This window comes from Microcaecilia unicolor, chromosome 1 (genome assembly GCF_901765095.1).
Source record: "Microcaecilia unicolor chromosome 1, aMicUni1.1, whole genome shotgun sequence".
Taxonomy (NCBI): Eukaryota; Metazoa; Chordata; class Amphibia; order Gymnophiona; family Siphonopidae; genus Microcaecilia; species Microcaecilia unicolor.
Window position 1 is genome coordinate 326,741,699 of NC_044031.1, and position 144,179 is coordinate 326,885,877.

The 144,179-nt window shown below is 45.1% G+C and overlaps 1 protein-coding gene across 2 annotated transcripts; it reads left to right on the top strand.

Moving 5' to 3' along the window:
* The first annotated feature begins 27,318 nt into the window (after positions 1-27,318).
* On the top strand, positions 27,319-112,534 carry PAK1IP1 (PAK1 interacting protein 1). Of its 2 annotated transcripts, none has more exons than XM_030209064.1 (10): positions 27,319-27,399; positions 33,050-33,212; positions 54,704-54,824; positions 82,773-82,847; positions 98,933-98,985; positions 102,515-102,660; positions 104,250-104,347; positions 104,757-104,856; positions 108,727-108,853; positions 111,502-112,534. In XM_030209064.1, exons 1-10 carry the CDS (start codon positions 27,334-27,336, stop codon positions 111,660-111,662), a joined length of 1,110 nt encoding a protein of 369 aa, XP_030064924.1. In that variant the 5' UTR covers positions 27,319-27,333; the 3' UTR covers positions 111,663-112,534. The 2 variants fall into 2 exon arrangements, with proteins under 2 accessions (XP_030064924.1, XP_030064932.1); XM_030209072.1 differs by having other exon boundaries at positions 108,727-108,835.
* The last annotated feature ends 31,645 nt before the right edge of the window (positions 112,535-144,179 follow it).

Below are 144,179 nucleotides of genomic sequence, written 5' to 3' on the forward strand. Positions count from 1 at the left end.
TTTTTTGACTCTAGGTGGGACTTTCATAAGTTTTCCTTGGACGTGTTTAATTTCATACCAATAGCCAACTATGTGTTTCTAGATCCTTATCAGAAGCTTTTTCTTAATAGTGGCTCAACCTGTTTCTTGTTTTTTCTCAAATTGTTTTTGTTCCCCCCTCCCCCCCCCCCCCCCCCCCCCCCCCCCCCCATTTTCTTTTAGGCAGAGATAAAATTCTTATTTGAGCCGAGACACAATAGCAAGTCCTCTATGATGTGTTCATACAGGTTGTACTATACTGGGTCTTTGGTTAATGTGTTTTCCTGTGACTGTTCTAAAGATATATTTTAGAAACGATATTTTATTAAATGTTTTTAATCAGACCACTCTACAGTTGGTGTTCTGAACTAACAAGTTGACCTAAAATCTTTTAGGCCAGTGCTGCTTAACCCAGTCAGGTTTTCTTCATAGCAACAATCACAAGATTAGACTGGCATATTAAGTGCACACAAATCTAATTTAATACTTATTCGTTGTGGCTGAATGTGCCCCAAGGACTGTGTTGAGATGCACTGTTATAGGCAAATAACTGGGACAATAAACAGAGCAGTACACAAACAGTATTTACAAAGTCTCCATTAAGGCATTAACTCCCTATCAGCCATCTTCAGATTAGAATGAATTCTCTCTTTAGCTTTCCTTAGTAACAGTGTAGCAAGTAGCACAAAAGTTTCAAAGATTCACAGTCTGTTGTTCAAGGTGCTAAGACGCTCATGAGCCAATGATCAAAAGCAAACACAGGTGCTAGAGGCTGTTAGTGCTGGACTAAGGCCCATGTTTTCTCCCACCCTATGATCAGAGCAGGCGAGTATGTAAAAACAACAAGCTCCCTGGCTCTGACCGCAAATAGCATGCAAATGCATTCTACACAGGGCCTATCCTCCCCATCCACTTTTGGACGTCCTTAACTACCCATTGCAGAAATGTACAAAATTTGTGGAGGCAGCGCCATTTTCTTCCTCTGATTCTTCCTGGCTTTCTGCACGGTGCGCGGTGGCTGCAACGGCGGCTTCGAGTGCTGTATCTGATGTTTCTGCCAGAGTTCCTCCCTATTGGTTGAGTTCAAGTGCTCCTGCTACTGGCCTCCCTCCCTCCCTAGAAACTCCCTTTTGACTGCAACGCCGTTGTTCATGACAGCTGATTCCCACGCCCCCTCCTTCAATCGTTCCTCCCTCCCCCTCTGATTTCCACGCCCCCTCCTGCCCTCCTCCCTCCCTCCCCCTCCGCCCCGTCCTTCCCTCCACCCTCCCTCCCCTTCCGAGTTCCATGTGTGTGAGAGACAGAATGTTTGCATTACGTTTGGGCTGTTTTCTGTACTCTCCACCCTTCGTCCTGCCTCTGACTCATCCTTTCTGGAGCTGGTGGAGGCAGGGCTTGGACTTTTGCTCTCTCAACGTTTGGGCTCTACTGCGCTACTGCGCATTTGCGGGTGAGTCAGTCCAAGCTCATTTATATACATTGATATATACATACACACATACATACAAATAAAAATAAAATTTCCTCCTATTAATTGAAAATAGGACCATGTAACTTCATTCAGTGTCCTAGTCTTTGTACTTTTTTAAATATTTAAAAATTTAATTTACCCATTCTAAACCACTAAGTATTTTGTAAACCTTTATCATATCCCCCCTTTAGCTGTCTCTCTCTTCTAAGTTAAAGAGTCCTAACCTGTTATGCCTTTCCTCTGGAATGCGCTGCCACGCAACCTAAAAACGATCTACGAACTAACCAACTTCCGCAAACTACTGAAGACTCATTTCTTCAACAAAACATAATCACCAAGGTCATCACATGTGAATTCCCCTACATGTACCCAGAATTATCTTAAAATGTTTTCTTGTTATTTTAATACTATGCTTTATCATTATCATGTAACCCAAAATCCTCTGTAATACCAATTGCCTATTCTCTTCTCATTTCCACTATTCATGATGTATTGTAAGCCACATTGAGCCTGCAAAGAGGTGGGATAATGTGGGATACAGATGCAACAAAATAAATAAATATGAGGAGTTCCATCCCCGTGATCATTTTGGTTGTCCTTCTTTGAACATTTTCTAATTATGCTAATATGGTTTTGATTATACTGATTTGGACGTTTCTGTGAGATGGACATCCAAATGCTGATTTATGTCACTTTTTGGACGTCCATCTCTTTCGAAAATGAGTCCGTTAGTCTTGTAAGGAAATATATTGATCCCCCTAAGTTTTGATTAGTAGTTCAATCTTTAATAGTGTCAAGGATTGACTACTGTAATGTACTCTTTGTAGGCTGTACTAAGGCTTCATTAAGAAGCCTTCAAATAGTGCTGAATACAGCAATCAGGTCTGCTCTTTGGGTAAATTTGATTCAAATAACTCATATGTTATAGTTTCACTGGCTTCCTGTTTCAAAGTTGGGGTTATGGTATGGCTCCATCTTATTTGGGAGAGACATTTAATGTCTTTCTATGTGGTAAATCTGAACGATTACATAATCAGTACATAATCAGGTTCAAGTCATCCTTCGTGTATAACGTTCAAGTATGTTAGATTTTTGTCCACGTCTATTTCATATCAAGCAGTTATCTTAAGGAATTATTTTCCTCTTGAACTCCAAGTAATTAGAGATTATTTAAATTTTTCAGAAGTTAATGAAGATATTTTTTACTATGAACATTTATCAGCTCTGATTCTTCCTAAGATATCTTTTTTTTACAAAGGTTTGTCAAATGTATTGTTAATTAGTAGAAGTGGAGGAGTGGCCTAGTGGTTAGAACACTGGTCTTGCAATCAAGAGGTGGCCAGTTCAAATCCCACTGCTGCTCCTTGTGATCTTGGGCAACTCACTTAACCCTCCATTGCCTCAGGTACAAACTTAGATTGGGAGCGCTCCTAGGACAGAGAAATAGCCAATGTACCTGAATGTAACTCACCTTGAGCTACTACTGAAAAAGGTGTGAGCAAATCTAAATAAATAATCAAATATATAGCCACCAGAACTGCACACCAGCCTCAAGATGTGTGCACATCATTGAGCAACAGAGAGACATTATAATATTCTATCCCTTTCCTAATAATTCCTAGCATCCCATTTGCTTTTCAGGCACCACCACGCATTGGCACAAGATTTCAGTGTGTTTATGATGACACCTAGATCTTTTTCTTGGTTGCTGGTTCCTAGTCTCAAGTAACTATGATTTGGATTATTCTTCCCAGTGTACATCACTTTGCATTTGTCTACATTAAATTTAATCTGCCATTCAGATGCCCATTCTTTCAACTTCCTTCAACTTTTCACAATTCACTTGTGTTCTAACACTTCTGAATAGTTTTGGGTCACCTGCAAATTTAGTTACCTCACTCATTGTTCCCATTTTTAGATCATTAATAAATGTAGCACTAGTCCCACCAAAGATCCTTTGGGCACTCTACTATTCACCCTCCTCCACCGAGATAATTGGCCATTTATCTCTACATAGAAAGGCAGCAGAATAAAGAAGGACATTTCTCTTATTTGCTGGGGCAGAGAACAAACCATTATCCAGAAGCCCAGTGGTTCCCAAACCTGGTCCTGGAGACAGGTTTTCAGGATATCTACAATGAATATTCACGAGAGAGATTTGTATGCAAGTTTCTCTCTCATGAATAGCTGAAAACCTGACTGACAGGGGTGCCTCCATGATCAGGTTTGGGAACCATTGCAGTAGCCTGTAAAGGGATGATTATAGGTAGAGCTTTCAGTTACCCAGTTCAGGAGGGAGATTTTAGGCCAATTTCAGAGATTGGACAACCTCATCCTGATGCATTATGAAACCTTCAGTGCTAATGTCAATGGGTAAAAATCAGGGACTATGGATACCATGCTGCTTTGGGATGTAAGTTTAAAACCAGGATTGGCCAAAGAGTCTCTTCTAAAGCTAAATAGCTTGGCAGATCTGGTAATCACTAGGCGCTTGTCTAATCGAGATTTGCAGGAGAAAAAAAAAAAGAGGCAACAAATGTAAACAAACACTCAGAAAAAAAAAAAAAAAAAGAACAGCAGCTAGCAAGTGTCATACAAGGCTCTGCTCTCCTAGGTGTTTGTTGACTCTTGTCTAAAGAGGATGTAGCAGAAAAGCTGGAAGGTTCTTCCTGTTCCAGGAGGACTGTAGGCCAAACCTGGATTTCTAACAACCCTACAGTGGTGTATTATGGGACCTACTGAACCGATTTCTATGAGCAGAATCGGGGACTACAACTACCATGCTACATTAAGAGGCGAGTTCAGAGCAACCTACTTACCAAGTTCCAGCAGGGTGACTTTGATCTCCTGCTTTGCCCTCTACACCCTCATACTCACCCACTCCCTGCCTTTGACAAAAGGCTCTTGCATACTCCTCTATGTCCCACCACAGCAGAAGCTGAAGAAAGCATGTCTCCTGTTGCTGGCTGCCAATTCATCCTAGCCATTAGGATGAGGCAGGAGATAGGAAACAGCAGCAGTCAGCCTGAACTTTATTTAGGTGCCCTGGCTTGATCACTGTCCTAATGCCCCTCAGTTTTCAGGCAAAGAAAGAGTCATCTTGCCTGCCAGTCTGGGTTTTGGGACTTCCTTCCTCAAGCCTCTTATACCAGATATATATGAATGTTCTTAAGAATTTGCCCTGGCTCAGATTTGAGCTAACTACTTAGCCCCTGCGGTAGGTCTCTATGAGAGAAGAAAATAGATGATGTCTTCTGTTTCTATAGTGTGATGAGATCAACATTCCACTACTTTAGTAGAATTTGAGCTGACCCAGTGGCAGAACTGTGCATGACCAGGCAAAAGTCCTTGGTTCAATCCACGGTCTTATTTCCCCCAGCTCAGTTGGACATCTCCCTATATAAAAAGCAACACCAACGTTCTATGAAGCCTCCAGCCGGAAGTGTGAAGGGGGCGAGATACCCGGTTTCCCAATGAGTGTCTGCCCCGCCCTCTCTGTAACACAGTCAGTGAAGGAAAACAGCAGAGCACGAAATCAAATCGCTGGCTCTGTAACAGTGAAGGACTCAGAGGGGGGAGGGGAGAGAGGCCAGAGGGCAGGGACACACACACTCCCACATGCACACAGAAGAAAACATTGCTAGCCCTCGTTTCATTTGCATCAGAAACGGGGCTTTTTTACTAGTACTATAGAAAAGATAGCATTCACAGCCCCCAAGGAGGAAGTGTGATCAATTAGTGCCCTGTGTGGAAAATGTGATTGGCAGTTCTACCACACCGCTTTCTTTTAACAGTGGTCAAGACTCCAGCACCACACCCTTTACCTAGAATTTTTATTTCCCCCCCCCCCCCCCCCCATGCCCCTTTGTTTCCCCCTACTGGCATGATGTGAAAGGGCATGGGGTGGGACAAGAAAGTGAGAAACATATGGCAACACCTTTCATGTATATGGCATCCTGTGTAATCTCACAAGCTAGTACTGGGTGCAATGGTACTCATACAGATTCAAGATCTACAAGGTTTTGTCTCAAGGCCATCACTGTTATGGCCAAGCTGGGTATGTTAGGAGGGGGGGGGGGGAGAAGGAGGAGAGATAATACCTGCAAAAATGCCTAAAGTTAAAAAACTTATGTTAGCTGGATAAAGCTACAGTAGCCAGAAAAGGATTGAACATTTCTCATGCAATGCTTAAACACCTCCCCCCCCCTGAAAAAAAAAAGTCATAAGTACAAAGCTAAATTAAAAAAAAACATTGTATGATTCAGAGGATGGGAGGAGTAGCATGCCACTTCCTCAGACACTGATTTTGTTTTTTAAGCTGCTAGCCACAGAGTTCAAAAGAAAAACAAACTGGGGAGAGAGGAGCAAGAAGGGAGATATTCTAGCAGAAAAAGATCTGGGAGTTTTACTTATCCTATTTTACTATAATTCATCTTACCTCAGAAAAAGCTGGAATCCAAGCCGACTTTTCTTCAGCAGCAGGTGAAGGATTTAGGGTAATGCCACAGTGCATAAGACCACAGCTGTTGTAAGTAGTATGGCAACCATAACCCCAGTTTGAATAATAGCTGGAAGGTTCATAGCACTGGTTTTGGTTGGGGACCTGGATCTGGAATTCTTCTAGTCTGTCATTAAAGAAAAATAAATCAGGATTTATTGGCAAATCATAGCTTAAAATAAAATGGGTGGGATAGAAAAAGAATGTAAAGGGAACAAAAGATTCATAATATGATTTATCTTACACACTGCTGCTCTCAATGTCTAGAAGTACACCAAAGGTTATTGATGCTACACAAAAAGCATCAAGGCTGTACAGACACTTACTTGGCACGTCTGGTTTACATGCTATTTTGGAAAAGGTTACTTTAACTTCTGGAATGCACCAGGGAAGACAATAAACTAAGCTAAACTCAAACTTTTGTACCTGCAATCTCCTACCCACAAAACAAAAGCACTCCACCTTTGCCAAAACCAATAGTAAAGATTTTGCAGGTTTAAAATAAAACCTGTAGAATTAGTATTGCCAGCCATATTATTATTTTTGCCCACCAGCTGGACAGATCAGCTCTGCTTAATAATTAGCCACTGGTGTGTATTTAAAGAGTACCAATTATCCACTTCAGCTACTCCTGAGAGAACTAATTGCTGCTTCTTAATTACTTCCTCCCTAAGCAAAGGAAAAATCAAATCTTAAAAATGAAAGGAGATGTAGAAACAAAATGTTTTATCATAAAACTCTTATTGCTAAGAGTCCGGCAAGGTCATTTATACAACAATGTACTTCTTAACCATCCCATGAGATCCTTGGCGCTTTCTGACATTTAAGAGAGCAATAGCCTATGGCCATTGAGTTCAATGGCATCTGACAAGGGTTTGCACCCTCTATAGTTAGGGTGACTTGAGAATTACATGTACTCAAGAATTAGCTCTAACAAAAGTGCAAATCCCCATCATAAAACATTTCAAGGTCTTTTAGAAAAACATAATGTCAATAAGTTATGTTTAAATCTCTTTGTGCTGTTGATTTTCCTAAATGAATAGAGCCTTTTCTTGTTCCCATCCCCCCTGAAGTTCATTCCTGTTTTGTGAATGGTCATTATATCCACAATGGATTTGCCTTGAGTTACTCTTTCTCTCTCTCTCCAACTTCAAACAAGAAGGCCCTTCCTTCAAAGATGTGGCACTCACATTATGCTTCTTGTCGTCAACATTTACCTTTTCATTTTCGAGCTGAGTTATGGCTGACATATCCCAACCACAGAGAAATCATAATTTAAACTTATACTTAAGACATCAGAGGATGAAGTTACTTGTTTTTTATTTATTTATTTATTTATTAACTTTTCATAACTTTACAAGCATTATACTTGCAACATGAAACACAGATATGATTAATACACAACATCCAAATAGGAATAAAATTATTCTAAAGAAAAACATTAATGTTTCATCATATCTTCCTTTGACCACAATTAGAGAGGAAGGAGTCAAAATTGTTCAGGGGAACATAAAAAAAAAAAAAGAAAAGTTATAGGAAAAGGCCTAGCCTTAAATACCACCATAGAATACTTTATGTTGGTTTTATCATTTGACAAGCTTTTTCATATTTATAAATTCTCTCAATTGTGTTGGTACAAAAAACACATACTTTATGTTTAGATATTTTATAACACACTTGCAAGGATAAGCAAGTAAAAAAGTTGCCCCTAAAGACCTGGTTTCCTCTCTCATTTCCAGAAACTGTTTTCTTCTTTCTTGAGTGATTTTAGTCACATCGGGAAATATCCACAATTTCTGTCCACAAAATTGTTGCTGTGTATTTTTAAAATAAAGTTTTAATACAGCATCAAAGTCTTGTTCAAATACAAAAGATACTAGGAGGGTAGCTCTGGTTACAACCTCGGTCAAGGAGTCCTCCAATATCTGTGAAATGTCCTTCAATTCTTCAGCTTCCTCCAAAACACCTTCTCGATCTTTTTTTGTAGGTAAAAAATAAATCTTATTTATCGGCGGAATATTTTGAGCTGAAAATTTTAAATTCTCCAGAAGAAACTTTTTGAACAAATCATATGGTAACATTCCTACTGGTTTGGGGAAATTAAGAATTCGCATATTCAATCGCCTATTATAGTTTTCTATTTGTTCAATCCTTTGACGCATAGACATATTATCTTTCATCACTGCAATAAATTTTTCATTTGTTTTTACAGCTTCTTCCTGAGAGTGTTTTTCCTGATCTTTTAAATCCTGCTTCAGCTTATCCAAAGATTGGGATAGCTGGCCTACAGTGTTGGCAAGTTTTTTAGTCTCTTGAGTAGAATTTATAATTAAATCTTGCATTTTTTGCATTGACTGCCAAAGCATGTCAAGCATTACCACTCTGGGCGGGTTCTCCCGCGTTGTTTTACCTTCAACAGCTGACTCCAACTCTGGGATGGGGCCCTCTCCGCCGACCACATCGCCTCCGACTTCCGGGGCTTGTAGTTCGGCAATCCCTTCCCGAATCGCGGCTGGACAGAGTGGAGTACCAACAATCGGGGGAGATAAAGAGGTCTCAACTTCCAACGACGTCCGAGCCCCTGCACTGGCGTCTAGCGGATTTCCTCCTCCCGAATCACCTGGTGGACGCCGAATTGCAAATCCGTCCAGAGTTCGCTGCATCGGGGAAGACGTAAGAGCCTGAGAAGGTAAGGCTCTCACCGACCCTTTTCGCTTATGGGGCATTATTTTTTGAGGAAAATCAGGTTCAGCAGCGAATTGTTCTGAGCAGGTTTACAGCGTTCAGCGTGTCGGCGCCATCTTGACTCCCCCTCTGTAAGCACATCTGAAGTTACTTGTTTAAGAAGCAACAACAGATTGAACCTTGCCTTCCATGGGTCACAGCCAGTGGTTCTCAAACCTGTCCTGGGGCCTTACCAGCCAGTCAGGTTTTCAGGATATCAACAATGAATGGGGGCCCCAGGACAGGTTTGGGAACCACTGCACTAGGCCATACCTCCATTTGATCTAATACAGGGGTGGGCAACTACAGTCCTCGAGGGCAACAATCCAGTCGGGTTTTCAAGATTCCACAATAGATACACATGAGATCAATTTGCACTGAAAGCAGTACATGAAAATAAATCTCATGCATATTCATTGTGGAAATCTTGAAAACCTGACTAGGTTGTGGCCCTTGAGGACCAAGGTTTCCCACTCTTAATCTAATAGAATGACCCTCCTCTAAGACTTTTTAAATGTTCAAATTGCTTCAGACTTAGAGACTGATGTTAATGACAATAATTATCTTTTATTGTAAATGAAACCCAGCCTGGATGAGTCTGTCCCAAGGACTGGACTGAGAACCACTGGATTAGAATCTCAACTCAGCATGCAGGCATTCACCTCAACATGCACACACTTTAACTCCAAAAATCCCAGACTTTTAAAAGAACATTCTCCCTTTTATTCACTGGCTGTAACTGTAGATTGAAAATTAATCACGCCAAACTTACTTTAAAAATTTTAGCCCAGGTATGGAAATGTTTTTAGTACCCAGGCATTTCTTCATTGGCAGATTGAAAAAATTGTTTAATAATTGCATTTTCCAGTAGTTTTTCTACATAAGCTGGTCAGCCAAGCCAATATGTTTTAAGATTCTCCAGAACCATTTCAGATCTGCCAAGCTATAAGACAGTGATTCCCAAGCCTGTCCTGGGGAAACCCCAGCCAGTAAAGTTTTCAGGATATCCACAATAAATATTAATGAGATCATTTTCCATACACTACCTCCTTGGTATGCAAATATATCTCATGCATATTCATTGTAGATATCCTGAAACCCTGACTGGGTTGGCGTTCCACCAAGACAGGTTTGGGAACCCTTGCTATAAGAAACACGCCACTTCAGATTTTCTCACACTGTTCACTTGGGTATACAACAAGGTTTTCAGGATTTCTTCAATAAATATGCATGAGATCTAGTTGCATACAATGGAGGCCGTGCATGCACATTCATTGTGGAAATCCTGAAAACACGACTGAATTGCAGCCCAGGCTTTAATTTAGATTTGCTCTGGCTGTGTGCGATTATATTATAGATCTGCACCCAAATCCTCTCCTGCGCAACCCAAAAGGGGCATGGCTATGGGAGGGGCATGGGCGGGTCGGGGGCATTCCAAAAAATTATGCATAGTACTATAGAATTTGAAGGTTGTGCACCCAAGTTGCAAGCCAGGATTTACACCCGGTTTGAGTTGGTGTAAACCCTCATGCCCAAAGTTGAGCACCACTATTCTAACAACTATTCTGTAAAGAGCATTCAGCTCAGAGTGCCCTGTATACAATAGAGCTGAGTGTGATTTTTCCTGGAGACTACTTTATGTGTATACTTGACTTAATGATTGTGTAAATATTTACACCAGTTCTAGGGCTGGTGTAAATGTCAATGCCCGAAACTTACACTAGTATTTTATAAAGCGAAGTAGGTCTTTATAAAATAGGTTTCATACAGACACTTTAAATGGCACTTTAACTAGGTGCCGCCGATCATTTACAATTATCCTCATAATGCCAAAACACACACACTCTCTCTCTCTCTCTTTGAAGCAATCACAACCCCATAAGATATGTTACTGATATTGTTCTGAATATGACTGCCATCTGCAGGTAATCAGGGGAATTGCAGTTGAACAGTGTGAATGACACGGGAATAAAATTTGTCATAAGTAGATAAGTATTGCCATACTGGGAAAGACCAAAGGTCCATCAAGCCCAGCATCCTGTTTCCAACAGTGGCCAAGATCCCAAAAAGTACAAAACATTCCATACTGCTTATCCCAGAAATAGTGGATTTTCCCCAAGTCCATTTAATAATGGTCTATGGACTTTTCTTGGTCTGTGACTCCTAACGTGGAACCTTGCATGATGTAGCTATAATTCGGGTTCCTCTTTCTCACATGCATCACTTTGCACTTGCTCACATTAAACATCATCTGCCATTTAGACGCCCAGTCTCCCAGTCTCGTAAGGTCCTCTTCTAATTTTTCACAATCCTCCTACGATTTAACGACTTTGAATAACTTTGTGTCATCAGCAAATTTAATTACCTCACTAGTTACTCCCATCTCTAGGTCATTTATAAATATGTTAAAAAGCAGCGGCCCCAGCACAGATCCCTGGGGAACCCCACTAACTACCCTTCTCCATCGAGAATACTGACCATTTAACCTTACTCTCTGTTTTCTATCTTTTAACCAGTTTTTAATCCACAATAGAACACTACCATCTATCCCACGACTCTCCAATTTCCTCTGGAGTCTTTCACGAGATACTTTGTCAAATGCCTTTTCAAAATCTAGATACACAATATCAACCAGCTCACTTTTATCCACATGTTTGTTCATGCCTTCAAAGAAATGTAGTAGATTGGTGAGGCAAGATTTCCCTTCACTAAATCCATGTTGACTTTGAGGCATATTTTCAAAGCACTTTGGGAGGCTAAGTTCCATAGGTTTCTATGGAACTTTGGGAGGCTAAGTGCTTTGAAAATATGCCTCTTTGTCTCATTAATCCATGCTTTTGAATATGCTCTGTAATTTTGTTCTTAATAATAGTCTCTACCATTTTGCCCGGCACTGACGTCAGACTCACCGGTCTATAATTTCCCGGATCTCCTCTGAAACCTTTTTTAAAAATTGGCGTTACATTGGCCACCCTCCAATCTTCCGGTACCACGCTCGATTTTAAGGATAAATTACATATTACTAAAAATAGCTCCGCAAGCTCATTTTTCAGTTCTATCAATACTCTGGGATGAATATCATCCGGTCCAGATTTTTTACTCTTCAGTTTGTAGAACTGCCCCATTACATCCTCCAGGTTTATAGAGAATTCATTATGTTTCTCCGACCATTTCTGGCATCGGTATCCCACCCAAATCTTCCTCAGTGAAGAAACGAAGCGAAGAATTCATTTAATCTCTCCGCTACGGCTTTGTCTTCCCTGATCGCCCTTTTTACTCCTCAGTCATCTAGCGGTCCAACTGATTCTTTTGCCAGCTTCCTGCTTTTAATATACCTAAAAAAAAATGTTTACTATCCAACTTATTTTCGAAAGAGAAAGACGCCCATATTTCGACCCAAATCGGGAGATGGGCGTCTGTTTCCCATGGGCGCCCAAATCGGTATAATCGAAACCCGATTTTTGGCGTCCTCAACTGCAGTCCATTCAGAGACGAACAAAGATCACTGGGGAGTGTCGGAGGCGTGGCGAAGGCGGGACTGGGGCGTGGTTATCGGCAAAGGAGAGATGGGCGTCTTTAGCTGATAATCGAAACAAGAAGGGCATTTTTGACGAGAATTTGGTCTGCTTTATTTGGACCCTTTTTTTTCAGGTCCAAGTCCCAGAAAAGTGCCACAACTGACCAGATGACCACTGGAGGGAATCGGGGATCACCTCCCCTGACTCCCCCAGTGGTCACTAACCCCCTCCCACCAACAAAAACCCACTTTACAACTTTTTTACCAGCTTGTATGCCAGCCTCAAATGCCGTACCCACCTCCATGACAGCAGAATGTGTTTTATCCTCTGACAGCCTTTCCCTGGTTCTGATGTGGGTCTCGGGTGAGTGTGACACCTTTTCTGTTAAGGGCACTGCAGAGTCACATCAGCAATGCATTCTGGTGGGTGTAGGGTATTGGGCTCCGTGATTCCACTAGCTTGTGTTAAATGCTCACGATGTTGGTAGTTGGTAGGCTCTACTCCCATGGTGCTTTTCCCTCTGCTTACTGGGTCAGAGTGTGCCCTGTTTTGTTTCCGGTAGTCCATGAGGTAGTGGCCATTTGTGTAAGACACTTTTAGATCCCTGTCATGTGTTAGCCACGTTACAGCACTTAGTTCTTACCCTGAATGTTGCTGAAAGAGGGCATTGTACACCATTCTGCCAGCTCGGACCTACTGCTAATCTCAGTACCAGAGAGACTCGTTGCCAGTGGGGCACAACCTCTGATCTGCAGTTAACTGTGCTTATTCAAATAAGTAAAGGTGCTTATTCAAATAAAGGATGTTTTCAGCGAGATTAGTCTTCAGGTGTGAACTGCTGTGCCAAGGTTATACAGCAGCAACAAGTCCTGTCCCTGGAGCACTTTTAGTGGATACTGCAGTGCACTTCAGGCAGGCAGACCCAGGCACCCGCAACACTTGTGGTGGTAAATGGGAGGCCTCTGAAACCCACTGTACCCACATGTAATTGCCCCCTTCACCCCTAAGAGCTATGGTAGTGTTGTACATTTGTCCCTCCCACGACCAAATGGCTTGGATTGGGATGTTTCTGAGCTGGGCGTTTTTAGTTTCCATTATCGCAAAAAAACAAAACAAAACACGCCCATCTCAGAAGGGACTAAATCCATGGCATTTGGTCCGTCCAAACCGTATTTTCGAAACGAAAGATGGACGCCCATCTTTTTCGATAATATGGTCTGCCCCGCCTCTTCACATACACCCGTTTTCGGACATAGATGCCCATGGAGATGGGCGTTCGCGTTCGATTATGCCCCTCTATGTGTTTTTGCCTCCAACGCAATCTTTTTTTCGAAGTCCCTCTTAGCCTTCCTTATCAGTGTTTTGCATTTGACTTGGCATTCCTTATGCTCCTTCTTATTATTTTCAGTTGGTTCCTTCTTCCATTTTCTGAAGGATTTTCTTTTAACTTGTGAAGAGCAAAGAAGCTACAAGCCCCAGAAGGCAGTGCAGCACCAGAGAGATTCAGAACCAAGGAACTACAAAGCCCAGAAGGCAGGGCAACGTCAGAGAAGCCAGGAGCTAAGAAACCCCAAGGTCCAGAAGGAAGTGCAGCAACAGCAGAGGGATCAGGTGAAGGGAGAAGATTCTATGCAAGAAAGGGAGGAGCCGGGGTGTAATTGGGAGATGGAATCAGATGGGGGAAGGGAGGAGCCCCTAGACGGAGAGGAAGGGGAGGAGAGAATGGAACCTGGAGGAGGTGGAAGGAGGGGAGAATGAGGAGGAAATGGAAGTGCTGGTGGAGGTACTCTTAAAGTGAGTTATGAACTGAACTGGAGAGAGTGAATGAAGCCTTGGTGAATTGACCCAGTGGGTGGATGTCAGGTGGTTTTGTGCTGACAAACGAGGGAGGTGGGTCATTAGGTCTAAGAGTGAGAAAGTGACTTAGACCATATTGCCATTGAATTGAACTGTTTAATTTCATTTCTAAGATGAACGGTGTTGGAGAGCAGTGCTAAACTGAACTGTGTTTGAAGGCAGTGCTAAACTAAACTGTGTTTGAAGGCAGTGCTAAACTGAGTTGATGAGGAAAACATTGCTAACTGAACTGAGTTGTGAGCAGTGCTCATTAGCTGTGTGAAAGAGCAGTACCACTAAGTACTGGATTAGAAGCAGTGCTGGAGAAAACCATATTGAAAGCAGGGCCGAAGTGAACTGTGTGGAAAGCAGGCCCAAGCTGAACTGTATTGCAAGCAGGGCTCCAATGAACTATGTTTACAAGTGGAACTACACTGAGGAGAGGGGAAGGCCTGTGAAGCCTTAAAGCAGATTAAATGTACTCAGGAGATAATAAAGCACTTCTGGTGATTTGCCTGTTGTCCGGAGACCCTGATTGCAGACTGTCGACTCGGGAGTGAAGGGCGTGCTTGGTGAAGAAAGGAAGACACTGAGAAAGAGTGGTGCAGATCTGGCGACTGAGCCTGACATATTATGGTGGCAGTGGTGGGATCACTGTGAACATCCACGGGAAGGAGGGAGTTCTGGACCAGACCAGTCCAGTCGAGCAGTCGGAGTGAGGTGAGGGAGTCCTGGAGGTTCCTGAAGCCCGTCGAGGGGGCCAACGCTGACAAAGGCGTATTACTCGCCTACCCAGGTAAAGGGTACCTAGGGAGGAGGCGAGGGAGGATACAGTAATTGGGGAAGCACAGTTTCTGTGCAGTGGAAAAGAGTTTGTGAGATACCGCACTTGGGTGGTTGTTTTCTGTCTTTTTGCAGGTGCGGGGAATCCGGTAAAGGATATGGATCCCAAAGAGCTGTTTGCGTTTATGACGCATCAATTTCAGAAACAGCAAGAGATGGCTCATCAGCTGTTGGAGGAGTCGTTGGCGGCTTCCCGGGCGCAGCAGCAACCTCTCTTGGACTTATTTCAGGAGTTGCTTCGAAGTGGAGGACGGTTGTCTGACAGGGGGCCGGATGGAAGAGTGGACCGAGCAGAAGGAGCGGTGGGAGTAGGAGGACTTCCAGGAGTGAACTGGCTGCCGTGGGGTAAGCTGACTGAGTCGGACAATATTGAAGAATACTTAGGGGCTTTTGAAAGGGTGGCGGTGGCTGCAGGGTGGCCCCAGGAACAATGGACAATTCGATTAGCCCCTGCACTGTCTGGTGAGGCCTTGGCCGCCTTTAGGGCTTTGCCTACACTGGAGGTGGCGGACTATACCAAATTGAAAGCAGCTATTCTGGACAGGTATGGAGTGAGCCGACAGACATATAGAAGGCGATTCAGAGAATTACGCTGGGTGGAGAGTGAAACACCCCGGGCGTTGGCTCAAAAGCTTTTGGATTTAGCAGGAAAGTGGTTAGAGCCTGAAAAGAGAACTATGAATCAGGTAATGCAAGAGCTTGTGCTGGAACAATTTTTGGAGGCACTACCTGAAAAGTTTCGGGTGGATTTGATAAAGAAGGGGTGTACGTCACTTGAGGAGGCCATTAAAAGCATGGAATGCTTCCTGGAGGCCCAGCAGTGTGAAGGGGGAGGGGGACGAATGGGGGAGAAAGTGGTAAGAGTAACAGGGGCCAGACCTTCAGTGAATGAGGAGAGAATGTGTTACCGGTGTGGAAGGAAAGGACATCTGAGGAAGGACTGTTTTGCGAAATTAGGGTTCACCTCGTACTCTCAAGGGCCAGTGGTAAAGCAATTGAGGCAAGCAGTGGAAATATGTGGGATCTGGGTCAATGCTCTGCTAGATTCAGGGGCGGATCAGACCATGCTGTCTCGGGCCCTGTGGGAAAGAATAAAGGGAAAGAGGGGAGTATGTAATGATAATAGGGGCCGGGAGGTCAGCATTCAGTGTGTTCATGGGGCTACCACTACATATCCCCTTAAGCGGGTTGGTATAAAAGGTCCTTCAGGGTCACACTGGGTATGGGTGGCAATATTACCCCGGCTACCTCAGGAACTAATTTTGAGGAGGGATTGGCTCCCATTTGTGCACTGTCTAAGAGAAAAGGAAGGGTTGGTCGTTACTCGGGGGGCAGAGAAAGAGCGAGAAGGAGTAGAGCAGAACTTATCACATATCTTTCCCTTTCATTTGGAGGTACTAGGGGCACCTGGGAAGACTCGGGAGTCAGGGCAGGTAAAAAAATTAACGCAGAGGCACAGGGCTCAGACAATGAAAGGGATTGAGCAGGTAGGGGAGTTTCCGGAGGATCCTGAGGAGTTGTTGAGCAGGTTCCCTTATTTCAGCAGGGAACAGGAGTCAGATCTCACATTGAAATATGCCTGGGAACGGGCGAGGGAGCCGGTGGGGGGCACACAGGGGCCCAAGTTTGTGATAGAGAAGGGTTTACTGTTTCGGGTGATGCCAGCTGAGGGCAATGAGGATGAGATTAAACAACTTATTGTACCTAGGGAATTCCGGAAGTTGGTGTTACAGTTAGCGCATGACCATCCTCTGGGAGGACATAAAGGGATCCATAATACAGTGAAACAGTTACTAGGGCGGTTTTACTGGCCTGGGGTATATAAAGAGGTAGAGGAATACTGTAAATCCTGTGTGGTATTTCAGAACCTGACAGAGAAAGGGCCAAGGCCTGCTCCATTGCACCCTCTTCCTCGAATTGAGAATCCGTGTGGGAGATTGGCAATGGGTATTATCGGTCCCCTACTTAAGTCCAGGAGAGGGTTTTCTTATATTCTGGTGATTGTTGATATGGCTACCCGTTTCCCCTGGGCCATACCCTTGCGAAATATCTCGGCCAAGGTTATTGCTGTAGAGCTGATTCGGCTTTTTTGTGAGGTTGGCTTTCCTAGGGAAGTGTTAACTGATAGAGGCACCAATTTTCTTTCTCGCACCCTTGCACAGGTTTGGGAGGCTTTTGGTATTAGACACATTTGTACTTCAGCCTATCACCCTCAAACCAACGGCCTAGTGGAGGGGTTCAACAGAACTTTGAAGATGTTGTTAAGGAAGGGGTTAGGATCACACTATGAAAACTGGGATCAACTTTTGCCTTTTGCATTGTATGTATCTAGGGAATGTGTGCAGGCTTCCCTAGGAGTATCCCCTTTTGAATTATTATATGGGTGGGCACCAAGGGGAGTGTTGGATATTCTCCGGGAACAGTGGGTACCTCCGGAAAGGGAGGATAAGACGGTAGTAGAATATCTTCATGATTTGAAAGGGCGGTTATGGAGGTTAGGCACTTATTCCCGGGGTAATCTAGAGAAAGCCCAAAGTTATCAGAAGACGCATTATGATCGGGGAGTGCAGGTCAGAGTATTTCAGGAAGGGGATAAGGTGGTGGTTAGGGTCCCGGATAATCCACATAAATTTTGAAGTAAATGGAAGGGACCCTGTACGGTGAGGAAACGGTTGGGCCCTGTCACTTATGAGGTATTGAATGAGCAAGGGAAGCCTCAGACCTATCATGCGAACTTACTCCAGCCTTGGCAGGAAAGGAAAGCCTATTGGGCAAAAGGGGAGGAGGAATTTGAGGAGGACTTAGGACCTCAGATAGCGGAGATCTTTATTCCTAGGGAAGTGACAGTGGGAGACAGCTTAGAGGGTCCACAGAAGGAACAGATGCAAGCTCTGTTGCTGGAGTTTCAGGATGTTCTCACAGCGTGTCCAGGGGAGACACACTTAATCGTACATGAAATTGAGACGGAGAAAGGGAGGGTGGTTCGTCAGTGGCCTTATAGGTTATCCCCAGGTAAAAAGCAGGAGGTAGTTAAACAAGTGAAGGAAATGCTGGACTTTGGGGTGATTGAGGAATCCATTAGTCCGTGGGCGAGTCCTGTGGTGTTAGTGCCTAAGAGAGATGGATCCTGCTGTTTTTGTATTGATTTTCGGCAAGTTAATGCCCTGTCTGTGCCAGATGCTTATCCTATGCCTTGTATTGAGGATTTGATAGATAGGCTGGGTTCGGCACAGTTCTTATCTACTCTTGACTTAACAAAGGGGTACTGGCAAATTCCCTTATCGAGGAAGGCTCGGCCTAAGACAGCTTTTTGCACCCCGCTTGGGTTGTTTCAATTCAAGCGAATGCCATTTGGCTTAAATTCAGCTGCGGCTTTTTGCCAACGCCTGCTGGACAGAGTATTGAGATCACACCAGGAATATGCTGCTGCATATTTGGATGATGTAATCATACATAGTCCAGATTGGGAGACTCATGTAGTCCAGGTTAGGGGGGTATTGCAATCTTTTCGGGAAGCAGGTCTCACCCTTAACCCTCAAAAATGCCATTTTGCACAGCGAGAGGTAAAATACTTGGGCTATCGGGTGGGAAATGGACAGGTTAAGCCTTTGTGTGATAAAGTGAAAAGTATTCAGGAGTTTCCCCTTCCTACAAATAAGAAAACGCTAAGAAGTTTTTTGGGATTGATAGGTTATTACAGAAGATTTATACCTCACTTCGCATCTCGAGCCGCCCCCTTGACAGATATGTTGAAGGGTAATAGACCGAATCAGCTCCGGTGGCAGGAGGACTCGGAAAGGGTATTTGCTGGGATGCGGTCAGCATTATGCCAGGAGCCTCTACTTAAAGCAATGGACTTTGAGAAACCTTTTGTATTGCATACTGATGCATCTGGGGTAGGATTAGGTGCGGTGTTATCACAAGTGCATGAGGGAGAGGAGCACCCGATTATGTACTTGAGCAGGAAGCTTCTCCCTCATGAAACTAGGTATGCCACGATTGAAAGGGAGTGCCTGGCAGTTAAGTGGGCGATACAAGCCTGTGAGTTCTATCTTGAGGGGCGTCCCTTTAAGCTGGTCACGGATCATGCCCCCTTAAAGTGGCTGGGTCAGATGAAGAACCATAATGCTAGATTGATGAGGTGGTATTTGGCGTTGCAACCATTTCAGTTTCAGATGGAACATCAAGCAGGAAAATGAATGCAGCATGTTGATGTTCTGTCTAGGATTGCTAGTCCGATAGTGAGGGAAGGAAAAAAACAAACGGACTAGCAATCGTTTGACTGGGGGGGTATGTGAAGAGCAAAGAAACTACAAGCCCCAGAAGGCAGTGCAGCACCAGAGAGGTTCAGAACCAAGGAACTACAAAGCCCAGAAGGCAGGGCAATGTCAGAGAAACCAGGAACTAAGAAACTACAAGGTCCAGAAGGAAGTGCAGCAACAGCAGAGGGATCAGGTGAAGGGAGAAGATTCTATGCAAGAGAGGGAGGAGCCGGGGTGTAATTGGGAGATGGAATCAGATGGGGGAAGGGAGGAGCCCCTAGACGGAGAGGAGGGGGAGGAGAGAATGGAACTGGAGGAGGTGGAAGGAGGGGAGAATGAGGAGGAAATGGAAGTGCTGGTGGAGGGCTCTTAAAGTGAGTTATGAACTGAACTGGAGAGAGTGAATGAAGCATTGGTAAATTGACCCGGCGGGTGGATGTCAGGTGATTTTGTTGTGCTGACGAACGAGGGAGGTGGGTCATTAGGTCTAAGAATGAGAAAGTGATTTAGACCATATTGCCATTGAATTGAACTGTTTAATTTCATTTCTAAGACGAACGGTATCGGAGAGCAGTGCTAAACTGAACTGTGTTTGAAGGCAGTGCTAAACTAAACTGTGTTTGAAAGCAGTGCTAAACTGAGTTGATGAGGAAAACATTGCTAACTGAACTGAGTTGTGAGCAGTGCACATTTGCTGTGTGAAAGAGCAGTACCACTAAGTACTGGATTAGAAGCAGTGCTGGAGAAAACCATATTGAAAGCAGGGCCAAAGTGAACTGTGTGGCAAGCAGGCCCAAGCTGAACTGTATTGCAAGCAGGGCTCCAATGAACTGTGTTTACAAGTGGAGCTACACTGAGGAGAGGGGAAGGCCTGTGAAGCCTTAAAGCAGATTAAATGTACTCAGGAGATAATAAAGCACTTCTGGTGATTTGCCTGTTGTCCGGAGACCCTGATTGCAGACTGTCGACTCGGGAGTGAAGGGCGTGCTTGGTGAAGAAAGGAAGACACTGAGAAAGAGTGGTGCGGATCTGGCAACTGAGCCTGACATACTCTAATAGCTTCCTTCACCTCACTTTTTAACCATGCTGGCTGTCATTTGGTCTTCTGTCCTCCTTTTTTAATACGCGGACTATATTTGGCCTGTCCAGTTCAGCACAGTATTAGCCGCCAAGTTTATACAAAGTTAATTATGTTCCATGGAAAATAAAACTGTTGCCTCAGGCTGCTTGCTATGTGAATATTCTATCGCTGTTTCATTATTGCTACCACGTATTACATATTAAGGGCATTTGCTTTAAAACTTGCTTTAATTCCTTTATCCAGTTACATGCACTTGGTTTTGCTTTTTAATCCCAAGGGTAATTCCTAAGGGCAGTTGAACAATTAGGTATAAACTGTGTTGTTTCTGACTTTACTTGTTTTGGACCCCTTTGGGTCTTGCTAATCTGTACATCTGCTGTCTTAGCTGAGTTCAGAAGAAAATATGATTTATGTTACTTTTACTAGAATTTGTACTGCTTGTAGAATCTGGCTTTCTTTGTGGGGGGGGGGGGGGGGGGGGGGGGTTCAAAGTAACTGTAGCATGGCAAAGGCTGGGCAGGCCAGGAGCTGGGATGGGGGAGATTACTTGTGGCGGGGACAGGTTAGAATCCCGCAGGGACGGGCGGGGATGAGATTCCCCACGGGGATGGGTGGTACGGGCTACATTCCCACAGGGACGGGTTAGATTTCTGTCACAGTGCAACTCTCTAGCTTGAACTATCTCTCGCCGTACATGGTGACTGAACCACATGTATGGAATTTGTGCAATTAGAGGGCAGAGCTACACAGTTATGTACCTGTCACTGTTGGACAGATAAGCCTCAGTTATGTGTATAATAGTAGGACAGCCAGGCTGAATAGTGAGGTTACTTTGGTTGCTCACAGGCCCTTTCATACAGTTGCATTTCTACTTTGTTGTGACAGCTGAGTGATACTGATTGCATGGAGATACCTCCGTCAAGTTGCGGTATTAGGAGGAGCCTAGGATGGACAAGGAGTATTTTGATGGTGCAATGGAGGGCTACCTGGACACTCATCATCAGGAGCAAGACTTGGAGCAGCAGGCAATGGCGTATGAATATGCAGAGGGCTGGCAGCTGGAGCCCATGCCACACAATAGCCAGAACCCTGCTACTTACAGGGTTCTGGCTACTGTATGGCATTCTTGACCTGCCTTCCTTCCCATACCTGTATAACCTCTCCAGCTCTGCTATCCCTTTCTCAGTTGTACCTATGTCAATCCTACCTGCTACAGAACTGTCAGAGAAGCACACATGCTAGCAACAGATGGAAGTCCTTGGCTTCACCCCATATTATGCACAACCTCATCCACTTCTTCCTGGTACCAGCTCGTATCTGGCCCACCTCCTGCAGCAATGTCACCTCGGGAGGTGTTGGAATAGGCAGCTGACATAGAGGAGGATGCTCACAAATTAGAGGCTGTGGGCTGGTAGCAGATGGCCAGGAAGGGTGGGACGATGGATCATGGAGGCCAATCTTGGGATAAAGCTGTACACTTGTGGTTGTAAGTTGTTGCTATGTGGAACTTAAGATATGGTCAACATTCTGTAGTAAATATTCATGCTTAATAGTTGAAGGCTGTATGTCCTAGGTGCACTTACACTGTGACTCCATGTTGTTGCTCTGGGGTCTTATGAAATTCTCCAACCTCCACTGATTTTTCTCTCATCCTTCCACCCTGTGGCCTTCATGAATGCTTGGGTGGTTCTAGATGAAAACATGTTTGCATGGTTACTAGGTATGTATTGTTCTCCACGCTAACTCTTGTAGGTTTCACACTATATTGTTGGAAGAATAAAGTGATGTCTGATACAAACAGAAATTGTGTCTCTTAAGGTATTGTGTTTCATTTTTCTAATATAAATGTTTCTTTGTTATGTTACTGTGCTCCTAAGCTGGTAATCATAGTTTGCCTACAAGCCAACTATAGGGACATACTACTAGGATGCCACCCATTCAGCTACACCTATACACATGGTATATGGTTGGAACAGATTTGTTAATAGCTTGCACTTCTCCCTTTCATTATCTGTAAAATGGTCACAAGGAGACTCAGTATAAGATGCAGCTGTGGTGTCTACAGCCACATACCAGAGGCTGTAGTTTTGGTATGACATGACATCTCTGGTGAGTGTTGTACCTGCCTTGCCTAATCTCCACTATCATACACATCATGTTCACATCTGCCCAGTCCGTAATCTACCCTCACCAACTGGAACACATGTCATAGGTACAGTGGGGGAAATAAGTATTTGATCCCTTGCTGATTTTGTAAGTTTGCCCACTGACAAAGACATGAGCAGCCCATAATTGAAGGGTAGGTTATTGGTAACAGTGAGAGATAGCACATCACAAATTAAATCCGGAAAATCACATTGTGGAAAGTATATGAATTTATTTGCATTCTGCAGAGGGAAATAAGTATTTGATCCCCTACCAACCAGTAAGAGATCTGGCCCCTACAGACCAGGTAGATGCTCCAAATCAACTCGTTACCTGCATGACAGACAGCTGTCGGCAATGGTCACCTGTATGAAAGACACCTGTCCACAGACTCAGTGAATCAGTCAGACTCTAACCTCTACAAAATGGCCAAGAGCAAGGAGCTGTCTAAGGATGTCAGGGACAAGATCATACACCTGCACAAGGCTGGAATGGGCTACAAACCATCAGTAAGACGCTGGGCGAGAAGGAGACAACTGTTGGTGCCATAGTAAGAAAATGGAAGAAGTACAAAATGACTGTCAATCGACAAAGATCTGGGGCTCCACGCAAAATCTCACCTCGTGGGGTATCCTTGATCATGAGGAAGGTTAGAAATCAGCCTACAACTACAAGGGGGGAACTTGTCAATGATCTCAAGGCAGCTGGGACCACTGTCACCACGAAAACCATTGGTAACACATTACGACATAACGGATTGCAATCCTGCAGTGCCCGCAAGGTCCCCCTGCTCCGGAAGGCACATGTGACGGCCCGTCTGAAGTTTGCCAGTGAACACCTGGATGATGCCGAGAGTGATTGGGAGAAGGTGCTGTGGTCAGATGAGACAAAAATTGAGCTCTTTGGCATGAACTCAACTCGCCGTGTTTGGAGGAAGAGAAATGCTGCCTATGACCCAAAGAACACCATCCCCACTGTCAAGCATGGAGGTGGAAATGTTATGTTTTGGGGGTGTTTCTCTGCTAAGGGCACAGGACTACTTCACCGCATCAATGGGAGAATGGATGGGGCCATGTACCGTACAATTCTGAGTGACAACCTCCTTCCCTCCGCCAGGGCCTTAAAAATGGGTCGTGGCTGGGTCTTCCAGCACGACAATGACCCAAAACATACAGCCAAGGCAACAAAGGAGTGGCTCAGGAAGAAGCACATTAGGGTCATGGAGTGGCCTAGCCAGTCACCAGACCTTAATCCCATTGAAAACTTATGGAGGGAGCTGAAGATGCGAGTTGCCAAGCGACAGCCCAGAACTCTTAATGATTTAGAGATGATCTGCAAAGAGGAGTGGACCAAAATTCCTCCTGACATGTGTGCAAACCTCATCATCAACTACAGAAGACGTCTGACCGCTGTGCTTGCCAACAAGGGTTTTGCCACCAAGTATTAGGTCTTGTTTGCCAGAGGGATTAAATACTTATTTCCCTCTGCAGAATGCAAATAAATTCATATACTTTCCACAATGTGATTTTCCGGATTTAATTTGTGATGTGCTATCTCTCACTGTTACCAATAACCTACCCTTCAATTATGGGCTGCTCATGTCTTTGTCAGTGGGCAAACTTACAAAATCAGCAAGGGATCAAATACTTATTTCCCCCACTGTATATGATGGAGCTAATCCCAGGCTTACAGACATCTCCCATTTTGTTATGTGGCTGTGAACTTTGGCTTTTTAGGCCCATCTCAAGCCTACCTTGCATCTAATGACCTCAAGATGTGTACAGCTACTGGGATATGTGTTTATAATGGGCCTGGTAGAAGGGCAAAAACATCTATGTGTCCTGCTGAAGTTCTTTCCAGAGCCTTGGTCACTGTTTCACATTCTGTTACAATATACTCGGGGCCCACCTGACCTAACTGTTGAGCCTTTCTATAAGGACTTTCTGAGGTATCATACAAAAGGCTAATGGTGACAAGGTGTGCTGTAGTAATTAACAACACAGCATAGCACACTAATGATGTTATGGGGCAGGGTTTTCAGTCCAAATTATCATCATTATCGTCAGATAATTGGCACATTGGTTATATACATGTATATGTATGGTTCTTGGTTATGGTTGTTTTGCTTCCTATTCTCTTAGTCCACTCAACTTGTCAGCATATGAGGGTTACAGACACATTGATTTTCCACTAAAGACCATTAGAAAATGATCATAGCTATTAGTCTCATTAGAAAACATTGTTCTACAAACCTCCTCAAGCTATGTTTGGAAGTAAGAGCAAACTCTAGGCAATGGATTACTTGAGGTTGCTTCTCAGCTTCAGACTGCCGTTGGGACTAGCTGTACCATGTTGTCCTGCTCTACACATCTTCAATTCAGGACTTCAAAAAGGTGCAGATGGCACATCATACAGAATTGGCATTATGCCTAGGGAAGGTATCTCTACATTTATTTACATTTAATTAATCACCTTTCATCTCTACATATCACAGTGCCAGTTCTCTAAAACCAACACAGGGTCAAGTTGTACATTGAGGACAATAAATCTCAAGTAACAGTTACATGAGATTTATTGTCCTCAATGTACAACTTGATTTGTGTTTTTCCTGGATATCAGAGCTCTGATCCTAGCCCATGGCCATATATACACTACATGCAATGACACCATGCACATTACATTATAGAGCCTACTCCATGTGGTGGAATGCCAGCCAGAATGCTAATGTCTTTCACACACTGTATATGATCTACATGTTATTCTGCAGGCTGGTAGTACTGAGGAAGAGCTAAGATATAGGCATGAAGGAAAACAATCTACCGTAAAGGTCACATCACGCTAAGCTGACATCCAGTGGATGGATCAAGCCTTGGTCAAGTGGATATATTTGGAGCATTAATAAAGAAGGCTAAAAGAGAATATGAAGAAAAACTTGCCACAGAGGCAAAAACTCGTAGTAACAACTTTTTCAAGTACATCAGAAGCAGAAAGCTTGTGAGGGAATCTGTGGGACCATTAGATCACGCAGGAGCAAAAGGGGCATTCAGGGAGGACAAGGTCATAGAGGAGAAACTGAACAAATTCTTTTCTTCTGTCTTTGCAATAAGAAGATTAAGAGATCTCCCTGTACCGGAAATGGTTTTCAAGGGTGATGATGCGGAGGAACTGGAAGAAATCTGGGTGAACCTGTAAAATGTACTGAGTTAAATTGACAAATTAAAAAGTAGTAAATCACCTGGACTGGATGACATACTTCCAAGGCTACTCAAAGAACTCAAACATCAAATTGCTGATCTACTGTTAATAATATGTTACCTGTCTTTAAAATCGGCAGTAGAACCTGAAGGTTGGAAGGAGGCCAATGTGATGCTGATTTTTAAAAGGGTTCCAGGGGTGTAGAACAAGTAGTAAGTAAATCAATCAATCATTTATTCGTTCCAAAAATACAAAGATTAGGGAACACTTGAGGAAGTTACATGGAAATACTTTTAAAACAAATGAGGAAATATTTTTTCACTCAACAGACAGTTAAGCTCTGGAACTCTTTGCTGAAGGATGTGGTAACAGCAATTAGCGTATCTGGGTTTAAAAAAGGTTTGGACAAGTTTCTGGAGGAAAAGTCCATAGTCTACTATTGAGATAGACATGGGGAAGCAACTGCTTGTCCTGGGATTTGTAGCATAGAAAGTTGCCACAATTTGGGTTTCTGTCAGGTACTTGTGAACGGGCTTGGCCACTGTTTGGAAACAGGATACTGGGCTAGATGGACCATTGGTCTGACCCAGTATGGCTACTATGTTGGGCAGGGCTAGGAGTGGAGGGAGAGACACCGGACCATGTGGGAGGGAGAAGGTGTGCAGCACTTGTATTGCAGATTATCAGGGGGTCTGGATTTTTGGATTTGTACTGCATATCATGATGAAGGAACAAACACACACACACAATAAAATGTTATATTATTTAATCTCTTCAGGAAAAAATATAATTATGTGATCATAAGCTATTTTTCAAGGAGAAGATGGATATACTTGATGGCACAATGAAACAAAATATTTTAGTGACAATTCTTAAATGTATGTAGTACTTTTAATTAAATAACCAGAATTATGTTTAAATTTTTAAGTTTAATTTTGCTATAGTAAGGTTAGGGTGAATGCCAGTTAATATGGCTGAGGCAGATGACAAAGAAGGTGATGTGTATGGAAGGATGTTATTATTATTGTATATATTTACATGGAGGCAGGGAAACATCTTTTTGCTTGGGAGTGTCAAATAAACTACTCTGTGTCCCTGCCGCCCTCTCTCCCTGCTTGCTGATGCTGTGTGGGGCAAAAAGCTGGTAGCCCACTTGACCCACCGTGTTCCGCTGCCTATACAGTTAACAAGATTCAGGTCGTGCTTTCCAGAAACACATACAAGACCTGAAGGCTTCTGGAGGATGAGAAGGATGGTAGATGACGAAAAAGACAGTAATGAAAGAAGGTGGGAAAGCTATAAATGAAACTGGTGTGGCACACGCTCTCATAGTGAGCAGTTACAGAGAACGTATCAGTTCTTCCTAAGTGGCAAGAAGAGCAAGCAAGCTGTGTAATCAACATAGGGACAGGTACACGCTTTCCTCTTCCCTGATAGCCACGAGCTAGCAGACATAACATTCCACGCTCATCAGCACCTTGGAGAGCGCATGCTCCAAAGGAATGGGGTGGGGGGAGGGGAAGGAGGAACGATCGCTGTGCTGATTCGCGTGGTCACATTCCTTCTAGGAAAGCAGCGTTCAGTTTACTCCGGGCAAAAGACGTTTAACAGACGGGAACCGTAGAAAGAGGAGGCGGGGCGACGGTTCTGCGTCACCCCGCGTTGGGGCGGTTCTACGTAGGGCGAGGGGCGGAGCCACGCAAGCGCTATGATGAGACTTACACGTGGGTTCTACGCGCAACATGGAGGTAGTCACCGGCTGCTACGAGCAGGTCTTGTTTGGTTACAGATTGCGGCGAGACCACGAGGTGCGTACGAGGTGGCGGGTTCAGAACAGCTGTTATCCCGTTCGGTTGGATGTGTGGGGAGGGAAAAGGTTCAGTTTACTAGTTTTCCATCTTTATTATCTGGAGACCATAGAGTTGGTAACTTACCGCGTTCCAGGAGGGCGACTTTTTGAACAGTTTTGGTTTTAAGCTTACGTCCCAAAGCATTGTGGGATTTGTAGTTCCCGATTCTACTAGTTGAAATCGGTGCTGTAGGTCATCTATTGTATTCGTGTTTTATATACTGCCAAATTTTTCTAAGGATTCGAAGCAGTTTACAAACAGAATGCTTACAACATATAAAGAAAGTGTATATTCAATGGTGTACTTAGGGTATTTGACACTCGGGGCCAGTTATTTTTTAACACCCCTCTCCAAAATCCAGTACTAGGCATACTGAGAACATAAAACACTCAGGACCTATAGAGCAATTCTACCATTCCATAAGCAGTAATTTCTACCTGTGACATAAGGGTATACCTAGGAAGAGGAAGCATCTTAAACACTGCAGTGAGCACTAGAACATCAGTTCACCTATTGTAAAATTAAACCAGCCAGAATAGTACAGATAGTGGATCCTGCACAGCAGGAGCGTACCCAGATTTCACGGTGGGAGGGGGGCACATTTTAGTCTGCCGCCTCGCTGCTCCCCCCCTGCAGCAAATACCTTTGCTGGCGAGGGTCCTGTGCACGCTCCTTTAAGTGAAACTGAGCATGCAGGACGTCAGGAGGAAGAAAGAGCACAGGGCAGGGAACGTGGCGTGCCAGAGACCGGCACTGAAGAAGTCTTTGGCTGGTGGGGGTTGTGGACCCCCACCAGCAAAACCAGGGGCCCAGATGAAATTTGGGGGGGGGGGGAGGCCCCCGTGGCCCCACCTAGCTACGCCACTGCAGCACAGGCAATTCCAACAGAAAGCCATGTCTTTTTACAGACGCCGATACACCCTAATCCTCTATAGAATAAGTAACCACAAACTTTCTATTTAGACAGAAATTTAAACTGAATCGCCAAGAAGCCAGATTCTACATATAATGCAAAAGCATAGAAACAGACAATGTCCCCTAGTACTGTGCAAAATATAAAGATAGCAGATGTAAATTTGAAAAAAACTAACAAATACCAATCACCACTTTACAAATTAAGAAATAGAAATAAATATAGAAAATAAAATAATACCATTTTATTGGACTAATCCATTTAGCTTTCAGAGGCCAAAATCTCCTTCCTCGGATCAATGCAGTATACTGCTGTTACATTATCCTATCCTGACCTGAAAAAGGGGGTATTTTTCTCCGAAAGTTAGTCAACATGTATTAAAATTAGTCCAATAAAAAGATTACCTTATTTCCATTTTCTGTTTATAAACATTTATTAACACAGCTACAATACTACTTTGACCGAAAGCAAAAAAATGTTATTTACAGTTTATTGTATCTGGTTTCTGCTTTCCTCATCTTCTCATCACTCTTTCCCTGCCATCCAGTGTCTGCCTTCTCTCTCTCCCTGCCTGCCATCCAGTGTCTGTCCTCTCTCCCTCTGCTCCCTCCATTCACCGTCTGCCCTTTCTCCCTCCATCCACCGTCTGCCCTCTCCCCCTCCATCCACCGTCTGCCCTCTGCCCCCTCCATCCACCGTCTGCCCTCTCCCCCTCTGCCCCCTCCATCCACCGTCTGCCCTCTCCCCCTCTGCCTCCTCCATCCACCGCCTGCCCTCTCCCACTCTGCCTCCTCCATCCACCGCTTGCCCTCTCTCCCTCTGCCCCCTCCATCCACCCCCTGCCCTCTCTCCCTCTGCCCCCTCCATCCACCCCCTGCCCTCTCTCCCTCTGCCCCTCCATCCACCGCCTGCCCTCTCTCCCTCTGCCCCCTCCATCCACCGCCTGCCCTCTCTCCCTCTGCCCCCTCCATCCAGCGCCTGCTCTCTCTCTCTCTCTGTCCCTTCCATCCACCGTCTGCTCTCTCTCCCTTCCATCCAGTGTCTGCCCTTTCTCTCCCTTCCATCCAGGGTTTACCCTCTCTCTCTCTGCCCCTTTCATCCACAATTTGCCCTCCCTCTCCCATCCATCCAGGGTCTACCCTCCCCCCCTCTTTCCCGTCCATCCAGAATCTGTCCCCTCTCTGTCTGCCCCCTCTTTTCAGCCCCCAGTTCCAGCCCTGTTATCCCACCTGCCCCTAGTTCCAGCCCCATTATCCCACGTCCCCAGTTTCAGCCCTAGCCCCTTTCTCCCACCAGTCCAAAGCTTCAGCCCCAGCCCCTTTCTCCCTTCTATCCAGGATCTGTCCTTTTTCTCTCTCTCTTTCTGCCCCCTCTTTTCAGCCCCCAGTTTCAGCTCCATTATCCCACCTGCCCCTAGTTCTAGTTCCAGCCCCATTATCCCACCAGCCCCAGTTTCAGCTCCAGCCCCTTTCTCCCACCAGTCCTGAGCTTCAGTCCTTGCCCCTTTTCAGCCCCCAGTTCCAGTACTATCCCCCATATCCCACCTACCCTCCTTTTCAGCCCTCAGTTCCTTTCATACACCTGCCTTGCATTACATCCCCCCTCCTGCCCCAGGCATAGCCCCATTCTGCCTCCTGCCCCCTTCTCAGACCCCAGTTCCAGCTCCTTTCTCCTTTTCAGCTCCCCAAGTTCCAGTGTCACAAGCATTGGAGGAGTTTAATCCTAATACTCGATGTATCAGCACTAAAATTTTAAATTTAATTTGAATTTCAGCCAGTAACCAATGATGATGAAGTAAGAGTGGGGGTAACATGATCTACCTTACTAATCTACCCAATATCTGAATAACTGTATTTTGCAGTGTTTGAAGTTTCTTTAAACCCTTTTTGGGAAGACCTACTAATTCTGCATTGGCGTAATCTGAGTCATAAATAATGTATGCATCAGTGTCAGAAAAACCTTTTCATCTACATACCTATGGACAGTGTTTAAAGTAGTAACCATATCTTAACAACCATATTCACCTGTTGAGTAAACTGTAGCTGATAATCCAGCCAGACTCCCAGACATTTAAATGTTTCAACAAGTGGGACTGTTTCCCCTAATAATTGTACTGATGTTCCTGGTCACTTCTATTTACCAGTGACCTAACAAGCAAGTGTCTTACATTCAAGACCATACGATGGGTCCCCAACCATGGAAGTATACCTCTCAAGACAATGTTGAACAGTCGTCACATCGCAGGTTAACTGAGACACTGTGCTACTAACAAAAGTCCTCTGCATACACATAGGGACTAATTCCAAATGTCTCTATCAAATCCACCAATGGTCTTATAAAACAATATTGGAGAAAATGCTGATCATTGAGGTTAAGTTGAGGGAAAGATCTTTCCATATCTTGCAGTACTGAAAATTCAGATATTCTGATGCCATGCCCCATATGATTTTTCATACTAGTGTCAGAATTTTGAACTTGAACTGAACGTCAGTGTAGTTGTAAAGACGTAGTTCTAGCTCATCTGGGAACCTCTGTAATTTAGCTGGGTCTTTTTTTTTTTTTTTTGGTAATTGCAGCTTGGTTATTGCCTTTTAGGTAAACCTAAATAATGAAGTAGCAGTAGTCCATCATGGAAATTAGTACTGCTTGCGTTTCCTTCATCAAATCGGAAACGGATAAGCAAGATTTAAATGATCTGACCAGCTGTAAACTGCAAAATAGCTTTCCTGATTATTTTCTCACCTTGTTTCTCCATTGGAGTCCTGGAATTCAAAATTATGCTCCAAGATTTGTTGATGATTTTTGACTGTTCTGAACTTCTACCCATAACAAGCTTGTTTTATCCAAATTTAACCTCGGCAAATCTTCACCTTCATCCAATGTTTTATAACAAACCCCCCCCCCCGCCACTAGAACAGTTTGTTGGGAGTCTGTGATTGAATCTCAGACCACCTTGAAGTTTAGTGCTGCAGGGTGGTTTGTTTATTTATTAGGATTTATTTACCATCTTTTTGAAGGAATTCACTCAATACAGTGTACAGCAAGAATAAATTGAGTAGACCAGCGGTTCCCAAACTGTGTGCTGCGTCAACCCTGGTGTGCCGCAGCAAACTCTCAGGGGTACTGTGCAAATCCTGACCTCCCTCCCTGCTGCCATCTGAACCGAGATGGTGACCCCCAACCACCCAATCCAGCATTGTTCCGTACTTCCCCTCCTGCAGGTCCAGATCCTGCCGCTTTCTTCTCCTTCTCCTGCTGCTGCTGCAGTGCTTGCAGCTTATGTTTTCGGGCCGTCCACAATTCACACAGGTACTGTGGGAACTTCCCTGTTACACGTCCAGCCCTTGCAACAGGAAGTTGCATCAGAGAGGGCTGGACGTGGCAGAGAAGGCCCTGGAGTGCCTGTATGAATTGCGGACAGCCCGAAAACGTAAGCTACAATCAGTGCAACGGTGGCGAGGGAAGGAAGTGGCAGCAATCTTGGACCTGCAGGAAGGAAGGTAGTGAGCGATGCTGGATTTGACAAAGGCAGAGGTGTGCTGGACGTATGGGAGAAGGGGGGCTACAAGAAAGGGATAGATGTGCTGGACTATCTGGGAGGAAGGGGTGTGCAGGGAATGGAGAGGTGTACTGGACTTATGGGAGAGATGTGCTGGATTATCTTGGAGGAGGGGGTCTGCAAGGAGGGTGCTGGACTATCTGGGAGATGGACTGCAGGGAAGGGACAGGTGTGCTGGAAAGATAGGGGGCTGCAGGGAAAAGGAGACCTATGTGCTGGGGGGGGGGGGGGGGGGAGAACTGTGAAAAATTGCCCAGACACTAAGGGTGCCGAAAATGTTTGGGAACCACTGGCTTACGGAACAGCGCATAGTTGGGAATTTGGTATATTTGCATGTATGTACTCACATATGTACATGTTAGCATTCTAAACATTTACTCTCATGCATGTGTAAATGCATATTATAGATTTGCCCACCTAGTGACACATAAGCTAGTGATCATAAGCTCTAAATATGGTCTCTAGGTGTTGCCACTGAATGATGATCAGGATTCCCTTTCCCTCTGTTCTCAGGAGCAGTCCTGGCTGACCCTGAGTACTGAAAATCTGAGCTTGGAATTGAACCCAGGTCCCTCTGTATGACAGTATGCAATGTTGCCAGTGGGATAGTGAAAACAGCGAAGCTGACTCAAAAATAGGAAGGATGATGTATCAAGTTGATATCCAGTTAAAAACAAATTTATTAGTAGCTAGATAAACATCACTAAAATCAGAAAAAGTAAAAAATGATAATACAATAAGAAAGTCGGTGAGTGAGATTCGACACAGTTGTGTTTCGGCCTATCAGGCCTGCATCAGGAGTTTGTCTTTCAAAGATGGTTAATATAATTGTACTGGAGCGTCTTTGTAGGCAACTTCTCAAAGTTCTCTTGGATAATGTCTAATCGCGAGTTTGAACCCGGATCGGAGGAAATAAGCCGAGCTAGTGGGATAGCACATTTTCTTTCTTCTGCCACAGTGCTTATTCCTCAGCAATTGGAGAATTCGGGTATAAGCTGGGAAAGTAGCACAGCAGGCATTTAGAAAATCCTGTAGGCAACTGGAGAACACAATGAGTGAGTCCTTGCTGTTGATTTGCATTTGTTCTGCGTGTATGTAGCTGGATACTGACAGACATCTGGATGCTTCCTTTTCAGGTATGGACACTGTCTGCAGACTTCACGCACCATGCCCACACTGGTTCTCTGTCTGCAGTTGCTGTGAGTAATCGCTATATAGCCACAGGCAGCAAAGATGAAACTATTCAGCTCTATGACATGAAAAAGAAGACCGAGCACGGGGCACTGTTACATCATGATGGTAGGCTATTTTTTTTTCTTTTCCTTACTAAATGATGTGCAATAGGTGATTAAAATGCTAAGTTTTTATTTTTTAGACTCCTACGTAATGAGTCTTTTTATGGTGGAAAACTGTCTACCTTGTAATATCTTTTTTTTCCCTTTTTTTCAAAAAGACAGTATGGGGGTCTTATCAGCATGCTATCTGCCACAGAGCCCATTTTATTCTTGTGGGCCCTGCTGTAGATAACATGTGGTAATCTTTAGTGAAAGGCCCCTTTTGGAAAATATGAAGATTGTGTATTGCTGTGTTATTAGCTCCCTGCCATTTTGAAATTTGTCAAAGCAAATCACTGTAACCTTGGGAGTAGCCTCTTTGACAAATGATGCCACACGTGCTGGCATATGATTGGTTCTCAAAATACGTAGGGGTCACTTGCAATATGGCTGCTTGCTGAAGTTCGGTGGGGGAAGAATACTTGCATAATTTCCAAAATTGTTTTGCAAGAAAAATGGCCATGTTTTATTATCTGGGTGAGAAGTGCCACTTGTAGTTTGAAATATTGAACATGTACAATTGCTAGTTTTTTGTTTTTAAATGCTTATGTGCATATTTTTCGATTTTCAGTGGAAGATGTTAGCAAGCTTGTAAATGGTTCTCTCAAAGGATAAAACAGGTGTGGTTTTTAAGCCACTTCCCCCCCCCCCCCTTCTTTATTGTGATGTATGTCACTCCTAGGGTAGTGATTACAGAATTATCAAACATATAAATGACAAGTGACCGACTCACCCGCAAATGCGCAGTAGAGACTTCCGTCTCTGTCCCGCCCTCGCGTCAAGACGTGATGACGTCAGAGGGCGGAACAGAGAGGGAAACGGACGCTGCCACTGGAGCCTGGAGACGAAGCAACATCGCTGGCGCACCAACCTCCACTTCCCCCATCCCCAACGTCGTCGCTGCCGCCACTCCCGCCCCCCTCGGTATTGGGCCCCCTGCACTGACATGACAGTGCCTCTCACCTCCGTGTGGAAGCGCTGCAGGCAGCAGCAGAGCTTTCACACCGAGTTGAGAGACGCTCTAATGCCAGTGCAGGGGGCCCGGCACGGAGGGGGGGAGGGAGTGGCGGCGGCGAGGAGGGTAGCTGGACATGGGGGGAGGGCAGGGGAGAGCAGTGGGGAGGCCAAGGGAAAGAGGAGGGTTGCTGGACATGGGGAGAGAGCAGGGCAGAGAGGAGGGTTGCTGGACATGGGGGGAGGGCAGGGGAGAGCAGGGGGGGAGGCCAAGGGAAAGAGGAGGGTTGCTGGATATGGGGGGAGGAGAGAGGAGGGTCGGTGGACGGGGTGAGGCCAGGGGAGACAGGAGGGCTGTTGGACATGGGGGGGAGGGCAGGGGAGAGAGCAGGGTTGCTGGACATGGATCAATAGAGGGCAGGGGAGAGAGGAGGGTTGCTGGACATAGGGGGGCAGGGGAGAGAGGAGGGTTGCTGAACATGGGGGGGAGGGCATGGGAGAGAGCAGGGTTGGTGGACGGAAGGGGAGGCCAAGGGAAAGAGGAGGGTTGCTGGATATGAGGGGAGGGCAGGGGAGAGAGCAGGGTTGCTGGACATGGATCGGGGGAGGGGAGGGCAGGGGAGAGAGGAGGTTTGCTGGACATGGATGGATGGAGGTGAGAATTATTACATTTTGCAAAACACAAATCTCGCCCGTTTTAACGGGCTTAACGGCTAGTTTTTATAGATGGAAATGGCCTAATGAATAAACGCAGAGATGCAGTTTTCTCCGAGGACAAATAGGACACTACTTACCAGATATAGATGATGTTATCTGACAAAGCCCCGGCACAGACAGCATTCTAGAAGCCTTTGGCAGGACTGAGCCACACGTGCGTGGGTGTCTTCTCTCCTGACTCGATTGCACAGGACTAGCAGTCACATTTTTGCTAGCTCTTCCTTAGCGCAAGCTTTTTTTTGTTTGTTTCTTTATTTTATAATCCCCTTTTTAGTTCTCTGTAATTTTTTTTGACATGTATAAGTTTCCTTTATTTTTTCATGGTTCCTTCGGCCCTCTTAGGCCTGAGCACCCTGTTGGGGGCTAATTCTTTTGTGTTAAAGCAAAATTACTTTTTTTTTTTTTTTTTAATCTGTTTTTGCCTCAATGTCGCTTAAAACTTCCAGTGGTTTTAAGAAGTTTGGCAAGGTCATCTCCGAGACTGATCCTTACAGTTGGTGCTTGTTGTGCCTAGCACCTAACCACTAGGCCTCTAACTGTATACTCTGTTGTAAAATGCAGAAAAGAACCCAAAAAAGTCATGAGGCCCAGTACATGAAACTTTTTGATGCTTCTAAGTCCAGGCATCAGAGGTATCAGTCCCCAGGGCTGGCAGAGCTGCATCAGACACTGACATCGAGGAAGTCTCCATCTACCCTGACATTGGGTACTGGTGGGGCCCCGCTGGGCCAGGTATCCGACCCGACACGGAGGACAAGCCAAGATTCGATGACGCCTTCTTAGGCACTGAGGGATTCCGACGTCGTGCATCAACATCAGACCCTCAAAGCACAGTACCAGGAGCTCCAGTACTTTGGCACTGCTGGTACCCGAGACGCATCAGCACCGAGAGGGGTCAGCTCCCCCTCCATAGAGTTAGTGTCGATGTGCCAGCCTTCTCGATGCTGGGATCAGCCTTTTCATGTTGTATCATCTTCACAGGCTATCCCTGCACCAACATCGGCCCTGCTTTTACAGATGGTTGCCCGTGAGGAGTGGCTCCAGGTCTTCTTGCAGGAGGAGTTGGAGTGGATATTGACTCGGTGCAATGTCAAAACACTGAGGGTGCCAACCATGGCTCCACCCCAGGTGATTGTGGAGGTCTGTGCTCTGTCTGTTTCCCATTCTTCGCTGGTACCTCACTGGTATCTGAAAAGGTGGTGCTCCTCTCCAGCACATTGGGGAGGAAGATTCCCTTGGTGTCCAGGAAAGAACCTGTCTCTTAGTACTCACGTTCAGTCTAGACAGTAATCCAGTAGACTGAGACAAACACATGCTCAGCCTTTTCATGAGGACTGCCCTTGGTCTGCTTATCTCAGGACAGGAGAAAGTCTCCCTGGGAAGAGTCCTCCTTTGTCAGTTTTGTGAGAGAGATGGCTCAAGTCATCCTGTTCTGATTTGGTGGTTGAGGGCAAGCCCAGGGCCGAGATGTTGGACATCTTTGACTTAAAGACAAACCCCCCCCCCCCCCCCCCCAAGGAAGCTGACAGTGCCTGTGTACAACACTCTTCTTGTACCATAGATGAGGAATTGGGAAACTCTTCTCAATGCGCAGGAGACTCGCCTAGTTGTGTGTTTCAGAACTAGAACAGTGGTTCATGAGAAACTGCTGATCTTATCAATGTTTGTTTATTAAAACTTGATATACTGCCTAATAGCAAAAGAGGAGCTAAGCGGTTTACAATAAAATTGCAATAAAACAAAAAATTTAAATGAAAAGAACTCCATTTGCAGATAGGAAGGTAGACTGGCAGTCATACAAGGAAGCAGACAAATTAATAAAAACTTTAACTGGACTGTGGTTAACAGGCATAGATCACATTGCAGTAATCCAGGCGGGACATGAGCAGTGCATGTAAGGCAGTAAGATTGGAAATTGAGGAAAAAAATGAATGGTGTGCAGTGAGTGTAGTGTAGAAATCCTAACCAAATTAACTTGTGAAATATGCTTAGCAAAGGATAATTAAGAGTTGAACCAAACATTGAGGTAAAGAAAATGAGTGACAGGTGTAAGTGGTAAACCCAAAAGAGTTGGGACCGTGTCAGGTATAGGTAAAGAACCTGTTATCCAGCATATCATCTTTTTTTTCAGGATTTAACTTTAGAGTGTCCTGGGATAGTCAGCCAAAGCTGAGAGGCAGGCCTTTAGAGGCTTCACATCAATGTTTGACAGAGATATGGGATAGACTAATAAAATATCATCTGCATAAATGTAAAATTTAATGTTGAAAGACTGTATGAGAATGGCTAAGGGGAAAATATTGAATAATAAGGAGAAAGTACAGAGTCCTGAAGTACACCACAATGTGAGGGAATACAGTACAGATGTCTGGGAACCTAATCCTACAACAAAGGACCGTTGAGAGACAAAGGAAGAAAACCGTTGATATACATTTGCCAGAAATTCTAATCTTGGCAAGCCGAGTTAAGAGTAAAGTATGATCCACCAGATGCTGCGGATAGATCTAAAGAAACCACAAGAAAAATAGAACTCTTATCAATAATAGTATGGAAGTTGTTCATAAGAGCAGTGATAATTGTTTCTGTGCTGTGACCCGACCTAAAACATGACTATCTAGGATGAAGAATGTTGTTTTTTGAGCAGAAGTCATCTAATTGAAGAAAAACTACTTGGAAGTTCTCAAGCGGTGGCCAGAGGAGATCCTGCTTCTCTCAGAGTTGTAGATCTATTCCTGTGGCCCAGCCTTCCCAGCAATACCAGGGCTCCCACTCCTTGCTCAGCAACAGTGAACCCAGAAGACCCAGGATATGAGCTTTTGACTGACTCTTAAAAAAGCTTGGCTACAGTAAAATTGACCATCCTGGATGGCCTGCCAGTAAGAAGGAGGCTGTAATCTTCAACTGGCGGGCTCTTCAAATAGTCTTGAGGGGAGGAAGTTATATCTGTAATTGGCAAGATCTCCTTCCAAATTGTCCATAGGAGAGTGTCAAGGTTCAGCTCTCAGCACCAGGATGAGTTTACAGAGGAATTCTCTTCTATTCTACAGGCCTATGCGGTTGAGCCTGTGCCACCAGGGCAACAAGGGGAGAGATTTTATTCCAAATATTTCCTCACGCCCAAAAAGACAGGGGAGGGGGTGGATTTTGTTCCTTCCTAGACCTAAGAGCCCTAAACAAATATCTGGTCAAAGAAACAGGATGATTTCCATGGACATCCTGATTTCTGTGAATCAGGAAAACGATTAACTATGCTCACTGGACTTAAAGTATGCTTACATCCACATATAAATATGGATCTATTTGCCAGTTGCAGGAGTATTTTCAGTTTTGAGTAGGGAAACACCACTACCAGTATCTGAGTCTTTACCAAGTGCCTGCAGTAGTTGCAGTGTTGCTACACAGTCTGGGGTACACATGTTCCCTACTGGATGATTGGCTGATCAAGAGCACAACCAAGGAGGTTTCTCAAGAATCAGTGCAAAGAACCATTTGGATTTTGGAGCTGCTAGGGTTTGTTATCAACTACCCAAAGTCCCATCTCCTTCTAGCTCTACAATTGGAATTCATTGGCGCCCTGCAAGACACAGTTCAAGCCCGGGCCTTCCTACCAGCTACCGAGGCCGTGATCGGCATTGCCCTATAGGTCTGCCAGAGCCAGCAGGTCACAGTTTGCAGATGTGGAGCTTGAGCTTGTTGGGCTACATGACCTCTATGGTGCATGTCTCCATTTGACAGAGGCCCAGTGGATCCTACCTTCCCAGTGGTGTCAAGCCTCTGGGAACCTAATGGATGTCATCTCTGTCTTGTGGTGGATGATTCAGTCCAATCTGGTCCTGGGACTTCCATTTCAAATTCCTCATCCACACAAGATGTTGATGACAGATGCGTCCAACATCAGATGGTAAGCTCTTGTGGATGGGTTCCACACTCAAGGTGACTGGTCCACTCAGGAGACTCTGCTTCACATCAGTCTACTAGAGTTGAGGGCTCTTTGGAATCCTCAAAAGCTTTCAGAGATCGGTTAGTGCACCAAATTATCCTCTTTCAAATGGACAGTCAGGTTGCAATGTTCTGTGTCAACAAGCAAGGAAACATGGGGTCGTACCTCTTGTGTCCAGAGGCGGTCAGGCGATGGCAGTAGACCTTCAGCCATGGCATGATGCTCAGAGCCACATACCTAGCAGGGAAAGACAACAGCCTTGTGGACAGATTGAGCAGGGTAATGCAACTGCACAAGTGGTCTTTAATCAATGGGCATTTCCCGGAGATCATCTGAGAGTGGGGCACCCCCTTGGTGGATCTCTTTGCCACTCATCTCAGCAACAAAATCCCTCAGTTTTGCTCCATACTGAGATCACACGGCAGACAGCATCAGATGTGTTTCTCCTCCATTGGGGGGGGAGGCTGTTCTGTATGTGTATCCTCCAATATCTCTTGTGGGAAAGACTTTGCTGGAACCCAAGCAGGACCAGGAAACCATGATTCTCATTGAACCTTTGCCCAAGACGGATATGGTTTCCCTCTGCTTGTGGAGTTAGCCTCTGAAGATCCGTGGAGACTGGAGTGCTTTCCGATACTCATTATTTAGAGTGAGGGGTCTCTCTTGTGTCCCGGGCTCCAATCCCTAGCCTTCATTGCTTGGATGTTGAGAGATTAGGACTAGCATCCCTTCGGCTGCATAAAAATATCTTGTGGGTCCTAGTTGCTTTCAGGAAAGATTCCACTAAGAGGACATATAGTTTCAAGTGGAAGAGGTTTGCCATCTGATGTGAGGGCAAGGCCTTAGAACATTTTTCGTGCCCTACACAAAAACTGCTTGAATATCTTCTGTGCCTTTCTGGATCTGGCCTTAAGACAAACTCTGTTAGAGTTCACCTCAGTGCAATTGGCACTTAGCATCACCATGTGAAAGGTAAGTCCATCTCTGTACAGCTTCCAGCTTGTTTTGTGAGAGATTTGTTTTTGAGAAAACCCTCCCCATCGAGCTTTCGACTACCTCAACATTGTCCTCACCCAGCTGATGAAAGCTCCTTTTGAACCATTGAAACTGGAAGGTTTAGTTGTTTGTGGCAGTTATTTTGGTTCACAGAGTCTGAGCTTCAGGCCTTAGTAGCTGATCCACCTTATACAAAGTTTCATCACAACAGAGTGGTTCTTCGCACACATCCTCAGTTCCTTCCGTAGGTGGTGTCGGTTTTCCAACTTGACAAGTTAGTTGTCCTGCCAACATTTTCCCCAATACCTCATGCCCATATTGACGAAAGCATACTACATACCTTGGACTGCAAACGAGCCTTAGCCTTGTATCCGGAGCCGACTAAAGTCCATAGACAGTTCACCTAGCTATCTGCTTCTTTTGACCCATACGGGATGGGGGCAGCCATCAGCAAATGCACTCTATCTTATTGGCTGGCAGATTGCATCTCTTTACTGACTCTAAAGGGTCATGTCACAGCTCACAATGTCAGAACCATGGCTGTGTCAGTAGCCCACTTGAGGTCAATCTCCATTGAGGAGACTTGCAAAGCTGCAACGTGGTCTTCTCACAACTGCCTTCAGCAGGACTCCTGATGTGACAGTTGGTTCAGTTAGGTAGTTCTGCAGAATTTGTTTCTAGTCTAGAATCCAACTCCACCATCTGAGGCCCATTTTTATTCTGTTCCGGGCTACACCTACACAGAAGAATGTATACAAGTTCTAGGTTAATTGGTTCCTGGTAGGCCTTGCCTGTTACACGTCCCTATTATCTGTTGTTTATTGTCTTCAGTGAGCCTGGTGGTTGGGCTTTCCCATATATGGTAAGTAATGTGCTGCTTGTCCTTGGAGAAAGCGAAGTTACTCACCTTAGTAGGTGTTCTCCACGGACAACAGGACACACAATACCACTTACCCTCCTTTTGTATTCCTTTAAACTTTTTTACTAAACTGCTGGACATTCGTGATCGAGTCTACTACTACTACTTAACATTTCTAAAGCGCTACTAGGGTTATGCAGCGATGTACAATTTATCATAGAAGGACAGTCCCTGCTCAAAGAGCTTACAATCTAAAGGACACATGAACAGTCAGTCTGATAGGGGCAGTCAAATTGGGGCAGTCTGGATTTCCTGAAAGAGGTAGGTGCCAAACGCATCATTGAAGAGGTGGGCTTTAAGCAAAGACTTGAAGATGGGCAGGGAGGGGGCTTGGCGTAAGGGCTCGGGAAGGTTGTTCCAAGCATAGGGTGAGGTGAGGCAGAATAAGCGGAGCCTGGAGTTGGCGGTGGTGGAGAGGGGTAATGAGAGGAAGGATTTGTCCTGTGAACGGAGGTTTCGGGCGGGAACCTAAGGGGAGATGAGGGTAGAGAGGTAGTGAGGGGCAGCAGACTGAGTGCATTTGTAGGTAAGAAGAAGCTTGAACTGAATGCAGTATCTGATTGGAAGCCAGTGAAGTGACCTGAGGAGAGGGGTGATATGAGTATATCGGTTCTGGCGGAATATAAGACGTGCAGCAGAGTTCTGAACAGATTGAAGGGGGGATAGGTGGCTAAGTGGGAGGCCAGTGAGGAGTAAGTTGCAGTAGTCAAGGCGAGAGGTAATGAGAGCGTGGACGAGAGTTCGGGTGGTGTGTTCAGAGAGGAAAGGGCGAATTTTGCTGATGTTAAAGAGGAAGAAGCAATAGGTCTTGGCTATCTGCTGGATATGCGCAGAGAAGGAGAGGGAGGAGTCGAAGATGACTCCGAGGTTGCGGGCAGATGAGATGGGGAGGATGAGGGTGTTATCAACTGAGATAGAAAGTGGAGGAAGAGGAGAAGTGGGTTTTGGTGGAAAGACAATGAACTCGGTCTTGGACATGTTCAGTTTCAGGTGGCGGTTAGACATCCAGGCAGCAATGTCGGATAAGCAGGCTGATACCTTTGCCTGGGTCTCCGCAGTGATGTCTGGTGTGGAGAGATACAGCTGGGTGTCATCAGCATAGAGATGATACTGCAAACCATGAGATGAGATCAGGGAGCCCAGGGAAGAGGTGTAGATTGAAAGGAGAAGGGGTCCAAGGACAGATCCCTGGGGAACACCAACAGATAGCGGGATGGGGGTGGAGGAGGATCCATTAGAGTGGACTCTGAATGTGCGGTGGGAGAGATAGGAGAGGACAGAGCCCTGGAACCCAAATGAGGACAGTGTGGCAAGAAGTAAATCATGATTGACAGTGTCAAAAGTGGCGGATAGATCAAGGAGGATGAGGATGGAGTAGTGGCCTCTGGATTTGGCAAGGAACAGGTCATTACAGACTTTTTAGAGAGTGCTGTTTCTGTCGAGTGTAGAGGGCGAAAACTGGATTGAAGTGGATCTAGGATAGCATGAGAGAAGAGAATATCAAGGCAGCGGCTGTGAACGGCACTCTCAAGTATTTTGGAGAGGAAGGGTAGGAGGGAGATGGGGCGGTAGTTGGAGGGACAGGTAGGGTCAAGTGATGGTTTTTTGAGGAGAGGTGTGACTACGGCGTGCTTGAAGGTGTCAGGGACAGTTGCAGTGGAGAGAGAGAGGTTGAGGATATGACATGGCGGGGGTGACAGTATGGGAGATGATGTTAAGTAGGTTGGTGGGGATGGGATCAGAAGAGCAGGTGGTGCATTTCGAGGAGGAAAGAAGGCGAGCGATTTCCTCCTCGGTGATGTTGGGAAAGGAGGAGAAGGAGGCCTGGGTTGATTGGTTGAGGGAGAGGGTTGAAGGGTGAAGAGGAGGAGATGGCTTGGTAGTGAACTCAAGGTTGATCTTTTGCACCTTGTCGTGGAAGTAATCGGCCAGTGATTGAGGAGAGAGCGAGGGGGGTGGGTGGGAGCGGAGGACACTTTAAGGAGGGAGTTAAGGGTGGCAAAGAGACGGCGGGGGTTGGAGCTGAGAGAATTGGTCAATTGGGTGTAATAATCCTGTTTGGCAAGGAATAGGGAGGAGCAGAAGGAGGATAGCATGAATTTGTAGTGAAGGAAATCTGAATGGGTGCAGGATTTCCTCCAGAAGCGTTCAGCAGATCGTGCGCAGGAGTGAAGGTAACGGATGCAAGGGGTCAGCCATGGCTGGGGAATAGTACGCTTAGTGGGACGGGAGGTAGATGGTGCGAGGGTGTCCAGAGCAGAGGAGAGAGTGGCATTGTAAGCGGAGACAGCCTTGTCGACCGACTCGGAGGACATGATGGAGGGGAGGAGATTAGAAATACTAGAGGATAGGGTGGGAGGGTCAATAGCCTGGAGATTCCTGGAGGTAGTGGTTAAAGTTGGACGGGGCTGGGGGGGGGTGAAGAAGTGTGAAGGTGATCAGGTGATGATCGGAGAGAGGAAGAGCTGAAGCGTGGAAATTAGAGGGAGAGCCAGAAGAGGAGAGGACGAGGTCAAGACAATGGCCTTCTCGGTGAGTAGGGGTGGTGGAGCATAGCTGGAGGTTGGAGGAGGATGTTAGAGTGAGGAACTGAGAAGCGTGAGGGTCGGATTGGTCATCAACGTGTATGTTAAAGTCTCCAAGAATGAGGGACGGAGATGAGGGTTCGAGAAAAACAGAAAGCAAGGCATCAAAGTCGGTGAGGAAGGAAGAGAGGGATTTATTAGGTGGGCGGTAAATGACTGCCACTCTGAGTGGCAATGGGTAGAATAGCCGGATGGAGTGTGCTTCAAAGGATGAGAAGCAGTGAGACTGCGGTAGGAGGAGGGGTTGGAAACTATAGGAGGGCGAGAGTAGGAGCCCGACGCCTCCACCGCGGCCAGCTGGACGGGGAGTGTGGGAGAAGAGATAACCTCCATGGCAGAGGGCCGCTACTGAGGCAGAGTCATCAGGGGCGAGCCAGGTTTCAGTTAGGGCGAGCAGTTGAAGGGAACAAAAGATGAAGAGATCGTGGGTGAAGGGCAGTTTGTTGCAGACCGAGTGGGCATTCCATAGGGCACATGAGAAGGGGAGGAAGGAGGGGAATAGAGACGAGATTGGAGACATCACGGAATCGTTTGCATGGATAGGAGGAGGACAGGTGAGGGGGGCCTGGATTAGGATTGATGTCTCCCGCGGATAGCAAGAGGAGGAGCAGGAGAGTGCGGAGGAGGGTGGGGGAGGTCGGGCGATGAAGACGGGATGCACTTAGGAGGAATGGTGATGGGTTAATGGCAGGAAGGATGTGTTGAAGGTTAAAAGCTAGGAAGGAGGAGGGGGACAAGAGAGATGGTGAGGGGGTGAGGGATGGGGGTGAATAGGGTATTGCCGTAGCGAGCAGGACAGGAGGGGACATGGGTGGGCAGTGATATCCAGTGGTGGACAGCGGTAGGGGGAGGGAAAAAGATTAGGAAGGGACAGGGCAAGGAAGAGAATGTGGACAGGGGCCATAAGTAGTGATTAAGGTGTAACAGTTGTATGTGTAGTGACTGGGGTGTGAGGCAGATAGAGCAGAAAAGCTGGATTAGAGGCTTGGAATTGATGGACTGGAGAGCAGTTAAGTCAATGGCTGACAAGCTAGCAGGCAGGCTGGTGCAGATGGACAGGAACGAGCAGGGAGAATTGATGGATTGGAGAGCAGGTAAGTCAATGGCTGACAAGCTAGCAGGCGGCCTGGAACAAGCTGGTGCAGATGGACAGGAACAAACAGGGAGAAGCTGGATCAGGCAGGAAGGCACCTGTGCTTACATGGTTTGGCACTGACAAAGGCTTTGGTAATTTCTAGAATGTTGGGTAACTGTTCTAGGGCTCCACTGGATGATTTCACCTTGGAGAACACCTTCTGGAATTGTTTTCTTTTGGGGGCATTGTTTGCCTTATATGAGGAGCAGCCTCTGTCTCCCTTCTTAGCCCTCATCCCAATTTGCTTCCTGGTCCTGCCTGCATAATTCTCTTCTCCTCTGCCTGTCCTTTGCCAGCTGGCTTTGGTCACATGGTTGGGAGAGAAGGGAAGAGATGAACAGAAAGTGCAAGCATACAGGTCTGAGAATAACTGTGTAGTGGTGCGTGGGTGGGTGGGGAAGTCTGATGAGCAGGCCCTAAGATAGAGGAAGGGAAAAGAAAGCACCTTTTTGCATTTTTGTCTTGGGTTTTGATGATTGTGTCCCTGAATTGTTTTACATTGAATAGCTCAAGGAAACTGTCACAATATTACAGAGCCTATTAAAACTTGGCTCAGGTCAGGAAGGGCCTGGGATAGCCAGTGTGAAATAGCCGGTGGTCTGCCCAGTTCAAGGGTCCCAAAAGAAGCATTCCACCAGACCTATGATTTTCTGCTTCACATTTTGTTGCTGGTTTTATGACAAGGACATGAGGAGGACCATTTGTTTCCAAAAAGTATATATACGAGAGAAAATACATTAGAGCAACCCAGTCCTCAGGTGCCCCCTCAGCAAGTGGGGTTTTCAGGATACCAACTGTTTTCACTGTGGCTATCCTGAAAATGTGAAATCTGATTAGTTAGGGATGAGGTGAGCAAATCTGGAACTAATTCAAAGGGTCTGTGGCTTCACTAGTTCTGCCCTCCTCCCTCACAAAATAAATCTTCACATCACTGTTTGGAGCTAGCTAGCTTTTTGGCATCCATGCACCTTGTATGTTCTTAGCCTTGCTCAGTACTCCTGCTCATAGCAATGCAAGAGCTAGGAGAGCCATTTAAGTGATGTTTGTTTATTTGTATAAATGTGTTTAAATTATTATTATTAAATTGGAATCGTGGATCGAAATTCCAAGTGTTAAGGGGAAAAGGACGGTGATAGGGGTATACTACCGTTCGCCCGACCAGGATGAGCAAACAGACGCAGTCATGTTAAAGGAAATTAGTGATGCTAATAAAATAGGCAACGCAATAATAATGGGTGATTTTAATTACCCTGCAAATATCCGGAATAGGTAGAAAAATATCAGCAACACACAAACTATTCTACCACATACGCAATTAGTTTGAGGGCAACTCTGGCAGGCACACCATAAAAAAGTGGAGAAAAAAGACTTCAGAAAAATCAGTTCCACCTCGTTCTTAAAGGATACACCTTAGATATAATGAGGGAACCGTTTACAATCATATGTCTTCACAAAAAAAACTCCACACAAACTTTCATATGAGCACTGCCATGTGCCACTACAAACATTGTAGGAGACTCAATTCACTTACCCAAGCTTGGAAAATGTACTTAGCTTATTATATTGATGTCTTCGCCATTCATAAATCAATCCAGGTCCAATTGCTGTACTTTCTCAAAATTCCTCAAATCTCGACAGGGAAGCCCTGTTTCGCTATTCCATAGCTGCCTCAGGGGAATATTTCCTATCTTTCTCATCCAAGCATTTTAAATTATCTTTCGTCTCCAAGACTCCCTGGAACAGAAAATGGCTGACCTGGTGTGCCTGCCAGAGTTGCCCTCAAACTAATTGTGTATGTGGTAGAATTGTTTGTGTGTTGCTGATTTTAATTACCCCCTTATAGACTGGGTTAATGTAACATCAGGGCACGCTAGGGAGGTAAACTTCCTTGATGAAATCAAGGACAGCTTTATGGAGCAGCTGGTACAGGAGCCAACGAGAGAAGGAAAAATTCTAGACTTAGTCATTTGTGGAGCGCATGATCTAGTACGAGAGGTTGCGGTCCGGGGGCCGATTGACAACAGTGATCATAACATGATCGGCTTTGAAATTTGCTTTCAAAGAGGTAAACATAGGAAGTCAAATATGTTAGCGTTTAACTTTAAAAAAGGAAGCTATGATAAAATGAGAAGAACGGTTAAAAAAAAAACTTAAGAGGAGCGACTGCGAGGGTAAGAAACTTACAACAGGCGTGGATGCTGTTCAAAACCACCGTCCTGGAGGCCCAGGCCAAACATATTCCATCAGAAAAGGAGGACGGAAGACAAAACGACAGCCGGCATGGTTAAAAAGTGAGGTAAAGGAAGCTATTGGAGCTAAAAAGGAATCCTTCAGAAAATGGAAGAAGAAACCGACTGAAGAAAATAAGAAGCGACATAAGGAATGTCAAGTCAGATGCAAAGTGCTGATGAGAAAGGCAAAGTGGGATTTTGAAGGAAAGATAGCATTAGAGGCGAAAACTGATAGTAAAATTTTTTTTAGATACATTAAAAGCAAGAAGCTGGCAAAAGAATTGGTTGACCCGCTGGATGACCAGGGTGTAAAGCGGGCAATCAGGGAAGACAAAGAAATAGCAGAAAAATTAAATGAGTTCTTTGCTTCAGTCTTCACTGAGGAAGATTTGGGTGGGATACCGGTGCCGGACAAGGTATTCGAGGCAGACGAGTCGGAGAAACTTAATGAAATATCTGTAAACCTGCAAGACGTAATGGAGCAGTTCGGCAAACTGAAGAGTAGCAAATCTGGTCCAGATGGTATTCATCCAAGGATACTGATAGAACTAAAAAATGAGCTGGTGGCGCTACTATTAGAGATATGTAATTTATCTTTAAAATCAAGCATGGTACCGGACGATTGGAGGGTGGCCAATGTAATGCCGATATTTAAAAAAAGGTTCCAGAGGCGATCCGGGAAATTATAGACCGGTGAGTCTGACGTCGGTGCCGGGCAAAATGGTAGAGACTATTATAAAGAACAAAATTACAGAGCACATTCAAAAGCATGGACTAATGGGACAAAGTCGACATGGATTTAGTGAAGGGAAGTCTTGCCTCACCAATCTACTACATTTCTTTGAAGGGGTGAACAAACATATGGATGAGCCGGTTGATATTATGTATCTAGATTTTCAGAAGGCGTTTGACAAAGTACCTCATGAAAGACTCCAGAGGAAATTGGAGAGTAATGGGATAGGAGGTAGGGTTCTATTGTGGATTAAAAATTGGTTAACAGAAAACGGAGAGTAGGGTTAAATGGTCAGTATTCTCAATGGAGAAGGGTAGTTAGTGGGGTTCCCCAGGGGTCTGTGCTGGGACTGCTGCTTTTTAACATATTTATAAATGACCTAGAGATGGGAGTAAGTAGTGAGGTAATTAAATTTGCTGATGTCAAAGTAATTCAAAGTCGTTAAATCGCGGAGGATTGTGAAAAATTACCTTATGAGACTGGGAGACTGGGCATCTAGATGGCAGATGACGTTTAATGTGAGCAAGTGCAAAGTGATGCATGTGGGAAAGAGAAACCCAAACTATAACTACGTCATGCAAGGTTCCGCGTTAGGAGTCACGGACTGAGAAAGGGATCTAGGTGTCATCATTGATGTTACGTTGAAATCTTCTGCTCCGTGTACTGTTGTGGCTAGGAAAGCAAATAGAATGTTGGGTATTATTAGGAAAGGGATGGAAAACAAAAATGAGGATATAAAAGATATAGTGGAATTGGAAAAAGGTGCAGAGAAGGGCGACAAAGATGATTCAGGGGATGGGACGACTTCCCTATCAGGAAAGGCTAAAGTAGCTGGGGCTCTTCAGCTTGGAGAAAAAGCGGCTGAGGGGAGATATGATAGGTCTATAAGATAATGAGTGGAATGGAACAGGTTGATGTGTAGCATCTGTTTACGCTTTCCAAAAATACTAGGACAAGGGGGCATGCGATGAAGCTGTAGTGTAGTAAATTTAAAACGAATCGGAGGAAGAATTTCTTCACAACGCGTGGTTAGACTGGAATTCGTTGCCAGATAAGGTGGTTGGGGCGGTTGGCTTAGCGGAGTTTGAAAAAAAGTTAGATGGCTTTCTGGAGGAAAAGGACATATAGAATGTTATTGAATGGACGTAGGAATAATCCACTATTTCTGGGATGGGCAGGACGAAATGCTTGTTCTTTTGGCCGCTGTCGGAGACAGGGTGCTGGGCTCGATGGACCCTTGGTCTGTCCCAGCATGGCGATGCTTATGTCTTATAAAGGAGAGATTAGGAGATCACGTGATGTGCTGAAGAGAGCGGAGGTGGAATTGCTCTCCTCTCGGGCGGAACCCTCCCTGTCGCCATAAAAACGTCCGTTTCAACCTCAAAATTATAAACTTAAAGCGTACAGATAGTAGGAGTGCATGGACAGCTTTGTTACGCGCCTAGACACGAGGATGCCGCCGAAAAATGTAAAGAAAGAGGCTGAGAGGCCCCGCGCCGCGGAAAGCAAGATGGCGGCGAGCCCGCCGAAAGAGACGCCAGAGCCGATGTTCACAAATCAGCAACTGATACAAATAACAGAGGCGGTAAAATTGGCGCTGGATCCCCAGTTAAAACAGTTGGCCACTCAGTTAACGTCAGTAGAAAATCTACTCGCCGATACGACCAGGCGCACAGGCGAACTAGAACAAAGAGTGTCCGCCATAGAAGACGAAGGAGCCGGAACAACAACACAGCTTCAGGCATTGAGATCCCTGGTGCAAAAGCAATCTCAACAAATAGACGACCTTGAAAATCGCTCGCGACGAGCCAACTTGCGAATAGTAGGCATACCTGAGAATGTATCAGAGCGCCTACTACCTTCAGTGCTAGAAAAGTGGCTGCAAAATGAGTTTGCGTTGTCAGACGGAATGGGTGCCATTTGCCTCGAGCGAGCACACCGAGTGGGGCGGAAAATGGACAATAATCAGAAACCCAGGATGGTGATGGTAAAAGTACACAACTTCGTGCATAAGGTGGAAATTTTAAGAGGTGCCCGACTGAAACGAGAAACCTTGGCCTTCGAGGGCTCTCCGGTGAGGATCTACCAAGATTACTCCTACGCACTGCAAGAACGGAGGAGGGCCTACAGCCAGATTTGTACAACATTGGTGGAAGCGAACAAAAAATTCATGCTAATATACCCCGCTACGCTACGAGTCAATCACCAGGGCAAATGGCAAGTGTTCATGACCCCCAAAGAAGCTCAAGAATGGGCGGCAGAGACACTTCAGTCACAGCAAAGCAGAGATAAATAAATAAAGGACTAAAGAGAACAGACTCTGGATTTAAGCAGCAGGCAAAGCAGAGGCCCAGAGCCATCCAAGGAGGTATTGAAAAGGGGCCCACAGATAAAGTAAATGGCGGGGGAGGGGGAAGCCCCACATCATTGATCTCACTATTTCTCTCATATGTTAGGTGGGGGAAACAGAAGGGTTTGTACGGGGATGGGTAAGGAGTTAAGGGAGGGCGGGAGGGAAAGGGTGGGGCAGAAGGGTAGGAAGGGGGGAAGCAAGCAAGCATTGACCATGACACAACACATCTCTAAGAAGTCCCATAACACAACAAGAGAGACCTGGGTAAATAGAACAACTCACAGAGTCTCGGGTGAGGCTGGGCACCTGAGGCAGACATATAAATACTATTTGCCATATAGAGTCCCACAGACAAAAGCACATTAAAACCATCAGATTTGCCTCCTGGAATGTGGGAGGCATAACGACCCCAATAAAAAGGGCAAAAATCTTATCAAATCTAAAGAGACAGAAAGTAGATATCGGATGTCTCCAAGAGACAAGACTTACGCCAGAGGAGCATAACAAACTAAAAAGGCAGTGGGTGGGGGAGGTACACTCAACATCCTCTGGGGATCGGAAAGGCGGAGTGGCAGTGCTGATAAGAAAAGGGATAGGTACAAAATCTGAATTAGTGAAAGCAGATCCAAAAGGGCGATATATTTTGGTACGGATATGGGTACAACAGAGAAACTTCCTAATTCTGGGAATATATGGACCAAATATTTATGAAGCACAATTTTATCCTAATCTTGTTCAGATGTGCCTCCCATACAAACCTGGGCAGCTCCTGGTAATGGGAGATCTCAACCTAGTGGCAGATCCAAATGCAGACTGTTCAAACCCGAGAGTTGCTTCGAGAGGAGGACCAAGAGCGCATGTACTTAATTCCTTTAAGCGTTCACTCAATTTGGTAGACACTTGGCGTAGTTTACACCCTGGGGAGAGAGACTTTACTCACCTTTCCAGAGCACATGGCACACTTTCCAGAATAGATTACATATTAATAGCCCAGACCGCGTTTCCGTGGGTGCGTGCCGCTGAGATAGGCCCAGAGGAGATATCGGATCACTCCATAATATGGATAGACGTGGAGGTACCAGGGTTCTATCAGCAGGGTAGGAGTTGGAGATTCCCAAACTATTTGTCCCAGAATAGTGAATTCCAAGAGCATATCAAAAAGAAATGGGAGGACTATGTTCAGAATAATAGGGAACACATGGATCAGCCTGGTCTGTTCTGGAGTGCAGCTAAAGCCGTACTCAGAGGAGAGATAATAGCCTTTGTACACGCTCACAATAAAAAACAAACAATAGCAATAATGAGACTGGAACAATCCTTAAAAAAAGCAAAAGCCAGATATATCAAACAGCAGACTCAAGAACATAAAGACCAGCTTCGAGCAATGCAAGTGACGCTAAATGCCTTACTTCATGACCGAAGCAAGAGATACCTAGCATACCAGAAATTTAAATTTCGCAGGTTTGGAAACAGACCAGGGACGATGTTAGCAAACTTAGTGTCGGCGTGGGGACCACGCAAACCGATAATAGCCCTCCAAGATGAGACGGGTCTCCTGCAGAATAAGAGCGAAAGGATAGCCGAGATATTGACAAAATTTTTTTCTAGACTGTATAGTTCGCCTGAAGACCCAGAGGAAGGAGAAATACAAAAAATTTTGGAACAGGCAGAGCTCCCGAAATTAACAGACAGTGAGCGAGCAGTCCTAGAAGAACCACTAGAGGCTAGGGAGATACAGGAGGTGGTGAAGTCACTACCACTTGGATCTGCGCCGGGCCCGGATGGGTATACTGGGGAATTTTATAAAATTTTACCACTCTCATTTTACCCTGTCATTAGTGACTACTATGAACAAGTAGTTGGGGAGGGGCAGTTCCCACATCATGCAAACACAGCCTTGATCTCCCTGATCTTAAAACCTGGGAGGCCAGAGGGCCAGGCTGACTCATATAGGCCCATCTCATTACTCAATGTTGACCTAAAAATACTGGCCAGGATACTAGCAAATCGCCTGGCCGGGATTTTGCCCAGGTTGGTGGGGGAGGAGCAGGTGGGATTTGTTAAAACCAGACAGGCAGCCAAAAACGTGCGCAGACTACTATTAGCCATGGCGACTGGTCAGCTGACAAAAACCCCAACATCCATAATTTCACTTGACGCTGAAAAAGCATTTGATCAGGTGGGGTGGACATATTTGTTCCAAGTACTGAGGCATATGGGATTTGGGGGCTGGTATTACAGAGCTATAGAATCCTTGTATGCAAATCCGACTGCTTCGGTGATAGTAAATGGAGTTAAAGCAGAATCATTTGGAATATCCAGAGGCACTAGACAGGGATGTCCCCTATCCCCTACATTGTTTATCCTATCATTAGAACCCCTACTGAGACTTATAAAGAGAGCAGAGGGAATCCCCGGGGTGAAAGTTGGGGGGGATACTATAAAGGCCCTAGCGTTTGCAGACGACCTGATGATAATATCAACCTGCCCGATGAGCTCATTGGACCAACTGCTGAGCCTAACAAAGGAATTTGGGCAAGTCTCTGGTTTCAAGCTAAATAAAAAAAAGTCTCAAATAATGGATGTATATCCGAGAGGAACTCAGCAGGAGAAGGAAAGCTGCCCCATAGCCAGAGTGGAAGAGAAAATTAAATACCTTGGAACCAACATACCACAAGACCTATCTAAATTATACCAAGAAAATGTCGAGCCCTTGCTTGAGACCACTCGCATAAAACTCCAGTTGTGGGAGAAATATCCGCTGTCCCTTATGGGACGAATTGCTATTTATAACATGATGATAGTGCCAAAGTGGCTCTATAAATTTCAAACCCTTCCACTTTTTCTTAAGAAAGAAGATGAAAAACGCTTGCACCGGTATATACAGCGCTTTCTGTGGAAGGGAAGGAAAGCACGCCTCCCAGTACGGACGTTGCAAATACCAAGAGAATATGGAGGATTGGGATTGCTCAGCATCAGGTATCTTACAATAGCAAGTGGCATGCGACATATTTCTGATTGGTACAGATCAACCTCAGACTTTTCAGCAACAAATCTGGAAACAACATTAACTCAGGGAATACATTTCAGTAGCCTGTTGCATGTGGGAGGCGGTCAAGCTCCTAAAGTCCTACAACAATCGCATATAATGCCCACGGCAAGGGCGGTCTGGAAGTGGGTTTGCCGTCACCATCAATTCTCTGGACGAATTACGCCTTTTCAAGCAATTTGCAATAACCCACAATTCCTACCAGGAACTCTACACCGTAGATTTAACCAATGGCAGCAGAGAGGACTGGTATACTTACATCAGGTCTTGACATCAGAGGGGAGAATCAGGCCTTTCGTGGAGCTTCAGGCCCAGTTTAAATTTGATGAAAGAGATAGATTCTACTATTGGCAATTGAGACATTATATAAACAGCTTGCCCTGGGAATGCCTCACGGAAGATGTGCAGGAGGAGATATCCTCAGCCTTTTCATTTAAGGCACAGGGCAGAGTGTCATTGACAATGCATCACAGACATTTAAGAGACATGACAGAGGAAATAGATTATGTAGCTCTGGCCCAGGCGTGGACGGAGGAACTACAAATGACCTTAACGCCTCAAATACTACAGGAATACATTTATTCGACGCAAAAATCATCAAAGATGGTCCAATATTGTGAAATGGAATACAAATTTGCATTAAGAACTTACATTCCACCAAGGAGAGCCTTCCATATGGGCATATCTCCAGATGGAGCATGCCCAAAGTGCGGGACGCAGGGCGCGACACTAGGGCACATGTTCTGGACTTGCTCGAAAATACAAAGATTTTGGACCAGAGTAATACAAATGACATCCAGTATGTGGGGCGCCACATGGAAGAAAGGGCCGCTGTTGCTGTTCGGAAGGCCAAGGATAGTTCAACCAACTACAGCAGGCTTCAAGGGATTTACTTGTAGAGCTGTACTGGCAGCGAAAAAACTTATTCTCACAGAGTGGATTACAAACAAAGAACCGACTCTGCAGAAGTGGCGTGAGTTGTTAATGGATTACATGAAATTCGAAAAGAGATTAGCAGATTATAGAGGAGAACGGAGATTCACAGACAAAGACTTTTATAGACTATGGACCCCATTTTGGCAATCAATACCCCTAGGGGGTAGAGGACATATTTTAAATATGTGAAGAAATGGTCAATGTTACAATCAAGCAGAATAGTCTTTATTTAAAAGGGACGAGGGTGGGAGATGGGAGGAGGGGAGGGGGGATGGAGATGGGGATAGAGAGGGTGGAAGGGGGGGGTAAGATTTAAAGAGTTAAATTTAAAGTTTGTGACAACACAGAATATTGTACTAAGGCTGGGAAGGGGTAAATTTCCCTAACCAGACCTGTGTATAACTTAGAGAATAGATTTGCATTGGAGAGAGAGAAGATTTTTGTTAAATGTTTTATTGTAACCATATGCAAAATAATAAACAAATTTTGAAAAAAAAATAAATAAATAAATAAAGGAGAGATTAGAAAGTACTGATAGGAATTTATATAAAAACTAGCCATCACCCATTAAATTCAATGGAAGCCATTTTGGTCACTGTCAGCACCCTCAGATCCTCCTCTCTTGTTCCTCCTTCTCACTTTTCAACCTGCAGCCATTTTCATGCTTTACTCCCATTTCCTCCCTTTAGTCCCATAATGTATCAGAGTGCATGCATTTTTTGTACTGTTGTCAAGTATCACGATTCCTGACAAGACACTAGCTCAAGCATCTAATCTTGTTTTATATCTATAAATATCTATATTTTTAAATGCAACATTTTAAGCAGACACATCCAAATGTGTTCCATTTACATCATGATTTAACGGTACATAGACAACATCCTGATCTTTCTTCCTGGACTCCTTAGGGACCATCACCTGCCTGGAGTTCCACAGTAACACACACTTACTGAGTGGGGCAGAAGATGGACTGATCTGTGTCTGGAATGTGAAGAAATGGGAATGCCAGAAATCCATCAAAGCACACAGGTGGGTTACATGATGTTGCTTGTACGTACCACCTTTATGTGCCCACAGTTCTGCCCTGATTAGACCAATGCTTTAAGTTAAAAGCCAAAGGATCTAGAATGGAGTTCACATTGCTCACTGAGGTTAAAGTTGCATGTGAGCATATTTCATGTATGTGCTTGAAACCCCTCGTTTTGTCTCAACTTGCCATGTAGGCAGATTGCTTCTTACTAGAGGTCTGCACAGGAACGGGGTTTGCGGGAATCCCCTCTGGGTCAGCGGGAGTGCTGTGGGGACGGAAGTAGACATGTGGGAATCCCGTGGGGATGGAGGATGTTCTGGCGAGATTCCCATGAGGACACGCCGTTCACATATCTTTGTTTGTGAGAGCCCACTGCTTTTCTGCTGATCTGTGCCCCTATCGCATCAGTCATGCTGCAGTGCTGGTTCGCCAATCGCCCTTTCTTCTTTTATTGGGCAGACACATCAAGCTCTCCTCCAGTGGGAAAAGAAGGACGCCCTCAACTGCCCCGTCGCAGGGACGGCTAAATTTCAAAGGGGGGGGGGGGGTGTCGGGCATAGCAAAGGCGCATGGATGTCCTTCTTAGAGAAACATCCATTTTGGGCGTCCTTAACTGCTCCATCGCAGGGACGGCCAAATTTCAGTGGGGTGTTGGAGGCATAGTGAATGTGGGACTTGAGCGCCTAACACTTAGATGTCCTTCATAATCTACAAAAAAAAGGACGTCCCTGACGAGCACATTTTCACCCGGGTCACTCTGTCTCAATTCAAGTTCAACACGTGCAGGAGATTTGCTCAAGTTGTATGTAGTGAGTCTTCCAGGCACTGCCAGACCTCTGTATCCACAGAAGAGAACTGCACAGAGGTGAGCTCAGCTGACTACTTTTATTTTTCATATGTGTATAGGCAGTTTATTTCTCTCATGGTGGGAACTGGCTGTTTGTGAGCTGTTTTACTGCAGCTAAAGCATTAGCATACCCACTTGTTTCTTTTGTTGAGGGCATTGTGCTGTTTGGGTGACCAATAATTCTCTCTGTTTTAGTGATGAAAAAAACTTCAGTTTGTTTTATGTATTTATTGCCCTTTTTCTATGTTTCAGTATATTAATGAGTGAAGAAATATTTTCTCTCATTCGTTTTAAATGTATTACTCTGCATTGTGTGCCCCTGTCCACTCCACTCAGTACTTTATACTTCCTTTTTTTTATGGGGACGGGCAGGGACAGAGGAGATTACTCACAGGGACGAGCGGGGACGGGTTAGATTCTGGCTGGGATGAGCGGGGACGGGTTGCATTTCTGGCCCCGTGTAACTCTCTACTTCTTACACTCCTATTAATTATTATTTTATAAATTAGCACTCAACAATAGTGGCAAGTATTCAGGTAAAATAATCCCTTGCTTCAAAGAATCTACAGTGCATGCAGGTTGTCACACTCAGGAAGCACAGAAGAGCTACAGGCTGAAAGATGCACTCAACTCTAATAAAACACAGCAAGGCAGTCAGCAGATCTCTCTATATAAAAGGCACCACCAACGTTCTATGAAGCCTCCAGCCAGAAGTGTGAAGGGGGAGAGATATCCGGTTTCCCCATGTGTCTGCCCCGCCCTCACTCTCTCTGTAACACAAACAGTGAAGGAAAACACAGCAAAGCAAATCAAATCGCTCTCTCTGTAACAGTGAAGGACTCAGAGGGGAGAGAGGGCAGAGGGCAGGGACAGAGATATCCGGTTTCCCCATGAGTGTCTGCCCCGCCCTCGCTCTCTCTGTAACACAAACAGTGAAGGAAACCACAGCAAAGCAGCAAATCAAATCGCTCTCTCTGTAACAGTGAAGGTCTCAGAGGGGGGAGAGGGCAGAGGGCAGGGACACACACACTCCCACATGCACACAGAAGAAAACCTTGCTAGCCCCCGTTTCATTTGCATCAGAAACGGGGCTTTTTTACTAGTACTTTAATACTGCAGAAACTCCAGAGAGAAAGCAAGGAGGCAGTCAGGAAATGAATCAATAGGTCTTCCTCTCATGCGGGGCACTATTTGTTCAGGCATTCAGAGCCCTGCACAAGGTGAATTAACAGTCCTTTTAGTCCAAAGCCTTTGCCAGCGTTCACAAAATAATTAAAGCAGCATAAAGAAAATTCCCCCACATGCTGGGGAAAAATAGTCTTGGATAGGCAATTAAAGAGTCTTGGTTAAGCCAAAAGAAAAACAGTTTGTTTTCAAACACAGTTCTGTAAAACTAGCTATGCTAGGCAAGAAGCATACTCCTCTTCCACCTGAGAGTCAGTAAGGGTTCCAATCGTAAATGTCCAAATGTGAGCAGGCAGGCTTTTCCTCCTTTCCCCGCTTGCAAAGTAACACAAAAACCCAGTCAGTGCAGTTCTGCAGTTAAGCACATCCCAGTGTCAAAACAAATCGTCTCTCAGTAGTTCTACAGCCAGGCTTGGGATAATTTCAGTCACAATTCAAGTCGTGGAAAGTCCACATGGACTCCTACAGAGTCTAGCAAATGGCCATGTGGCAGCAAAAAGCACCCTGACCCCTTCTCAACCTATGGGTATCTCTTTTTCTCAGACACACACAACAGTTGAGAAATCCACCCCAGCAAGGTGCCCAGAGCTCCACAAGTCCAACAGTACAAAGGAGGTGTCCATTTCTGGTTGTTTTCCCATTCCGCAGGAACCTGACCGACTGGGACCCAGTCCATCTGCTCCTCTGCCTCCCTGACTCACCTCACCTCACGCAGGCTTCTAAAGAAGGTCTAGCTGGAAACAGAAGCTTTGGGACGGAGTGTATAGTGCTCATGCTACCAGGGGAACTGTCTGGGTCTTCCCTTCCCCTCCCCCAGATCCCTGGAGATCCATCCCACCTTTTTGGGACAGCCTGCTTAGGGACTGGGCTTCTCTCCTTCCTGTCATCAGTGTAAGCATGAAAAATGAGGGAACAGACTAGTAAGACTTATTCCTACTATGAATTGAGTGTCTAAAATGACCAGTTAACCTTTTTGTAGTAGCCCTAACTGCTTCCTTGTCACAAGGTACATGAGGCATCCGCTACCTACGTTCCTGTGCCCGCTCTGCTGAACGCCTTTGGCTGAAATCCCGTGCCCATGCTGACTTCATACACTTCAAATTCTTGCTGACCTCCTTCCAGTCTGCTCTTTTACTTGCCAAACAGGACTATTACATCCAGTTGACAAATTCTCTTGGCTCAAACCCTCAATATCTCTTTGCCACATTGAACTCTCTCCTCAAAGTGCCTTTACCTCCAACTCCCCCTTCACTTTCCCCCCAGACTCTGGCTGAGTACTTTCATGATAAGGTTCACAAGATTAAACTTGACTTCTCAACCAGGTCACCTCCACCTTTCCTTCCCTTAGTCCATTCTCCCAACCCTCCAACCCCTGCCTCCTTTTCTTCCTTTTCTGAAATCACTGAAGAGGAAACTACACATCTTATTTCCTCCTCGAAACTAACTACCTGTTCCTCTGATCCTATTCCCACCCATCTACTTAACACTATCTCTCCTACTGTCATTCCTTTTATCTGTCATATCCTCAATCTTTCACTGCGACTGTTCCTGGTGCCTTCAAACATGCCATAGTCACACCACTCCTTAAAAAACCTTCATTGGACCCTACCTGTACTTCCAACTATCGCCCCATCTCCCTCCTCCCTTTCCTATCCAAAATACTTGAATGTGCTGTTCTCCGCCGTTGCCTTGACATTTTCATCTCAGGCTATTCTTGATCCACTTCAATCTGGCTCCCTTCATTCAACTGAAACAGCGCTTGCTAAAGTCTCCAATGATCTGTTCCCGGCCAGATCCAAAGGCCTCTATTCTATCCTCATCCTTCTCGTTCTATCTGCTGCTTTTGACGCTGTTGATCACAGCCTACTCCTTGATACGCTGTCCTTACTTGGATTTCAGGACTCTGTTCTTTCCGGTTTTCTTCTTATCTCTCCCAGCGTACCTTTAGTGTATACTCTAGTGGATCCTCCTCTACTTCTATCCCACTGTCAGTTGGTGTACCTCAGGGATCTGTCCTGGGACCTCTTGTTTTCTCCATCTATACTTCTTCCCTTGGTACTCTGATCTCATCCCATGGTTTTCAGTATCATCTTTACCCTGATGACTCCCAGATCTACCTCTCCACACCAGAAATCTCAGCCGAAATCCAGGCCAAAGTATCAGTCTGCCTGTCTGACATTGCTGCTTGGATGTCTCAGCGCCATCTGAAACTAAACATGACCAAGACTGAGCTTCTTATCTTTCCCCCTAAACCAACCTCTCCTCCCCATTCTCTATTTCTGTGGCTAACACTCTCATACTTCCTGTCTCATCAGTTCGTAATCTTGGGGTCATCTTCTCCCTCTCCTTCTCTGTACATATTCAGCAGACTGCTAAAACCTGTAGTTTCTTTCTCTATAATATCACCAAAATTCGCCCTTTTCTTTCTGAGCACACTACCAGAACTCTCATCCACACTTTTATCACCTCTCGCTTAGACTATTGCAACTTCTCACAGGTCTGCTGCTTAGCTATCTCTCTCCTCTTCAATCTGTTCAAAATTCTGCTACACGACTAGTTTTCCGCCAGTGTCGTTATGCTCATGTTAGTCCTCTCCTCAAGTCACTTCACTGGCTTCCTATCCGTTTCTGCATACAGTTCAAACTCCTCTTATTGACTTATAAGTGCATTCACTCTGCAGCTCCTCAGTACCTCTCCACTCTCATCTCTCCCTACATTCCTCCCCGGGAACTCAGATCACTGGGTAAATCTCTCTTATCTGCACCCACTGCTAACTCCAGACTCCGTTCCTTTTATCTTGCTGCACCATATGCCTGGAATAGACTTCCTGAGCCGGTATGTCAAGCTCCATCTCTGGCCGTCTTCAAATCTAAGCTAAAAGCCCACCTTTTTGATGCTGCTTTTAACTCCTAATCCTTATTCACTTGTTCAGAACCCTTATTTCATCATCCTCACTTTAATATTCCCTTATCTCTTGTTTGTCCTGTTTGTCCTGTTTGTCCTAATTAGATTGTAAGCTCTGTCGAGGAGGGACTGTCTCTTCATGTTCAGATGTACAGCGCTATAGAAATGATGAGTAGTAGTAGGCAATAGGAAATAGTGACTTTCCCAAGGTTACGAGGCATCACGTTGAGAGGAATGGGATGCCTTGGGACTAATTTCTGTGCACTTTTCTTGACTTGTATGTATGATTTTTATTTGTACTGATGGAAACACAATATAGTTTCTGATAAGGCCCATTTAGTCAGCCCACTTTGACTGTGACCTACAGCATTGCAAAAAGAATTACTCTGTGATATCTCTTTCGTCCTTGTTTCTCTATACTGTATCAGGTATACTACTGTTTCTACCTCTGCCTGGGGGCATAGGAGCCAACTTTTCAAAATGATTGGGGGTGCTGAAAATTTTATTATTTTTACAGGTGGTGCATTCCCCCCTCCCCCTCCCTCTGAGTTCCAGGGTCCCTCTGAGTTCCAAGGCCCCCCTCCTCCCTCCCTCCGAATTTTAAAAGTCATCATCTTACCTCGTCAGGGTTACGGCGGCAGCAGTGGTGAAAAGCGTGCAGGCTTGGCGCTCAGTTCAGTGTTCCCTTCTCTCTCTCGGGGGACCAGAGCTGAGAGAGAGAGAAGGGAAGACTGAACTGAGCGCCGAGCCTGCACGCTTTTCACCGCTGCTGTTGCCGTAACCCTGACGAGGTAAGATGATGACTTTTAAAATTCGGAGAGAGGGGGCCTGGAACTCAAAGGGAGGGAGGGAGGAGGGACGAAGGGAAATTCCGGTGGGTGAAATATTGGGGGTGCTTGAGCACCCACGGAATCGGCGCCAATGCCTGGGGGATTTTGTATTTTTGGTCCAACTTTTTCCTTCTGTTGCTTTTGGGCTTCTAATTTTGTAGGAGGCAATAGCTCTTTGTTTTAACACTCATTTCACTAGAGTCAATTGCGCCTGTCTGTCCATCCATGTGCGCACTGAGGTTGTTTCAGAAGTGTGTACTTCTGAATCTGCAACTCCAGTTGCTGTCCTTCACATTCCAGGGAGGAGGTCTCTAGAGCAGGGGAGAAGAGAATGCTGTGGGGGCCAGGTCCTCTTTAAATAAGTAGGCCCAATGCACTAAAAGGACAAACTCTGGGGAGAAAAAAAATCCCCAGAATCAGAAGACCCTGCAGCCACCGCAGGAGAAGTCTTGACAATGGAGGAAGATCCCCCTTCAGGAGAAAAATGTGTTCCTGACGCCTCAGGATTCAAGAGCTGCGAAGTGGGAACCATGTTGGGCACTTGTAAAATGGCATGTGCGCATGATGCATCATTGTGGAAATCAGACCACTCGGGGGAAGGGAATCGCCGGTCCCCGCCAAAACAACTGAGCACCCGGCTACACAAAAGCTGCCGCCAACTTCCTTTTGCAGCAGCAAGAACATCTCTTGAATGTTTCCGGTGCCATGGCAGACCTCACTAACCTGAAGAAAAACAACGAGCACTCACCCAAGGAAGCAGCGTGTTCTAAACAGTAGCAGGACCTCTTAAGGAAGTGGCACTGAAGATGGGATACCAACTATTTTCTCTTGCTCCTGGTTCAGCCTGCCTGTCGTCTGTTCTAGTCTCCTGTTTTTGTTTTTTTGGGTTTTTTTTTGTTTGTTTGTTTGCTGAACCTAAGCTGGAAGCACGGGAGCTGCTGAAAAAGCTGTCTGCCACCTGCTGGAGATATACTGAGTGAAGGAGGAGCTGGCCCGTCTGGTATCACTGCCTTCAGCTTTGTAATCTCTATCTCCACCTGCTAGTAGATGGACACAACCCACCAGTTTCTGGATTCATCTGCTGCAGAGTCTAAGGAATGTTTAATTTGCTGCTTCCAATCTACTCATGCACACTTATAACCCAACTACACATTTGTAGACACTTATCTACCTGCAGCCCCCACCTCAAACATACTCAGTGGCCATATATTCTACCAACACCCACTCACACACAACACACAGACAGGGCTTAATTTGTAGACAAAAAGGAAGTGGAACTGGGGCCAGGGCCATAAGTGAACTTCACTCCTACACATACAATACTTTATTTGTGTATAAAAAGGAAGCTGATATATACATATATTTGGAAAATTCATATATTAAAAAAAAAAAGTTTCAAAGAGTATCACCAGCAGTAGTACAACTCTGCAGCATTATAAACAAAATCTTGGACTGATCAGTGTTTTTCTCAACACTTATGCATTTGATACCAGAGTCATAACCAGCATTATCCATAGTACTACATCCGTTCAGTTCTGTTGTACGTTAGGATTAGAAGCTGTGCCAGTAGGGATGCTCTTCAATCATTTCCCTCAACCTTGTATACACTTTACTATGAATCTTGTGACATGTAATTGTAGTCCTTGGAGTTTACTTTCATGCTTTTCAGAAGCTTCCAGACTACAACTAAGAAAGCAGTATGTCTTAACCAGTATAAATTATAATACAGTGTTATAGCGCTGGTGGTCAGGGAGAAGGTCTGTAGTGGTCTCGCTCTGTCTTATACTTTCCAGAATGTAGGAGTGTCCAAAGCTGGATTAGTACAGATTAATCCTACACAGATACTTGATAAAATAAGTAGCCACAAACTAAAATTGAAATAGGTAGACTAAATTGAACCCTCAAGAAGCCAGACTCGGTATACAGTGCAACACCAGAGAAAAAGAAACAGTGACGCATGTCACCCCTATACTGTGCAAAATATAACGATAGCAGATGTAAATTTCAAAAACTGACACATTCCAATCACTACATAATAAATTAACAAATAAAAGAAAATAAGGTGATATTTTTCTGTTTGGTTGGGGGGGGGGGGGCGCAGGAAAGGAGGGAAGTCTGAAGGGAAGCGATCAGCTATTGCTTGCTGCAGCGCCTTCACACAGAGGTGAGAGGCGCTATGAGGGCCCGGCCCGGTGGCAGACGGAGGGGGGTGGGTTGAGGGAGAGAGCGGCGGGGGCAGGGCCACAGGGGGGGGCGGAGGATGGTGGGGAGGCCGGGGCTGCGGGAAGCTGTCATTTCAATGCAGGGGAGAGGGGGGAGCGGCAGCGACGACGAGGGGGGGGTGAGCTAAACTGAAGGAGTGGCCTAGTGGTTAGGGTGGTGGACTCTGGTCCTGGGGAACTGAGTTTGATTCCCACTTCAGGCACGGGCAGCTCCTTGTGACTCTGGGCAAGTCACTTAACCCTCCATTGCCCCAGGTACAAATAAGTACCTGTATATGTAAGCCGCATTGAGCCTGCCATGAGTGGGAAAGTGCGGGGTGCAAATGTAACAAAAAAAATGTGCTGTGAGAGACTTCCAGATCTTTCAGCTGAGTGAAGCACATCCATAAAGGACGTCCCTGATGAGCACTTTTTCCCCGTTTTTTTTTTTAACATTTATAGTCGTTTTTCAATCCCGTGCAGCCCCAACGACAGGTACAGACCTCTCGTTGGATTTTTCCAGTGTTAAGGCAATCGGAAAAGGTTAGTGCATGTCATTACAATAGGGTTTCTACACAATTTGCTCATCTGCATTCCGTTTTCGTTAGCTGCTACCATCTTCGGAAAATGGCTCCGAGAAGTCTTTAGTGCATGCCAGGGTTTACTACTTGCTTGTTAATGGCTCGTTAAGCAACTGGCCCCTAGTTTCTTGTTTCTGTCTTCCTTCTGAGTTCCCTTGTGCTGTGTTTATTTCTGCCTGTCTGGTCCTGTCCCTTGTTTCTCTCTGTGGGGGTTGTTTGTTTTTCTTTGTGCTTCCATTATGCAGTGTGCCTCAGCTTTCTGTTTGTGTGCTGAGCTGTGTTTAACCCTTTGTCTGCAGAGCTCCTCTGCTTCCATGTTACTTGCCTTATTCTCTGCCTCAGCTTTCTGTATGTGTGCTGAACTGGGTTTAAACCCTTCGTCTGCAGAGCTTCTCTACCTCTGGCAGTTATCTGGTTAATTGATGACTGTCCAATACTTCCTTTACTGTACTGTCCTTTCCCTGTTTTGCTGAGGGTCTCTGCCTACAGTATAATTTGTCATGCTCCTGTGTATGCTACCTTTTCTCCTTGATCGTTAGCACCGAGGGTGTTGCCAGTGCCCCGGTATGGGACACCTTGCTTAAGTCTCTTTCTCCCCTCCCTAAGAGTGTATCAGTTCCAGGTAGGCCGTGAGGCCCGCATGCTTGAGCTCTGAGTGTATTGGTTCCAGATAGGCCGTGAGGCCCGCTTGAATGCCCTATCTTCTCCTTTCTGGTAGTGTAATACTGGTTGTGTGTGTCTTTGCAGGGATTGGTAGCTGGGGGTCGTGTATTGTACCTCTTCAGTCCATCCTAGGCCTTGGCCTAAAAGCTATATTAGGCCTTGGCCTAGGTCCAAGGGCTCATGTCCCGCCTAACACTACCTACAGCCTTGAATAAACTGATTACCTGTCTAACATCAATTCAAGAATGGGCTAAACATAACAAACTTTGCCTGAACCCAAGTAAAACCAAGCTTCTCTGGGTCCCTAACACGTGGATATATACCTGACATCAAAATCCCTTTTGAGAAGTATGAACTCCCCCTCAAATCAGAAGTCAGGAACCTTGGAATACAGCTATATTCAACACTTACTCTGATTCCCCAAATCCAAGCAACCTTCAAGAGCTGCTTCTACTTTTTGCGACAGCTACACTGCCTCTCTCCTTACATCGAGAAGGTAAATCTTATTCCAATTGTACATGCCACGATAACATCAAGACTGGATTACTGCAATGCACTATCCAATGGTCTGACTACAAAGGGCCTGCACCAGTTCCAGTTGATTCAGAATGCAGCAGCAAGACTCATAGAAGGTTGCACCATTTTTGCAAAAGCTTCATTGGCTACCAGTACAATACAGGGCTAAATTTAAAACGCTATGTCTGATCTTCAAGGCCCTGAAAGGAAATGGCCCTGAGTACCTGAAAAATAGGATGATCCTCTACACACCGCCAAGGACACTAAGATCCTCCCAAGGACTTTCACTAACCACACCCTCTCCAAAAGACATTACACAATGTGATACCCGCTAGCGAGCCTTCTCCAGAGTAGCCCCCACACTTTGGAATGCACTGCCTTGAATGGCTGTGCTTAACAGAAGACTATCTGTACTTCAGGAAGCAGGTGAAAGCTTAGCTCTTCAACCAGGCCTTTACTGGAAACACACACGCACGCGCGCGGAGTACTCAGGCTGCATATACTGCAGTGGGACATGTTTATCCACTCCTACTCTAGCTGAGATAACATTTAACCATTTCTCTGACCTCATGTGCAACTTTCTTTAAATCAATCACCTTACTTTCTAACTCTTCCTACTTTCTTACCCTTCTATATGTTACATCTTTGCTTTACCCTTCGCTATCACCTATAATGTTCTATTACGTATTGTGTTGACATTGTAAATAGTATACCATGCTATACTTTGTATTGTTTTTGAATATTTTTACTGCTGTAATTGTCTATTGCTCATACTTGATCTATTCTTACTATACACCACTTTGAGTGAATTTCTTCAAAAAGGCGGTAAATAAATCCTAATAAATAAATATCTCTTTCCCTTACCCCAGCCCTCTCATTTCCTCTTCCTCTTATTCCTCAGTCTTTCATTAACTTTTTTTCTCCCTATCCCTCCACCATCCAGCATTGTACCTGTCTGTCCCTCTCTCACCCTGGCATGTATTATTGCACCTGTCTCTCGCTCACCCCCACACTATCTTGCATTTACCCATCTTTTTCCCTTCTCCCAGTGTGCTACATCCTATCCCATGGCCTTTTAATTTCCTCAGGAGTCCCTCATGAGGGATGTAATGTAAGCATTTATAGGATGAATAACTCTTCTGGGCAAAGCCTACCCAATGAGTAATTCCCAGGTTCCGTTTACAGGAGTCTGGCTAAACCAACTTCCTAGCTCTGTCCAGGGGTTATATATTATAAAGGAACCTGGCTGTTCTGGGCCTACACCAGAACTTTTCTTCTGTTAGAGAGAACTGGAATAAAAGTAAAGTCACTGCTGCGAAATATATTAATTTATTATATAGGTAAGAAAATAGTATAATACACCCTACACTACAGCTCAGCTGTACAATTGTAGCTCCCTTATGCTGATAAGCAACTGTAGAATGCATTGTCTAACTAAAACACTGATATCACTGGTTACTAGATTTACACAATCCTGATTAGTAATACTGACTAGGTCATGAAGTAATACAGTTAGCAGTACATCTTCCTGATCACAAAGTTCTGACTAACCCGCCTTTGCTTAGGTAAGAACCCACTAGCTAATCCCCGACTATAGGAAATAAATCTCTGCAATCCTCACCGAGCCGACTCTAGGTGGTCTCTCAGATGAAGTGGACACAGGTTTTCCCCTTTAGACTCCAGCTGTTTTCCACAGCGAGTCCCCGTCTCAGGAAACAACACAGGTTCTGCAGCATGCAGGATTACAGTCTCTCTGGCCGGTAGAGCTGAACCAACAGGTACTTTCTTCAGATGGTCAGTTCACAAGGTTGTGGACCACTTCAGGTCTCGCTGGTCTTCTTTTCAGCTACCCTTCTTCCAGTAGAACCAGACAAATTCTCCCTTTCTTCTTTTCTTTCTTCTTCTGTCTGTCTCTCTGAACTTCTCTCTCTTTCTGGTCTCCCGCTCTCTGGCCCCTGATTCCCAGGTGACCAGACAGCAACCAATCAGGATCTTGTCCAGCTCCTTCCCTGAGCAAGAAAACCTTTTTTTGATCTTCCAGTTGTTACATTGTGGCATGCATTCCTGTCTCTCATCAGACTCGCTGGCACCATGGCCTTACCCCCTGTAGCTCATCAGGGAGGTGCAAGGGTCAGGTAGCCCACTGCATATCCTTGAGTTTTTTTCAGACCTGCCAGTTATTTACCACCAAGCAGAGCTCTGGTACAAACAGAAAGTTGAATCTGCTTGGTCACTGAAGTGCAGGGTCTTAGTTCACAGACTCCATCTTGACATAGTTGTATACACAGGCAGAGATCAGCAGAGTGAGGCTCACAGGGAAATAGCCCTACAGTAACACTTAGATTTTCAGCAGCTTTTGACATCAACTGGCTCCTCTTTGTCTACATATCTATTTATTACTATAATAAAAAGCGCCTCCAACGTTCTGAAGCTGACTCCGTGGCTTCACTGATGAAGGGTTTGTAAGGTTCGTCTGATTTGTGAATCTGTAACCATCTCTTTTGGAACCGCCCTCGTGCCTCTGATAGGTCCGCAGCCCTCGACGTCATCACGTTTTGACGTCAACGATATCACGTTGTGACGTCAAGGGCGGCGGACCTATCAGAGATGCGAGGGCGGGGCCGACAGACATGGTAGCAGACTGACGAACCTTACCAACCCTTCACTTCAATGAAGCCACGGAGTCAGCTTCACAACGTAGCAGGTGTGTTTGGTTAAAATACACAGCTCCATTATTTTTCAACTAAACATCGCAGGGTGGCTGGAGGGGGGGGGCAACTACCCTGGAACTGGGAGGGAGGGAGAGAGGGGGGGCAACGACCATGGAACTAGAAAGGGGGCCAGGCGGACCCTGAAACTGGAGGGAGGGGGGGTGACCCTCGTCCTCTAGATTGTTCACTTGTCTTTAGATTGTTCTCTTGTCTTTTAGATTGTAAGCTCTTTGAGCAGGGACTGTCCTTCTATGTTTGAATTGTACAGCGCGGCGTAACCCTAGTAGCACTTTAGAAATGTTTGTTAGTAGTAGTAGTAGTAGACCCTGAAACTAGGAGGGAGAGGGAGGGCAACGACCCCTGGAACTGGGTAGGTGGGAGGGCGGACCCTGGAACTTGGAGGGGGGGGGGTGGGCGAAACTGGGAAGGAGGGGGCCCCTGGCAAACACTCTCATTCTCGCACACACACACACACTCACAGATCCCTAATTTTTCATTTAAACATCGCAGGGTGGCTGGAGGAGTGGGGGGAGAAGAGGGGGGGGGCAACTACCCTGGAACTGAGAGGGAGAGAGGTGGGGGCAACAACTCTGGAACTGGGTGGGTGGGAGGGAGGGCGGACCCAGGAACGTGGAGGGGGGGCCAGGCGGACCCAGAAGCTGGGAGGGAGGGGGGACCCAGAAACTGGGAGGGAGGGGGAGAGGGGGGGCAACAACCCTGGAACTGGGCGGGCAGACCCTGAAACTGGGAGGGGGCCCCTGGCACACACTCTCATTCTCACACAGACACTCGCACACAGTCTCACTCTCTCTGTCACACACACTCGCACACAGTCTCACTCTGTCACACACACTCGCACACAGTCTCACTCTCTCTGTCACACACTCACTCTCACACACACTCTGTAAAAAAACACACGCTCCGAGGAAAACCTTGCTAGCGCCCGTTTCATTTGAGTCCGAAATGGGCCTTTTTTCCTAGTACCTTAAATAAAATGTAGTCGATTGGTGAGGCTAGACTTTCCTTTGGCTAAATCTGTGTTGATTTGTCCCTTTTAAACCATGTTTGTCTGTGTTCAGTATTTTGTTCTCTGTAATAGTTTCTATCATGTTGCTCAATACGGATGTTGGGCTTGCCGTCTGTATTTCCTAGATCGCCCATGAAATCCTTTTTAAAAATTGGCATTACATTTATCACTTTCCAAACTTCAAGTACCATAGGTGGTATTAATGACATGTTAAAGGTTACTAATAGTAGTTCTAAAATTTCATTTTTGAGTTTTTTTTTTTTTTCAAGTACTCTACGGTGCAAACCATCCATTCAGGTGACTTACTGCTTTTTAGCTTGTTTGATTTACCTTATTTCATCTTCCAGGTTCACCAAGTTTTGTTTCAGTTCCTCTGTATTGTCATCTTTTAAATACAATTTCTAGCACAGGTTGCTCCTTTACATCTTCCTCAGTAAAGGTTGAAGCAAAGAATTAAGTCTCTCCGCTATGGCCTTGTCTTCTGAGTGACCCTTTTACTTCTTGATGATCTAATGGTCTAACTGACTCCATTACAGGCTTTCTTCTTCTGATGTATCTGGAAAAAGGTTTTACTTTAGGATTTTGCCTCTACGTCAAGCTTCTTTTCAAAATTTTTTTTAGCTTCTTCCTGTTTTCGTTTGTATGCTTTCCAATTTTAGAAGATTTTTTTTTTTTTTTAGTTCTAATAGTCGCTTTCACCTTACCTTTAAATCATGCTGGTTGTCATTTGGCCTTCCTTCTACCTTTTTTAATTTTTGGGATACATATGATCTGGGCTTCCAATATGGTATTTTTAAACAATGTCCACACCTAATTTAAACAGTTACGCTTTCTAAAGTTAATTACTGAAATAGTAGTTTTCCTTATTTATTTATTTTTTTACTCCAGTCATCTCAAATTTGATCATGTTGGGATCACTATTACCAGGTGGCCCCAGCACTGTTACCTCTCACACCAAATCTTTCATTCCACTAAAGACTAGATGTAAAATAGCTCCCCCTCTTGATGGTTCCTGAACCTGCTTGCCCCATGAAGCAATCATTCATTTCATCTAGGAACTTTCCCTGTCATTTCTGGATGTGTCATTTATCCAGTCAATATCGGGGTAATTGAAATCACACTTTATAGAAGCCAACTGAGTATCGGGTTCCACTGAAACCAAATCTCTCTTTCTCTCTCCCCCCCCCCCTCCGGTGGTCTCTTTAGGGGCAGTAGCGAACCCCACTCATTCCTGTCGCATGCTACTGCTCCAGTCCAAATAGTTGCTAAGACTGCTGCGGGAGATCTTAACCAGCACAGGCAGAGGATTGGCTCCTGCCCATGTTAGTTACAGTCGCAATCGATAAGGATTCCATGTTGCAATTTGTTTCCTGCAGAATTTTTATTCTGTTAGATTCAGTTCTCTCTTTAATATATAGCATCATTTCCCCTACAATTTGATCCACCCTATAATTGTGATATAATTTGTACCCTGGTATAACGGGGTCCCACTGGTTACCTTCCACTAGGTCTCAGAGATGCCTATTATATCTATCTCTTCATTTGATGCAGTATACTTTAACTTTTCCATCTTTTATTTTTAGGCTTCTAGCATTTGTTTAGAGATAGTTTCAAGGTGTGTTTTTTTGTTTGTATCTACAATCTGCTTAGCAGTTGATTGGAATAATTGTAAAATCTTTGCTCTCTGTCTGCTCTTCGCTAAAAGGTACCTGGCCTACCTTTGCCTTTTGTTGCAACCTTTCTGTCAGGTTGGCCCAGTTTCCCTGTTTTGATAGTACCCTTCAAATATATCTGACTCTGAACCGTGCCCTCTTGGGCAACTCAGTTTTTCCCTGGGTTCTACTTTGTTTAAATCTGCTTATTAAGTCTTCAACCAACAGATATCATTCATGCTTATGTTTGATTTAGTCTTACTGTACACCACCTTGAGTGAATTCTTTCAAAAAGGCGGTAAATAAATCCTAATAAATAAAATAAACATTCTAAATATATAGACAAAAAGGCAAAATATAGATAAATACAGCAATATAAGATGACTACAGTTTTACAAAAATCCCCTCCATTACTCCAGAGGTCATTACCTTAACCATATCCTATATAATAAAACGCACCTCCAACATTCTGAAGCCTTCAAGCCTTGAAGCATTCCTGCAACGTTCCGGAACTACGGCTTCAGAACGTTGGAGGTGCATTTTATTATATAGGATGTGCTCGGTGCTTTTCTGTAGTACATGGGGGGAATTTAATAATTAATGATTTAATGATTAAAGTGGAGGCAAGGGAAAAAGAATTGCTGGGTAGCTGGAGGGGGGGGGCAAGGGAAAAAGGAGAATTGCTGGGTAGCTGGAGGGGGGGGGCAAGGGAAAAAAGAGAATCGCTGGGTAGCTGGAGGGGGGGCAAGAGAAAAAGGAGAATCGCTGGGTGGCTGGAGGGGGGGGGCAGGGGACACAGGAGAATCGCTGGGTGGCTGGAGGGGGGACAGGGGAGATAGGACAATTGCTGGGTGGCTGGGGGGGGGCAGGGGAGAGAAGAGCATCGATGGCTGGCTGGAGGGGGGCAAAGGAAAAAGTAGAATCGCTGGGTGGCTGGAGGGGGAGCAGGGGAGACACACACGCACCCAGCAGTCTCACTCTCTCTCTCTGTCACACACACACACACACACTCGCACATTCACTCTCTCACACACAGTCAATCTCACACATACTCTCTCAAACATACACACTCCGAGGAAAAACTTGCTAGCGCCCATTTCATTTGCGTCAGAAATGGGCCTGTTTTACTAGTACCCCATAAATGCCTAGTACTCCAGCCAACACTATTGTCTCCCTCTGTGCTCTGTCAAACCAAAGGAGGGAAGTTAAACTTCTAAGTCATTCAGCAAAGCAGTTCAGACTCTCACTGCCAATGTGGCAAAGAATGATTCCCAAACTTTCAGAGTTTCTTGGATTTCTGACCTGCTGTGTGAACAGATAGGCATTCATTCACAATAACTCATGCATATGATTATGCCATTGACTGAAAGTGGATGGGTCCATTTGTATTTATTGTAGTAGGAGACATCTTTAACAGGTATGCCTTCTGTAGAAATGCAGTGGAGATCCATTGAGTCCAGTAAACAGCTACGTGGAGTTTCCTCCCGGGCTCACTCATAAAGAGAACTGAAAACGACTCCACAAGGATCGCCAAAAGGGTAAAATCGCTGGACAGTCATATATATAGTGTTTTATAAGTTGCATCTGGCTGGTCCAGATTTAAGACACCTGCCCTGGGTTCTAGTTTAAAAGCAACCCTATCTCCTTTTTAAACTAGTGTCAGCAGCCTGGAGCTCATCTTTTTGAAACAGGCTCCACCTTCCCCAGAATGTTGCAAAGTTCTAACAAATTTAAATCCAAGTTTACTGAGAATTTACTACCCAGCCCTTTGGCAGCCTTCAGGGTGGTTTATAATCTAATTTTAAGAAACAAATGAAGCAAGAAGGACATCCCTCATCCCTGCACCATTATTTCAATTATGCATTGAGACTCTGGAGTTGTTCTGTCTCTTGGGTCCTGCATGTGGAGTATTTTTGAAAATGCTACTCTTGAGGTTCTTGATTTCAACTTAGTTTAAGGTTCTAAATTTGGCTTCCAGAGCGTCTCATCCACCCCATTTCCCTATGTTGGCTGGTACCCACACGTACCAAGACATACTAACATAAACATTGTCATACTGGGACAGACTGAAGGTCCATCAAGCCCAGTATCCTGTTTCCAGCAGTGGCCAATCCAGGTCACAAGTACCTGGCAAGAAATCGGACTCATTCTCAGAAAGCTATGTACTCTTACTGAATGCACACATGACCTCTCACCAACTGGGAGATAACCATACATGTGGCACTTAATGAAAGAAACTGGACAGCACCCTTCTTGCTTCCTGACTGCTGTCTATATCTTTGTTAAGGGAGTAGGGATACCTAAAATAATGTAAAGAGCCTTAATGATGATTTGGTATATTTTATGCTGATAAACTATCTCATAACTTATTTTATGATGCTCTAGGGCTCTAACAGGTAAATCTAAACTAGGACAACAGAATTTAGAACTAAGAATTTTAGTCTAATTTAACAAACTAATAAAATTAAAACAGATTTTAACAGTAAACCTATACATTCTCTTCTTATCACAAGCTTGAATCACCAAATCTCTGAGCAAAGTAATATTCACTTTCCCAGAGGGGCTTCCTCATCTGTTAGAACTCTGTTAGCAGGGCCGTGCTAACCCGGTAAGCGGGGTAAGCACGGCAGGGGGGCGCCTCACCTTCAAGGGCACCGCCGCCGCCGGCCGAGTCAGTGTTGTTTAATAAAATTAAAAAATACAAACCTCTTGAGTCGCGTTGGCGCCTATATGCGCATGTGCTGCTGGCTCTGGCTGCTGCCTTCCCGTGCGCTGCAGCCGCTGCGCTCGTTCGTCTGTTTAGTTTGCTTAGCACTGCCCCAGCCAGCGTGACACACAGCGTGATGTCATCGCGCCTGGAGCCTCGCAGGCAGTCTGACTCCGCAGGACGGGTGTTTGCCGCCGCCATGTTGGAGACTGGAGTAGTGTTGGGAGAGAGAAGAGCCGGCGCCCTTGGATCATTGGATGATCAGCTGCTGCTGCCCGCTCCCGCAGCTCTCCGCAAGTCCGCATTAATTTTGGTTTTTCGTTTTTGAGTCAGACTGGTGGACTGTGGACATCATCGGTAAGGACGGTTTTGCCTTGTTAACTTTTCATTACTGTAATGGCTGGCAGCAGGCCTACACTTATCGAAAAAGAAAGTTAAGTTACATTTGAGGCTGCAGGTTGGGGCGGGAACTTGAACCAACCAGGCCAGCTGGGGAAGAAAAGAAAGATTAAGATAAGGCAAGGAGGAAATTTCTGGGGGGGGGGGGGGGGGGAGAGAACAAGCTAGAATCAGGGAGGAACGAAGGAGGAGGGGAGAGTAAGGGCAGGAAAGGAAAATAAGAGCTGATGGAACAGAAAGGCAAAGAGGAAGATAGGAAAAAGAAGGCAAGGAAATTTCTGTGTGTTGGGGGGGGGGGGGAGAGAACAAGCTAGATTCAGGGAGGAAGGAGGGGAGACTAAGGCATGAGGAAAGGAAGATAAGCTGATGAGTAATAAAATGGATTGTGACATAAGTATAACAGTCATATTTCCAGTTCTAGTAGTACTTAAGATCCAGCAACTATGTTGTAAAAACACAAAGTAATGGACTTTAAAATGATGGCTCAGAGTAAATGTAATGACAAGGATGCCACTTCTTTACCACTGCTTTTGACTCCTAACTTACTTGCCCTGTCCCTTATCCTCACCTCTCTATTCCCTTACCCTTAATTGTTCTGTCTGTGTACTGTCTTATCTAGATTGTAAGCTCTTTGAGCAGGGACTGTCTTTGTGTATGGTGTGCAGCGCTGCGTATGCCTTGTAGCGCTATATAAATAAGTAGTAGTAGTAAATGATAAGTAGTAGTCATCTGCTATAGAGAGATTCTATTCAACATGAGGTTTGAAGTGGTAGTGCTTAAATATAGGTAGCAAGGAGGGTAATCAATCATGTGATAGGCTTTCAGTTTTGTATAGTACTACTACTACTATTTAACATTTCTGAAGTGCTACTAGGGTTACGCAGCGCTGTACAAGTTAACAAAGAAGGACAGTCCCTGCTCAAAGGAGCTTACAATCTAAAGGACAAGAATGCAGTCAATCAAATTGGGGCAATCTGGGTTTCCTGGTTACTCCAATGGTTAGGTGCCGAAAGTGACATTGAAGAGGTGGGCTTTAAGCAAGGATTTGAAGATGGGGAGGGATAGATCCTGTGTAGTGTTGTTATTTAGTGTTTAAGATGGATGATTATGGTATGCCTTTTTGAAAAGATCTGTTTTCAGTAGCTGTGTGCCTTGCCATGATTGCTATTGAGAATGATGTATGTGCCCAGTTAGATATCAAAGATTTAATTACTAACTTTGTGAACATGAAAGCACGAAAAGCTAAGTGGTTATAAGGGAGCCCCGAAAAGAAAAAAAAACAGTTCATGTCAATATGAGGCCGATATACAAGGACTTAGTCCACGGGGGCGAAGTTTGCTCCTTAACCTACTGTGAGTTGGTCTGAAGTTTAAACACACTATCTCCAATATTGGTTGGCACACACAGCGGAGAGTATAAAAATTTGATGATGGTCTGTTCAATACTTATACAGTGGTGGAAATAAGTATTTGATCCCTTGCTGATTTTGTAAGTTTGCCCACTGACAAAGACATGAGCAGCCCATAATTGAAGGGTAGGTTATTGGTAACAGTGAGAGATAGCACATCACAAATTAAATCCGGAAAATCACATTGTGGAAAGTATATGAATTTATTTGCATTCTGCAGAGGGAAATAAGTATTTGATCCCCCACCAACCAGTAAGAGATCTGGCCCCTACAGACCAGGTAGATGCTCCAAATCAACTCGTTACCTGCATGACAGACAGCTGTCGGCAATGGTCACCTGTATGAAAGACACCTGTCCACAGACTCAGTGAATCAGTCAGACTCTAACCTCTACAAAATGGCCAAGAGCAAGGAGCTGTCTAAGGATGTCAGGGACAAGATCATACACCTGCACAAGGCTGGAATGGGCTACAAAACCATCAGTAAGACGCTGGGCGAGAAGGAGACAACTGTTGGTGCCATAGTAAGAAAATGGAAGAAGTACAAAATGACTGTCAATCGACAAAGATCTGGGGCTCCACGCAAAATCTCACCTCGTGGGGTATCCTTGATCATGAGGAAGGTTAGAAATCAGCCTACAACTACAAGGGGGGAACTTGTCAATGATCTCAAGGCAGCTGGGACCACTGTCACCACGAAAACCATTGGTAACACATTACGACATAACAGATTGCAATCCTGCAGTGCCCGCAAGGTCCCCCTGCTCCGGAAGGCACATGTGACGGCCCGTCTGAAGTTTGCCAGTGAACACCTGGATGATGCCGAGAGTGATTGGGAGAAGGTGCTGTGGTCAGATGAGACAAAAATTGAGCTCTTTGGCATGAACTCAACTCGCCGTGTTTGGAGGAAGAGAAATGCTGCCTATGACCCAAAGAACACCGTCCCCACTGTCAAGCATGGAGGTGGAAATGTTATGTTTTGGGGGTGTTTCTCTGCTAAGGGCACAGGACTACTTCACCGCATCAATGGGAGAATGGATGGGGCCATGTACCGTACAATTCTGAGTGACAACCTCCTTCCCTCCGCCAGGGCCTTAAAAATGGGTCGTGGCTGGGTCTTCCAGCACGACAATGACCCAAAACATACAGCCAAGGCAACAAAGGAGTGGCTCAGGAAGAAGCACATTAGGGTCATGGAGTGGCCTAGCCAGTCACCAGACCTTAATCCCATTGAAAACTTATGGAGGGAGCTGAAGCTGCGAGTTGCCAAGCGACAGCCCAGAACTCTTAATGATTTAGAGATGATCTGCAAAGAGGAGTGGACCAAAATTCCTCCTGACATGTGTGCAAACCTCATCATCAACTACAGAAGACGTCTGACCGCTGTGCTTGCCAACAAGGGTTTTGCCACCAAGTATTAGGTCTTGTTTGCCAGAGGGATTAAATACTTATTTCCCTCTGCAGAATGCAAATAAATTCATATACTTTCCACAATGTGATTTTCCGGATTTAATTTGTGATGTGCTATCTCTCACTGTTACCAATAACCTACCCTTCAATTATGGGCTGCTCATGTCTTTGTCAGTGGGCAAACTTACAAAATCAGCAAGGGATCAAATACTTATTTCCACCACTGTATGTGATGTTCCATTGTACTGTTGAAGTTTTATATTTTATGGTATCTGTTATACCATGTTTATTTCCTCATCAATAAAAATGTTGAAACATAAAGCTAAGTGGTTGTAAACCCTTTATTTGTTCAACAATCCCACAAAGGTGCACTCAATCTTTCAGCTCCTATTTCCTTTGCATCTTGTGCCAAACTTGGGGGGGGGGGGGGCGCCAACTGATAGTCTGCAGGGGGGCACCAGAGACCCTTGGCATGGCCCTGTCTGTTAGAAAAGCAATGTTACTTTAGGAATGTAAAAGCATAAATGCTTTTTCCATATCATCAAGCTGATCAATCCATAGACTGGTGGGTTGTGTCCATCTACTAGCAGGTGGAGATAGAGAGCAAACTTTTGCCTCCCTATATGTGGTCATGTGCTGCCGGAAACTCCTCAGTATGTTCTCTATCTCAGCAGGTGGTGGTCACACACAGCAGCAGCTCTGGCTAGGCCTCCAAGCCTAATTTTTAGGTTTTGTTGAGTGCCTGGGGTTGAGGGCTCTTCTTGAGCAAGTGCAAACCTGGTGGCGCCAGGTCCCTCCTTTTCTCCCCCCTCCCGCTGGCTCCGTTAAAAAAAAAAAAAAAAAATTTTTGAACGTCCTTAAAGGCGTTTATTTAAACGTTTATTGCAGCTACTCACTGGGACACCAGGTCGTTACAGCTTGGAGCGGAAAGCAGGTAATTTTTACCTTTTTATAGCGGGCAGGGGGTTCCCCGATTGATCTCCACGTGGCATATGGCGTCGGAGGGCGAGGGTGCAAAGAGTTGCTCCTCGGATCGCTTGGGCGCTTCTAGAGGGGATGCGGGGGTCTTAAAGCCTGATTCGCCCTTGTTGGGTGACAGTTTCGTGACCGATGAGTGTCCCAGTCCTTCCTCCGGCGTGGCGGTTTTTCCCGCCATAAACGCCCATCCCCCGCTGCTCGCCTCCGCCATCTTGGCCGGCCACGCGGCTCGGACGGCTTCTTCTTGGGCCGCCCTTGAGGTAGGAGACATTAATGCCATGAACGCCCTTAATTTGGGCGACGGCACAAAAGCGGCTAAAGTTAAGCGCCGTTCTTCCCGCGTGGCTCCTTCGCGGAGTGTCGCGCCGGACGCCATCTTGGATGCGCAGCATGTCTCTCCCCCGCTCTTGCGAGCACCGGTTGAGGGTGCGTCTAGGGCTGTAGCCCAGGCTGCGGAAGTGCACAGTCTGGGGGGTTTCTCCCCCGAGTTTGTTTTGCTGCTGCATCAGGCCTTCCTTATGCAAAACGCTGCCCCTGCTCCCTCGTCTGGTAAAGAGGTTGAGGTCCCCGGAGGTAACTCGGGTTGATTCCCAGGCCTTGGAGGACTTTGTCTCCTCTGATGTAGATGAGGGCAGCGTATCTGAGTTCTCCCAACGGTCCTTTGCAGATTCCTTGGAGGAGACGGATCCCCGCTCGGTTGGAGCGGATGACCCCTCTGCAGCGCGGCTTTTTAGCTCAGAGGATTTGCCCAACCTGTTAGTGCAGGCCATGGGCATTTTGAAGATTTCCTCTCCGGAGGACGTCTCTCCCTCAGCCCCTTTTGGCTCTGCCATTATGCTGGGGACTAAGCGCCCGCCTAGAACCTTCCACGTGCATGATGCCATGCACACCTTAATTTCGGCTCAATGGGATGTCCCGGAAGCGAGCCTTAAAGTGGCTAGGGCTATGTCCCGCCTCTATCCTTTGCCTGAAAGTGAACGTGAGGCCTATCTGTGGCCTACCGTGGATTCTTTAATCACTGCGGTGACTAAGAAAACGGCGTTGCCGGTGGAAGGTGGCACGGCCCTAAAGGACGCCCAAGACAGAAGATTGGAGGCGGCCTTAAGGTCGTCCTTTGAGGCGGCTGCTTTAAGTTTGCAGGCCTCAGTTTGCGGCTCCTATGTGGCCAGGGCGTGCCTGACTATGGTGCAGCGGGCTTCCCCCTCGGATCATTCCTTGAGGGCTGATTGGCCGGCCCTGGAATCGGGCTTAGCCTATTTGGCAGACTTGCTGTATGATGTCTTGAGGGCCTCAGCTAAAGGCATGGCTCAGACAATCTCTGCGAGGCGGTGGCTTTGGCTGAAGCATTGGTCTGCTGACCACGCCTCTAAATCCCGCCTGACTAGATTGCCTTTTAAAGGCAAGCTGCTCTTTGGGGTCGAGCTGGACAAAATCATGACCGATCTCGGCACGTCTAAGGGCAAGAAGTTACCAGAGGTCAGGGCTCGGGCTAGTACTCGTCCCGGTACCTCCAGAGGACGGTTTCAGGAAGCCCGTCGGTACCGCCCGGGCAGGTCGGGCTCCTCTGCCCCCTCTTCCTTCAAGAGGAATTTCTCCCCCAAGCAGCATTCCTTTCGCAGAGACCGCCGTCCCGGAGGTGCTCCCTCCGGTCCTCCCCCAGGGTCTCGTACCCAATGACTGGGCCTTGGTCCACGCCCCAGTGCAGATTGGAGGACGGCTGTCCTCGTTTCTGGGCGAGTGGACCACAATAACTTCAGACGCTTGGGTGCTGGAAGTCATCAGAGACGGCTACAAGCTAGAGTTCTGCCGACCCTTAAGAGACGGGTTTGTACTCTCTCCCTGCAAGTCTCCGGTCAAAGCTGTGGCAGTGCAGCAGACCTTGGACAATCTGATCCGCCTGGGTGCGGTCGTTCCGGTGCCAGAAAGTCAGCTTGGCAAGGGGCGTTACTCCATTTACTTTGTGGTACCAAAGAAAGGAGGTTCTGTCCGGCCTATCCTCGACCTCAAAGGGGTCAATCGGGCCTTGAAAGTGCGGCACTTTCGCATGGAGACTCTCCGCTCTGTTATAGCGGCAGTGAAGGCAGGAGAGTTCTTGGCTTCCTTGGACATCAAGGAAGCGTACCTGCATATTCCCATCTGGCCTCCTCATCAACGCTTTCTGCGTTTTGCAGTCCTGGGACGACACTTCCAGTTCAGAGCCCTCCCGTTCGGGTTGGCTACTGCTCCGCGGACCTTTTCCAAAGTAATGGTGGTCATCGCGGCCTTCCTGCGAAAGGAAGGAGTACAAGTCCATCCTTATCTGGACGACTGGTTGATCCGAGCCCCCTCTTATGCAGAGTGCGGCAAAGCTGTGGACCGGGTAGTTGCTCTTTTGAGCTCCCTGGGATGGATCATCAACTGGGAGAAGAGCCAGCTGCGCCCGACTCAGTCCCTGGAGTATCTGGGAGTTCGATTCGACACCCAAGTGGGCAGAGTGTTCCTGCCAGACAATCGGATTGTCAAACTTCAGGCTCAGGTGGACCAGTTCCTAGTAGCCTCTCCTCTTCGGGCTTGGGACTATGTGCAGCTGTTGGGCTCTATGACGGCCACGATGGAAGTAGTGCCCTGGGCCAGGGCTCATATGAGACCACTACAACACTCTTTGCTGCAGCGCTGGACTCCGATGTCGGAGGATTATGCTGTGCGCCTTCCCTTGGACCCAGCAGTGCGCAAGGCGCTGAGCTGGTGGATGCAGACAGACAAGTTGTCTGCGGGAATGCCTCTGGTGACCCCGGAGTGGATTGTCGTCACGACGGACGCCTCTTTGTCGGGCTGGGGAGCCCACTGCTTGGGAAGGACAGCGCAGGGGCTCTGGTCTCCTGCAGAGGCAAAGTGGTCTATCAACCTCCTGGAACTCAGAGCCATTCGGTTGGCGCTTTTGGAGTTCATCCCGGTACTGGCGTTGAAGCCGGTACGGGTCCTGTCGGACAATGCCACGGCTGTGGCCTATGTCAACCGCCAGGGAGGTACCAAGAGCGCCCCTCTAGCCAAGGAGGCTATGAATCTATGCCAGTGGGCGTAAGCGAACCTGGAACAGCTGTCAGTGGCTCACATTGCCGGAGTCATGAATGTCAAGGCGGACTTTCTCAGTCGCCATACCTTGGAGCCCGGAGAGTGGCAGCTATCTGCTCAGGCGTTCTTGGACATCACGAAGCGCTGGGGCCAGCCGAGCCTAGATCTGATGGCGTCATCGGCCAATTGCCAAGTGCCGCGCTTTTTCAGCAGAGGACGGGACCCTCGATCCCTGGGAGTAGATGCTCTTCTCCAACAGTGGCCGACACAAGAGCTTCTCTATGTGTTCCCGCCCTGGCCCATGTTGGGCAGGGTGCTAGACCGGGTGGCAAGGCATCCAGGCCGGATAATCCTGGTGGGTCCGGATTGGCCCAGACGTCCCTGGTATGCGGACTTGATCAGGCTCTCAGTCGACGATCCTCTGCGGCTGCCTGTGGAGCAGGGCCTGTTACATCAGGGTCCCGTGGTGATGGAGGATCCCTCCCCCTTTGGTCTTACGGCCTGGCTATTGAGCGGCAGCGTCTGAGAAAGAAGGGCTTCTCAGACAAGGTCATCGCCACTATGCTGAGAGCGAGGAAGCGCTCTACTTCTACTGCTTACGCCAGGGTTTGGCGTATCTTTGCAGCGTGGTGTGAAGCAGGCTCACTTTCTCCTTTCACTGCTCCAATTTCTTCAGTGTTGGCGTTCCTGCAAGAAGGTCTGGAGAAAGGCCTGTCGCTCAGTTCCCTGAAAGTTCAGGTAGCGGCTCTGGCTTGCTTCAGGGGCCGCCTGAAGGGTGCTTCCCTGGCTTCGCAGCCAGATGTGGTGCGCTTTCTCAAGGGAGTTAATCACCTGCGCCCTCCTCTGCACTCAGTGGTGCCTGCGTGGAATCTCAACCTGGTGCTAAGAGCATTGTAGATGCCGCCTTTTGAACCCTTGTCGAGGGCATCTCTGAAAGACCTGACGTTGAAAGCAGTCTTTTTGGTGGCTATCACCTCAGCCAGAAGAGTTTCCGAGCTCCAGGCACTCTCATGTCGAGAGCCTTTTCTGCAGTTCACTGAGGCAGGAGTGACTATTCGCACAGTGCCTTCCTTCCTGCCCAAGATTGTTTCTCGCTTCCATGTGAATCAGCAGCTCTGTCTCCCTTCCTTTCGTAGGAAAGACTACCCAGAGGAATACTCTGCTCTCAAATTTCTGGATGTGAGACGAGTCATCTTCAGATACTTGGAAGTGACCAATGATTTCCGGAAATTGGATCATCTGTTTGTCCTGTTTACAGGTCCTCGTAAGGGTCTGCAGGCTTCTAAGCCTACAGTGGCAAGATGGGTCAAGGAAGCCATTGCAGCGGCTTATGTGGCCACGGGGAGGTGCCGCCTATCCAGCTGAAGGCTCACTCCACTAGAGCTCTGGCGGCCTCAATGGCAGAGGCCGGGTCCGTCTCCTTGGAAGAGATATGCAAGGCGGCAACTTGGGCATCGGCCCATACCTTCTCCAGGCATTACCGCTTGACTGTGGCTGCTCGGGCAGAGGCCCGGTTTGGAGGTTCAGTGTTGCGGTCAGGGATTTCAATGTCCCGCCCTGGGTGAGTACTGCTTCGGTACATCCCACCAGTCTATGGATTGATCAGCTTGATGATATGGAAGGTAAAATTATGTATCATACCTGATAATTTTCTTTCCATTAATCATAGCTGATCAATCCATAGCCCCTCCCAGATATCTGTACTGTTTATATTCTGGTTGAATTTTAGGTTCAAGTTTAGTCTTCAGTTACTTCAGGAGGACTTCGTGTTCAAGTTCTTTTTTCACTTGGATTCCTCAAGAGTTGAGACGAGTTTGTGTTACAGTGAGCTGCTGCATTCCTCTCCCCTCCGTTTTACGGGGCTGGATTGAGATTTAAATTCTGCCGGCACTCCCTCCCGCTTCGTGCGGCTGTAGGGCAGCTTTGTACCCCTCCCGCTTCGGCGGTGTTGGGGTCAGTCAGCTCCTCCCGCGGTTGCGGTTGCAGGATAAGCCAGATCCCCCCGCATCGGTGGGGTGGTGTCCCTCCCCCGCTCCGCGGGGATGAGCAGGACGGATTCCCCTCCCCCACTTGTGTGGGGATGAGCTGGGTTAATTCCCCTCCCCCGTTTCGGCGGTGGTGAGCTGGGCAGAGTGTCCCTTTGTGGGTGTAATTCTCTAAGTGCTGAGTCCTGCGGATGGAGCTTTGATATCGACATACTGAGGAGTTTCCGGCAGCACATGACCACATATAGGGAGGCAAAAGTTTGCTCTCTATCTCCACCTGCTGGTAGATGGACACAACCCACCAGTCTATGGATTGATCAGCTATGATTAATGGAAAGAAAATTATCAGGTATGATACATAATTTTACCTTTATTTATTTATTTCATTTTTAAAATAGTAATAGATGCATTTTGTGTGCTAACATAGTTGTGTGTCTCCAAAACTGTAAAATAAGTTTTCCTCTCAAAATGTTTGTCATGTGCTCTGAATGGAGAACCACGCCTTTGTGCAGTGCTTGTAAATTCATATCATAGGGACAGCTCTCAAGCTCTCAGTCAGGACTGAATGGCAATGACTGCCTCTGCAACTTTCATGCACCCCAGTTCTAGCCTTTAGATCTTGTCATGTGTGGTGGTGGAGATTTCCTCCCAGGGCTCTGAGCACTACCGTCCCAGCTTCAGCCAACCTGCAAAGTGGAACCTGGACTTGGGAATTCCTCCTGTCTGGTAGTGTACAACACTACTAGTAATCCTCCAGGCTGACCTTGTGTTCTTCTTTAAAGAAATTTATAATAATTGAAAAAAAAAAAAAAAAGTGTTCAATCTGCTTCTGTTTGCCTTTATATGGATGCAGTTATGAGAACTAAATGTTGCAATATTTCTGTTTTTCTTAGGGGGCACGTGACATCCCTTTCTGTTCATCCCTCTGGTAAACTTGCATTATCTGTTGGAACAGATAAGACATTACGGTAAGTAGGCCTTAAGTGCCAGAATGATTGACTGTTCTGCTTTGCTGCAAATGAAACTTTTTCTCAGGTACATCATGAGCTTTAATTTGTCCTCTCTTTCCCCTGTTATGCTCTAGAAATGCTTTTCTTCTACTAGTTTACTGCCGTTGCACATTTCCTTTTCACTTTATTTTACAGAGAAATGCTTAGCATACATTGACCACAATTAAATGGATTCTGCCATTTTTCTGTAAATGTTTTTTTTTTTTTTTTTTTACCTTCCTTGGTAGTTAAAAAGTAAAAGGTGTAATCCAGATATTTTTTTTGACCTGACCATTTTGTCTGGGTCCTTTCTATGGTTTATTTGAAAAAAAAAATTTTTTTTGTTACATTTGTACCCCGCGCTTTCCCACTCATGGCAGGCTCAATGCGGCGGGCAATGGAGGGTTAAGTGACTTGCCCAGAGTCACAAGGAGCTGCCTGTGCCTGAAGTGGAAATCGAACTCAGTTCCTCAGTTCCCCAGGACCAAAGTCCACCACCCTAACCACTAGGCCACTCCTCCACTATATACTCCTCAATTTACTATGTACTGCCTTTTCATGAATTGTGCTAAAGTGGTGTGCATATTTAATTGGTAATATAAGTTTAAGAAAAGAAATCCATCTTGTTATGTGCTTGTTAGAAGACTTTTCTAAGAGGTAGAAATGTATACATGTTCTCCATCTACATACACATATGGGTGTTCTGGTGCAATGACTAAGAACTCGGGGGATCGTAATCAAGATTATACAGAAGGGGTTATAAAGCAGCTCTAAAGCGTTTGTTTACAGGATCAGTTCGAAAGGGGCTCAGGGAGGGTATTCCAGAGCATTGGTGCCACAAGAAAGAAGGCACAGGTTCTAGTAGATTTGAATTTGGCTAAAGATGACGGAGGAAGAGTAACACGGTGTTCAAACAATGAGCGAAATGGTTGAGTAGGCTTATGCAGAGTAAAGAAAGAGGATAGATGTTGATGATGGAATTTTGGTATATATGGCCTTGAGCACCAAAACTAAAATTTTAAATTGGATTTTGAATAAGACTTAGAAGCAGTTTCACCAAATCAAACTGACATGCGTTACAAGGAAGCCTTATGGTAGTTTTCTACTTCCTGTTTAGTCCGAAACATGGCTGGGATCTGTTGACATAAAGCCTTCATTTGCAGCAATTTGGTATTTATGCTTCCCTATCTGTATCCTCTTTAGTTAGCAGCATATCCTTTATGGCCATTGAACTGAGAGACCTGCTGTTTGTTATGCAGCAAGGATCCTTTTGGGTCCCTGAATCGTGTCACCTATAGGCAATAACCATGACTTTCTCCATTCCCACATGGGATTGACTTCTGCCTCTACAGCATTCCCAGGGATCTTTCACCTGGTAGTGCACTTCACGGTCCTTAGTGGTCTCTGGGGCAGTTTCTCTAAACGGGTTATTTTTATGCATATAATGACAGTAATGAAGATGTATCAAACGTTCAGCCAAAGTATGATGTTCCCCTGCATGTTTTACCATAAGAAATGTTTGACTGCTCTGTGCATAGTCAGAGGGAAACCTCCTGAGGAGTCAGCACTGTTGAGGACATGTTTTACATGTCACAGCCTGTGTGAAGTATCTCTCTGCCCAGCAGTCTACAAATACTGATTATTGGGGAGCAGAAGATATCGGGGACAATTGTATAAATGGGTGTCCCAATGCTGTGTGGGGTACACATATTCTGTAGGCATCTGAGCGCCCATATTCTGTTATAGAATACTGGTGTCAATGCACATAGGTGCCTCTAAAGTTAGGTGTACCCATTTATGCCAGATCAATGGCAGACATAAATGTGTGTCTAAGTGCAGACTTCTGTAAGTGGTAGACACCCTCGTCCGGTCATGCTCCACCTACATGCACACCCCCTTGAAGATAGCTCTAATGCACTTAACACACTCCCTTTGTAGAACAGTGTGTAGAGCACTTTCATGCATAAGTGCCACTTTCCTGCTTACTAAAGAATTGCAGGGAGAGCAGCACAAAATTAAACCTTAAAGGAAAACGATGCGGTGGGACATGGTTTGTGGAAAAGATTGTCTAGTTGGAAGCAAAACTGTATGCATTCGGAGTCTGTAATGTCAATAGTGTGATATCCCATCAACAGAGCTCTAGGAGTCACTCTTAGGCATTATAAGACAGGGAAAAAGTTGACAATTTATTGCAGCTTCATGATATACTGTTTACATGTAAGTCCCCGACCCCAATAAAAACAGGGTCATTTTGTGATCAATGCTAAAATGAATCCTTTCATTCAGAACCTTGTTAATTTTTCACCCAGTTGTTAATGTTTAATGTAGTCTGTGATACCAGATGTAACTATCTGGTTGTCAGCTTACCACTGTGGACTGGAAATTCAGAGTTGGCAAGCTGTTACCATGCTGGGTTTTCTGTGTGAGGAGGTAGAAAGTGCTGCCCCAGGGCATTGCTACTTCCACCTCTTCCCACAGCCTATTGGTTATCAGCAAGAGTGCCAGAAGTTGCCATTACTGGATCAATGCGTCTGCATGCCAGCAGCAAGATAGTTCTCTTTCTGTCTTCTTGATGACATAATTGTCCAAATGACACATCTTGTTACTTGCGTATACCAGAAAGGCTGACTGCCACTTGAGGGTCCCTAGAAGCACTGCCCAGTCGTCACCTGTAGCTGCACATTCATCCCTTTCCTGGTAACCTCTCACCTGCCTATAAGCTATTCCTTGATGTTTTTCAGGTGACTGCAACCTCAGGTATCTTGCATTTCTCAGAAAGGCACTCTCAGACCACATAACGCCCAAAATACTGAGCTCAAGTACCATCTTACTTGGGTCATTGAACAGTTTTGGGCATAAAGCTAACAAAGGGCTAGATTTACTAAAAGGCACTATCTCATTAGCATGCATTAACAGGGGTTACTAGCATCTGATTTCACCACAGTGTTACTAGCTAATTAGTCTTTGTTTCAGTGAATAGGGTAACAGTCCAAGATTATGTATGTTTTTAATTATGTCTTTGATAGTTTAGGATTAGATTTAAATTGATGGCTTTTACCCATTGGATTATTTATGAAAAAGTTCCTTCAACACAAATTTGATGTCTCTCTATGTACCTGCAAGAAATTTGCGATCATAGTAACATAGTAGATGACGGCAGTTAAAGACCTGTATGGTCCATCCAGTCTGCCTGAGAAGATAAACTCATTACATAAGGTATAAGGTGATACAACATATGTATACCTGAAATTGAACACAATACTCCAAGTGGGACCTCACCAACGACTTGTACAGGGGCATCAACACTTCCTTTCTACTGGTTATACCCCTCTCTATGCAGTCTAGCATCTTCTGGCCGTGGCCACTGCCTTGTCACATTGTTTCGTCACCTTTGAGATCCTCAGACACCATCACCCCAAGGTCCCTCTCCTGAGCCTAGCTTACCAATCTCTCCCTTCCTATCTGGTACATCTTTTGGATATTTGCACCCCAAGTGCATCACTCTGCTCTTCTTCGCATTAAATTTTAAGTGCCAGATCTTTGACCATTTTTCCAGCATTTGGAGATCCCTTCTCATGGTTTCTACCTCCTGGTTTCTACACCTTCCAGGATATCCACTCTATTAACTATCTTTGTGTCATCCGCAAAAAGGCAAACTTTTTTTCTTCTAACCCTTCAGCAATGTCTCTCACAAATATATTAAACAGAATCGGCCCCAGCACCGACCCCTGAGGCACTCCACTTTCCTTTCCTCAGAGTGGATTCCATTTACCACCATCCTCTGTTGCCTGTCGGTCAATCAGTTTCCAATCCATTTCACCACTTTGGGTCCTAAGTTAAGTTCTGTCAGCTTATTCATAAGTTTTCTGTGAGGGGGACTGTATCAAAGGCTTTGCTGAAATCCAATTAGATAGCGCATGTCCTTTATCCAGTTCTTTGGTCACTTAAGTCAAAGAAGTCAATCAGATTTGTTTGGCAGGAATTTCCATGTGCCTTGAATCCTGTAATCCGTTGGCTTCTAGAAAGTCAACTATCCTTTCCTTCGGCAGCATTGTGATTATTTTTCCTACTGCTTGCTGGCCTGTAGTGTCCCACTTATTCCCTGTCCCCGCTCTTGTGAAGAGGGACCCTATCTGCTTGTCTCCAGTTCTGAGGAACTTTTCCTGTCTCTAAAGATTTCTTAAATGAATCCTTAAGAGGTCCCGCCAGGACTTCTCTGAGCTCCCTCAGTATCCTGGCATGTATCCCATCTGGCCCCATAGCTTTGTCCACTATTTCAAGCTGCTTATAAAACGCTTTCTTCGTGAACAGTATAATATCCACTTCATTCCCAGATATACCCTTGGTAGCCAACCAAGGTCCTTCTTCAGGATTTTCTTCCGTGAACATTGAAGAAAAGTATTTGTTTAGCACATTCACTTTGTCCTCATCATTCTCCACATAGTAATATCTTCTGTGATCCTCCTGTTGTGTTCTTCTGTATTTCTTGAACGAAGCCTCTTTTGCCCTTATTTTTTCAGCCACCTGTTTGGAGAACCATATAGGCTTCCTGTTTCTCTTGTTTTTGTTTACTTTCCTTGTGTAAAGATCAGTTACCATACTTATAGCTGCTTTCAGTTTGGACCACTGCGCTTCCACTTCACCTATGCCTGCTCGTGCCATCAGCTCCTTCAGGTATTCGCCCATTTTACCAAAATCAGCCTGTCTGAAATCCAGTACTTTTTGTGCGGCTAAACTCCGCTTTTGCTCTTATATCAAACCATATCATGTGATAATCACTATTGTCATTGGACACACTGCCTCCATTTATGAGTACTAGATTGGATACTCTGACATTGGTGGTCTCGTCAGTAAAGGAGACTCATTTGATGTCCAGTAAGAAGAGAGTGTTTCTTTATTTATTTAGCACCTACATTGTGGAATGCTTTGCGGGAAGTGAAATCTTTTTCCTGATTTAATCACCTTTGAAAACCCATTATTTTATGTTTGCATTTGGCGTCACCCTTCCTGGGGATTAGATGGGAAGTTGGCTTGGTATAGATAATGACTTAATAATTGAAAATATTTTTTTTTACTTTGTTGTAAGTTTTTGATATGTATGTGCTTTCGTATTATCCAATTGTAGTTTTTTTTTTTTTTATTACAATTGTAAACCACTGTGATCTTGTGTTTTGAGCCAGGCGGTATAGAAAATGTAATATATTATGCATATTTCTACTGTAATCTGGATTGGAGAATAGTGAGAACCTATTTTACTAATCATACATGTTAAACACATTAGTGCACTGTAGTAAATCCTAGCCCTGAAAAGTATGTTAATGATGTACAGTGAATGAAAAAAGGGTTAAAATTCTGCAAGCAATGAACTGAAGAAAAGAAAGTAGACAGTGAGCACTATTACTTTTAACATGGACTTGTCTACATGCTTAAATACTGCAGTGTTTCTCAGTCACATTTGTTTATGCATGTGATATACAGTCTTTCAAAAACTGAAAACGGTTTACAGTGGAGAGAGAAATCAACAGATAACACAGACCAGACAACATTAGCACACCAGAAATAATAGTTACAATGTCAAGATAGATCTGGAAGGAAGGAAAAGAACTATAAAACGGGGCTACTAAACCATAAGTAAAAACAAAAAAACAACAAAAAAACATAAGTAAAAGCAATGCAATTACATCCTAGGCTGTTACTGAGTCTCAAATGGCTGGATGAATAACCACGTTTTCAGTTTTGATATTCCCCACTCAGTTCACCTGGCAATAAATTCCATAGAAAAGGTCTTTTGATAGTTTGAGAAGACTTAGCCAAATTGGCTGAACGCTCCATTATCAGAACTTTACAGATTATAGTTAGGATCTTGAACCAGATTCTGTGTTTAATAGTAAATAGCGGGGCAAACAAGATGTTAAATATTGGGGCCAAGACTGAACCCAGAGGGACCTCAAAGCCGAAGGCATAGCGCTTGATATTTCAGAGTTCCAGAGTAGCCATCTTGCCATGCTACGAATACCCAGCTCATGCACACATAATAACAAACAGTGGTCTTGCAGGGTCAAATGTAGCACTTAAATCTAGTGTTACTAACAAGGCAATATTACCTCCTCTAATGCCACTAGTTTCAACAGTTTTATTGATGACACTTGAAAAAAAAGAGTACATTCAACAATCTGTGTGTACAAAAATGTAAATGCCAAAGTAGTCAAACAGAACAAACAGAATAGTATAGGCCATCATCAGACTTTTTAGTTTTAACAGTTGCCCCCCCCCCCCAAACCCAACCCCCCTTAGCCTATTACTTTAAAGTTCAACATTGTCCTAAATGTCACATCAATCGAATATACCTTACCAACAGTACAGTATAAAAGGTAGTGTAAAGGAATCAGTTAAACTGAGCTTATACAGATTCCCAACAGCTAGGTGTCAGCAACTGAGAAACAATTAGTACCCCCCACCGAACACATTCTTCTCTCCACCCCACCAGATTATAACCCAACTAAATGGAGGGGGAAAACAGAAATAGATGAAGCATGACATATCACAATTCCAAGAAGCGAAACCCAAGAGGCTGTGTTCCTTCAAGCCTCTCAGTCAAACAAAACACAATGAAGCTCCTAGTGGAGTTGCTCTTATCCCCCTCCCCAGAACACCCCTCCCTACCCCATGCACATTGAGCAACCTCATGCAGCCCTTTAAGAATGCAACCTAGTTAGCAAAGAACTATGCCCTAGGGGTGTCGAGGTCGAGATGTGGAGATAAGAGTCCCAGGTAAGTAGAAATCTCTGTGTCCGTTTGCGGGAAGAGGAGTCATCTTGAGGCTCCCAAAGGGCCAAAGCATGCACCTGATTTCTCCAACCCAAAATGAGGGAGTGTCTTTAGAGACGCCCACATTTAAGAGCCACTAATCTTAGCTTCCGAAATAAGATACTTTCCCTTTTCCTCCCATTGTCCCAGCAGACACCGCCCCCAACAATCAAGCCCGTGGAGCCAAAGGGACCACTAAACTGAAGGCTGAAACAAAAAAGATTGGTTAGGTCCTTCCAAAAAAAATTGAACCTTCTGACAACTCCAAGAAAAATGGAAAAAGGGATTGTCCTCTGTAGAACACTTGAGGCACTGTGCAGTAGGCAAAAGCTCCACCCTAAAAAGTTGCCGCTGAGAAATATATGCCCTATGCAGAAGATGAAAATGTGTCTCCTGCAGGATAGTCATTGCTATTATCTGCAGTGTTCTCCTTAATGCTGGCAGTAGATCCCAGTCTCGCAGGGGTCCCCAAGTCCTGTTCCCATCTTTCTCACAGCCACCAGAATTCCTTCCTCTGCACTCGTTCCATCAACACTTTTATGGAAACCAGTAACGGACAACCTCTTCTCAGATATATAGGCAAAAAAAGCACTTAGGCTTTCCCCCAGTCACAACTTCCAAAGTTGCTCATGGTACACTAGAGTAATAGTGCTTTAACTGACAGTAAGCAAAGTGATTTCCCCCCCCTCCCCCAGTTCCCTGGCCTCTGGAATGATATCATCCAGCAATTTTAATAGTCCAATTGGTGTGAGGATGTGTTCCAAAAGTGTCAAGCCCCATGCTTCTACTCTATCAAATGCTCAATTTGCTCTTCACCAGTGGATTCCCCCCCCCCCCCCCCCAACAGGCTGATCAAAAAGCTCCAAGCCTCCCATAAGGGTAATATCACTAGTTTTATTCAGTGTGGTTAATAAGGCTGACTCAGTATTGTGAAACTTCCTAAATGACACTGTCTTGGTTGAAATGCATTAATTTTCTCCTAGAATGCAGTCAGTTGTTCCCAAACTGCCTTTTCAGCAATTTTAGATAGAAAGGAGAAATTAGAGATGGGTTGATAATTTGAAAGATTCCTGTGATCCAACTGTAGACTCTTAAATAAGGATTTAATTCTAGCCTCTTTCCATCATTCATATACGGTGCCCTCAGAAAAACTTATATGAATCACCTTGATAATATATAGTCCAGTGTAGACTGAAGGTCCTTATGAGGAACACTGGGATTGGATTATGAGGGGATGTAGACCTTTTAATTCTGAAAGAAGCTTCTCCAAACCCACTTGTGTAATTGGATTAAATGTTGTAAATAAGCTCTTTACACTCCCCACTCAGTATTTTGCTGTAGTGGTGTTAACAGGAACCCAGTGAAAAGGAACTGTTCTCCACATCTAGTTATTCTTTTTATTTTGGTTTCCAGGGTAGTTAGGGGCCCTTTTACTAAGGTACGCTGAAAAATGGCCTGCGGTAGTGTAGAGGGTTTTTTGGGTGCACATGGAATCATTTTTCAGCGCATCTGTAAAAAATGCCTTTTTAAAATTTTTTGCCAAAAATGGACGTGCGGCAAAATGAAAACTTTCATGCATCCATTTTGGGTCTGAGACCTTACCACCAGCCGTTGACCTAGCGGTAAGGTCTCACGCGTTAACTGGGCAGTAATGCTCTGTGTGCGTAAAATGCCAATTACCGCCAGTGCGCCAGAAAATAAAAATATTTTCCAGTGCGTGTAAAAAATGAATTTACTGCATGGGCCATGTGGTAGCTGGCCGGTAACTCGGAATTGCTGCGCGTTGGGTGCACGTAGGCGCTTACACAGCTTAGTAAAAGGGCCCCTTGGACAATCAACAGATGGGTTGGAGTCCCTAATGGTCTGAATTGTAATAATAAAATAATTTAGCAAAGAAATGAAGACTAGAATATATCAGTCAGTTGTCTTCTGGTGACTGAGATTGGATAAATCATGAACTGAGCTGGACAAATTCTAGAACTGTTCTCATATTGAGGCACGGTCCTTGAATAGTAGTCCTTTTTTTTTTTTTTGTTACATTTGTACCCCGCGCTTTCCCACTCATGGCAGGCTCAATGCAGCTTACATGGGGCAATGGAGGGTTAAGTGACTTGCCCACAGTCACAAGGAGCTGCCTGTGCCTGAAGCGGGAATTGAACTCAGTTCCCCAGGACCAAAGTCCACCACCCTAACCACTAGGCCACTCCTCCACTCCCTGAGTAATTGCAAAAAAGCACTATTATTCGGTAAAATTATTTGGTTGATGTCGTTTATGTAAGACAAAGCTAGATTAGGACCTTGTTTTGTGCTGGTGCCTACCTTTTCCAGACTCAAATATGTAGCTGGCAAGTCCAGCTGCTCTTGTAGAAGAGACAAAGAGAGAAATGGAGTCTGGGGGCAGGGGCTATATTGGGGGGGGGGGGGGGGGGAAACTAAACTTGAGCCAAAGGAAGTTCAAGCAAAAAGGTTCAGGCTGAGGCAGAATGGGGCATGAGGTTTTCTTCACAAAATGAGTCTGCAAAAACAATAGCCACACCAGCACCAATATGCCAGATATACAAGCAGATAAGAAGGTGGGCACAACTGTTTCAATATAGAAAGGTTACGCACAGCCAGGTTTGTGTAAGGCATAAGAATTGAAATTTATGAAAACAGTACCAGGTCATTGACCAAACATCATTTTTACTTCTGTGACCTCAAGTAAGCATGTGCGACAGCCTAATTGAGGTGTCATCTGTGTAAAATGACTAAGATAAGAGAGTTGCGTACCAGTTTAGGTAAAGCAAAGATGTCCACATCAACCCCTTTGAATATAAGGAGGACAGGACAACATTCCTACCTTCCGTGGGCTCCCCCCCCCCCCCGCCCCCCCACTGAACAAGAGTATAGGAAAAGACTCAACTCCATCATCATGGAACTCGCAATGAAGATACTAATGCCCATACCCCAAAGGAAACTCAAATTCATGACTAAAGAAGCAGACTACTGTGTGTCCCTCAGTTATATCCCTTGTAGTGCTATGCTAGAATAGTGTTTCAATTTAAAGAGTATCAGGATCACCTTTGTCAGCCAGGGGGCGGAGCCAGTAGAGTGTCTATTTAGAATTCAAACATCAGTAAAAGAAACAATAAGCTCACATTAACAGTGATATTAAAAAATATGTACAAGAACAAGGACTAATGGGTTTCTAGCAATTTTCCAGCTGCTCTGGGCGGTAGTTTGTTTCAGCTAACAAAGCACTGATCACTTTCTTGTTTCCTAACAAACAAAATTTTACAGTTGTGATACTATCTGTAAAATCTTTTCTTTTGGCTGAGACTGTCTTAGCTTGGCATTACTTCCTCAGAGCCACAAGCATTAAAAGCTCAACTTTGTATAGTTGATGTAGTATGGAAGAGTCATTTGAGTTTAGTATGGTCCCTATCTGCAGTTATTTTCCCAAAAGCTTACTGAGCGTGGAGCATTTTAAAAAATACATATGATACTGTGGAACATATAATGGAAATAGCTTTTTTTATTAAAAAAATATAATGTTCAGGAAACAAGTGGCATCAGTCTGGTCTTTGAACATTTAAGGGGTAGAATTTGCTGCTTAAAGTGTTAAGTATGGGATTTTGAAAAACTGCACTTGCAAGATCCAAAACTCAAATTATTTTTTTTTTATTTTTGATGTGATTTTAAACTACTAATGGGGAAAATTTCTGAAATATGCATATATTTCCATTCTGAAATACAGAATGTTTATTTTGAAGGAGCATGCAAACCATGCTCATAGCATGTCTCCTTCAAAACTGTGTGTGCCACAGTCAAATACATATAACTGGCAGCTTACATGTGTAGAGGCAGATTTGCACATGCAAATTATGCCTAACCTTTCTAAAGTCACCTCTTGTCAGTTCCAGCAGCTGGTGACTGTAGAATGTTTCACTATTATACTGCCACCTGCTGGTTAACCCAATGTCTAATGCTGTTTACTGCAAAAGACCCCTGTTTATTCACAGTCACAAATACTGATTTCCTTGTCATCAAGCAGATGAATCCATTACGAGTGGGTTGTGTCCATCAACCAGCAGGGGGAGATAGCACTGAAAAACCATAGTGCCTCTTGGCCAGCTAGCTCCATCTGCCTCTTCAGTATTCTCTATCTCCCCAGCAGGGTGGTTGCAGCTTGTTCAAGTTCCTTCAGAAAATCTGCCTGGGGTGGCGGCTGTGCTTTTGCCAGTTGTAGCAGGGGTGTTGTAGCTGATGGTGCCCACTTTAAAGGCAAATAGGTTAGCCCTGTCCCTGTCTTTGCCCACGCTGTGGATGCAGGCACATAGGTTCGCCCTCTCCCTGCCTTTCCCACGCTACTGATCCTCCGGAGTTGGAAATTTGCCTCTTTTGCTGTTGCCTCAAACTTTCCTCACAGCGTTAAAAAAAAAAAAAAAAAGTTGTGTCGCGCTTTGGTGCTGCGATCCCAGAAAAGAGGTTTTCTTCTGATTGTGCAGCATGGCAGGAGCTCGGAGACTCGGTCTGGTGAGGTCAGAGCATTTTGTAGCTCCTCCGGGGAGGGCCCGCGTTCGGGATGATTTTGGTGCAAATCCGCCATTTTGAATTTCCGCCACTTTCTGCGATGGCTGCTGAGAAAGTAAAGCGCTGTTCCGTTTGCTGCAAGCGCAAATCTGCAGCGGGGCTCTGTAAGGCGTGCTTTTAAGACGGTAGAGTCGGCCCGAGCATGGTGAGCAATATTCCTTCCCGCTCCGTGGAGCTGGCAGCGGGCACCATTTTGGAACTGCATGGCGCAACCCCCGCTGAGGCGGAGGGGTTTGAGCCTGGAGGGGCACCTCGTGTAGAGGCTAATAAGAGTTGTTTCCCCCGGACTGGAACCGGGAGGCCAGGGTGAGCCATTTTCCCCTGAATTTGTTTTATTGCTGCATAATGCATACACTTAAAAAGAGCTCTTCCACAGGGGTCCTCTGCGGCCCTGCTTTCTGTATCCTCTCCAGTGGAGTCTGGTCTTGGATTACCGTCAGGCGCGTTTTCCCCTGGTTGGGATGTGAGGACTCTGAGGGGTCTGGCAGGCCTGGTCTGGAGAGCCAGAAGATGGTGCAGGATTGCAACTGGATTCAGATGATCCTTCCGCGGTGAGGATTTTCCACCGCGATGAGCTGCCAGCGCTTGCAGGTCCTCTCTATAGAAGACCCTGGGAGTACTGAGACCTCCTCCGGTAATCCGAGGATGGCAAGTACTAAGAAGCCTGCTCGAGCCTTTCCTTTGCATGACTCCATCCAAGAGCTTATCACGGATCAATGGGCTGACCCCGAGGGGCCTTTGAAAGTCGCCAGGGCTATGGGACAATTATACCCTCTAAGTGAGGAGCATTTGGCGCCCCTAGCAGTGCCTAAAGTGGATGCCCTAGTCACGGCTGTGACAAAGAAAACTACCCTCCCAGTGGAAGGAGGAGTTGCCCTGAAGCATATGCAGGACCGTTGCCTGGAGGCAGCTATGTAACAGTCCTTTGAAATTTCAGGCCTATCCTTACGGGCGTCTGCATGCAGCTGCTACACTGCCCGAGCCTGCCTCGCTTGGTTAGAACAGGCAGTGGAACAGCCCGGAGATGGAGCGGAGCCCCTTACGGAGGTGGCACCGCGGATGGAGTCGGCCTTGTCATTTTTGGCTGTCGCCCTTTATGATCTGGTCAGAGCTTCGGCTAAACAGATGGCTGTAGCGGTGGCGGCTCGCCGTCTTCTGTGGCTACGGCATTGGGCAGCTGACATGGCCTCTAAGCAAAGGTTGGTGAAGTTGCCCTTTCAAGGCCAAAATGGCGAGAGCGCACCTGAGACTTCTGCAGTGTTCCCTGCTTCAGTGATGGTCTCCAATATCTCAGGATTATCAATGCAGACTCACGTGGCTCCCTGCGACCCGGCTCAGTATGGAGTGGTGGCTCTCAGACAGCATGCTATGGCGAGGAATGCCACTAGCGCTCCCCGATTGGTGCCTGGTGGTAACAGATGCCAGCCTGAAAGGGCTGGGGTGCACATTGCCGGGGAAGGCATGCCCAGGGTCTTTGGACACCCGAGGAGTCGGAGTGGTCCATCAATCGCTTGGAGTTGAAAGCAATTTTCCAGGCACTTCTGGCCTTTCAAATGACCCTGGAAGGATTGGCTGTCAGAGTTCTGTCGGACAACACGAGAGCAGTGGCCTACATAAATTGCCAAGGAGGCACTCGGTGCATAGCACTAGCAGCACAGGCCATGCAGATTTGCCACTGGGCCGAGCTTCATCTGCAGTTTCTGTCAGCAGCTCATATTGCAGGTCAGAGCAACGTGCAAGCCGATTATCTGAACAGGAATCAGATCGACCCAGCGGAATGGGAACTTGCAGACGAAGTATTTCTGCAGCTATGTGCCAAATGGGGAAAGCCCATAATGGGCGTCAAGCACAAATTCCAAAGTCCCGTGCTTCTACAGCAGACGGAAAGATCCTCGCTCAGCAGGGTTGGATGCCTTGGCTCAACCCTGGCCTCAGGTCCTCCTGTATGTGTTCCCTCCGTGGCCCTTGATAGGGTGAGTACTCCTGCGGATTCGGCTACACCAAGGAGAGGTGGTTCTCATTGCCCCGGATTGGCCCAGGAGGCCGTGGTATGCGGACCTCCGGCGGATGCTGGTAGAGGATCCCCTGCCGTTACCTCTGGTACCGAACCTGTTGTCACAGGGCCCGGTGACCATGGAGGACGCCTGCCGCTTTGATCTTACGGCATGGCTATTGAGAGGGCGCAATTGAGAGACAAGGGATATTCCAGTAAAGTCATTTTCACTCTCCTACAGGCCCGCAAGCGTTCCACTTCCGTGGCTTATGCCAGGATTTGGCGCCAATTTGAGGCTTGGTGTGCTTCTAAAACAATTACACCCATGCGGGCTTCTGTCTCGCCGATACTTGACATTTTGCAGGATGGTTTACAAAAAGGCTTGGCCTATAATTCCCTGCGTGTTCAAGTGGCAGCCTTAGCATGTTTTCGAGGGAAGGTCGCTGGCCTCTCTCTGGCTGCTTGCCCGGATGTGACACGGTTTCTCAGAGGGGTGCTTCGGCTCCGTCCTCCCGTGTGGGCTCCGTGTCCAGCCTGGAACCTGGGGTTAGTTTTAAAGACCCTTCAGTGTTCGCCTTTCGAGCCGCTTAGGTGAGCTTCGGAGAAGAATGTGACCTTAAAGAAGGTCTTTTTGGTGGCTGTGACGTCGGCGAGACGGGTATCTGAGCTCCAGGCGCTGTCCTGTCGAGACCCATTTCTGCAATTCTCAGAGTCCGGAGTAATGGTACGTACGGTGCCTTCCTTCATGCCTAAGGTGGTTTCAGCGTTTCACCTAAACCAGCCTATTTTCCTGCCCTCCTTTTCTAAAGAGGAGTTTCCAGAAGCCTATGGGCAGTTGCACCTTCTGGATGTGCGAAGGGCTTTGTTGCAATATCCGCGTATGTCAAATGCCTTCAGGACCTCTGACCATCTTTTTGTTCTTTTTTTCAGGTGCGTGCAGAGGGTCTCCAGCGTCTAAGGCCACTATAGCCTGTTGGCTCAAAGAAGCTATCTTTTCAGCATATCTGCTATCTGGCCGGCCTCCATCTGAAGCCTTTAAGGCACATTCCACAAGAGCGATTTCCTCTTCTTGGGCTGAAACTGGAGCACTCTCTCTTCAAGAGATATGTAGTGCAGCTACTTGGGCTTCTAAGCTCTCGTTTGCCCGACATTACAGGCTGGATGTGGCTGCCAGGAGAGACACGCATTTGGAGCACAAATGCTGGTGCGTGGTGTGGCTTGTTCCCACCCTATCTAGGGATTGCTTTGATACATCCCACTCGTAATGGATTCATCTGCTTGATGACAAGGAAGGGAAAATTAGGTTCTTACCTTGGTAATTTTCTTTCCTTTAGTCATAGCAGATGACTAAATGAGCCCTCCATCAGTGGTTCATTATGTGAATTATGTTACTTTTATGTTCAGTTTTTCCTGTAGATATGTTCCCTCATTGGGAGAAGTTGGAAAACAGGATTTCTGTTCAGTTACAGGAGGATAAGTCCATTCCCTCCTTTGACTTATAGCTCCAGTTTTGGGGCGTTCATCTGCTGTGAGGAAAGTTCATGTTATTATGCTTTGCGGTATAACACTGCTTTGGAAGCTTCAAATACTGAAGAGGCAGATGGAGCTAGCTGGCCAAGAGGCACTATGGTTTTTCAGTGCTCTCTGTCTCCCCCTGCTGGTTGATGGACACAACCAACTCGTAATGGATTCATCTGCTATGACTAAAGGAAAGAGAATTACCAAGGTAAGTACCTAATTTTCCCATTGGTTAGCTGCCTGCATCCATTTCTGTTATGAGCAGACTGCTGCTGTGCTAGCCAGTTCAGTCAAGCCTTCTCATATCAGATCCATTGGGACTACCTTAGCTGTTTTCTGAAATGCTCTGCAGTGAAGTACATCTGTAAAGCAGCTTCTTGGTCCTTGCTTCATATGTTTGGAGTGGAGGAGTGGCCTAGTGGTTAGAGCACCGGTCAAATCCCGCTGCTGCTCCTTGTGATCTTGGGCAAGTCGCTTAACCCTCCATTGCCTCAGGTACAAACTTTGATTGTGAACCCTCCTGGAACAGAGAAATATCCAGTGTACCTGAATGTAACTCACCTTGAGCTACTACTGAAAAAGGTGTGAGCAAAATCTGAATAAATGCTTCACATTACTGCGTGGAACAGTTAAGTCAGACAGTACTTTCAATCGAGCAATACCAAACCACCTGTTTTTGTGATCTGCGCAAGGCTCAACTTCCCACAGTGGGGGGGGGGGGGGGGGGGGGGGCGGCCTTGAGCTTGTGCGAATGATATCTTGCTTGTTGATGGAATAAGCTAGGTTGCTTGTTTTTTTAATGAATGTTTTCTGTAGACAGGATTAATCAGACACACAATCCTTTCCACCTCACTGAGAGTTGCAGTTCTGCTGAGCTATATGGATCTGAGGGACCAAAGAGACCACTTTGCACAGGAGGGGCTGCATATGCTCAGAACTGTCTGGCACTGTGTAATATGTCACCACTTGTTGCCTGGTTAATCTTTTTACAGCACGGAGTAGCAAGCACAGCAAATAAAGTAATAATCCCAGGTGTTGATTAAGTAGCACAGTACTTAGAAAAACAAGCTGGGAATAGTCCCTGGCAGGGAGAAACATGGATTATTGTCTCCATTGGTTTATTCTTTTATATATTGGAGTCTGATCATGCTTTCACTTGTTTTGTATTTTGTAGGACGTGGAACCTTATTGAAGGACGGTCAGCATTTATCAAAAACTTTAAGCAAAGTAAGTGTTTGCTCAGAGCCCTTTGGGGTTATTTAGAAGCACAGCATGATGTTTCATGAAGGGCAAATGCCCAAGTGTATAAGCTGGAATGGTTTTTAATGTGGTGGTTCAGTACTTCATAGCAATTCTTTGGTTCCCATGGACTCATGAAAGTTGACTTGGTGAAGACTAACCCATTATTGGTGCAGTATTCTTTAGGGTTTGTGCCTTGTGAACCATGATGGTAGGTACACATCCAGCATGGGATAAGTTAGGACTAGCATACATAAAATGAATTTGTGACACTGACTGCCCTCAGGAGCATTGCAAGGAATGCCAGTAAATGGAAAAGTAACTTTTTTTTTCTTTTTCCAGTCAAAGATGAATGCTGTCTCTTGCACAATGCTTTCTTTTAAGCTATTAAACCTATTGGGGAAATACAAAAACCAACCTTGGGCAATATTGGAGTGAAAAGGCAGTCTAGGAATAAAAACTGATGGTCTGAAGATCTAGTGAAGACGGTAACGGAAGGTGATTTGAAGGGCCTGTTTGAGAACCTGTACAAAAGGTCTATCTTACAAGATGTATAATATACAATCTTACACCAAGTATGTATAATGAAGGCAAAGGGAATGAAGATGAACTTATGGAATTGTGCTGTGTGCACAAAATTCAATATCTGCCTGACTTGCTCTCATCATCCCTTTTCAAAATAGAATGCATTACAGATGTATGAACTCAAACAGTCTCCTGTGGAAGACATGGTCCAGGTGAACTGGACATACATAATGTTTCTGCTAAGAGAGCAATCAAAACATGCAGAACCCCAGCAAATGCTTCATATACCCAAAAATTCTTTTAGTTAAAGTGATCCTAAAATTCTGGGTGTGTGATGAAGCACCACCAATTTAAAATACTAGAAAAAAAAGTATCATTTGTATTACAAATGGTGGAATGAAACAGTAAGTTTGCAGTTTAAATATAAACTATTGAGAGAGAAATTTGCGACAGAATAACAAGCTAGCATTGCAGGGAGGAATGTTGCTTGAAGAACCATTGGAAGGTGGAAGGATAGAGTGGCGATGAACAAGTTGAGTATGTGTGGGTTTTAGGAGAGAAAAACAAAAGGTGAAAAAAAAGATGCAAACCAAACTCTGTGAGTGGAAATAATTTATTATTGTTATAATTCTATGCTTTCTATCAAAAGAGCACAAAGTGTGTTGCATCAAGTTGTATAGATGAAATAGAGTGCCTGAAATGATAGTAACAGTCGGGAGTATACTGATAGCACAGCAAAAACTTGCCTCAAAACCAGGCATAAAAACACATTATTATTATTAGCATTTGTATAGCGCTACCAGACGCATGCAGCGCTGAACACCTGATACAAAGAGACAGTCCCTGCTCAAAAGAGCTTACAATCTAAGTTATACAGACAAACAAGACAGTTACGGGTGAGGGAAGTAATGGGTGAGAAGGGAGGAAGGGACAAGTAATATAATTAGAGCTGCTATTTGTAGCTGTTAATAAATTGTACATTTGGCTATTTGTTTTTCAGCTAATTCAGAGTTCTTTCGAAATACAAAACAAAATTATTTTTCAGTGGTGTTCTGGTGCAGTTGCTGCTGCTGGGTACCAGCAGAGAAGTCGGGGGCACAGAAACAGCGTGGAGGATCCCAGGCAGACAAGGGGAGGGATGAGAGAATAGTCTATCTCCGAGAACGGGTACGTGAAGGGGCGGGACAGACCGTATTTTCGAAAAAAAAAAAATGGGCGTCCATCTTTTTTTTTCGATAATACGGTTTGTGCTGGGCAAATGCATTGGAGTTGTGCGGATTTGAGCTGGGCGGTTTCATTTTTCAGCAATAATGGAAACTGAAGGCGCCTAGCTCAAAAATGAACAAATCCAAGGCATTTGATCGTGGGAGGGGCCAGGATTCATAGTGCACTGGTCCCCCTCACTACTACTATTTAACATTTCTAGAGCGCTACAAAGTGTATGCAGTGCTGTACAAACACAGAAGAAAGACAGGCCCTGCTCAAAGAGCTTACAATCTAAATAGACAAAAAGTAAAGCATTTAATATTTAAGCAGTCAAGCACAAGAGAACAGTACTACTACTACTACTACTTGACATTTCTAAAGCGCTACTAGGGTTATGCAGCGCTGTCACAGTCACAGAAGGACTGAAGATGTTGAAGGGTGGTCAGTGTGATTAGGTGTAACTCTGGTTGGAGTAGTGGGAGAAGGTGATAGAAGAATAGAAATGGGTGAGGTAAAAGTAATGAGTGGGTTGATAGGGAGGTTATATAAGACATGTCACTCTAGGGGTGGGTGGGGAGGAAATGGCAGTGCTTGATGAAAAAGAGAGCTCAGTTTGATAGGAGATATACTATAGGATGTCATTCTGAGGCCAGGCTAAGTCTAAAGCAGGAGAAGGTATTCTCTGCAGCCTATTTGTGAGATAGAAAATGCTCTCTCACATGCCAGGACACCAACCGGGCACACTAGGGGGCACTTGTAACAATTAAAAAAAAAAAAAAAGTAAAATACCTCCCAAGTCCATAGCTCCCTTCCCTTGGGTGCTGAGCCCCCCAAATCCCCCCCCCCCCCCCAAAACCCATAGCCGGCAACTCTACACCATTACCATAGCACTTATGGCTGAAGGGGGGCACCTAGATGTGGATACAGTGGGTCTTGGGGGTGGTTTGGAGCGCTCCCATTTACTACCACAAGTGTAACAGGTGGGGGGGGGGGGGGATGGGATGGGCCTGGGTCCACCTGGCTGAAGTGCACTGCACCCACTAATAACTGCTCCAAGGACCTGCATAGTGCTGTGATGGAGCTGGGTATGGCATACAGGCTGGAAAAAAAAGTTGTTAAAGTTGTTTTTTTTTTTGGTGGGAGGGGGTTAGTGACCACTGGGGGAGTCAGGGGTGGTCATCCCCGATTCCCTCCGGTGGTCATCTGGTCATTTAGGGCACTTTTTTGGGACTTGTTCGTGAAAAAAAAGGGTGCAAAAAATGACCCACATTCGCGCTAAAAACGCCTTGCTTTTTTCGATTATCGGCTGAGGGTGCCCATCTCTCCTTGACCGATAAACACGCCCCAGTCCCGCCTTCACCACGCCTCCGACACGCCCCCGTCAACTTTGGCCGTTTCTGCAACAGATTGCAGTTGAAGACGCCCAAAATCGGCTTTCGATTATACCGATTTGGGCGCCTTTGTGAGATGGGCGCCCATCTCCCGATTTGGGTCGAAATCTGTGCGCCCATCACTTTCGAAAATAAGGCTGAAGTAACTTTGTAAGTTTAAGTGCTTTGAAAATATGCCACCGCTTTTAAAAAAAAGTAGTACTGCTATATATTTGTGTTGAGTGGTTTCCAAACCTGTGGTTGTTTCCCATCCTCCCTCCCACTCACCCTTGCATTTATGTTTGTTCTATAACTTTATACACTGCAATTCACTGAATGTGGCAGACTGATGCTGACCAATGACAGATGAACTGAATTTAAAATGATATCCAGAGCATTGTATTTTGTAATCTTAGATGCACACATTGTCAAGTGGTCTCCTAGTGGACAAAAGTATATAGTGGTAGTAATGAATCAGTTGGATATCTACAGTCTGGAGACGGCTTCAGTCATCGGAACCATCAGCCATGGAAAGAGAATTTCTTCTGTTCAGTTTATCACAGTAAGTGTTTGGTAGGTGGGGAGGCTGTTAGAGAAACTGTGAATGGCTATAACAGCAGTAAGTAGATGTTGTCACAGTGCCAGTACTGTGCAGTCCTTATTAAGGTTGCAGCCTGTTTTCTCATTGTCATGTAGCTTGATCAAGAAGGAATCTCAGATAGACCAGACCCTACTATTGGGCAGTACCTGCTTATAATTGGATTGTAAGGCACATTGAACCTGAACTCTTTTTGGGATAGTGCGGGATACAAATGTCATAATAAAAAATTGCTGCTCTGTGTTGTATAGCGCAGGCTGGATTTTCAGTGGCATCTTGTGGGTTTTGTTGTCTGTTCGCATTTTTTGATTTTTTGGAAACAGTTCTAGCCCCATGTCATGCCCCCCCCATGTTGGTTTGTATAGTAAGAGGCCAAAGCTGGGCAAGTGTGTGCTGTAGAGAAGAGACTTTTCACAAGTGGAGGGTAATTTTATGGTTGAGAAATTGAGGTGACTAGCATAAATGGCTGAAGATGGGCAATCACACAGCTGTGGTGCTGGTGAAAATGACTGGAATGCACATGTTACAGTGCTTTATAATTCATGCAGATACATCATGCTCTGCCCAAATCTGTGCAGATCTGCACATGTGCACACACACATTAAAGTATATAAATATGGTTTGTACTGTTGCGCTGGTTGATATTTTATAAGAAGTCACTATGCATTATCCCTCTAATTCTATATATGGTACTAAAAATTGTGCCCGCAAATTTGGGTGTGAGCCCAATTTGTGTATGCAATTTAGTTGCATAATGAGCTGATTAGCACTGAAAACTGGTTGCTAATTGACAATAATTTCAATTTACATGTACATCTTTTAGTCACTATTCTATAAAGATGCATGCGTTTAAGATATGGACCTCTTTTTTTTGAACACATTTAACTATGAGAATGCAATCTGTTTTCTTGAATAATTTGCATTTGGAGTAGTGCCTCACCTTGGCATATTTAGTGATGGGTACTTTTCAAAGGCAGATGCTGGCTCTGTTATTGTGGGCAATATTTTGATTTTAAGGGTTTTTGAGGAAAGGGGTTTGTTATAATATGTTGCCATTGATGACTAGGTTGGAATTCTGGCTATTCTTTTGATATGCTGTGTGATGTTTTCTGATCTTGTATGGTCTTTGGCTCCAATGACAAAGACATTGCAATGTAAAAATATGCAGATCCAAAAATGGGGCATGACCATGGAAGGGGCATGGGCTGGACAGGGATATTCTTGGAATTTGCACACAGAGTTACAGAATTAAGCTGATCCGTGCCAAGGATTTACATCAGGTTTCAGTTAGTGTAAATCCTTGCACCAAACACTATTCTGTAAACTGCATCTAACTCAGAGTGCCATTTATAGAATAGAGCATAGCACTCATTTTTTTGGCTGCAATATTTCAGTGCCATATACAGAGTTTAGTTCCATATGCTCAAATGATTTGAAATAACCACCATTTATGTGTATTCTTGTCATCTAAAATTACATGGCTCTTTATAAAATTGCCCCTTTATGCTTTATGCCTGAGTCTTTTTTTTTTTTTTTTCCCCACTTCTTCCCAGGACACTTTGCTTGCTGTGGCTGGAGATGAAGAAGTTGTGAGGCTGTATGACTGTGACTCACAGAAGTGTCTCAATGAGTTCAGAGCTCATGAAAATAGGTATGCTATGGAACAGACTTGGTTGATCTGTCTGTAATAGTTTATCTATGGAGAGCACGGGTCTGCCTTGTGTCTTGCGTCTCAGGCCAACCGCTTGGGACTTGAGAGCATTAGCCAGGGTGATTTCAGTGCTACCATAGTAGAGAGGGAGAATGCAGTGACTCCGGGTTCTGGGTCCTTTAATCAGAGGTCAGTAGTGCAGTACTGAGGAAGTTAGAGGCGGTTAAAGGTGAAATGTGCACAGTGTTCCCAGAAATCACACACAATGGGCTAGTCTGGCAGCAAGAGCTACAGGCAGTTTATTATAATACAAGTTACAGCAGAGCTGCCTTGCACAATCCAGGGTTAACAGAGCTTCTTATTTTGTCCATTTTCCTCTGCTTGTCACACTTGCTGTGCTTGGGTTAAGAATAAAAAGCATCTACACTTTTGGATTAGAAGATTTCCATGTTGTCATGTCAGCATCCAATGATGGATATATCAGAGCATGGCGGCTTGATCAAGACAAAGTGAGTACATTTTTTTCTCCCCCCTCTTCCCCACCCCTTTATTTGAAATGTTCCATTCAGGTGGGCACATAGACTTACGGGAAAAATGTTAACTTTTGAATCAGGCTGCTAGGATGGAATGTTCTGTAGGTTAAAAATGAGCATTTCTCTACATAGTTTTTTATTGACTCGCCTTGTTGTCAGTTGATCTTTCACCTGGGAAATAATGCATCCAACCCCTCCTGCATTATTTTGGTGTCTCACTTTCCATTTTTTTCTAACCCCAAGTTGAATGTAACTAGGCAACTGCCTAGACCATGCCCTGTGGAGTAGGAAGTGGATACACAAACAAATGTATTGATTATGGGACCAAAGCTGGGGCTGGATAAATCCAGAAGGCCAAATAAGCAGTTCAGACTTGTTATATAAATCCACTCAGCTGACTCGATATGTTGTTCTGAACTGGGATTTTACTAAAGTATTTCAAAGTCACCTAGAGGCAGGGGTTGTAAAGGCAACAAACATATAGCAAACAGAGCCTTAACTGTAGCAAAAGTATATACAATGTCTAAACGTCACTCCTGTTTATAAGTAGTGCTGTACTCTTTTAACTCCTATATCCTACCACAGAGGGTGGCAGGGTTAAACACCGTTCTTCTTGCTCAACTCCAGGTGCAGATAGGACTATCAGTTCACTCTGTTAATATTATTGGTTCACTTTAAAGTTGGTTATTTGCAGGCAGCAGTTGTGAGATTCAGGGACTCTGAGCTTCTAGGGTGTCTTCTTGATTGGGATCCTGTTAGCTGTACTTGGGACCCTTTAGGACTCCTGTTGTGGTGATAATGAACAGTGTTATACTTCAGCTTCAAGATGTTCTTGACCCACAAGAGTTGTGGCTGTGGCACCTTAATGTAATTCACAATAGTTGCTCAGCTTTCCGTTCTATCTGTGATTGGAAGGAAAGAAGAGGGGCCCCCACTCTCATGTACTCAGGTGAGCAACTTTTTCTAGGTTCTGGTTCCTGCAGCTTCAAACTTACTCTGTATGCCTATTTCAGTAGTAGTCTGGGTGAGACCTACATCGATAAGGCTTGGCTAGAAGGCTGTCTATAGCAGATTGAAGGTCAAAGGCCAGGAGGTGTAAAACCTAAGACACTGCTCCTATGTGGAATCTCAGTTGTACAAATACAGGAGGATTCTGTTGAAAACCAGAACCTAACACTGATTATGCTGGACGCTCCTTTTGTTCTGTTTGTTTCCTGCATCTTCCAGGCTTCTCTGGAAAGAGTCAGAACTGCATCTGTCACATTCTAGTCTGCCCGGCTACAGATGTGGTCAGACAGAGTTTTATCCTATTGGTGGTTTATAGTAGAAGCACTGAGAATTCAGGCAAATGCTCCTAACTGATGAATTCCTTAAACTGCTACATTTGCTCAAGTTCTTGTCCTTCCTGCAACATTTAGATCTGTCAGGCAAACAGATTACCTCCTAGCCCATCCCAAATATATCCACATAATTGAGAATTCTGAGATTGACTTGAACTATTTATTCCTATTTCTTGGCCCCAGCTTCTGACAATTACTGCAGGGCCAAGGTACAGAAATGGACAAAACTGTGTTGGGGATGGGGAAGTGGAGATGTCTGTAAAGTGAGCTAGTCTCCTGGGGCTATCTGGATATTAACATTTATTTATGGGTCCACAATCAGTTTTTCCACTGATGATATGATTTTCTCTGTCAACAAGTAGAACTGAATCAGCCACATGTAAAAGGGGGGGGGGGGGGGGTGGTGTCATCCAGTGGTGCTGCAGATCTGAGCACTAATATAATATTCTGAACACTTGCAGCCCTTTCCATGGCTGACAGTCCCCTTGGGATTGTGTTTTCCAATCTGCCAGAAGAATGTGGAAACCAGAGCTCTCCCTTGAAACTTTTTCCTGAAGAAATGCTTAGTTTTTTTTTTTTTAATGCTGTCTTGGTTTATATCTGTATTAATATTGCTAGGCTCTCTTGGGGTTTTTTTTTCCCTTCAGCTCAGAGCAGTCCTGCACAGCAAGCCGGGGTTCCATGCCTGGCTTACCTGTGACAGGAGAATGATGCACAGGCTAAGAAATTTACTCAGGTTTGGAGCTCTGGGAGAGCTGGTCTATCCTGCTGCATGACCCCCTTGTGACTGGGTGAATCTACGAGTATATTAGGTGGTGTACTACCTGGCCCAGTAATATATATAGTCACAGTTTGAAGATGACGGTGTGCGCATGGTGATGATTACAAATAATGGGCAGTACATGATTGTTTTTATAATTCCTTTATTTTATTTTTTTGTGGAGGGTTATTTCTGCATGAAGTTTTTGCTAACATGCAGGCAATTTTTGTTTTCACAGATTGTGCTTAGATGGCACAGTAATATTTCTGTTATGTCTGGGCTGGAAGATAAGGGCTTATTTTAGTTGTATTGCAAAACTTGAGAATCTTGAAAGCTTCCAGATAGGAGAATGGCAGCCCTCCAGTAGAGAGCAGTCCTAATGATTCAGTCTGAGGGACAAGCACCCTAGAATGACAAGCAGTGCTGTAACCATACTGTCAGAACAGACTGCTGGGCAACTTAAGGGTTATTGCAAAGTATTCATTTCTTCAAAAGAAACAAAATATCACTGGTTGGTAGTGACTGGGAAGAAAGTTATTCTCCCTTGCATGGATCCCCATATCCTGACATTTTGAATGGGTTCCAAATTTTGCAGATGTTTCACAAAAATTGTATGTAAATATTTTTTATAATCAAATGAACTTTTCCTTAGATGAAACCCACCAGAAAAATGTTTTATGTCTGAGATCCTGATTTGTCCTCTTCTGGACATGTTGGTATCGAAGCAGTAGAATTACATTTTGTGTGGACAGGACGCCCTCTTGTGGTTGTCGCCTTTCTTTGGGACTCCTAATGTTAGCTCTGCTAGCTAGCACCATCCCCTCCACCTTTAAAAATGATTTCTGATCCCTATTTATAGTCAATATTCATCTGCCAGAGTCAGCATTTTTAAAAAATAAATACTGACTGTAGTGCTTAAATTAAAGATGGATAGGAAGTGGCACTGAATATGTAGAGTGGCAAGTGCCACTGCTATTTTGTTCATTTACATTATTTATGTTTTGCCCGATCTGAGAATTCTTCGCGGGTAACCATTAAACTCCTACATAATCCATCTATACAGATAAAAATGTACAATGAAATAAATCCTATCCAAACAATACCACAATTAAATCCAATCCTGCCAGAAAGCTTCTAGCTAAACATTGCCATGTCCCATTGAAAACTATCTTAAAGCTTAGTTCTTCTTTCATATCTTCATATATAATAACAGCAACTACCAATCTTCCTTCATTCCAGAAAGGTGCATATAGCTCCTATGTCCTATTCCTTGCTGTAGGCTTGCTTAAACGAAATTGTTTTTAGTTCTTTTTTTAAATGCTTTCATATTCTGAATCACTCGTGTCTTCAAAGGCAAAACATTCCATAGTTTAGGTCCTACCAATTTGAAGATTGATTTTTCTATATTCCTCCAGTCTAATGACCTGAAAAGAGGGTATTTCTAATTGAGACTTCATGGCTGGCCTTAATGCAATATTCAGACTGCTATCTGGGAACCTCCCTAGATAAAGTAGAACAACTCTGCTCACACATTCTCCTGGCAGTATCTGGTGTGTAAGGATATTCAGTGCCACCTAAGCAATTTAGCTGGATAATGGCTTTGAATATTAGGCCCTTAGTTTTTATGATAGTATTTAGGTGCAGAGGGGTATTTCATGATGTCTTTTGGAGCATATCTTTGGACTCCTCACCCTTTCCTACCATACATCCCTTGAGCTAACCTGGGTTTTGCATCCTTTCCCTCAGGTCCAGGAGCCCCCCTCCTTGCTCTGCGAAGTGAATACCTCGGCCAGGCTCACCTGCCTCTCTGTGTGGCGTGCCGATTCTTCAGAAACAAAGAATAACCCTGACACAGGTGCTACCACGTCTATCAGTAAGAGTAAACATTAATCATAGAACTTTTTAGAGCATTTCTCTCATATCCATGTCACTGTCTCCTGAAATAAACCTTCCCTCACCAATTTCCCTTTCCCATAAAAGAGATTCACCTAAGGTGGTGTACAGCAGGTACAGTTTAACTTAATTTACAGTAAAAGCATAACAATAGTGAAAGTCAAATATAATGATAAATACAATCAGTCAGTGAGGTAAATTTGGAGATGGCATATTGAATCCTAGAAGTGGGAGTAACATTATATACTGCTGTATTTTCAAAGCACTTAGACTTACAAAGTTACATATTAACCTATGGAACTTTGTAAGTACAAGTGCTTTGAAAATAAGCCCCTATTATAGTATCAGAAATATTAACATTTAACAGAACAGAAGAACAGTCATATAATAAAAATAGAATAAGTGACAGCAGAGTACAAATGATTCTGTGTTGTGCCATTTAGCTTTTCCTTACCTGCTGTGTTCCCAGTTGAGTTAGTTTCAGTCTGATTATTCCTGTCTTTGTTGTGTAATTTTTGAAATGTTATATTCTGCTTTGTGCTACTATTCTGTTAACCACCATGATGTTTCACTAATGATGGTATAACAAATGCTTACATAAATAGACATACAGACATCATAATAGGCAGCATAGAAAGTACATTAATATAACAGATATGATACTCAGATTCTAGCAGCATGCAAATAAAACACCTTAATAGGCAAACATTAGAACATTCAAATAACATAAATGTGATAATCATGATGTCTATGCAATATGATAACATACTGGAATAGACACATTAAAACAATCGAATAACTGATCAGTACAATATAATGAAACATCTTAATAGGCAGCCGAGAGGACAAATAGATGGGTGACAAAACTGAAGGCAGATTATATGTTCATAATCAGATCATAGAGAAATATAATACTTTTTTTAAACCCAGCATTCCTCCTGCTCCATTATACCTCCAGCACTAGGCTCTGGTGCTATTGGCTTTTGTTTGCAACTACCTGTTTTTTTTTTTAATTTTTTTTCACCCCAATGCATAGATAACATTTCAAAATGATTAGAGGTGCCAAACACAATAAAGATTACTCCCTTCTGGACATAAGGCAGGAGCTTGCACAGTATTGCACAATTTTTACTCCAGAAAACATGCAAGTAAAATCATAGTTAAAAATAGAACTTAAAACTAACCTAGACAGAGAAGAATACTCTTTACACTAAAAGTAAGTATATTAGTTTTATTTTAGGAGAATGTATTTGAATTTGAACATTTGTATTTGTAACTGAAGTAATTTGGCAGGAACATGAAGCTAGTTACCACAAGTAATCACAGGAATTACTTTAATTGCAGTAGGAAGTGCCAGCATTACTGTTGTGGTTAAGCACAGAAAGTAAAAGTGCTGATTGTTTTAGAAAGACTGTAGTCATAACCTTTTTACCTCCGTATTTCGTGTCTGAGTCCCTGGTTTGGTGGCCACATTCTGGTGCAATAGACGCATTTTTCTTGAAACTGGTATGTGTAAAGGGCCCCTGTTGTAATGCAGAAACTTTGGAGTAGGTTCAATAGCAAGTCATATATTTTATACACATACACATTCTACTGTACATATTTAGTATGTCTGTCAAAATACAGCTATATATTGTCACCTGAATAGTGAAATGATCATATGAAAGGAGAAAAACTGTCAGGATATTGAGATCAGTTGCATATTAAATATAATAGAAATTCAGTGTAGTTTGTTATTCCTTGATTGGTTTGAAAGAAGGTTTTGCATTTTAAAAAGTAGGGGGGGGTAATCTTAGCAGTGATTTTGAAGGTGCATAATATTCATTTTGAAATCTTCCCCCACACACCACCACCACTGCAGAGTGATCATGACTACTCTGTCTGATCAGTGTGTTACGTTAAACCTGCCTCAGTTAGCTTGAGATAACAGGGAATGTTATCCTGAATATTTCAGTCATGTTCTAGCTTTCTACTGAAAATTGTAAAAGGAGATTGTACAGAAGTGAGCAAATTAACACATTTCTTTCATGTGCAGAATTAGAGTACTAAGGGCCCCTTTCACCAAGCTGTGGTAAAAGGGGCCCTGTGGTAGCGTCAGTGCATGGATTTGCTGCAGGCCGAGGCCCCTTTTACCACAGCGGGTAAAAGACCATAAAAAGAAAATGGCCGTGCGGTAAGTGCATACTTGCCTTGCAGCCATTTCTGAGAGGAGCCCTTACGAAGGCAGTAAGAGCTCCCATGCTAACTGGTGGTAAAAAAAAAAAAAAAAAATTATTTTGTGCCAGAAATGGCATACATTGGGGATGGGTAGGCCAACGAAAGTTCCAGATTGGCGAGTGACAACGCTGCGGTAGTTCTACCGCGGCATTGTATGTAAAAGGGCCCTTTAGGGCTTTGGCTATGTGGAGGTTTCAGTTAGTCTTTCCATATTCGATTTGGATATCCCTTTGGGGTGACAATGGGTTTAAACAGCTACAGTGGCAGGGTAGTTGGGTCCATAAACAGCTGATGTATGTAACAACCTGAGTGTTAGTGGAAATACAATTTAAGGTCTTTCTAAAGCTGCCATCTGTTTCTGAAGCTATATGTCAATCCTGTTGCTATAGATATATTTTTGTTCTTTTTCAGCTGTGGAAGAAAGCCTTACACCTACAAAGAGCAAAAAGAAGATTCACTGGAGTAAGACCGACACCACAGAGGAGGGAGGTGCTGACAGCAATCAGCTACCACTCAAGAAGAAGAAAAAATTGCAGACTACAGTGGAGAAAAAGAAGAAGAAGTGTCCTTGAAGTAACCAATAACTGTTATAACTACCAGATTTTATGTAAATATAGAGGCAGGTGACTTGTTTTTGTAACTTGGATTTACTCCTCCCAAAATGTTTCCTTTTGACTGATAAATAATGTGGGCAAGGGCTTTTGGTTGGCAGTGAATTTTGTTTCATGGAAATTTGGTCAGCACAAGTTGCTTGAAGGTGGATCCAGCTGCAGAACAATGGTAGAGACTTACAGATCGCACAAGCAAAGTTGCAGTATTCCCATCCTTTAAATTACTTAAAGGAGCAGTCCTAGAACTATCAGCGCCCAAATATATTGCACTGTGTCTACTATCAGAATCAACCACATTGTTTTTGCTCTGGTCTGATAGGCCTCTCGCAGTTCTGCTGCGCTCTTCAGAACACGTGTCGGGAATTGTTATGAGCACTGAATGCTGGCTTGTATTATGCTGTTCTCTCACATGCTTTTCATGCAGCGCTGAGGATGCCTTCACACCCAAATCACTGTTCCCAGGAGTGGAAGGTTGAGTTCCCAGTTTGGGATCTGGTTTTGTTTCTGGCTTAGCTTTTCCAGACACTAAGTTTTGGAGTTTGCACTGAGATCAGTTTTGAAGACAAATTGATTTCCTGATTAAATGTACATTAATTTTGTGGGAAAACAACAGGCAGCAAAACCAGTTTAATCCACAGCTAACTAGTGAAATAGTATCGGGATAGCTTAAGCTTTCTGGCAGTCTGAGGCCTGCTGGTTGCAGTTTTCAGGCAGTGAGAGGTTGGGTACAGCTTTTATTAAAAGTGCTTTGTATTTAGATTTTTTTTTCTTCAGGAGACTGAAAGCAGTGTTGCAGCAGTCAGTGGAGCTGTCATTGAAACTTTAAGAATGGAAATAAACAACACGGGCATTCGGCATTCACTCAGTCACCCCCTTCTATCCAAACACCACACCAGAAGCCAATTTCTTTAACGAATGTGGATTTATTTAGGCCGCAGCCAGGTCCGCAAAAATTTATTTACCGTAAACCTTCACATAAACAATCATTGGTAAACATCATTGATAAACATCTCCCTCCGAGTTCACAGCCCTTCTTGCTTATATTACTACAGGCTGTGCCGTCCAAGCACCCTGTTCCTCTTCAGTGCTGTCTGCTATAGCACGCTGTCCAATCAAATGCATCCCGTACAAGGATGCATTTACCACTTTAACCAAAGCTATTGGCCCCCTGGCCGTCCAAGCCAGGAGACTAGCCGTGTCCATCTTGTTCTGTAATCCTGCCCGCATGCAGGCATAACATTTCGCTCAGTATTGTAACTTTCAACAGGTCATTAACATATACATAGTAACTCACTTTGCCATATTATCCGCTGAGGTGCTGTGTACTCGTCGCTAATGTTACCTAAGTTCCATAGCTTATGCCTTGCTGCGACGACCCTTCCCCCGTACCTCATGGGCGGGAGGGCGGGTCAACACTGCTCCCTCTGCTTGCTGAAATCCAAATGGCGCTGTGTTTCCCTTCACAGCCCTTCTTCACCCCTCCCCCCTACCCGCCCCTTTACCCATCACCCTTCAATCTCTTATCCTTCCTATCCACTCCCACTCCTCCCTCCCTCTCCCCCCCCACCCCAGATTCTTCCTGAGCCTTCAGCCCGGTTGTAATCGGCTCCCCTTTAAGGGTGAGCCTTTCCATCAACACGGGCATTCGGCATTCACTCAGTCACCCCCTTCTATCCAAACACCACACCAGAAGCCAATTTCTTTAACGAATGTGGATTTATTTAGGCCGCAGCCAGGTCCGCAAAAATTTATTTACCGTAAACCTTCAAATAAACAATCATTGGTAAACATCATTGATAAACATCTCCCTCCGAGTACACAGCCCTTCTTGCTTATATTACTACAGGCTGTGCCGTCCAAGCACCCTGTTCCTCTTCAGTGCTGTCTGCTATAGCACGCTGTCCAATCAAATGCATCCCGTACAAGGATGCATTTACCACTTTAACCAAAGCTATTGGCCCCCTGGCCGTCCAAGCCAGGAGACTAGCCGTGTCCATCTTGTTCTGTAATCCTGCCCGCATGCAGGCATAACATTTCGCTCAGTATTGTAACTTTCAACAGGTCATTAACATATACATAGTAACTCACTTTGCCATATTATCCGCTGAGGTGCTGTGTACTCGTCGCTAATGTTACCTAAGTTCCATAGCTTATGCCACAGCCCACGGCAACGACTCCTCGTTCGCCGCGGGCTCCCCCCAAACCCTGGCTGCGACCTACCACCAGCGTAATGGCTTCAATAAAATTCTGCAAATCAAAGTTGAATATATCAAGACCCACATCAGACAGGTGGACCCCATCCGATCTATACAAACCCGCACAAGATTCTTTAAGGAACTCATGCACAATCACTTGCCCTTTAACTGACCCCATAAATTTACCCATCCACCTATTAATTTTTTTGCGTGTGTCATCAATTGCTCTATGCGACCTCTCGCCCCTCCAAACTCGTCGTGGAATAATATCCGACCAGACGAGTCTGGTCCGGGGCAGCAAACAGGCCAGTTTTAATAAATCATTCTGTATTGTTTTCACTAATAACACACTATTCATCCCCGCTAAATCATTGCCCCCTAAATGCAGGATGAGAACCTGTGGCGCCCTGGAAGCCATCAACTCCCACTCTATGGTTGGCAACAATTGAGCCCACAGCATCCCTCTCTTACCCAACCATTGTACAGCCACCTTCCCCCTCGGAAAGCCCAAATTCACCCCATCAGGTCGTACAGCTGCCCTCTTATGTGCCCAATGCACAAAAGAGTGACCACAGATCCATATCTGGTACTGTTCCACCACGTCACCTGCAAGTCACATGCAATTAAACATATTATCAATTATGGCAAGTCACATGCAATTAACATATTATCAATTATGGCAACAACAGGAAAGCCAACCAAAATAAAAACCCAACTGCAAAAGACCACCCACCCTAACAGGGCCGCTAACGTGGAGGCCGAATGTATCTTTTGTACGCATTCGATCCCCACCGGCCTAACCGTTTAATTTGTTCGCATGGAACTCCATGCAGAGCAGCCGAAGTCGCCGCCCCAATCCTGAATGAGTGCGAACTAAATGTTGCAGATTCCAAGCCCGCCCGAGTAACACACAACTGCAATACTTTGATGAATTGGAATCGCGTCAATGGGGACGCATTAGCATGAAGCAGCAGCCAGACACCCCCCATTGGTCTAATGCGCAGGTACTGTTGAAGATTATATAACGGACATGTAGTTTCCGGTAAGTGCGGTCTAATGCACATGTGTGTACCTCTAGCCAACTGGTCAGTTTTTGAGCTCCGTATGAGTAAATCAATCCCCGTCTGTGTAATAGTCACATCCCGCATTAACAAACCCTTGTCAGCCCCAGCCGACTTAGACTGGGCCACCAACTCACTCACCCTAAGGGCCCCATGAAAAGCCAATGCGAAGGCACAGCGGAATAGCCGTACCTCAAATGGTGAATCACACACGTCATCCATAACTGCAAACAAGGCATACAGATCATCATGTAAAATAGGCTGACGCTTATCCACTGAGGAACCTACCACCCTGTGACACCCTTTCATCATCCTTGACACTACAAAGGCCTTGGTGGGATTCTCCCAGCCAAATAATTTGGAGAAAAAATTAATACTAGCAATTGTAATAGCCACCTGTGCCCTACTGCGACCCTCCCTTCGAGCAGCTGATATGAAGCCCACTAATGCGTCAGTGGTGAACAACCCTCCATTACCAGACTCCATCATGTGCTGCATATAAAGCAGAAAAGCTGAGATATACTTCTTCCTTGTTGCCGCCGACAATGCCTGAAGAGCTAACTCCCACACTTCACGGGGCCATAAGTCCAAACGATGTCTGGCATCGGTGTCGGCCTGTTGTCTGCCATGGGAGCCTTGGATCTGAAATCTGCAAACTTAAAGCGAGAAAGAGCATCCGCTATAATATTCTGCTTCCCAGGAATATGCTTCGCCTTTAAGGATATATTCCAACACAGACACTGCAAAACTATCGCTCTTATCAAATTAATAACTGGCACTGTATTGGCAGATAATCTGTTCAAACTCTCTACTACTGCCATATTATCTGAATTAAAAACAATAGCTTTATTTGCCAAACCCGACCCCCAAATATGTAAAGCCACCAATATGGGGAATAACTCCAAAAAGGTTATATCCCGTACAATCCCTGCCTGAATCCATGACTCCGGCCACTTTTCAGCACACCACGCTCCTTGAAAATATATACCAAAACCTTCACCCCCTGCCGCATCTGTAAACAGTTCCAATGCATCTGCGGGCTGCGGAAGGTCGTGCCAAAAAGTTATACCATTAAACTGCTCTAAGAATACACCCCAGACCTCTAGATCCTGCCTAATACTTTGTGTCACTCGAATATGATAGTGAGCTTTCAGTACCCCTCTTGTCGCTAAAGCCAGCTTTCTGGCAAAAATGCGGCCCATTGGCATTACCCTGGTAGCAAAACATAACAAACCTAACAGCTCCTGAAACTGTTTGTAGCTTTTTTAACTTGTTGCATCGCCCGCACTGCCTCAAGCAAGCGTCTAATTTTATCCGCCGGCAAACGAGAACACTGGGCCGGCACATCCAACTCTATACCTAGGAATGTTATAACATTAACTGGTCCAACGGTCTTATCCTCAGCCAAAGGTATCCCAAAATGAGCCGCCACTCGCTTGAAAGTGCTCAACAAAACCGCGCAGTCTCCCGCATCCTTACCCACTAACAAGAAATCATCCAAATAATGGACCACCGCCCCTGCTGAAGCGACCTGCTCAACCACCCAATGTACAAAGGAACTAAATTGCTCAAAAAAGGCACAGGAAATAGAACAGCCCATTGGGACACATTTATCAAAGTAAAAGTGCTCATTGAAACGAAACCCCAGCAGCAGAAAAGAATCTGGATGCACCGGTAACAAGCGAAAAGCCGACTCCACATCAGCCTTAGCTAAAGAAGCCTGACTCCCATGACCCCTGATTACTTCTTTTTTTTTTTTTTTTAATATTTTTTATTGCATGAGGAGTCAGTCACCATACAGCATATGTCTCCAACATAACAGAACCTATACAGTCATAATAAAACTCTTTATACAACTATATGTAATAACTTTATATCTATCTGATCTCCACAGCATTTTACTTATTAGCCCTTCCCTCCCTGTTGCCCCCCTCCCCACCCGTCCCCCTTCCATCCCCCGCTCCCCCTCCCCAGTGAGTTCCCCAAACTACACACAGACTCTACTATCCAGGTTTGGAGCATTGTTGTGAGAAGAGCTTGAGTTCTTCCCCAAAGATCTCGGTATTGGCGCAGTCTCAGGGCAGTAGCAAATTTATATGTCATGCTTATCCAACTACCCATTTCTACCATGCATGACTTCCATGCCTCCAGGTCCGGGGGCTCCTCAGCAACCCACACCCTTAATATACACTTCTTCAAAATTATCATTGCTAGCAGTATAAATTTGGTCTGGGCCGCACCCAATCCCTGCTTTTGGAGTGACTCCCCACATCCCATCAGGGTAACAGAATACTGCCATTCCACTGTACGTTGCAATATCTCTTCCAGTAGGTGTAACGCCCTTGCCCAGAACTCATGTAATGATGGACACTCCATAAAGGAATGTAAAAATGAACCCACACTCCTCTTACATTTGTTGCACGTGTCCTCCTCCCACATCCCCAGCACCTTCCCTCTTGCCTTAGTGATGTGCACCCTGTATAGAATCTTGTACTGGATGTCCTGTAATGATGCATTCGGAGTTATCTTCCCCAAATTTCGAAATGCTGCCCCCAGGCGCTCCACCGTGACCTCTTCTACTATGTCTCTGCTCCATTCCTCTGCTAAGTGTGACATATGGGGCGCTTTTTTATGGTCTCTGATCGCTTGATGCCACCTTGACAACCCATTACTTAATGGGCTAGTCTGCATAAACAATAAGTCTAATTTGGTGAAACGAGCTAAAGACCGAGTCCTGCGCTCTTCACTTAGCACATAGTCTCGGGCCTGCAAATAAGCGAAAAATTGTGAGCCAGCTATCTGCAGTTCATGCTTTACCATATCAAAGCTGGGGAAGGCATCGTCCCCTTCCTTCCGGAACTGGCCTATAAACCGACATCCCTTGTCCCGCCAGCTCCGGAATGTCGACACGCCCTGCCCTGCTGGGAAGGCCATATTTCCCACTAATGGCATAAATGGACTGACCCCCTTGCCTGCATCTCCATGTCCTCTCCACCACCTCCATGCCCGTTGCAACGCAGCCACGTAGGGGTTCCCCACTATTTTCCGGGCTCCCTGCACTGCCCAGGACTCTAGAACCGTAAATGGGTCATTTGGGCTGCACCAACTCTCCCAAAATCCCGGGAGCGCATAATGCCCCTCCCCCGAGATCAATTCGTGTATCCACCGCATTAACGCTGCCACGTTATATCTCCTCAGGTCTGGGAGCCGGTGGCCTCCTTGTTCTTTACCGTATATCAATTTGGTAAATGCTATCCTTGGGCGTTTAGAATGCCAAATAAAGGTGCTGACTATGCTTCTATATTTTTTCTCTTCCTCTCTTCCCACCCACAATGGCAGCATTTGCAATGGGTATAATAACTTAGGTAATAACACCATTTTCACCAATGCAATCCTACCCATGAAATTTACTGGGAACTCCTTCCACTTTTTACAGATTTGTTTTACCTCATCTACGCGGTCAACTAGGTTCCTTTTATACACCCAAGCCATGTCCGCACTAAGGTATACCCCAAGATATTTGATACCTCCCTGTGCCCGACGCAGTGGGAAACTCAGCGATTCAAAACAACGACACGCTTCACTGACAGGCAGCGCCTCCGATTTTTCAAAATTTATACTAAGGCCCGAAAAGGCCCCGAACTCTCGAATAATATGCATAACTAACGGCAGAGCTTCAGTTGCATCGTCTATCAGCAGCAACATATCGTCTGCGAACATATTTATTTTATATTCTTCTCCTCCCACTCTTATACCTTTCAATCTCGTTTCCTGTCTTATTTTGGCTGCCAGTGGTTCTAAAGTTAAGATAAATAGCAAAGGCGACAGAGGGCACCCCTGCCGAATCCCCCGTCCCAAAGCAAATGCATCCGATAAGGAATCATTTATGAGTATTTGAGCCGTCGGGGAGCTATATAACGCCTTAATCCAGTTCAAAAATTCCCCTTGGATGCCGAAACGCCCCAGAATCCAAAACATATATCTCCAAATCACCTTATCAAAGGCTTTCTCGGCATCCAAGCTAGCCAAAATGGCATCTCCTCTCTTCCCCTTCCCCTCCAACAAAACTCTGCACACTTTTAAGATGTTAGCAGATGCGTACCTTCCCTTGACAAATCCTACCTGATCAGGATGTACCAGACAAGGTACCACCTGCCCCAGACGATTCGCGAGCACTGCCGCTAATATCTTTACGTCTTGGTTCAGCAGTGAGATTGGCCTGTAGGAACCCACCAGCTCTCCATCCCTCCCAGGCTTGGGGAGCACCACTATATGTGCATGATTTAACACCGAGCCCATAGTACCCGCTTCTCTAACATCCTCACACATTGCAATGAATGGCGCCACTATCATATCTTGGAGAATTTTATAATATTCCCCTCCCAGTCCATCGGGACCCGGTGCTTTTGCTAAAGTTAATCGCTTAATGACATTTTGTACCTCCTTCCCCTGAATCGGAGCGTTCAACATCTGCTGCTGCTCTACCGATATGTTGGCCAAGCCCACCCCCTCAAGGAATTCTCTGCATTTGTCCTCTGGGAAAGATCCCTCTTCATACAGAGACGAGAAGAAATGTACAAACTCCCCTTGAATTTCTGTTGCTGTGGTACATACTCTCCCCTGTTCGTTTTTAATTTTACTGATATATTTCCTCGTTGACCTCTGATTTACGAGAGACGCCAACATTTTACCTGTTTTATTGCCCCATTGCTGTAATTTATATTTATACAATTTAACATTATACATCGCACCCTCATCCAACACAACTTGTATGCTTTTCCTGCACTCCATATATGCCTTTCTATTGCCTGCAGTTGGGTGACCTATCAGTGTCCTGCGCGCTTCCCGTAATTGTGTAGTAAGAACCCTTATTTTCTCTCCTCGAGCTTTATTCTTAGAAGCAACATATGAAATAATCTTCCCTCTTAGCACTGCCTTTGCAGCCTCCCAAAAAATTCTCGGGCTCACCTCCTGCGTGTCATTGTCCACTACATAGTCCAGCCAACACTTCCTCAGGTATGTGCAGAAGTCCCTGTTTCTATATAACGCCGAGTTCATCCGCCATCGGTCCGGACCCACCCTCTTTCCCCAGGACAACTCTACCCACACTAGGGCATGATCTGACACAGCTGGCTCTTCAATTCCCGAGCGATTCGCTATAACACTAATTGAATGCGATACCAGCAGATAGTCAAGGCGGGAATGGGCCCCATGGGGGTGAGAGAAAAAAGTATAATCATGATCTTCTAAATGTTGCTGCCTCCATATGTCCACTAATGCTAAATCTTTCATTAACAAATTCACTCCCTTATCCTCATGGTCCCTTCCTACTCTCCGACCCGGCTTACAATCTATTGAAGGGTCACTGGTAATGTTGAAATCCCCCCCAACTATAAGCTGGTAATTGTCTAATGTTACCAACTTGGCTATCATCAAAGTAAAAAATTTATGGCTATAAACATTGGGAGCATAAACACTGCATAGCCCCACCCTTTTCCCTTGCAGGTCACCTGTCACTACCAAGAAGCGCCCTTCAGGGTCCTGATACATGTTATGCAAATCAAAGGCCACATTTTTCCTAAGTAATATTGCCACCCCCCGTTGCCTTCCATTATATGCTGCAAAGAATATATCCCCCACCCAGTCCTTCTTTAGTTTAAGATGTTCTATTTTGCTTAGATGGGTTTCCTGAATCATGGCCACATCCGCTTTTTGGCGCTTAAGAGCCTGCAGTATTTTAGTTCTCTTTACCGGGGAGTGCACTCCGTCTACATTCAATGACACAATCTTAAGATTAGCCATTAATGACAGAGTATCTCTTGTCAACTCGCGCTCTAATTCCCGGTGCAATCTGCGGGCCTCCCAGCTGAGCCCCCAGACTTAGAATACACTGTGCCCGTCTCTGCTGACTTTCACACTCTCCTCTCTTTTTACTCTCTGGTCTTATTCTTTCCCATCGTCCGCACAGTCTCCACCTAAATATTTTTTGAGAAACTTTCACTCCCTCCCACCCTCCTCTCCCCCCCTTGGTTATTCCCCTCCCCCCCCCCCCATTCTACCCCTACCGTTCTTACCCTTTGAACACACATACCCCTTGTGCATACCAATGCTCAACATGCACACTCCCCTTCACACCACCAACTCTCCCGAACTCCGCACTCACTACTCCTACCTCCCCTCCCCCCCCGGGGATACCCCCACATCCCGCTCAACACAGACTCCTCTTATATATTCCATTATAATCCTGTAACTAAGGCACTTGCGCTCCCTAAAGAGAAAAACATGAATATTAATAAAACTGGAGCACAGTTAAAGGTCCAACATTTAAACTATGTAACTTAAACTGGGCAGTTCATGGCACAAGACTTCTTTTCACATCCCTGCAGGTGCGCTTACATAATGCACTGGCTAGCTGCATGTTCGTTGTCTTCTTTAAGCGTCTCATATCCACCTCTCGTCTTGCCACCTCCACTGCCCTTAAATTCCAGAGAGAAGAAAAAGGCTCCGCCATCACGTCCTCTCTTTTACTGTTCTCTCTCATGGTAAGGTAGCCACAAATTTTTCCAGCTCTGCCACTTCACTGAAAAACAAAGTTTTGTTCTCGTGTAGCACCCGCACCTTTGCTGGGTATAGTAAAGCAAATCGGACTCCCTTGTCATACAATCTTTTACATTGACGGCCCATAATTTTCCGCTGATCAGATACTATGGTCGAGTAGTCCTGAAAAAGCAGGATTTTCTCCCCTTCATATGCAAGGCCCGGTTTATTCCTGTATGCTTGCAGCAGTGCTTCCTTATCCATATAATTTAACAGCTTTGCTAGCACTTGCCTTGGCCTGCTCTCATTCACTCTTATCACTCCTACTCTGTGCACTCTCTCCACCTGCAGGGGAATTCTACTGGCGTCCAGGCCCAGCTCTTTAGGTAGCCACTGTTCCACCATTTTCCGTAAGTCCATTGCTTTCACTGACTCTGGGATGCCCACGAGTCGAAGATTATTTCTTCTGCTGCGATTCTCAAGGTCATCTGCCTTCTGAATCAGCTGCTCACATTTTCTTTCCAAAGCTGCCACTCGCTCGTTTGTGCTCACCGCTGTATCCTCACATGTCGACACTCTATCCTCCACATGCTGCAATCTGGCGCTCTGGCGTTCCACCGTCTCGCGAATCTGATCTACCGACGTCTGCAACTTCGTTAGCTTTTCCTCCAACATCGCGGAGATCTGCTGCACTATGTCCCGCACCATGTCAGCTGGTAGCGGGCCCGCTATCGCTGTCTCCGGAGCCGCCGCCATCTTGCCTTGCGTTGGTATTGTGCTTTCCCCGCGGGGTCTTGGCGGGCATAACCTCCTGCGCACTCGATGCAGCGCTTTCCTGACACGCTTTTTTTGTGCCTCTCGCTTTCCGCCGCCTGCAGTTGCGGAATCGGAGATCACCCCGGGGGGAGATCGCTGATAAAATAGCTGATTTTTAAGCGCTCGAGTCGGAGCCTGTTTCAGAGGCCTCCGCTCAGCTCCACGTCATCACGTGACCCCCCCGACCCCTGATTACTTCTATCGCCTTATCCACAGAAGCATAGTGCACCGAACAAGTTATAGGATCGATAAAATCATTAACCGACTGCCCCACGGGATAAGAAAGATTATGTATTAATCGAAACTTCCCGGGCTCCTTTTTTGGAACAATCCCAATTGGCGAAACTATCATGGCTTCAAAAGGTGGCTCACGAAACGGCCCTGCTATTCTACCCTTAAGCAACTCCTTCTGAATTTTCTCTGCTGCAATCTGATGATGAGCATGTATTGAGACAGCATTTCTGGGGTAATGTGTAGAATGCAATAAAGGGCCCTGATAAGGAATAACATAACCCAAAGTAAAACCGGATGTGATGGCCTCCGCACTTACCCTATCATAGTAACGTGCCAGCCATACCTGCATACGCTCTAACTTAATTGGCGAAGGCGCCAGCTGACCCCAACTACTGGCCAGTGTATCCCGACGGCATAGTCGAATACCCTGGCTGCTGCTTCCTGTCTCTTTGTTGCCGACATCGCCCTGCTGAATGTCCCCCCCCACACACACTGCACAGACATGCCTGAATTTACAGGGGTGCCACGCGCAATGCCCATTGTTGAATTGTCTACAAATTCACTTTCCTGCCGGCGCCCCAAATTGCCTTTGAGATGCCGGCCCAGACTGAAAGGGCTGGCTGCCCCGCCACCCCGTACCTTCCATGTAATTAAACCCCTTATCCTGTGTGAAAGGTCTCTGTACGGACATCTCATCCAGCCATAGATCCACCACTCGATGCTTCCAAGAGATATCAGGATTATCGGCCATGCTTTTCCGAAACTTAATATCATAGTTTAGCCAAGCCCATCCCCCATATCTCTTGTGAGCCCGAATGATGGAATCCATGTACCTTATTAAATAAGGACTCATGTCCGGCTCCTTTTCAATAACCACTGTCATAAATATATGAAATGCCGATGTCCAATTGGCAATAGACCGGAATATCTTGGGTTTCTTTTCCCTTTCCAAGAAGAGAGTCATCTTATCTTTCAGAGAAGCAGTCTCATCCTCCTCCTCTCGTAACAAAAGGGAAAAGATATCTATGAATTCTCGTTTCCAAATCTTTTCTTTCAGATTCTTGGAAACACAAGAAGACAAAGTATACACCCCACATAGTACATCACTTTTTGGATCTATGACACTTTTTGTCGTCTCTTGACTAAGACCCTGCTGTACTCCCTTCTCACCTGCCCCCCCTGCCGGAACCCCTAACCCTACCCCTGCCCCCCCCACATGCCCTCCCGGCATTCCTAAGGACCTACCCCTTTCATAATCCAACAACGCATTGCGAATGCCTTGTGCTAAGGAGAAATCATTATTCATAACATTCGCCTGGGTGGCAACATTAGCACTACTTTGACCCGTAGGCAAAACACCGCCGCACCCAGACTCACCAGCCGACGGCAGCGGAGCCGCACCATCCGGCCTGGACGACGGCCCTGCCTCCGCAAAGTCATCGGCCAATGAGTCAGATGGGCGCACCGGATCACCCATAGTTTGCAATCTCTGTGTAACAGATGACACTCCATACTGTTCTATTTGTTTCCGGAGCTCCGTCATCAATGCATCCAAACCTTCTTTTTCCTTTCCGGAGCTTCCCGCAGCCTGCTTGCTCCTTCCAGACACAGCCGTGCCTCTCTTAGCCACAGCCTTCGTGGGCACTGTAACTGTGGCCTTTTTTGGCGCTGTAGATCTGGATTTACGCTGAGATGGCATATCTGCAACACAGAACTAATATGACAAAATGTAAATAAAGTTTGTACCCCTGCTTTAACACCTGCTCTCTACCCCCTACCTATAACATCGTTAATCACTATGCCGTCACATATATCGAAACCTAATAATGACCAAATCACATGAATTATATAAAGTACACCCATCAATACCAAGTGGGATACAAATGCAACAAATAAATACATAAAATAACCTAAACTAAAATATCCCTGAAGCCGAAAATCGCATCCTACTATTTCCAACCGCCAGCATCACTAACTGTAACCAATCCCGAAAATATACCCCTTAACATTCCTGAACATCCATTATTAACATTCCTGAACATCCCTTATTAATATACCCCTTAACATTCCTGAACATCCATTATTAACCACTGCCCAATAACTAAAAGAAATCCCTATTGAACATATGCTGCCAATATATGAACCACCAGTAGATGTCACCCATGCATCATAATTAAAATGAATAAGAGCCCTACTGCTAAGAAATAAATATCCACTAGATGGCAGCAACGCACCATCATTAACGGGAACTGCGTAATTAAATATCCCCACTAGGTGGCAGCATTGCCTTATTGCAACATATTGTACAGCCAAATCAGGCCGGGAAAGCAAAACGAAAGTAACCGGAATACTTTTAAAACTACGCGACTGCTAAAATCGCCACCGAAAAGAAGATCCACAGCCAGCGCTGTTAAGAGCTGCAGTCCCCCGCGAAACATGTGCCAAGGTGCAGGCCCAATGATCCGCTTTGCCCACGAAAATAGGCGCGAAAAATTGTGATCTGCGCCCCCCCGAAATGGCCGACGAGACACAAAATGGCCGCTGCAACAAAGAACACCGCCAACCACGGGAGAAAGGGCGCGAAACGCTCCACACCGCTCCCAAAGTCCTCATCCGTGCCCCCAGGGAATACAGAACTGGCTCCAAACAACCACAAGGACAACCACCGTCATTTATCTTTTAATAGCAGTACCAACTAACAAACCACTGGGAAACAGAATCGCTAGCCCCGTGCCTCTCAGAAACCCTACCAGCTTCCACACATCAGTAATGAAAATGCTGCAGAGACCCAAGAGAAACCAGAAATTCCAACCAGAGACCTGTCAAACGCCGGTAAGATTTTTTCTTCTAAGCACATCAGCAGCGACGCCAATTATCATTGAAAACGCTCCCAAAATCCCCATAGCATAACCCCAATCACTGAGCCCGCTCCCAAAACCACCGAGCATTACCCCCATCACTCGCACGCTCCCCCTGTAACCCTTTCCTACCCTTTATATGTTCCCTCATACACAATGAATGGGATTTTATTTTTATTTTTTTTCTTTTCTCTCCCTTTTAATTTAAACTTGCTGCCCACACTATACCTGACAGCTTCACACAGCACAATACAGAAAGCGCTATCCTCACTGTCCCAACTGCAACAAACAGATAATGGACAATAGCTTGCTGATACCACACCAATTTCAACACTGCTCCCTCTGCTTGCTGAAATCCAAATGGCGCTGTGTTTCCCTTCACAGCCCTTCTTCACCCCTCCCCCCTACCCGCCCCTTTACCCATCACCCTTCAATCTCTTATCCTTCCTATCCACTCCCACTCCTCCCTCCCTCTCCCCCCCCCACCCCAGATTCTTCCTGAGCCTTCAGCCCGGTTGTAATCGGCTCCCCTTTAAGGGTGAGCCTTTCCATTTTCTCCTCCTGGTCCCAAGAGACTAATAGCACTGTACCTTGCAAAAGCCTTCACACCCAAACCCTTAATAAAACTACAATTGGAAATGCATTGAAGTAGTTGTTTCACTGAGCTACACTACATGTGCTACACTTTCAATGTGAACAATTATACAAATATTTACAAAGATATTAAGAAAGAAACAGAGGGGCCATTTTACTGAACTGCGTTAAGTGCTAACACGCAACTGATACAGGAAAAATTGCCTTTCACAGGATAGGGCAGGGGCGTAGCTACTGGTGGGCCCAGGCCCACCCAATCTCAGCTCAGGCCCACCTAGTCTCTTTGACCCACCAATCGGTACCTGTCTTGTCTCTCTGACCTGCCAATCGGTACCTGTCTCTCTAATCCGTGAATTGGTACCTGTCTTCTTAAGCACCGGTTAGGCTGCACAGCAGCTTGCAGCCATGTGGAAGCCTCCAGCACTGTGACAGCAAGCAAAGAGAAGCCTTCCTGCCTGCCTTTTATATTGTTGCTGCAGTGTTCGGGAAATCAGTGACCAGGACCTGCTCTGGTATGCAGCCTATCTGCTGCTGCATGCTGCTAGCTGGAGCCTGCTCTCAGACCCGCGGCCCGTGCACAAAACGCCTGGCCCCCCTCCCCTGGCCCACGCACACAGCGCCTGATCTCCCCGGCCAGCGCACAGGCAGACACACAGCGCACCGAGGAGTGTGGTCCTAGAACCCGGACTCCCATGTGCACAATCATCGGGGCAGTAGACTTCTATATGAAGCTCAAGACCAGGTAACATAAAAAATGGGTGGGGGTGGGCTCTGCACTACCCAGGTTTAAAAAAATATTTAAATATAAAACTTTTTTTTTGTTTTACCTGGGCAGTGCAGAGCTCACCCCCGCCCAGAAATCCACCAACATTAAATATAAATGCTGGTGGGTTTCTGTAGCACCCAGGATGTGTTTATAAAATAAAAGGTTTTATATTTAATGCAAATGCCAGACTAGGGGGTATGGGTAGGGGGCAGGGCTGATGCTAGGCCACTGGGAGGAGTGGGGGGTAGGGAAGTGTAGGGCAGATTCCTGATTGGGGAGATGGGAAGGGAAGGGCTGATGCCGGGCTACAGGACAATTTCAAATTCTTGGTCCCTTATTCTACAATTAATGATGGTTGATCTGCGTTCTGCTTGTGACTGAGGTAAGAGATTCTGCTGGCATGTGGTGTGCATGGGGATCTATATTAGTCTGACTCTGACTTGTCTGGCTTTTCAAATGAGACATCTATTGCTATATTGTGTATTCACTGCTGCCTTTTTAAAGGTGCAGTTATTGGTATTTGAGTGTTCAGAATTGGTGGTGTTAAGGTTTGCAACATAGGTTCCGAATATGTATAAGGTTTGTGTTGATGTAGGACAGCTGTTGGCCAGACTGTATATTAAAAATCCATCATCAAGTGCATTATAAGGCATTATTTAGGAGTATCCCAAGAAACAATACTCACATCTGTACTTACATAATGCCCACCCATATTAGCTCTGGGCCCACCGAAAATGTCAGGTCTGGCTACGTCACTGGGATAGGGTAAAGCGTTTTTGAGTTAACTTCCTATTTGTGCGCACTAATCGTGCAGTATTTATTTATTTTTGGATGAGGATGGTCATGGGTGGAGACTGGACATGGAAGCACTATTCAGCTGGTGCACCGACATTAGCAATTGCTACCTGAATAATGCTGATAATACGGGAGCTCTTAGTGCCTCCTAAATAGGAGGTGATAAGGGCTCCAGCATTAATTTTTTTCAGTGGCTGTGTGCTAATACTACCATTAATGAACAGCCAGAAAATGAAAGAATTGAAACAGGCTAAATTTACAGCCGTGCTACAAATGGGCTTAGCACATGAGAAACTGTATTAGGACATGCTAAGCCAATTTACTAGTGCAGCCTAGTAAAAGGGCCCCAAATACTTTTGATTGCATTAAGTTTTCACATTCCTTGATTCAGTGCTTCATACAAGCCCCTTTTGCAGCAGTAGGAACCATGACTTATTTAGGATGAATGTCTACAAACTCTGAATAGCAGAATGGAGCAGGTTTTGCCATTTTTCTTGGTGGAATAGCTCAAGTCCTTTCTAATTGGCTGGAGAATCATCTGTGGGCTGCAGTCTTCAAATCTTGCCGTGGATTTTCTATTGGATTCAGGTCTAGGTTTTAAAGGAGGATTTTATTTTTGTTACATTTGTACCCCACGCTTTCCCACTCATGGCAGGCTCAATGCGGCTTACATGGGGCAATGGAGGGTTAAGTGACTTGCCCAGAGTCCCACTAGCAACATTCCATGTAGAAGTCGGCCCTTGCAGATCACCAGTGTAGCCGCGCAGGCTTCTGCTTCTGTGAGTCTGACGTCCTGCACGTACGTGCAGGACGTCAGACTCACAGAAACAGAAGCCTGCGCAGCCTTCTACATGGAATGTTGCTAGTGGAATAGCAACATTCCATGTAGAATCTCCAATAGTAGCAACATTCCATGTAGAATCTCCAATAGTATCTATTTTATTTTTGTTACATTTGTACCCCACACTTTCCCACTCATGGCAGGCTCAATGCGGCTTACATGGGGCAATGGAGGGTTAAGTGACTTGCCCAGAGTCCCACTAGCAACATTCCATGTAGAAGTCGGCCCTTGCAGATCACCAGTGTAGCCGCGCAGGCTTCTGCTTCTGTGAGTCTGACGTCCTGCACGTACGTGCAGGACGTCAGACTCACAGAAACAGAAGCCTGCGCAGCCTTCTACATGGAATGTTGCTAGTGGAATAGCAACATTCCATGTAGAATCTCCAATAGTAGCAACATTCCATGTAGAATCTCCAATAGTAGCAACATTCCATGTAGAATCTCCAATAGTATCTATTTTATTTTTGTTACATTTGTACCCCACACTTTCCCACTCATGGCAGGCTCAATGCGGCTTACATGGGGCAATGGAGGGTTAAGTGACTTGCCCAGAGTCACAAGGAGCTGCCTGTGCCTGAAGTGGGAATCGAACTCAGTTCCTCAGTTCCCCAGGACCAAAGTCCACCACCCTAACCACTAGGCCACTCCTCCACTCACTTTCTTCTTGCTGAAACTCCATTATTGAGCATAAGAAAGCAATGCCATCCTATCTGACAGTGGGCAGTTCATATCACAGTCACCTGGCTTTTGCTTTGTGCTTAGGATTATTATCCTGCTGGCACACTGCATCAGGTTTTCCTCCAGGATCTGACTGTTCTTTGCACCATCTATCTTTCTCTTAATCATATTGTTAGTGGAGTGATGCGCTGTTTGTTTTATACTACACATCGCTCAATGCTATGATCAGAAAGTTCCATTTTGTTCTTGTCAGACTACAAAAGCTCTCGTGTGTGCCGTATCCTCTTAAGTATTTCTTTGCAAAACAAAACACAGCAACCTCATATGGCTTTTCTTCAGCTGTGGCTTCCTTATTTTACTCCCCCATGTACATAGGCCCTGGCTGTTCAGCAGTTTCAAGATTACTGCACAAAGGTTTTCCTCAGTCGGACATCTGTGTAGTTTTAAAGTAATCTTAGGCCGAACAATGACCTTTCTTAGCAGTTTCTTTAGCCCATGGCTACTGATTTTGGAGGGACATCCCTAATGAAAGCAGTGCTAGGTGTTAAACTGTTGTCACTTTATAACGATGGACTTTACAGCTTCCAAAGAGAGATTCAAATACATTGAAATTTTTTACAGCTCTTCCCTGATCTGTAACTTTGAATAAATTCTGTGTTAGCCTGTTTAGACCTTTGCTTCATATTCATTTCATAGAGCTGAAACAGCTCGATTCTTCATCCAGGAGTATTAGAATCAGCTCAACTACTATGATTGTACACATACAGGCTCTATTTATCTTATTGGCCTTGTTGAGGAAATTTTTAGAAGTAGTTAATTTGGCTTTGCTGTGACAAAGGACATGAAGACTTATGCAGTCAAGAATTTTTGGTTTCTTATTCTTAATTACTTTTTGAACATTTCTCTAATTGTTCTTTCATGTTGAAAGTGTAGAGTATGTATTAGATCAGTGAAACGTATTTAAAATCTGAAAAATGTGAGAAGCTTGTACACAGGGCATTGTACCTTTTTTCTAACCTACGCTGTCTTATCTGCAGATATTTTAGGATCAAGTTAATTTTATTATTTCCTTGCTCCTAATTTCAGTGCCTATGAATCCACTGTCATTTCCTGTGCTTTCAACCTTAGTGTATTTCAAAAAAAGTGAAAAGTGGTATTAATTTTGGTTCTGTGAAGTGCAGGTAGTGGAAAGAACTTGTGAATATTAAAGGGTATATGTAGTGCCTTGTATAATATTTGAAGGAACAGTGTGCAGGGAAATGCGAGGTTTCGTTTGAGAGAGTAATTGACGTGCATGCTTCTTGATGAGTCCAGTCTTTGAGCAAACTAAGTGGCGGAACAAGTGCTATTTCAGTTAGCGAGTCATCATAAAGAAAATATAACTTTCTCTGTCACCTTCCTCTGCATAAGAAATGTACTTAAATAAACTCCTAGATTCATTGGTCATTCTTGGCATCGACAACCTCCAGTCAACTAGTCTATTCCTTCCATTCTTAACTTTTGTTTCTCAGACTTTTAGGACTAGTGTTGTTACTCTTTCTGAAGTCTGTTAGTTTTCTTTTGTACTGGTAATTACTGTGTGGAACTTTAGACTAAAGAAATTAGCAGAGGAATAAATTATATTTTTATATCTATGATGGAACTGATGGTAATCAGCTTGTGGTACACATTTATGTCTGTCTGAACTTTGTGTTTCTGTTGTCCCTAACAAATACAAATTAAAAGAAATGAAAGAATAATGAATGTCATAACTGTACCATAGTCTTCATTTAACTTTTAATCCTGCTGTTTAAATCTTGAAAACCGTCCCCCCTTTCTTCAGTGATCTATAAATGTGTTTGAAATGGATTTATTAGTATTATTCAGTGGAGGAGTTGTTGTCCCATCCCCTTTATCATTTCTGTCGCCCTTCTCTATACCTTTTTTAATTCCACTATATCTTTTTTTGAGATGCGGTGACCAGAGTTGCCACTGTATTCAAGGTGCGGTCGCACCGTGGAGCGATACAAAGGCATTATAACGTCTGTTTTTAATTTCCATTCCTTTCCTAATAATACCTAACATTCTATTTGCTTTCTTTGCCACCACAGCACACTGAGCAGAGGGTTTCAAAGTATTTTCAGTAATGACTCCTAGATCCTTTTCCTGGTCGGTGACTCCTAACATGGAACCTTGCATCATGTAGCTATAGTTCGGGTTCCTCTTTCCCACATGCATCACTTTGCACTTGCTTAAACATCTGCCATTTGGATTCCCAGCCTCATAAGGTCATCTTGCAATTTTTCACAATCCTCTTTAGATTTAACAGCTTTGGATAACTGTCGTCGGCAAATTTAATTACCTCACTACTTATTTCCATCTCTAGATCATTTATAAATATGTTAAAAAGCAGCGGTCCCAGCACAGACCCCTGAGGTACCGCACTATCTACCCTTCTCTATTGAGAATACTGACCATTTAACTCTACTCTCTGTTTTTAATCCACAATAGAACACTACCTCCTTTCCCATGATATATATTTTTTTAATACTTCAATTGCAAGTAATGCAGTTATGGTATTGTATAGTAGTTTATATGGTAAATAGAGTGCTCTAAATAAATGCTTTTGATACAAAAATTTAGAAGGTATTTAAGTCTATACATTTAGGATGATAAGCTCCTTAGGAATTAGCCTTTCTGTAGAGATATGACATCAGCTATCACTCCAAATTTGGCACAAAGTCGACCATTCTAAAAGTACTGTGGCTTTTAGTTTGAGTTCCATGTGTGGTGGAGGCTGTGTTGCTTGGAGGTAAAATATGGTCTTTCATTATTTAAATTATTATATATATTCTGGTTTGGTTACTATTTGGGTGATTCTAAAGAATTTCCAGGCTCTAGGTATGATGAAGATGCAGCATGTTAATCAAACTCGTGGTGTGCAGAAGCTTGCTTCTATGAGAGAGGAACCTGCAGTAATTGTTGAAGTACAAGCTTTGGTCAGGTTGTAGTTTTAGTAGGGAAGTGGCATTACAATAAAATGAAGTTTATATATTAGAAAATAACTTGAGAAATGTATTGCTCTTGATTGAAATTTTGCAGAGCATGTAGTCCTCACATTTATTTATTTAGATCATTTATACCCCGCTTTTTACCACACAAAGCAGCTTCTAAGCGGCTTACAATGAACTAAAGAAGCAAATAACATTGACAGAAGAGAGGGTGGAGGGAATGGAGAAAGAAGGGGAGGGAAGATAAATACAATTCATAGACATCAATATGCTTTTTAAATTCTGGATTGTACATCAGGCTCATAATGTCTGCAGTGTAGACCAGTTTCTGGACTCCTTTACCCTATTTTAGTAAGATTCTATATAATGTTTGTCCTTAAATCAGTTTTATAACTAAATAGTTTATCAATAGAAATCAAACAAAATAAAACATGGAAAAGAAAATAAGATGATACCTTTTTTATTGGACATAACTTAATACATTTCTTGATTAGCTTTCAAAATAGAAAGCTAATCAAAAAATGTATTAAGTTATGTCCAATAAAAAAGGTATCATCTTATTTTCTTTTCCATGTTTTATTTTGTTTGATTTCTATTGATAACCTTAAGAGTGAACTAACATGGCTATAACTAAATAGGAAACAGGAAATATCTCAATGCTACTTGTACACAGTTTAGGTAAGTATAAAAAGCTGGTAATTGTGATTGGGTTTTTTTGTACATGTTCTCCCAAAGTTCCTCCTGTCAGTGAGGATATTTAACTACATCTTCATTGACTTGGGAACCTAAATGTGCCACACGTGGGGCTAGTTCTTGTTAAAATGGCTCTCCTTGTTGGCCTGTGCTTGCAGTTCCTGGCACAGGAAGGTAATCTCCAGTAGGTTTAGCCGAAGGCTGCCAACTACGAGCACTGACAATCCACAGTGGGCCTCATTAGTTCACATTCACACAACAGTCTTTAGTTTTTTGTTTCGGATACAGTTTCACCCGAAGGTATTTAGACAGTTTTGTTTTCGTCAGCCTCTAAGCTCAGCACTGTATGCTAAAGTATGTGCCCACTGTCTTCCAGAAATTATCTTCATAGTTTTAAAGTTGCCCTGCTAGCAGAGGCAGATGAGTATGGTACACATCTTTTAGATATGGCCTACAGTATTTTTGAGACCTTGCCCAGGATTTCTGCTTCCACAATTGTGACCAGCCCTTTGGCATGACTACATGCCTCCAGCTTGCATGAGGACACACATTCTAAGTTGGCAGAAGCTCTGTGTATAGGAGACTCCCTATTTTGAGACAAAGTTAAAGATCCTTTTGATATGATAAAGGATTATTGCTGTAGAATAGCTCAGCTGTTTCCACCCTTTTCTGGGTCATCAAGCAAATGTCCATCTTTTAAGTAGTAACACAAAGGGTTCTACTAGTATAAGAGGTTCTAACATCAAACCACCACCACCACACAATCAATGTCCCATTCTTCAGAGGCTTTGTCAAAGGACAAGGCCTCAACCTAAGCAAACAATGCTGCCTCTAGCAGAGCAGTGACCTTCCTTTTTGCCTCAAAAGCTACAGCCCCTCCATCATACATATCCCTGCCCTTCCTGTAGGGGGTTGGATTCATTATTTCTTTCAAGCTTGGCAGACCATCACTTCAACTTCTGGATTCCAAGTATAATCCAACATACTAACCACCTCAGGCTTCTCATTTGGCCCCCAAGTTGACCTTTGCCCTGGACCCAATTCTCACATTAGTCTCTTGCAAGAAGAGCCCCATCCAATGCCATTATAACATGTCTCTCTACAGGAGAATGAGTTTCTAATCCATATACTGGCTGATTCTGCTCAGTATTTTTCTGAGTGACATTGCAAAAGGCTTAGAAGGAAAAGTATATTTGATTGCGAGTGACAGAGAATGGCAATAGAGTGTGTACATTGGAGAGAGTGGAAAACATGAGAAGTGGTCTACAAGAATTAGATGTGTGGGTAAATGCTTGGCAGTTAAGCTTTAATGTGAAGAAATATAAGGTGATGCATTTGGGATGCAGAAACCTAAAGGAGATGTATGTGATAGCAGATGAGAGGCTGATGTTTGTGGACCAGTGCATGAGATAGTGTCTGAGGATCTCACGGTGAGGAAATAATGTGACAAGGCAATAGCCAAAGCCAGAAGGATGCCTGGCTGCACTGAGAAGGGGCACAGTCAGCAGAAAGGTGGAGGTGATAATGCTCCTGTACAAGACATTGGTGAGACTGCAAACCTGTTCTTCAGTTCAACAGAAGATGGCATTGGGGGGGGGGGGGGGGGGGGGGGGGGGGGGGTTGATTTTGCAGGATCTGGTGATCTGTGTCCAGCTGTCCTCTTTTTGCACAATATTTCCTTTTCCTTTACTGGAGATCCTCAGTGCCTCAAGATGCATTTCTGGTTGTCACAGATGCTTCTTAGTTCTTTTACTACTTTTGTGAGAGATTCAGTGTGCATACATCTAGCATATGAAACCAGACCCTTGCCTTGGATTAAGCATTCAGTCTGGACAGAGGCAGAAGTTGTAATGAGAGCAGCAGCTTTAGGGGCATGATGTTTCTTACTCCTACTTCAACTGTAGGAGTTTTCTGTACCTATGCATAGAAAGGAAAAGGCCTACTGAAGTATCCAGTGGCGTACCAAGGTGGGGGTGGTCCGCCCCGGCTGCACGCCGCTGGGGGGTGCCGCGCGCCTGTCAGTTCTTTGTTTTCATGCTCCCTTTGCCCCGGAACAGGTTACTTTCTGTTCCGGGGCAGAGGGAGCATGAAAACGAAGAGCCGGCAGGCGCGCGGCACCCCCCCCCCCCCCCACCGGCGTGCAAACGGGGGTTCTTTCGCCGGGGGGGGGGGGGCTGCACCCGGGGGGCAGGGCGCATCGGCGATCCGCCCCGGGTGTCAGCCCCCCTAGGAACGCCACTGGAAGTATCAACCCTATTTTTTCCTTCACCTGTTCTGTAAGTTACAGGAATCAGCTAGTTGTTTTACTGTGATATCTAAGAACCTGTTCAGATTTACTCTGTGGGTGTAATTATATGCACTTCCTTGCTTGTTATTGGGATATACAGTGATTTAGCTTATCCTTTCAGGCTACAGAAATTGTTTTTTTTTAAATACCTGATATGTAGTGTGTTTGGTTGTCGGTTTCATTCAAGGGATTAATCTTAGAAAGTAGAGACCTAGAACTAAAACTAGGTAAAAATTAAATCCTTTTAATCTAAAACAGGAAAAGCGCCGATAAAAAGCAGACAGCCGAAGAGTCCCTGGAGCCAGAAATGATTTTGCTCTCAATAGTGGCTGCAATTTGGATATACTACTACTTATCATTTCTAAAGCGTTACTAGATGTACGCAGGCGCTGTACACTTATAATTAATTGAAGGAGATAAATAATCCGTCTATTTTTTTATTGCATTTGTATCCCACATTTTCCCACCTCTTTGCAGGCTCAATGTGGCTTACAATATATCATGAATAGTGGAATTATATAAGAAAATAGACATTTAGTATTACAGAAGGATCTTGGGTAACATTATAGTGATAAAACATGATAGTAGTATAACAAGCGGATATTATAAGACAGTTCTGGATGTATGTGGAGGAGTTCACGTTAGGCATACTACATAGGAAATCTCACCCTTGGGGTGGGTGGGCCTAAACAACCAAAGATCTGTAGAGTAAGTTAGCTGTGATACCAATTTCCAATGCTGTATTAAAGCACCTTACTACACCTATGCCTTGCAACAAAAACCTGCCTCTTAGACCAGGTGACAGCTTTAGAGAAAAGTTGGCGGAGGGGGCAGGAGGGCTGGTACAAAATAACTTTTAAAGAAAGTAGGAAAGTCACAGATAAATTTCTAATTTCTACCAAGACCAGTAATCAGAACTTTTAACAGATGAGCAGTGCTCAGTATACAAATGAAGACATTATTTACTAATGCCTGGGTATCCATGAGTAGTTTTTTTGTAAAGGGGAGGTCAAGAAACAGCAGAATTACTGGAACTTCCCCAGGGCAGTAGGGGTAAGATAGGAAAACTTCCCCTTTATGTACAGCTATAGGGGTAGCAAACAACTGAAATGTGTTCCTGGTTGCTTCTGAGGCAGTGGGCAAAAGAAATTGATTAATTCTGAGAAATCATATTAAGGGTTAATTCTGTTTAAAGGTGCTCAAATACTATTTTAAATTCTCAGTCCTGCAAGTGAAGGAATGCAAGCTGGATTTAATTTACTTCAATGTCTAGCTTGGCTAAGCTAAAGGTTAGAAAGGTCAGTGAGAAATGAAACTCTGTCCCTTGTGATTGGTATCCTATTATGAACAAGGTATATTGCAGGCAATTTAAAAGGATTAGGCTGAAATGCTGTTTAGTTAGATTCTAAATAATTCTAGATATAAATGAGTTAGATTTTAGAAGTTCTTAATATGTAGATATGGCTTATAAGGAATACTGATTCTGCTTATTTTAGAATATGTTTTTCTGTGTAATTAATATGTAGAATATCCTTTCAATTCTTTCAATCCAGTGTTACATATTTGCCTGACTCTTTAAAGTGAGCCTTTGTCTGCTGTTTAAGAGGTCAAGCATGTGGTTTGAATTATCTGCAGTCCTGGCTGGTTTGATGTATGGAGCTGATAGGTGAAAAGAGGTCAGGACTAGTCAGCTCTCTTCTCCTTGATTAATTATAGGTAAATGTAGGAATGGTCTTGAAAGTAATAACTGATATGTATGCCATTAAGTAAGATTGGCCCTTGACCCCTTTAATGAATGCCAGAGTTTAGTTAGCAGTTAGTACTAGGAATATGAGAATAATTAATGTCAGATTGGCCCCTTCGCCCCTCAATGAACCTAAGTTAAATCATAATAAAATGTAAGAGACTGGGAGCCACAATGTCTGGTTTGAGAGGCTCCAGGTCATAGGTCAGTTTGAGAAATATCAAACCTATGTAACTGATATTTTTAAAGTAATGATTGGCTGAGGCAAGGTAACCAATCCATTCTTTACCATCTGGAGAGTAAGGGGGGCTAGAGGTTAGGACTGTATTTGAGAGGGAGAGACAGCAGAAAGAGAGCAGAAGGAACAGACAGAAGAAAGAGAGCAGAAGGAACAGATAGAAGAAAGAGAGCAGAAGGAACAGACAGAAGAGGGAGAGACAGCAGAAGGAGAGAAGGAGCTGAGACAGAAGCCATAACATCCAGAGAGCTGAGAGAGAGAGAAAGAGAGCTAGAACTGATGTCCTGCTTTGTTTGCTGGCAAATAAAGAAGATTTCTCCCTCATTTTGATGTGTGCTGTTTGACTCCTGAAGTACCACAGATTCTGCTAACAATAGGGGTAATTCATGCATCCATTCCTGCAACAATTCTTGGTGGCAGCGGTGGGATCCTGAATCCTGCATTAATCCCAGCACCCAACTGACTGGAGAACATTCGCCGGGTATGTATTCTGTATTGTAATCCTAGCTAGGAAACTGTAAACCAGCCCCTCAAAAATTGAGGGAAGGGGAGTCTGATCAACTCTCAGCGAAGGCCTTAGTAGCTTTTAGTCTAGTGGAGATTAGAAGCGAAACCGCTTGAGCTTATCTGTATCTGAGAAATCTGAAATTGTTGGGTGGGATTTTCTGTATGGAATGTGTGATGCGTGAATGTTAAATGAGTGCGGACTTCTTATAACTGCGTTTCCAATTAACGCGAGTTCAATTGGCCAGTGACCGAAGGAAGCGATTGTTGTCTGTCTTACCTTGTGTCTCGAGAGTGTGGACCCCTTACTGCACTCTCAAAAACTCCCTCCCTTTTGTGTGTTGTAACTGTAAGCATTATGGGAGGGAAATCGTCTAGACAAATTGATACTCCCCTAGATTGTATGCTTAAGAATTTCAAAAAAGGATTTTTAATTAATGATTATGGACAGACTTTAAGCTCAAGTACTCTAAGAACCTTGTGTGAAGTTGAGTGGCCATCTATGGGAGTGGGGTGGCCCCCTGGTGGCAGCTTAGATATTGAAGTAATCCGGAAGGTCTACAGCATAATTGTAGGAGAACCGGAATATTCTGAACAACTCCCTTATATAGATTCCTGGGACAGCCTTGTGACTGACCCTCCCTCTTGGTTGAAAACTTATATGGGATCCCCAGTAAAATTCATGTTAGGCCGTGCTCAAAGAAAGATTAGAAAATCTAAACTGGAAGAGGGAAAGAGCCCTAGGAAGTCTACCACCCAATCGGTGGCTTCCGCCCCTACCCTGTCCGAGAAACCCATACTCTCTGATGACCCCTCAGATCTTGAGCCACCACCTTATGGCCCATTGTTGGGGTTCCGTGCCACCCCTAGAGATCCACGCCGCCCAGCCCAAGCTTCTCCGGATAGCTCCTCTTCTGTGCAAACCCCGCCACATCCTAGGTTGGACTTTTCATCCGGCCTCTACCCTCCTTTGCCACATTCTCCCCTGTTAACCTCCCAAGACCCGCTTTGGGCTGCACCCCCTGACTCCTCAACTCCTGACAGCCCAGCCTTTCCCTCTAGTACCCCTACCCACTCATCAGGGGCCCGGCATCCCTTTCAATGGACTGAATCACCTGTGACCACCTCTCAGTCTATGAGTACCCCTCCCCATCCCTCAGGGGTTCAACACACCTCCACTGAATGGGTTAGACCTGCTGCAATCACTTTTGAGCATGATAGGAGGGTAGCTCCTAGCTCTACCTCAGATTCCATTCCCACCTCCTCGAGAGTTCTGCCACTCCGACAGGTAACCATCACTCGACCAGATCCTAATAATGAGGGTCAGGTTATGCAGGCACAGGCCTACCAGTATGTACCCTTCACAACCACCGATCTCCTGAATTGGAAGACGCATTACCCCTCTTATACTGAAAAGCCTCAGGCAGTGGTGGACCTAGTGGCTAGCATTATGGCCACCCATAACCCAACCTGGACTGATTGTCAACAACTTCTCCTGACCCTCTTCACAACTGAGGAGAGGCGGAAGATTTTACAAAATGCTGAGGCCATCACGCGAGTGCGTGCCCCCGAGAGGACACCGGACCTAGAGGACTGGGTTAGAGCTCGGTTCCCTCGCGTAGCTCCAGCTTGGGATCCAAATAATGGGCAGCAATATGAACTGTTGTCTGGCTATTGCCGGGACTTGCTGGAAGGTATGAGGAAAGGCATAAAGAGGCCCATTAATCTGGCAAAGGTCTCTGAAATTCTCCAAGGGGCAACTGAATCCCCTGGGGCCTTTTTAGAGCGACTAATTGAAGCCTACAGAACATACACCCCCTTTGACCCTGAAGCCCTAGAAAACCAGAGAATGGTGAATAGCGCATTGGTGGCCCAGAGTATGCCAGATATCCGGAAGAAGCTACAGCGTCAGGAGGGATTCGCAGGGATGAATACCACCCAGCTAATTGAGATCGCAACCAAGGTTTTCATTAATAGGGATCAGGAGGTGCGCCGAGAGGCTGACCGGAAGATGCAGAAGAAGGCCGACCTTTTAGCGGCAGCCATTACTAATTCCACCCTTAACCGAGGTCGACCTCTAGCTAATGGGAAGCCAAAGTGGGACCCCGGACCACCAGCCAGGCCTCGAGATTCCTTCAATCAATCCCGGCCAAGGGGGGAGAATCCCAGACCAAGATTGGAGAGGGACCAGTGTGCCTACTGCAAGGAAAGAGGGCACTGGAAAGATGAATGCCCCCAGAGGCGCCAGGGACTGAGAAGGGGACCAGGAGATCGAGGAAGCCGAGGCCGAGTTCGAGAGGGAAGATATGAGCCTCCTGAATCTGACATCATCGGGATAGCCGAGATGGCAGAATGGGACGAATAGGACAGACCGGGTTCCTACAAACTGGGCTCCCAGGAACCTATGGTCAAGTTAACTATAGGGAGCCGCTCAATTCCATTCATGATTGATACAGGAGCTGAACATTCTGTTGTGACGGAGCGATTAGCGCCTGTGTCTGGAAAAACTGTCCGAGTGGTGGGAGCCACGGGGGTGCAGAACCGGAGGCCCTTTCTGACGACCCGTAGATGCCAATTAGGCTCACACACAGTCACTCATGAATTCCTGTATATGCCAGACTGTCCAATCCCTTTGTTAGGTCGAGACCTGCTGTCCAAGCTTAGGGCCCAAATTTCCTTTGACTCTGATGGCCAGACTTCAGTCTCCTTTCGGCCCCCGACATCTAGCCCTAAGGGTATATTGAGTTTCTGCTGCCCCCTTGAAGAAGAATGGCGGCTGCATCAGTCGCATGGCCAAGTTGACCTACCCCTGGCAGACAGCTTCCAGGTCAGTGGGGTATGGGCAGAAGATAATCCCCCAGGGTTGGCCCGAAATATTCCTCCTGTCCATGTAGACTTACTTCCAAGTGCCCGGCCAATCCATCTTCGCCAATACCCAATTCCCCGAAAGGCTCTGGAAGGGATTCAAGCACATCTGAATCGTTTGTTATCCCATGGAATTATTCGTCCTTGTCAGTCTCCATGGAATACGCCACTGTTGCCAGTTCAGAAGCCAGGGACTGAGGACTACCGGCCAGTCCAAGACTTACGAGTGGTCAACAAATCCACTATCTCATTACACCCTGTAGTGCCTAATCCATATGTCCTGCTGGGATTGATACCTTCTGGAGCTACCCATTTCACAACACTAGACTTAAAAGATGCCTTCTTTTGTATTCGGGTGGCCCCCGCCAGTCAACTGCTTTTTGCCTTTCAATGGGAAAACCCAGTAACAGGAAGGAAGCTTCAGTATACATGGACCCGCCTGCCACAGGGGTTCAAGAACTCCCCCACCATTTTTGGGACAGCCCTAGGGCAAGACCTTAAGACTTTTAAATCTGAGCCTTCCAGGCGAGTTTTACTCCAGTATGTAGATGACCTCCTGATTGCAGCAGTGACTCAGGAAGAGTGTTTTGAGGCTACCAGAGAATTGCTGGAGCTACTCTTGGATGCAGGCTATAAGGTCTCACGCTCAAAGGCCCAACTCTGTCAGTCAGAAGTGAAGTATCTGGGCTTTTGCATTTCCCAGGGAAGTCGGAGACTGGATGGCAGTAGGAAGCAAGCAGTTGCTGCAATTCCCCAACCCAAGTCCAGAAGGGAAGTTAGGGAATTTCTGGGAGCAGCCGGATTCTGTAGAATTTGGATTCCAAATTTTGCATTGATGGCGAAACCCCTTTACCAGGCCACAAAGGGGGGTGAAAAGGAACCATTTGAATGGGGACCTACAGCTCAACAATCCTTCATTGCCATAAAGAAAGCCCTACTCCAAGCCCCTGCGTTAGGCCTTCCTGATGTGGAGAAACCTTTCTCACTGTATGTCCATGAGCGACAGGGGGTTGCTCTGGGTGTGCTGACCCAGATGATGGGATCCTGGCAGAGGCCTGTTGCATACCTGTCTAAACAGCTGGATGGAGTGGCTAAAGGATGGCCAGCCTGCATGAGGGCTATTGCAGCAACAGCCTTACTGGTTCAGGAAGCTGATAAGTTGACCTTGGGGCAAGAACTGGTTGTTAAAGTCCCCCACGCAGTTCTCACCCTCATGGAGTATAAGGGCAACCATTGGTTTACAAATAACCGTATGGTTAAGTACCAAGCTAGCTTGTGTGAGAATCCACGGATACACCTGGAAACAGTGGCTACATTCAATCCTGCTACTCTTTTGCCAGCATCTGAGGGACCACCGGATCATGACTGTATCCAAACCATGGATGAAGTGTATTCCAGTCGACCAGATCTTAAAGATGTTCCTTGGAGGGACCCAGATGTAATTTATTTCACAGATGGAAGCAGTTATGTGGAGAACTCCAAGCGATTGGCAGGCTATGCTGTGGTGACAGAAGACAAGGTGATAGAAGCAAGAGCCCTGCCCCAAGGAACTTCAGCCCAGAAAGCAGAACTTGTGGCCCTCATACGAGCTCTGGAGCTAGCAGCAGGACTGGTGACCAACATTTATACTGATTCCAAGTATGCCTTCACAACTCTACATGCTCATGGAGCTTTGTATAAGGAAAAGGGACTCATAAATGCCGCAGGCCAACCTGTTAAGTATGGACCCGAAATACTTCAGCTGCTAGAGGCTGTTTGGGCCCCTAAGAAGGTAGCGGTCATTCACTGCAGGGGACACCAAAGGATAGATACTCCAGTGGCCCGAGGGAACCGCCATGCTGATCGGGTGGCCAAGGAAGCTGCTCGAGGACCCTTAGCAAGTACTGTGACTCCCCTGTTCCAAATTCGACTGCAAGAATGGACGCCTATGTATACCCAAATGGAAGAGAAATGGGCTCAAGAGGAAGGTGCAGTAAGGAGACCTGATGGCTGGTTACATCTCCCTGATACCAGAGTTCTGGTGCCACGCCACCTAGCTTGGCCTGTAGTGTCTCAAGCTCATGACCTATCACACTTAGGGAAAACAGCACTAGCCCGCCTACTCAGTCGAGTAGTGGTGCTGGAAGGATTGGATAGTCTGGTTGCCACTGCTTCTGCCCGATGTACTCTCTGTGCCCAGAATAATGCTCGTCAGGGACCCCGTATTCCACCAGGAGTTCAGTCTAGGGGACTAACACCCTTTGAGTCTCTAGTTATAGACTTCACAGAAATGCCCAGGAGCGGTAGGCTCCGATACCTCTTGGTCATGGTCTGTACCTTTTCTGGGTGGGTGGAAGCATTTCCTACAGTCACTGAGAAAGCCACAGAAGTAGCTCGAGCCCTCCTTAGGGATGTCATCCCCAGGTATGGACTGCCCCTTGCCATAGGTTCAGATAATGGTCCCGCCTTTGTTGAAGCCACACTTCAGGCCCTGTCCCGCGCATTGCGCATTACCTGGAAATTGCATTGTGCCTATCGTCCCCAGAGTTCAGGGCAGGTTGAGCGGGCAAACAGAACTTTGAAAAATAGCCTAGCAAAGATTTGTCAGGAAACCCAACTGAAATGGCCACAGGCACTGCCACTAGCCCTCTTCCGCCTCCGATGCACCCCAACTAAAGGAACAGCCCTCTCTCCCTTTGAAATTGTGTATGGGAAGCCCCCAGCCATTTTGCAGGGAATTAAGGGAGACATAGGGATTTTAGGGTCTGCCCAGGTGCAGGAGCAGGTAGCCCTCTTGGGCAGGATAATTTCTGAGCTTCAGTCTTATGTGAGAGAAATAAACCCTGTCCCCTTCCAGGCTCAGGTACATTCCTTCCTGCCAGGGGATAGAGTTTGGGTGAAAGACTGGAGGCTCCAGCCTTTGGGGCCCCGATGGAAAGGACCTTTTACTGTTTTGCTTTCTACCCCTACAGCTGTGAAGGTCGCAGGGATAACTCCATGGGTCCATTGGTCTCGAATTAAGTCTGCTGACCAGACTGAGCCCAGCACGGATCAGACGGAGCCTAGACAGTGGAGAGCAGAAAGAGATCCTGCGGAGCCATTGAAGTTGCGCTTGACCCGAACCAAAGAATCTACTAGCTGAAAAGAAGGGTCAACTGCATACTGCAGGAGTTGCTGAACTTCGGCTTCACACTGAGACTCTTTCTTGCCCAGATTCTGGCTTTCTTGGAATTTGAGAGCTTGATCCTTGTCAGTTGAGGGTCTATCCCAACTGGTATAAGAACTCAAAGACTGAGAACATTATATTAGAATAATCTGTGATTAGCACAGACTGTTGAAATATTATTGTTTAATTAGTTTGCTGTATTTGTTTTAGATTAGGAAGAAAGAAAATGTTAGTAGTTTGGATGCTTTTGTTGTTTTCTACTCCTTGCCTCCTTTTTCCTAATACCCCAACTCGCTCCAACCTTTGGTTACACTCTGTCCAGGAACTAATTAGCCAGGCAAAGATTACTTCCCCTTGTATTGTGTGTTCCCGATTTTCTCCTTATACTACAGATGTCCCAGCTGTTCCTGTCCCTGTGCAGCTCCCAGCTCTTATACCTCCCTACTTTTCGAGTTCAGGCCCTTGGAGCCAGGATTATACTTGGTGGTCCTTTTATAATGCTACTTCCCCCTCTGAATCTTCTCTAAGGCCAGTCTTTAAGTCTCCCTATCCAGCTTCTGGAGTGTTTTGTTTAACAAGAAGCATCTCAACTGTTCTTCCCATTCCCTGTAACTATACTAATGTTCTCCCAGAAAAAG

Bases quoted from the DNA above. Each gene is read 5' to 3' on its own strand.
- PAK1IP1 (XM_030209064.1), top strand. From the start codon at position 27,334: ATGGAGGTAGTCACCGGCTGCTACGAGCAGGTCTTGTTTGGTTACAGA. The intron at 98,986-102,514 runs GTAAGTGTTTGC...TTGTAATCTTAG, and splicing joins TATCAAAAACTTTAAGCAAA to ATGCACACATTGTCAAGTGG. The intron at 104,348-104,756 runs GTATGCTATGGA...GCTTGGGTTAAG, and splicing joins TTCAGAGCTCATGAAAATAG to AATAAAAAGCATCTACACTT.